This window comes from Chionomys nivalis, chromosome 7, assembly GCF_950005125.1.
Source record: "Chionomys nivalis chromosome 7, mChiNiv1.1, whole genome shotgun sequence".
Classification (NCBI taxonomy): Eukaryota; Metazoa; Chordata; class Mammalia; order Rodentia; family Cricetidae; genus Chionomys; species Chionomys nivalis.
Window position 1 is genome coordinate 68,749,211 of NC_080092.1, and position 141,498 is coordinate 68,890,708.

Sequence of the window (141,498 nt, forward strand, 5' to 3'; positions counted from 1 at the left end):
TCGATGCCCAGCATGGCCCAAACAAAAGCAAAATTAGGTGAAGATGGGGATTTGAGGTTCTAGGTGCTGGAGAGATGGCTCAGCAGTTAAGAGCTCTGGCGGTTTCTCCAGAGAACGTGGGTCTGAACTCGTGTGGCACTTAACAACTGTCTGTAACACCAGTTCCAGAAGGTCAGTGGTGAGGAACAGCAAGGGCAGTAGGCAAACAAACATTCATGCAAAACACCCATACACATAAAATCTTTGAGTTTAAAGTCCCATACTCTAGGGGCTGGAGAGATGACTCAGAGGTTAAGAGCACTGACTGCTCTTCCAAAGGTCCTGAGTTCTATTCCCAGCAACCACATGGTGGCTCACAACCATCTGTAATGAGATCTGGTGTCCTCTTCTGGCCTGCAGGTATACATGGAGGCTGAACACTGCGTATATAATAAATAAATAAATCTTTAAAAAAATAAAATAAAAAATAAAGTCCCATACTCTGTATCACGCCTTGTACTAAGCATTTTATATTTGATTAGATAAAACTGGCCTAGGTCTGTAGTTAGTGTTTTACTTGTCACCTTACCAGGTGAACTGTGAGCCAAAAGAAGCCCTCCCCGGAAGTTGCTTTTTGAAGGTGTTTGATTACAGCAAAGATATGAATAATCAATATACCCTCTTTACTCCACACGTTACATCTTATATAGCTGACATTTTAAAAGGCACAAACTCCAGACCCCCGTGAGCCTGTTGTGGTGATTCAGTGGTTAAGAATGCTGGCTGCTCTTCCAGAGGACCTTGATTCAATTCCCAGCACCCACTTGGCAGCTCGTAACTACCTGTAACTTTAGTTTCAGGAAATCCAATGCCCTCCTCTGATGTTAGTGGAAATCATGCGTGCATGTCATATGCAGGCAGACTCAATACCAATACATATAAATAATTTTGTAAAAAGATACTCCTGCCTTATCCTTTTTCTTTTATTTGAAAGTTCCTCATTTTGTGTTTGCTTGACATTTCCTCATGACATTTTTCACTGTTACCTGGAATGCTTCATTGCAATGTCCCCAGGGTATCACATCTGAAAGCACAAAATGTCCCTCTGACCCACAGAGCTGGCATTAATTCTAATGGAGTACTTCCTAGTTCTGTCTCTCTTCTCTGTCTGTCTGTTTCTGTCTCTCTTTCTCTCTTCCCACAATTAATAAGCATTGTGAGGGGGTGGTTAGAGTTGAGGCCCCATGTTGGGGTGATATCTGTCGGGGTCCTTCCTCGAAGGGGTTCTTATGTTTCAGGATGGAGCATGTAGATTAGAAATATTAGATAGGAGGAACAGAGATATGAAAAAAGGAACAGAACAGAGACACAGAGAAGAACCCTGAGGGCAATCCAGTAAATACTGAATTCGCCCCACATTTCTTTTCCATGTGCTTATATACCCCAGTCCAAATGGAGGGAAAGGAGAGCGAAAGACTGCTTTACCATGATACAAAGAACAAACAGAGTGATTACCTGTTTCAGTACCTGAAACATCAAGCTACTACATCCTGAGTTAAACATTCTGTTGTCGCCGGGAGATGGTGGCGCATGCCTTTAATCCCAGCACTCGGGAGGCAGAGGCAGGCGAATCTCTGTGAGTTCAAGTCCAGCCTGGTCTACAGAGCTAGTTCCAGGACAGGCTCCAAAGCCACAGAGAAACCCTGTCTCGAAAAGCTAAAAAAAAAAAAAAAAAAAAAAAAAAAAAAAAAAAAAATTCTGTTGTTTAGGCAGGACATGCAACAACCACACCTTAGACCAAGCATCCTGTGGGTAGCCACTCCCTGGGTCAACCCTCCTGTCATATCCTTGAAGGAGCAGGAATAGGCTTGAATTCTCTGATCTTTGGTCAAGGTGGAACGGATCCACTTCTGTGGGCCATCTCAGTACCCAAAACACCAAGTAACCACACTCTGGATCAAAGTATCTTGTCTGCAGCCACAACTTAAGTCAGACCTCTTGTCTGAAAGAGCAAGAGAAGGCTTAAATTCTCTGACCTTTCATCAAGGTGGAGCAGACACACTTCTGTGGGCGCCTACAGGTTAGGACTGTTCAAGCTCCTACCCTTCCTCAGGATTTCCCCCTGGATTCACACACATTGGTTTGATTCAGTCTTTACCATAAAGAGCAAGGCCTCTCTGCAGGAGACAGCGAGGAAGAGCCCGCTTGTGGTGGTGTGTCTGTCTGTGATCCCATCACTCGGGAGGGGGAAGCAATTAGAAGAAAACACTCATCCAGGATCCACACGTAATGAATCAGTGCTCCTCCTCCTCCTTCCAGGCTCCTCAGGTGGGAGGGCAACTCCTCCATACTGACTGTCGTCAGTAATGTGACACAGCCCTTCCAGCCAACAGACTTGAACTGTGCCGTGGAGCAAAAGGAGCAAGCCCTGCAGGCTGGATGTGGGGGCTGCTGAGGACCCCGGGACCCCAGCTCTGCCATCTTGTCGGGGTTCTCCTATCCCAAGAGACTTAGCTCTGACTCAGGAAGGAGAGGGTTTCTCTCTCCTCTATTTCTCTCCTACCTTCCCCCATCTCCAGGGTCTCACTATACAGCCCTAGCTGACCCCCACTGTGTCTAGACTGGCCTCAAACTCCCAGGAATTCTTCTGTCACTGGCAGAGTTACCTTTATTCCTGTCTCTGCTTTGGTTTCTTTTAAGAACTGCCTGATGAGCGAGCCTCCCTCAAAGCTGTCACTCAAGCACCCGCTGCTTTGGAACGATGTTGGACGACCTAAGTGAGGCTCTTCCACAAAAGAATAAGATATTTTCTCCACTCCCACTCGGGCTCAAGGGCCAGTGAGGAAGGACCAGGAAGAGAGAATGGGAGACATCTGTTTCCCTCTAAGAAAGAAGGCTCCTTCCCCCAGAATGACACAGTACCTGCGGCAGCTGCTCGCCAAGTCTCACGCAGGGATGTTCATTCACCCACTCCACTCTCCTCAGTCTTTCTCCTTCTTCCTTCCCTCCGTCCCTCCTTCCCTTCCTCCCTCCCTCCCCACCCCCTCTCTTTCCTTTTTTCTGAGACATGGTCTCATGTACCTCAGGCTGGCCTCAAATTTGCTATGTAGCCAAGGAGCACCTTGAATATTCTTCCTCAGAGAAAGAATGACAATAAGCAAAACAGGCATCTGTTGTTGACAACGTTGGTGGCACCTACTTCCGGGTCATTGAACAACGAGTTACCCATGTGGTGGCCAGCACGAAAGGTTTGTGTGCTTGTTCTTCATGTTGCTGTTGTTATCAGCAGGGTTGCAGCGCAGTGCTAGGTTCTGGAGTCGGGTACAAGTCTACCTTGCTCTTGGATTTCAGATGACTGATTTGATCTCCCTGTATCTCAGTTCCCTCTCTGTAAAGACTGACAGGGCTTTTTTCCCCTTGGAGATTAATTTACATATGCCAAAGTGCTTAAAATGGAGCCAGCTACACTATAAATGTTCAAGAAACATCAGGACCAGCAAGATGGCTAAAATTGGCCTCTGACCTCCATATAGACATCATGACACACATACATGCAGGTGCTCAGTCATGCAAACACATATATGCACACACACAATAAATAAAAGAAAAATTAAAAGCCCTTAGAAAAGAAACCAAAAGCTTATCCCTCGCAATTCCTATTTCCATGCTACTGAGACAGAGGTATCCTCTTTGCCATTTTAGAGATTATGAAAACAGAGTCAGGCCTGGAGAGACGACTCAGTGGTTAAGAGCACTGGCTGCTCTTCCTGAGGCCCTGGGATCAATTCCCAGCACCTACACGGCAGCTCACAATTGTCTGTAACTCCAGTTCCAGGTACACACCTGCTTGCAGGCAAAATACCAACACACGTGAAATATAAATAAATCTTTAAAAATATTTAAATAAAAAAGAAAGAAATCGAGGCTGCATCACTCAGAAAGGAGGCGGTACAGCAAAGATTCACCTGGACCTTGGCCTGACCAACGCTTTGCCACTAATATCCTGGGGGAGGAGAGGAGGCTCAGGACGCACAAGCCAGGCAGAACGTCCCCACCCAGAGGACCCGCAGCTTTCCTCTTGAATCTGTAAATTATTTGTAGCAAATGCTTGCCTCCTAGTTGACTTGCCTGACTGAGGTAGGGGACCTCGTTGTCTTAGCTCTTGGTGTCGTCAGGAAAGTCAGAGTCAAAATTCATGATATATCTATTATATATATAATAATAATATTATTATATATATAATTTGTTCAAGACAGGGTTTCTCTGTGTAACCCTAGCTGTCCTAGAACTCTCTCTGTAGACCAGGCTGGCCTCAAACACAGAGATCCTCCTGCCTCTCTGCCTCCCAAGTGCTGGGACTAAAGGCATACGCCACCACTGCCTGGCCAATTCCTGTTAATTTTAAATTCTTCCTCTTCTTCAAAAGAAATGCCTCATCTACACCAGATCTACAGTCAATCCTTGGTTCCGTGTTCGAGGCCATTCCCTATCATGCTCTCTGAATGTTTCCAGATCGACTTTGACATTCATCAGCTGTCACCACCCCCAACACACGCACGCCGTCCACCCCACATGCCATCTAACCAGAGTTCAGGTTCGCTTGTAATCAAAGGTCCCCAGTCATTCTCCTCTACGCCTTTACTCACGTCATTCACGGGATGGAAATACTCTCACACCTACTTAGTCCTTTTTTGGTCTCCCAAGGTTCAGCTGTATGTCAAAGCTTCTAAGGAGCCCTCCTCGAACCTCCCCCAGCATAGCTAACCACTTCCTTCCTGTGCCCCCCACAGATATATGTGCCACGTGTCATAAAGTGGCATACACTTTGTGGTATTAGCTACCAGCTACTTCACGTCTGCCTTCCCCTTATAGTTAGTGACAATGTCAGTGAGGAAGTGCTGCAGGCTTTTCCTCTCTGGGGTCTCAGGGTAGGCAAATGAGAAGGGAACAAAAGTGGGCGTGAACCGAGTTGAAACAGCCTATGTTAAAACATAACTATAGAGGGCCTAGAGGCGTGGCTTATTTGGGACAGTGCCTGGCAAGCATGGATACGGGTCTGATGTGATGGGGAATACCTATAATTCCTACTCTGAGGATGCTGAAGCAGGAATAGCGGAAGTTCAAGGCTGGGGCTGAAGAGATGGCTCAGCAGTTAAGGGCACTGGCTGCTCTTTCAGAGGACCCGGGTTGAATCCCAGTACCCACAGCACAGCTCACAGCTGTCTTTAGCTCCAGTTCCAGGGAATCTAACACCATCACACAGACATACATGCAGGCAAAAACCAAATGCATATTCAATAAAAATAAACAAATTGCTGGGCGGTGGTGGCGCACGCCTTTAATCCCAGCACTTGGGAGGCAGAGTCAGTAAACTCTGTGAGTTCGAGACCATGGTCTATACAATAAGTTACAGGACAGCCAGGGCTATACACAGAAAAACCCTGTCTTGAAAAAACCAAACTAGCCGGGCGGCAGTGGCACACGCCTTAATCCCAGCACTCGGGAGGCAGAGGAAGCTGGATCTCTGTGAGTTTGAGGCCAGCCTGGTCTACAAGAGCTAGTTCCAGAACAGGCTCCAAAGCTACAGAGGAACTCTGTCTCGAAAAACCACAAAAAACCCCACAAAAAACAAAAACAAAAACTAACTAACTAACTAAATAAATCATTAATTAAAAATAAAAATAGAGAAGTTCAATATCATCCTTGACCACATATTAAGTTTGATGCCAGTCTAGGCTACACAAGACCTTATCTTAAAGAATAAAAATATAATTATAGAGAAAATTTTATTTAGGTTTATTCTCCTTTCTTTTAATAGTGATGACTTTGTTTTTGTTGTTGTCTGAGGTCTCCTCACATGCCTCTAATATTATACTAATGATTTATTAAAGCTGTGTGTTTGCCAGGCAGTGGCGGCACATATCTTTAATCCTGGCTCTTGGAGGCAGAGACAGGAGATCTCTGTGAGTTCGAGGCCAGTCTGGTCTACAAAGCAAGTTCCAGGATAGTCAGGACTGTTACACAGAGAAACCCTACCTTAAAAAAAAATCAAAAACAAAAGCTGGGTGGTGATGATGAACGCCTTTAATCCCAGCACTCGGGAGGCAGAGGCAGGCAGATCTCTGTGAGTTCGAGACCAGCCTGGTCTACAAGAGCTAGTTCCAGGACAGGCTCCAAAGCTACAGAGAAACCCTGACTTGAAGAAAAATAAAAAAGAAAGAAAGAAAAAACAAACAAACAAACAACAACAACAACCTATATGTTCAAGGTCAGACATAGTGGCTCACACCTTTAATCCCACCACCCAGGAGGCAGAGGCAGGTGAATTTCTATGAGTTGGAGGTGAACCTGGTCTACATAGCAATTCTAGAATAGCTAGAGCTTCATGGTGAGACTCTATACGGGTGCGGGCAGGGGGAGAAGAAAAGTTAAATGTATGTTAAAGCCATGACCTGTAACCCCAGCACTCGGGAGCTGAGGCTGGAGGACTGTGAGTTGCTAGTCTTCTCTGCTGTGTTTAGAGCTAACTAGAACAAAATGAGGGGGTCATCTTGCAATGAGTCTTTTGTGCATTTTTCTCTCAAAATATTAGATCAGAATGTTCTAGCCATTAAACACACTCTGAGACCAGTTTTAATGGTTACATGGGCTTCCTCATCTAGTACTAATCTCCACCCCCAGGCTTTGCAGAGGACTAACTGGACAGCCTGTGTGCAGAGGGGCAGAACCCTAGGAGTTAGCTTTGTTCACAATCAATACAAAAGCACAAGGCTTTTGTCAGGCCAAAGGAGGCATGTCTTGGGACTGGAAAGATGACTTAGTGGTTAAGAACACTAACTTCTGCTCCATAAAACCGGAATTTAGTTCCTGGCACCCACATTGGATAGCTTTTGGCAGCTTATAACCTTTTGTAATCAGCTGCAAGGGAACTGGTACCCTCTTCTGTCCTCTGAGGACGCCTATTCCCATGTGACCTATTCTCTCACGGGGACACAAAACTAACTAACCAACTAACTAACTAAATCTTAGGAGAAAACCTCCAAAGCTAGTTATGCCTCATGCACCCATTAAGAAGTTATTCCTCCTGGGCGGTGGTAGCACCCAGCACTCAGGAGGCAGAGACAGGCGGATTTCTGTGATTTGGAAGCCAACCTAGTTTACAAAGTAAGTTCCAGTACAGGTGCCAAAGCTATAGAGAAACTCTGTCTTAAAAAGAAAAAGAAGTTATTCCTGAGCCAGGCATGGTGTCACGTGACTTCAATTCCAGCACTCAGAAAGCAGAGGCAACCAGACTCTGTGAGTTCAAAACCAATCAATGCTATATAAGGAGATCTGCCTCAAAAAACACCAAAAAAAAAAAAAATTGGAAATGATAACACACAACTTCGATTTCAGTGCTCAGAGGCAGAAGCAGGAGGATCTCTGTGAGCTCTAAACCAGCCTGGTCTATATAATGAGTTCCAGGACAGCCAGGGCTACACAAAGAAACCCTGTCTTCAAAACAAAGCAAAACAAAAAGAGTTTGTTCTTAGGTGAACAGTTACTCTCTCTTGGGGACTTGCCAGGCTGGTGGTCCAGGAGGGACAGAGGTAGTAATGGACACATCCCCTACATCTCAGGAACTCTGCAGAAAACAGCTACACTGCTGCTGGGCTTTCCCCGGTCTAGGCTGTCTAGCTGGGTTCAAGGACAACCAGGGAGGCACGTGTCATATGCAGGGAGGTGATGAAGCTCTTGCGGTACTTCTCAGACATGAGATTCGTACCCTTCCAGTTATCCACTTCGTTATTTTTCCTAAAAGGCATAGTTCCCCTCACCTGCCCTTCCTTTTTTTAGATACTGCTTCTATGATTCAAATCAAGTGATGTCACCAGTGCTTGACATGTCTCCTTTAGTTTCTTCCAACTGTAGAAGGACACGGAATTGCCCAAATGGCCAAGTGGTTACATCCCCTTCTGTCCGACCACAGGTTTTGTTAATGTCTTTGGTGGTGCTAGGAGGAATGGGTCTCCTGGTGGTGAGGACAACGCGGTCACTTCCAAAACCACAGCAGCTCGCTCTTGTGCACGGTCATTGTCTCAACGTTAGCCCTGAGCTAGAGGAAGCCGACAGGTGAAGCATACTGTCTTCCCTTGGAGCCCTGTTGTCGGGCAACAACTTTCCGTCAGCCTCATCCTCACAGTGCAGAATGAAAGAGACCCCCGTGGCCTGAGCTGAGCAAGGGCAGAGTCCAGAAAAAGGACCCTACCACCCCCACCCGCCACCCTGCTATTCTAGGGAGCAGTAAGCATGGGAGTTGGTTCCAGCACAGGCTGGTGGGTGGGATGAGGACAGGAAGGGGAACAGCCCAAAGACACCTGCGAAGAGCTTCTCTATGGCGGGGTCAGCCTTCTGTTCTCGGGACAAATACCTAACACAATCACCTTACAAAGGGAAGGCTAACTTTGACTCAGTTTACCAGGTTTTAGTCAGTGATGGTGGTTTTGGGTCAAGGGACATTGACACATTTGTATCTCTCAAGGATGCTTCCTGAGAGGACGGATGTATATAGGACAGTAACTTGGAGGGAAAGACCCGTGCAGCTCAAAAATAAATGAGAGGAAAGAATGCATGCTGGCTTTTCCGTCTTTCCGAGCAGGTGTGTCTGTTGCTGTTGCCGAGCTTAGACACCAGCCTCAGGTCTTTCAGGACTGCTGGGTTCCCAGCTTCTCCAGTTTGCATGGGGCCATTTTTGAACTATCCAATTGCTATTATGTAAACTAGCCTGATACCTCCTCCTTTTTAAAAATTATTTTATTTTTGGTTTTTCAAGACAGCGTTTCTCTGTGCAGCCCTAGCAGTCCTGGAACTCACTATGTAGAGAGGGCTGGTCTCACACTCCAAGATCCATCTGCATCCTGAGGGCTGGGTTTGAAGGCATGCACCAACATGCCCTGCTTATAAATCCCCTTTTATGAAATGTTACATAATATATAGTAATAGATATACATATTCTATTGATCCTGTTCCTCTAGAGCCCACTTCAGACACTGTAGGTCACAGCCCCAGACTGGGTTACTTAACTGAATGTGAAGGCTACAAAGTTGCTTGGCAAGAGTAAAGGGCTTCTGAATGCAAAATGACCCAAAATTTATTTGAAATCAAACACTCAATGAACCTGAGATTTTTTTTTTTCTGGCAGCATGCATCCATGTTGCATCCATGGCTTCACTGTAGACTTGGTTCTGAACATACAACACACATTTTACATTACACGTGCCATCACATCACAAAAAAATTCAGGTAATACTGACAGAAACACCCTGGCTCAGAGTCTAGCCTATTATATGTTATGAATTGCAGTATTTTCAATATATTTGCAAAGTTTTCTGCTTTTATAGAAGCAAAACAGTTTTTTAGGGGAAGATGTTTTGAGACAGGGTTTTTCTATGTGTAGCTCTGACTGTCCTAGAACTCACTTTGTGGACCAGTTAGATTTGAACTCACAGAGCTCTGGGCTCTGCCTCCCGCGTGCTGGGATTAAAGGCATCTGCAACCACTGCCCAGCAACAAAACAGTTTAATTATAGAAAACAAGGAATTTTAATATTTCCCCATAGCCATTCCCCAGCATGGATCAAATTATTGTATCTGTTAGTGTTTGATTTTTAGAATTGCTGTTTGTGCTGCTGACTTGACTTTCATAAAAAGTATTAAATGAAGCCAGGAATAGTGTGGCACAGGCCCTTAATTCTGGCACTCATGAGGCAGAAGTAGATGGATCTCTGTGAGTTTGAGGTCAGCCTTATCTACATAGTGATTTTGGAACAGCCAGGGGTACGTAGTTGAGGTACATAGCCTGTCTCAAAAAATTGTTAAGTGAATTTTGGCTTGGGATTAGAATAGATTCCAGCAGTTTTTGAAATGGTCCTACACATACCTCACCAAGTTGTACTGTGTATTTATCCAGAGTGATGTTCTCAGCATTGACGATTATAAAATCAATATACCAAATCTGAAACCCATTGAAGATGCTCTACTGCCTGCAATGTCAAATATTCAGCTAAGATTTAATTTTTTATGTAAAGACAATCAAGCACATAGATCTCATTAGTATGCAAATTTGCTTTTACCTTTAACAAATGGTAAAAATTATATGCATATCAAAAATCATTTTAAAGTATTTTATTAGTTATTAACAGTAAACATTTGATTTGTGTAACTATTTTATACAGCTACATACTTAGAGTCATGTAAAAAAATTTCTCGAGCAAAAAGGAGTTTAAGAAGTCTTAAAGTTTAAGAAGTCAAGAGTTTAAGAAGTCTTGCTCTAGAGAGCCCTGACTAACACACAGTCCATGATCAATGTGCACCATTGCTTTAGGGCCTGTGATAAGGCAATACATCATGGCAGGGGCATGAGTAGGGCAAAACTGCTCATCCTCTGGATGGGGAGTGAAAGAGAAGAGGGAGGCACCATTATCCTCTTTAAGGTCATGGGAAGACTTCACCATGCCCTACCTCCTAAATATGCTAACACTAGGGACCAAGGTTTTCATATAGAGGCTTTTGGATAGCATTCCAGATCTGAACTGGCACAGAGTTAAATTTTATCCTCTGAGGGATGGGGAGTTACCTACCACTTTCAACAGGGAACACTACCAGATCTAGCTTCAGAATAGCAGTTGCTAGCACTGAGGATGGTTGATGGGCAGAGCCCTGGTGGCAGAATCTGAACCAGGGCAGAGCAAGGATATTCCAAATAAATTCAGAAAGTAGAAAGCCCTGAGATTACTGTTGGGGTTGCCTGTGAATTCATAGTTCAGTGAATGAGATATGTCTTTATCCAGGACAGAAACTTCGGCAAAGGAAAATGGAGGGGTGCTGACTATATCTGAAAGGGAAGTAAGTGACCATGGTACAGTCCGTCCAATAGCAGCTGTACATTCTATACAGCAGACTCAAGAAGAGAGAGGTGCAGAGACAGGCAGGTCATTTACTCAGCATCCTAGTTGGGTTACTGTTGCTGTGATGAACCACCATAACCAAAAGCAACTTGGAGAGGAAAGGGTTGATTTGGCTGACACTTCCACATTACAGAAGTCAGGGCAGAAACTCAAACAGGGCAAGAACCTGGAGGCAGGAGCTGATGCAGAGGCCATAGTGTGTGTGTGTGTGTGCACGCACGCGCACATGCTTTTTGACTTGCTCTTCAAGGCTTGCTTAGCTTGCTTTTAGAATCCAGGACCACCAGCCCAGGGGTGGCCCACCCACTATTGGCAGGGTCCTCCCACATAAACCACCAGTTTAGAAATGTTCTATAGTCTTGCTTACAGGTCGATATTAAGAAGACATTTCCTCAAATAAGGCTCCCTCCTCTTTGATAACTCTAGGTTATGTCAAGTTGACATAAAACTAGCCAGCACACCAAGTCCTCCGGAGAGCAGACGAAGGAATGTATTTATACCAACACTAGCAGTTACTGAACAGGTAGCATGCCAAGAGCGGTTCTGTGTACTTCAGAATATGTGGGCTTATTGCATCCTCACCACAGTCCTTTGAAGTAAATGAGAGGGGCTGGAGAGATGGCTCTGTGGTTAAGGGAACTGGTTGTTCTTCCAGAGGACCTGGGTTTGCTTCCCAGTGCCCACAGGGTGGCCCACAACCATCTCTAACTCCAGTTCTAGGGTATCTGATGCCCTCTTTAGGCACACATGTGGTGCACAGACAAACATGCAGGCAAAACATCCAAATACATACAATAAAATAAAGTGAAGTAGACCTTAGTTGATACAAGGAAAGAAAATGAGACACAGAAAGAGTTAAGCACCTGGCCTAAAGTCATGCTGCCTGCTAAAGAAACCCTGAGGGTTGGTGAAGTTCTGCTCTCTTAACCTCTGTGAGCATATCTGTGGGAAGAGCAGAGCTGGAAGGAACCGACTGCCAGAGAAACCGCTGGAGAAATGTGGGGGTAGGTGGGAAAACCTTGTGAAACTGGGAACCTGTCGGGTGGGAGTGATCTCAGAGAAGCCTGAATAGCATCTGGGACTGCATCAGAGCCAAGAAGAGGGGTGAGCAGGAGGTTCATGGGTTTAGGCAACCAGGTGCCTGCCAGGGCCTCCCACTGAGGGAAGCTCCTGGGATGACTGGGGAAGAAGGCCAGACCACAGGAAACCAAAGCTAGAATGAGGCTGGAGAAAAGGAAAGAGATGTGTGTCTCCGTTCTAGAGGGAGTGCGCTGTGATTGGGAAGACACTAACAGGGCAGTGACTTGTGGGCAGCGCAGGATTGGGACTTGATTCGTTTGAAAGGGGCATCTCGCAGGGTTGGTAGGCTTGAAGCAAGGAAAGGGGAGTGGTGGAAAGAAAGAATTAGTAGAGTCTTCCGAAGCAGGAGGTTTGGCTAGAAAGCAAAAGGGGTCTCTCCCTCCAGCTGAGAAGTGCAGAGCACAGGGGCCTGGGATGTGGCAGGAGCTGGGGGAAGGAAGGAGGGGAAAGGGAAGGTGGAATGAACTATAGCTGGAAACCAACAGAATGCCCAGGAAAAAGTGGGTAGGAGCTGGGATGGTTAACCTCTGTGCCCGAGGTGGTATTCAGATGAGGGAGGCGTGGCTTTGAGGGGCTGCTAGCCCCTATGAAGTGTTCAAAGGACCTGCTACTGAGGACCCTAAGCACACAGCAGATATGAGGGACTGGGTCGCAGGCGAGACCTGGCCTGGGCCTCTATGCTCTAGTGGTACTGGTGATTGAGGTTGCTCTGGGGTACGAGAAACAGAAGGGGGGGGGCGGTGAGGGGCGCTGCTGAGAAAAAGCTTCCAGGGCTGACTCAAAAGAAGAGGACATTAGTAAAAGTCCACAGACAGGGTGCTTCAAGGAGGACTGCCCAACACAACTGGCTTTATTAACAACGCTAATGAAAATATGTTTAAACATTTTATGAGCCATCCAGAGGCATGTGAAAAACTGGAAAATCTCCAGACCGGGAGCTGCCCATGCCCCAACTCCTGAAATGTCAAAGCGACCAGGACAAATTAGAGGAAGACTGTGCCAGTAAGCAGAAAAGTGACAGATAAACTTAACACTGTAGTATAAGGTGACATACTCGAAGGCTTGACCCAGACTTTATGGGTCAAGAGGATAAGTCCTGAGCTCTCGGCCACAACCCAGAGTCAGTAGAGCACTCGAGATTCAAAATCTTTAACCTGGGGTCTAGGATCCAGCTCGTGATTTTGAGTTTGAGGGTTCCCTAAAATCAGGTGAAGGGGGCATGAACAGAAGGGACAAAAAGATTTTCAGAGGTGAGATTTCTCTCAGGGTATCCTCCGATTCCACCTTGCTGAAGAAATTACCCTTGACATGCAAATGATGGGAACACATTCGCATCTGGGGCCTTGGTTTGTGGTTTTTACCATCAGATGTTTCTGTGGGTGAGCATGTCGAGCCTTCTCAGCGAAGCTTGCTGATTGCAAGCCTTCAGAGGAACGGGGCTATTTCCAGGGCTCCACACACAAATGGGCAAGCTTTTCCAGTAGCAGAGTTTAATTCTCCATAAGGTGTTGCAGGCCGAGATCTTAATGATTTGACCTTTATCCTCTTTAGAGTTCCCCTAGGTAGCTCCACTTCAAAGCAGAGCTTGGTAGTCATTCCCTCGGTCCCCTCTTTTCATCTCCAAATTAGTGCACAAAACCAAACCACGTGGGAAAACAACCAAAGGTGATCGACCATTTATTAAACAGTTAATGGAAACCCTTGGCTCAGAAGCCCCTCAAGTGACGGGGGAATGTTGGGTAAAAATGATAGGTGGGTGGTGACGGCTAGGTGAATGGGCCGGGCCATCACTTTGATTTCCCGCCCCCACTCCACCATCTCCTCTGGTCTCGATATTAGATTTTATTTTCTTGCTTGAGCTTTAACTCCACAAAGCCGCCACTACCCCACACTCCTGGTGTCTCAAGGCCCCCAGAGGTTCCTGCGCTTTCTGCCACCCTCACTCGGGGCTCCTGGTATGTGTCTGCAACCTCTCAGGACAGCCTTGAGTTTAGGTCCCCCTCGTTCCCAGATCTCCCAAATCTCAGGTCCAACCTAAACAACTCCTTACGGTGCTCCCCAAGTTGGCATAGCCACACCTGGCCATAAAGGGAAGATCCGAGACTCCCCATTCAGTCTCTCCGGTCCTCTAGCGGAGCGGTCGGAGCAGATGGCGCGGAAATGCACGCAGGAGCTTGTCCTAATGTTCCCCAGATGCCTTTTCCCCATACCCCCCGCAACCGCGTTGGCCTCCTGATCCCTACTTCTGCTTTCCGGTCTGAGGAGAGGGTCTGGGGGTGCCGCAGCCTGGGCCCCGGGCGCGCGCAGCCCCGCTCCTCCCCGCGCGGCCCCACTTGTGGCCTCGCCGGCAGCCGCGCAGGGACAGCTGCATTTCTCGCAGCCCGCCGCTAGGAAGCCGGCCTCGCCTCGCTTTCTCCGCCTCCCGGCGCCCAGCCGCGCCGCCGCGCCACCGAGCCGGGCCCGCAGCCGCCGCCACCGCCGCCACCGAGGGACCGCGCCCCTCCCCCGCCGCCCGGCCCCAGCGGCCCGCGGGAGCGGACGCGAGTGCGGTGCTCGGTAAGACCCCGATTCGCTCTCGCCGCCCCTACCGCGAGCTCGTGGGTGCCGCGCTCCACCCCGGCCCGGCGGCCCCACCTTCCCCGGGAGCATCGCCGAGGCGCGGCCGCCAGGGCCGGGCCGTCGCGAGTTTGAGTCCTCGCGCCGTGGCCACGGCTTCCCGGGAGCCCGCGCCTCCGCGGCAGATCCGGGTGGCCCTCTCTCCCCAGCTGCCCGCCTCGTCCTCGGGCCCTGGGCGCAGGGGGCGTGCGGCACCGGGCCACAATCGGAGGGGTGGTCACCGGCCGGCGCCGCGGGGAAGGGACGCAAGGCCTGGGGAGCCTGCTCCTCCCCGGTCTCCGCTTCCCGGTTCCCCGCTTTGTGTGGACACCCTCCCGGCTTCGGCCCGGCTGGGGGCGCAGGCTGAATGGCGATGGCGAGGCGGGGGCCCGGGCTGGGAGCTGAACTCCTTTTAGGGGGAGGGGAGGCTCTCTTCCTGCTCCCGCCGTGGTCACCGGTCGGCTCAGCCTTTTCAGGTCCCACCCGGTCCCCTGGGAGCTGCATCTCTCCGCGACCCGGCTGGGGAAAGTTCAGAATGCACTGTCCCCGCCCCTGCTCCCCCGCCCCTCGGACTCTAAGTGCCTGGGGCTCGGAGCTCCAGGGGGCCGGGGCTTGCCTTTATTCCTCGTTTTTTTCCTTGAGTAATTGCCTTGCACCCCAGCACGGGCTTGTCTATCTTCTCCCCTTAAAAATAAAGTTTTAGCTCCAAGTAATTTATACTGCTATGAAATTCCAGGGGAGGGTGTTTTAAGGGAGAGAGATTTTAGATTTCCCTTATTTGTTTATTTATTGTGAGAATGGACGATGAGGGGATAATTGCAGTATAGTGATGAGACACCCTAGGGATGATGTTGGGGTAGAAGATCATGTGTCTTGATCTCCACCTGTTCCTCGGGCAGCCTGAAACCCGGGATATACGGGATATACACTTTTTCTCTTGCTTATCTTGCAACACCCTGAGCCACCTGGCCCAGGAGAAAGCGTTCTGGGCGCTTCCTTCCCCTCACCCCCTTCTTTATCGGCTGATGAAATTAGCCAGACGGCTCGAAGGAGGTGACGAAGGAGGTGACGGATACTAGTACTCTCCTTATGGATATCATTTCATTGTGAAGTGTGGTCCCTGCTGGATCACGTGTGAAGTGGGGACTTCCTTTTAAATGGAAGGTGGCACCTTTGTGCCGCTGGCTTGGGCCGCTAGAGGTTGTTGCATCCAATAGGGTTGAGTTGGAAATCTCGTCTGCTCTCTGCTGCTGGTGGAAAGAAAAGGGGACAAGGAAACAGAGACTGGGGGGGGGGGGACGACATAGCTCAGGGCTGGTGAGACAACAGCGGGGATGAGGGAGGGGGGAAACCAGGCCCCTGATTTAGACCAAGGGCCTCTTTGGGATCTGGTGAAAGCTATACCCTAACTGCACTTCCCAAACAGGCCCAGGTGCTGGCGCATCCTCACGCACTGCCAGAGGGCTAATATACCCCCTTGGAACTAGGCTAGAGTTTGTGGTCTACTCCAGGCATTTTGGAGTAGATTCCTTCTTTGTGGCTAGTTAGTAAATAATCCCAGGACGCCCAAAGCAGAACTCTTATGAGGTCCTTTCGCATGCTGCTTTGAACTTGTGGCCATGGAGACCTGGAAGCTCTGGCCCAGCTCCCAGATCCCTCCAGTTTGCTAGAGGACAGGGGCAATTGAGGTGGTCATTCTTCCATGACAGTTTGCTGTCTGTGAGGTGTGGAGACCTTAGGCACTGTGTTGGGGCACCAGGGCTATTGAATGAGAGGGAAACAAAGGACAAGTGTGGGGTGGGTGTAGGAGGCGAGTCTTTTGAGGACCCCTGTTCACTTTAGGGGCATGAGGTTGAAGAGCCTTATGGAGAGTGTTCAGTGTGCAAGGTCCTTCTGGGGAAGTCTTGGAGCACATTTGCCCAGGAAAACAATCTGGGTAGCTGCAGGGCCTTCCGTATCATGGACTTCAGAATGCAAGTGGAGACCAGACAGGCCACTGGGGCTCATCTCCTGTGCTGCCCCAAAGAGGGCAGCCCTGCTTTTCTTCTCCACGATTTCCTGGGCGCCAGGGTGCCGGGTGGAGTGCAGGTGCCTGTTCATCTATACCTACTTGGGATCTGGGTGAGTCCAGGGGTCTTCCATGTCAGACTTACCTGCCTCAGTACTGAGAAATTTTCCATTGGCTCACACCACCTCTGATGGACCAGAGCGAGTGAATGTCCTTTTAATGATGCCACTAGCATTGTCTTTAAAACCAGTCATAAACAGTAACACTGCTTAGAAATGGAACTCCCACCACATAAAATATGACAATGGCAGCAAGGGTCTTCAGATTGTTCTTAGTGTGATAAGAAGTTCTGACTCCACAGACCTAGCATGCACCCCGCACCACTCCATGCAACCCAGTGAGGAAAGTGTTTGGCATACAGCACCTCTTGCATCTATTTTTTCCTTCAGAGTTCCCCAAAGTCACTCTGCTCTGTTACTAAGCAACAGAGCAGAGAATTTCCTAGAGCCTTAGGCACAAGACTCACCTCTGACCAGGCCAGGTGAGTGGAGCAGGTGGTGCCTGTGGCTTGCTGGCTCCTGCCCATGTGACAAATAACCGTTGGGTCTGGAGCCCCAAAATGACTAAGGCCTAGCAGTCCCTGATATGGGAGTTGGAAGCCTCCTTGGTGGCATGCAAGGCTCTTGTGGCAGGGTTCACCTGTCCTTGTGGCCAGGATTTATCTTTCGGCTGAAGTTCTGGCCTTTCCAGATGTTGGTGAACTCAAGATGTTAGCTGCACTGGCCCCTCCGCTGTCCAATCCTCTTTGCTTCCAGCCTCCCAGAAATACCTCTCATGTGCAGGAACAGTGCAATAGATTCCTTCCTAAAAGAGCAGCTAAAGTTCTCGTCTTCACAAGAAGCCACGAGCTGGGATGTAGCTCAGTTCGTGGATGGCTAGAACACTTGTCTAGTTTGCACAAAGCCCAAGATTCAATCCCCAGCTCCTAAACTGGACACAGTGGCAGATACCTGTCATCCAAGGTCTAGGGAGGAGGGGGCAAATGGAGTAGAAGTTCAAGGTCAAGGCCATCGTTGGCTACACAGAGAGAGTATAAAACCCAGCCTGGGCTAGGTTAGACCCTGTCTCAAAAAAAAAAAAGATTAAAAAATAAAATAAAACCATTCATAAACAGTAGATGGAGTAATTGCTTGGGAACATAACTCCCCTCTTTTTTTTTTGAGCCTGTCCTAGAACTAGCTCTTGTAGACCAGGCTGGCCTCAAACTCACCGAGATCCGCCTGCCTCTACCTCCTGAATGCTGGGATTATAGGCGTGTGTGTGCCGCCATCACCCGGCTTCATAACTCCCTTCTTAAGAAACACAGCCACCACTTTTCTACTGTGTCAAAGGTCTTTAGAGAGTTCTTGGTTGGATACCAGTGATATTCATTCATTCATTCATTTGGTTTTTTTTTTTTTTTTGGTTTTTTGAGACAGGGTTTCTCTGTGGTTTTGGAGCCTGTCCTGGAACTAGCTCTTGTAGACCAGGCTGGTCTCGAACTCACAGAGATTCGCCTACCTCTGCCTCCCAAGTGCTGGGATTAAAGGTGTACGCCACCACTGCCCGGCTCATTCGTTTTTTCGAGATAGGGTTTCTCTGTGTAACTTTGGAGCCTGTACTAGAACTCTCTCTGTAGACCAGGCTAGCCTCAAACTCACAGAGATCCGCCTGCCTCTGCCTCCCTAGTGCTGGGAATAAAGGCATGTACCACCACTGCCCCCGCCGCCCCCACCACCACCGGGTCAGATACCAGTGTTTAACCCGAACTTCAGGAAGCAGTCAAGCCATTTTTATGCCCACTTCCACCAAAGCGTCTTTGTGGTTGATTGGTTTTGTGGTACTGGAATTTGAATCCAGGACTTTGCCGACGCTGTACCACTGAGCTCTGCCCCTAGCACCAGAGATTACAGATCCCCAGCACTTACTTAGGCATTCCTAGGAGGCTCTGGATCTTCCTCTGAAGCCTTGTAAATGCTTCAGCATCTCATTCTTAGAAGGCATCGGAGGAGGTCTCACATATGCGCTAGGTTCCTTTCATAGAAACTGTTGCTATTATTTCTGAATGTGGGCTCGGCAGTTCTGATACTTGTTACTAAGGAAAGAATCTTTGGTTAAAACTGTAGAGACTGCGGCAGATGAGGCGATGCAGGGAAGGGACAAGGGTGGAGGTATAGAGTTGCTGAAATGTCAGGGTGATAGAGAATGGGTCAAACTACTCAGTATTGTCCGCTTTGCTGTGGAATCAGCTCTAACCTGTTCTCTCAGAGCTTGCCCTGTGGGCTGTGGGCAGCTGTGGGCAGCGGTACGGCTGAATGACTTGTCTTTTAATGCTAGTGTTGGTCCAGAGGGACAAGGCACCTAGCGAGGGTGTGGCAGGGTGGGCAGTGGAGAGTGGAATGGTGTGGAAGGCAACAGTAAAAAGCTTCATGTGGAGGAAAAAGGACGGGGGCTAGAGATATGGTATGGAGGGTAAAAGCACTTGCTTTTACACACACTCACGCACGCGCACACACGTGAGTAAAAACGTAATCTCTCAACCCTTCAAGAAGTCAACTCAGATGTGTTTTGTTCTTATTTGTTTGTTTGAGACAGGGTTTCAGTGTGTAGCCCTGGCTGGCCTGGAACTTGCTTTGCAGACGAGGCTGGCCTCGAACTCAGATATCTACCTGCCTCTGCTTGATGGGATGTGTCCTTTTTAAAAAAAGATTTTTTTTAAAAAAAGAGTCATTTATTTTATGTGTATGAGTGTTTTAGCCACATGTATATGTTCCTGGAACACATGTGTAGTTATGTGTAGTTGTGAGCTACCATATGGATGCTGGGAATGGAAGTCAGGTCCTCTACATGAGCAACAATTGCTCTTAACTACTGAGTTATTCCTTCACCCCGCTGTATGTGTTCTTAATTCTCAGACTGCAAAGGTGGCTCAGTAGTTAGGGGTCCTTATTTCCTCACGAGACCCTACGAGCTGACATTCATTTTTCAGGTGAGGAAATAGACCTAAGAGGTAGCAAGAGGCTTAATAACATGCCCGAGAATATGTATCTCAAAGCAGAGGAGCTAGAAGTGGGCTGAGGGAGCCTGGTTGCAGGCTCACACCCTTGGAGACATCCTCAGTAGCTCCCTGTGTAGTTGGTCGAGGTGGGGAATAGGGGCTGTACTCAGGGTCTGCCGGTGCAGTGGCCAGTGTCACTGGAATGGGTCCGGTAGTCTGTTAAGAACTGCTAGCCAGACAGTCTGCTGAGGCCTCACCAAGGCTTGGCCCTGCCCTCAAGAGGCCCGTAGTCTAATACCTAATAATAAGATGAACATATTAGTCTAGCATTCCGGTCACCCTGGCAGGGGCTGTGACAAGATGAAACACTGGGATCAGGGGTGTAGCTCGAGGTAGAATATGATGAAGCCTTGCCCTGAGAACGAAAATATGAAACCCTGAAGAAGGGGTAATTGCCAGTCGGAAGGCATGCTTGAGCTGACAGGCCTTCTTGGGGGAGGGGACTTGAGTGGAGTGAGGCTAAAGGTGACATCTGTCTTCCAGGCATTTGATCTGGTCCCAGAAGACAGTGTGTTCCTATTCTGTGGGGTTAGCATAGCCCTGTGACTGGCCTGTGGGCATGTGAAAAGGGTTTGGGTTTTAGGATCTTGTGACATCTTTGCCAGGGTGAGGCAGGAACTCTGCAGTGGGGTTGCTTGCTGGATGCATTGGGTTTGCTTTTGTCTTTGAGTTTTGTGTGTTGTTGTTATTTTGGGGACTGTCCCGTTCTAGCCCAAGCTGACGTGAAACTTGCTATATTGGACTAGGCAGGCCTTGAAGTCTTAACAGTCTTCCTACCTCAGCCTCCCATGTGCTGGGAATAGAGACATGAGCTACCATGCTAAATTTCATTTTTTTTTTTCTGAGACATAGCCTCATTTTGTAGACCAAGTTGGCCTGGAATGCCCTCTGTAGCCTAAGCTGGGCCTCAGACTCATGGTAATCCTTTTGCCTCTGCCTCTTCTCTGCCCTCAAAGTGTTGGGATTATAGACATATGTCACCATGCCTGGCTGCTTTTTTGCATGTGTGTTTTTGGTTATTTATCTTTATTGCTTTATGTGTATGGTTGTTTTACTTGCATGTATGTTGATACACCACATTCTTGCCTGCTCACAGAGTCCAAAAGAGGGTCTTACATTCCTTGGAACTGGAGTTACAGATGGTTGTTAGCCACCATGTAGGTGCTGGGAACCAATCCTAGGTTCTCTGGAAGAGCAGCCAGTGTTTTAACCACTGAACCATCTCTTCAGCCAGGTTTTTTTTTTTTTTTTAAATTTATTTATTTATTATGTAGACAATATTCTGTCTGTGTGTATGACTGCAGGCCAGAAGAGGGCACCAGACCCCGTTACAAATGGTTGTGAGCCACCATGTGGTTGCTGGGAATTGAACTCAGGACCTTTGGAAGAGCAGGCAATGCTCTTAACCTCTGAGCCATCTCTCCAGCCCTTCAGCCAGGTTTTTATGTTTTTTTTTTTGTTGTTGTTGTTTGTTTTGTTTTTGGTTTTTCGAGACAGGGTTTCTCTGTAGCTTTGGTGCCCGTCCCGGAACTAGCTCTTGTAGACCAGGCTGGCCTCGAACTCCCAGAGATCCGCCTGCCTCTGCCTCCCGAGTGCTGGGATTAAAGGCGTGCGCCACCACTGCCCGGCCTTTATGGGTTTTAATAGCTAATCAGTAGCCACGTCTTGTAATGCCTGCAGCGAGCACACTAAAGAGGTAGAAGTCTTGCAAGTTTTGATGCTCAGAACACAGCTGTTCACTGGACAGAGGACCAGAGGTGAATACGTTTAAATTGCAGAGGGAGGACCCGAGGAGGATACAGGGAGGATGTTCCAGATAGGCCGTAATGAGCAAGAAAAGTGACTCATGGGAGTTTAGGGGAATGCCCCCCCCCAACCCAAAAGGCTTTGGAAATGGGAACAAGATTCATTTGTCTTTGTGGTTTAAGAAGTTCCATCTGCAGACAGGAAGCTGAAGTGGCTGCCCCGAGAGGTCCATGTCTGCTCAGGGACAGAAGCATGAAAGCTGGGGTTTTTGAGATGGAAGGCTGCTCAAATCTGGCTTAACCTCTCCTTGTCCTGTGGAATCACTGGAGAGTGCTGAGTGACAGAAGGTAGCCTGTCCATGAATTTAGAGCCAAGACACCAATCCTACCTGCTCAGCAGCTGGAACTCATGCCCTGGGTCCCTGCTGCCGAGATGCTCTGTGGGAGTGACCCAAAGCCTTGGGGAAAGTGGCAGGAAACCCGGAAGTAACAACATTTGTCAGATACTGGCTGCAGAGAGCGTCAGGTCTGTTCAGAAGATGGTCGCCCTTGGAGTTGCTGGGTTATTGGCTTCAGCCCCTGTGTGAGCTCCGGGCAGACACAGGAGCCCCCAGGAAACACTGCGGTAAGAATGAGCAAACAGTAGGTGATCCAAGTTTGTTCTCTTTGACCACTTACTTGCTGGGCCTACAGGACAATCATTTCATGATCCCTCCCACTGATAGAAAAAGGATCATGATAGGCTGAAGGGCAAGATCAAGGTTAGTAAAGTACATCTGGGGAGCTTTCTCAAAATACATAGTTCTTCTAAAGATGGTCAAGCACCGACATGTTCATTTATTATGATTTTTCCTGCCCCCTACTCCAAATATAAGACTTCAACATTTAGGGAAAATGTGTTATGACAATCTCAACACTTAATCAAGATGTCTACAGAAGTCTCAGAAGAAAACAGGCTTGCTCTCAAGAGGGACTCTATTAAGAATAAATCAGCCGGGCTGTGGTGGCGCATGCCTTTAATCCCAGCACTCGGGAGACAGAGGCAGGAGGATCTCTGTGAGTTTGAGGCCAGCCTGGTCTATATAGTGAGTGCCAGGACAGCCAGAGTTTATCTCAGGCAGACATGGTGGTGCGTGCCTGTAATCCCAGCACTCAGAAAATCTTGAGTTCGAGGACCCCCTGGAGTATATAGTAAGATTCTGTCTCAGAAGAGAAAATGGGATTGGGGTATGGCTTGGCTGTTAAGAGTGCTTAGTGCTCTTGCAACCATGTTGGGCAGCTTATAACCACCCCTAACTACAGCTCTGGGGAGATCTGATGCCTCCGGCCTCCATGAACACCTATACATGCGAGCACGTACTTGCACACACACAATTTAAGTAAATTTTTTTAAAAACAGGGCTAGAGAGATGGCTCAGCAGTTAAGAGCTTTGCTTTTTCCAAAGCTGGGATTTGGAGCTTTGCTTGGGCAAAGATGCTCTGTGGTTGTGTCGGGCGGCCAAGCTCAGGAAATGATTTCACTTTGTTCGAGTCTGAGATTGGTTTCAGTTCCAGGCTGTACCAGGGGCCGGGTGCTGCTGAGAGTCAAGGGAGGAGGCAGCTGGGAGGGAGTTCCACTGTTGTCTGTGTACACAAGTGACAAGGTAGGTGGACAGGGGATTGATTCCTGGGCTGAGCAGGGAAGAGAGGTGAATCTGAGGTGGCCTTAGAAAGCAGCAGTTGAGTGACTGGAGACTCGGCTGGGGGCAGTGATGGGGGTAGAGGCAGCAGATGAAGATATATGTGCAGGTCTTCATGGTACGTTATAAGAGAAGATGGTCCTAGACTTAGGCCGAGGGAAGTCTCCACCCACAGATTACCTGAGTGAGGTAACTCTCCCACAAGCAGATGGGGAAAGTAAACTAAGCATGCTACAAGGTCAAATGCGTCCTGTGCTGGCATCCTTAAGATGAACTCCTTCGGGCCTGCAGAGAGGGGTCAGCAGCGAAGAGTGCTCTCTGTTCCTCCAGAGAACCTGATTCCCAACACCTGTGTCAGGTGGCTCAGAGCCACCTCTAACAGTAGCTCCAGGGAAATCTGACTCATTCTTCTGGCCTCAAGGACATGCATGTGACATGCTATCACCCCCCCCCAGTTTTCTTAGGTTCATTTCTTTTATGTGTATGAATATTAGCCTGCGTGTATGTATGTATGTGCGTCACATGTGCATGTGCCCTTGGAGGTCATAAGAGGGCATCAGGTCCTCTCAACTAGAGTTCTGGTCACTTGTGAGCCACCATGTGCTGTGTAGGTGCTGGGAATCAAGCCTAGGGCCTTCAGCCCCTATACATGTTTTTTTTCTTTAAATAATTTTTTAAAGATTTTATTTGTATGTGTGTATGCCTGAGTGTATGTATGTGTATCGCATGTGTGCAAGTTTCTTGAAGGAGAAAAGTAGTTGACTTCCCCGGAGCTGTCATCTGGAAGAGCAGTACAGGCTCCTAACCCATCCATTTCTCTAAACTGAGAGAGGGAGAGAGAGGAGAGAGAGAGAGAGAGAGAGAGAGAGAGAGAGAGAGAGAGAGAGAGAGAGAGAGATCAGAGATCACCCCTTCCTGGGACATAGTGCAAACCTGTAATCCCCCAGTACTCAGGAGTCTGATCAATTTGAAGCCTGTCTGGGCTGTATAGTGAGCTCCTGGCAAGAACAAATGTAACTAACCTATGGTAACATTTTCTTTCATTTGACTGGCTTTTAAAAAAAATGGCAAAGGCCTGTTGAAGAACTAATTGTTGCAGATTTGCAGACCTTTGCAGGCTGGCGAGCCTCTGAGACCTCCGGCTGTCAATTTCCCAAGACAGTTGGGGCCAGCGGGGCAGTTTCACAGCACATCATTACCCTAGGAAGTCAGAGGTTTCTTCCGACTCACTCTGGGTGGGCATACATAGAGGCGCTTGTCCCTCTTAGCAAGTTATAGCATCCTGCATTCGATCTTTCTTTCTCCTTCCTTCCTTCCTTCCTTCCTTCCTTCCTTCCTTCCTTCCTTCCTTCCTTCCTTCCTTCCTTCCTTCCTTCCTTTCTTTCTGTCTTTTGAGACAAGGTTTTGTGTGTGTGTGTGTGTGTGTGTGTGTGTGTGTATAGCCTTGGCTGTTCTGGAATTCTCTTTGTAGACAGGCTGGCCTTGAGTTTACAGATCTGCCTGCCTCTGCCTCCCAAGTGCTGGGATTAAAGGTAAACTATCTAATGTTGATTTTATTTCCAAATGAGAAACCCAAACTTTAAAGGCAGAGAGGATCTTGAAGATTACTGTCTGCTCCTAGAGGAACTTGTGATCCCAGGCCATTACGTGCATTGAAAAGTTGAATGATATTGGTTAAGACCCCTGGATATAACTCAGTTGACTGAGTGTTTTTTTTTTTTGTTTTTTTTTTTTTTTTTTTTTTTTTTTTTTTTGGTTTTTCGAGACAGGGTTTCTCTGTGGCTTTGGAGCCTGTCCTGGAACTAGCTCTTGTAGACCAGGCTGGTCTCGAACTCACAGAGATCTGCCTGCCTCTGCCTCCCAAGTGCTGGGATTAAAGGCGTGCGCCACCACCGCCGGGCCTGACTGAGTGTTTTGGTAGCATGCATGAAGCCTTGGGTTCCTCTCTTCAGTGGTGGTTGGGTCTGGAGAGATGGCTCAGTGGTTAAGAGCACTATCTGGTCTTCCAGAGGACTCTTGTCCAATTCCCAGCACCCACATGGTGGTTCACAACCATCTCTAACTCTATAACAGTTCCAGGGGATCTGACACCCTCTTCTAGGCTCTATGGACACCAGACTTGCATGTGGTATGTAGAGCAGGCTGGCCTCGAACTCAGAGATCCACTTGCCTCTGCCTCCAAAATGCTGGGTGGGATTAAAGGTGTGCGCTACCAGTGGCCAGCTGAGAGCAATAGTATTCTTTTTTATTTTCTTCTTTAAATGTGCTTTGGTGTTTTGCCATGGGTGTCAGGTGCCCTGGAACTGCAGTTACAGATAATTGTGAGCTGTCATGTGGGTGCTGAAAAGCAGTCAGTGCTCTTAACCGCTGAGCCGTCTCTCCAGACCCCATAATAATATTCTTTTTAAAATTATTATTATTTTATTTTATTACTTTAAAAAATACCAATCCAAATTCCCACTTCCTCCCCTCCTCTCACTTCCCTCCCACTCCCTCCACAGACTCTCCCCCACCCCCTCCAGTCTTAAGAGAGGGCAAGGCACCCTGCCCTGTGGAAAGTCCAAGGCCCTCCCCACTACATCCAGGTTGAGCAAGGTACACATCCAAAGAGAACAGGATCCCAAAAAGCCAGTACATGCAGTAGAGACAAATCCCAGTGCCATTGTCATTGGCCCCTCAGTCTGCCCCACTGTCAACCACATTCAGAGGGACTAGTTTGATCCATGCTTGTTCATTCCCAGTCCAGATGGAATTGGTGAGCTCCCATTAGCTCAGGCACATTGTCTCAGTGGGTGAACCCCTCATGGTCTTGACTTCCTTGCTCATACTCTCCCTCCTTACGCTCTTCAACTGGACCTTGGAAGTTCAGTCCAGTGTTCCGATGTTGGTCTCTGTCTCTACTTCCATCTGTTGTTAGACAAAGGTTCTATGGTGATATTTAAGATAATCATCAGCCTGACTACCGGGCAAGGCCAGTTCAGGCACCGTCTCTATTGCTTAGGGTCTTAGCTGGGGTCATCCTTGTAGATTCCTGGGAATTTTTCTAGAACTAAGTTTCTTGCTAGCCCCCATAATAATATTCTTAATGATTGTTGTTGGGAATCAGATACCTGCTAAATCCTTAACCTAATGTTTACCACAGTGATGTTCTCCATAAACACTGCTATTATTGTTGTTGCTTTATTTTGTAAAGTCACCTCGCTGCTTAGTAGTAGCCAGGTCTCCAGTACTGAGCTGTTATTAGTTCTGGCTCTTTTCCTCTCAGCCTGCTCTGTAAGCTGCCTGATGTGGGTGCTGGGGACCAAATCCAATTTCTCTGGAGAAAAAAAATTGTTTTTAATTTATTCATCAATCGGGTGTGATGGCTCATGCCTTTAATCCCAGCATTGGGGAGGCAGAGGCAGGCAGATGTCTGAGTTCGAGGCCAACCTGGTCTACAGAGCTAGTTCCAAGATAGCCAGCATTACACAGAGAAACCCTGTCTTGGAAAACAAAACAACAAAAAATTTATTTGTCAACAATTTTATACATACATAGAATATATTTAGATCATATTTATACCCCATTCTCTTGTTCCCCTTCTTTCCCCATCCTTTGAGCCTCTTCTTAACAACAAATGCTCCTCCTACTTTCAGCTCTTTTGGTTTTATTGACTTACTGAATTTAATCGGGATTGCTAGCAAGAATTTGGTTGTGTGTATGTGTGTGTGTGTGTGGCGGGGGGGGGGTTTACCAGAGCATGGGCAGCTAAGCAGTGGCTGCACCACTGAAGAAAACGACTCCCGTCCCAGCAACTAACCGTGAGCCGGCTCAGCCTTGAAGTACAAGAAAAGTGTATGACAGAGCTGTGTTGACAGCTGAGCTCAAGACCTGCTTCAACTCTTTGCTAGATATGGTCGGACCTGGGTCATGAGGACATGATTGTGTTTAGATCAAACTTTGCACACACACACCACTGACTGGCATTTAGAGGTTTCTCCGGATTCCTTGCCTCTGCTGGGAAGTTGGGGCTGTGTGGAGATGTTGTCATTGAGTTCTTCTCAAACTGGAAGCGCCAGCAGCAGGAGTGGCAAGGCAGGACTTGGAGTGTCGGGGAAATGCCCCTGTCGCTTGCTTGCTTTGCACCAAGGGTGAAGACAGTGTGCAGATGTGTTTAAAAATATTTGACAGGCGTGCATTTGTGTGAGACCAGGCCTACTCAAATGCTTCCCAAATGACTTGCGCTGACCTTTTGTAAAATTGCTGACAGCCTAGGAACCTCCCAAGGGAGTCTGAAACATAGGGAAAGCTGGTATGGTCCCCAGTCTTGAGTCATCTTTGTCACGTATTGGTAGGTGGGCACTCTCTCCCGAAGGGTGGTGATTGGAGTGTTTTTCCTGGAATATGAAAAAGAACAGAAATTAATTTTGTTTGGCAAGTCCCACATCACTCCTTTGAAATGCTCACTGCCTTTCTGGGACTAGAGTGGAAACTGGCTTCTGGTGTTGATCCATGGGATATCTCGGGTTTCCCCACCAGGAAGAAGGAGTATGTTAAAACAAGAGAGTTTTGAGTGTGCAGACTACTATCCTCTTGGAGCTCTGCTGTGTAAGGACATTGCTGTTCTCGCTGGGTCACTTCACTTTTTAATTTTGTACTTTCCTCTCCTTCCTGTCTTTCTTTTTATCTTTCGTTTTGTTTGGAGACAGGATCTTGTCAGGCCTGGTGGAAGGCCTTTAGTCTCAGCACTTGGGAGGGACAAGCAAGTGGATCTCTGTAAGTTTGAGCCCAGCCTGATCTATATGCTGGGATTATAGACATGAGCCACCATACCCAGCTCCTATGTACTTGGGCTTTGCCCTTGATAGTGCCTTACTACTGAGCCTTGTTTCCAGCCATCCTTATACTTTCTATTCTGAGCCTAGATCTCACTAAACATGAAGGCCAGCCTTCAGTTCACTCCGTAGCCCAACGCAGGCCTTGAACTTGAGGTCTTCCTTTCTCTCATGAGTTGCTCTATTATAAGGCCCATGCCACTAGACTCAGGTCTAATGTATTATTTTCTCCACGACAGCAAGTGGTTGTAGAACATACCTATCAAATGGAAGTAGACTTAACAATTCCTATCACACAGGACTTTTGTGATGGTCCAACGATACCAGCCAGATTTGCTATATGCCTATTGGATGCCAGGAAGCTTTCTAAGCATGTAAGAGTCTTACTGTATTTATTCAACCCTAAAGGAGAGAGTGTGTTATTATTATTGTTATTAAAGGTTTATTTTGTGTGTGTGTGCACATGTGCGCACATGCCCCTGTATCCTGGCATGAATGTGGAGGTCAGAGGACAACTTTTCCAGTGGTTCTCGCCTCTCACCTTGGTGACTTTTTGTTATTTTGTTTTGAGGTAGGGTCTCAGAATGTAAGATTGCTGATTTAAGGCATCTTTCTGGCTTTTTAAAACATCCGTTCCACCAGGCTGTGTTGGCACATGCCTTTAGGTTTTTCGAGACAGGGTTTCTCTGTGGCTTTGGAGCCTGTTCTGGAACTAGCTCTTGTAGACCAGGTTGGTCTTGAACTCACAGAGATTCACCTGCCTCTGCCTCCCAAGTGCTGGGATTAAAGGCGTGCACCACCACCGCCCGGTTTCCATTTATTTATTTTAAAATGTGTTGCCGGACAGTAGTGGCGTATGCCTTTAATCTCAGTACTCGGGAGGCAGAGGCAGATGGATCTCTGTGAGTTTGAAGCCAGCTTGGTCTACAGAGTGAGTTCTAGGACAGGCTCCAAAGAGAAACCCTGTCTGGAAAAACCAACCAAAAAAACCCAAAAAAACAAACATACAAACAAAAAACAAACCAACAACAACCAAAAAAACCCCCCCAAAACAAAAATATCACTTCCAAGGACCCGACTCCTGTTTTCAGGCCTGTGTGGCAGGCACTGTTACCTGCTGAACCATATCTCCAACCCCAGCAGATTGGATTGTTTCTAGTTTACGTATGAGGAAAACTGAGGCACAGAAGGTTATTTTACCCTAGGTAGTCAGGGAGGTGGGACTTGAACTCAAAAAGCAGCCGCTGGGTCTGTACATGACTCACCAGGATACTTGGTCACGGAACAGTGCTCAGATTCTTCCTTGAGTTGAGGGAGGGATAAACTGAACCTCGCAGCAGATTAAGTGTTCAGCTCGAGCTGCTGGGAGGCCTGGGGAGGCTGTTGCTGTGGCATTCTGGGGAAGCAGCTGTTTCTAAGTTTGGGACAGAGCTGAGGCAATTCTGCAAGGACAAAGAAGGGCCATTTTTAGATAGAGGTACCTTTTTACTCTCTGAGAGGAGGGATTGCACCCCTGTAGGTTTAAGATCCACATGTCTCTCCCTCCCCCTCCATGGCTCTGTATTTGGAAACCCGTCTTTAAAAAGAGTCAGCCCAGCTGCGTGGCTGTCAGGGTTTAGTGAACCGCCAGGAACAGTGGATTCTTGAGACAAGGGATGAAAAGTGAATCAGGGATGGTCAGTGCCCTTAGGTGCTGAGTCATGGAGCAACCTGTGTCCAGTGGACGGAGGACCGGGGATGTAGATGACTTCCCTTTTCTTCTGAGTTGATTTAATAAGGGAATGAATCATCCCGTTAGGTTTTGTGCTGGAAAAGAGAGAGTTCCAGTGGCATGGCCTTTGGCTGAAGCCAGAAACTGTGTCTGCCTGACCCTAAACAGATGCCTAGGCCTTGATGGCTCCTGCCCCGGGTTAAGTCCCTCCGGAGGCTTTGGAAGGGCTCTCAGCTTCCTGTTGCTACCATTGGCCCTATATGTCCTGATGGGGTCCTGAGACCCTAAGGCCTTAGAGAGAGAGATATTTAAAACTAAAGAGCTAGAGGCCGGGCGGTGGTGGCGCAAGCCTTTAATCCCAGCACTCAGGAGGCAGAGGCAGGCGGATCTCTGTGAGTTCGAAGCCAGCCTGGATTACAAGAGCTAGTTCCAGGACAGGAACCAAAAAGCTACAGAGAAACCCTGTCTCGAAAAATCCACAAAATAAAGAAAGAAAGAAAGAAAGAAAAAAAGAAAGAAAGAAAGAAAGAAAGAAAGAAAGAAAGAAAGAAAGAACTAGGGCAGGGAAGATGATTCATCCAGAGGATTTGGGTTTGATCCCCAGAATCCACATATAAAAGAGTTAGGGCTCAAAAACCAACATAAGGGATGAAGGGATGGCTCATCAGTTAAGAGGGTTTGCTGCTCTTGCAAAGGACTTGTGTTCAGTACCCGGCATCCGTATGATGGCTCTCACAACCATCCATGACTCAGGTTCTAGGAGGTCCAGTGCCTTCTTCTAACTTCCAAGGCAGCAGGCACACATGTGCTATACGGGGTATACATGGAGCCGGAACATTCACATATGTAAAATAAAGTAAGATGAAACAAGAGCAAAAAATAGTCAGGAATGATGGCACATTTATCCCAACACTTGGGAAGCCGAGACAGACACATCTCTGTGAGTTCCAGGTCATCCTAGGCTATGTAGTAAGAACCTGGCTCAGAAAGAAAAAAAGCCAAGCATGGTGGGAAGTATTTGTAATCTCAGACCTAGGTAGTTAGAGACTGGAGGATCCCCAGGGCTTGCCAGCCTCCACTGCTTGATAAGTTCCAGATCAAGTGAGGGACCCTGTCTTAGTGTGTGTGGGGGGGAGATAATTAAGCAGGGAGAGGTAGTGGTACATGCCTTTAATCCCAGCACTCAGGAGGCAGAGGCAGGCTGCTCTCTGTAAGTTCAAGGCCAGCCTGGTCTACAAAGTGAGTTCCAGGACAGCTAGGACTGTTATGCAGAGAAACCTTGTTATACAAACCCCTGAGGAACAGTACCCAAGGTTGTCTTCTGGCCTCCACATACATGCACACACACACACACACACACACACACACGTAAAGAATCAGTGAACTTCAATACAATAATGGTCGTTTTGAAGATATTAGTTTACAAATTCATCCTATAAATAATGCCTGTAAGGAAAGCCCAAGGTTCAATCCTCGGTACTAGAAAAAAAAATCATGCCCTAAGGCTAGACAATGGAAAAATAGTTTTGACCTTCTGGGATATGAATGACCCTTATCCCTTGCCTCCGAAGGCAGCGGAGCCCTTCTGTACTAGTGCCCGGTTCCCTGGGCTGTCCTGGAGACATGTTGTTCTCTCTCAGACACCAGCTGCCAGCCTTTTACGTGTGTCCCGCCCAGACTGTAATCTGGCTGTGGGAGCCTGGGGGGGCCACATCCTGTTCTGAGCCACTCTTTTCCTATCTACAGAACCACTGACCGTCAGACTGTGGCTGAGATCCCTTAGGGACTATGAAGGGCGCTCAGGAAGAGAGTGAGGGGTACATGAGAATTCCCAGATGTTTAGGAACATCAGCAGGGTGGTTCCATTTGCAGAGAAAGTTCCTTTTGCTTCTGGTCACACATTACCCAAAGCACTCGCTTCTCTTGACAGTGTCTCTGTGTTCCATTTGCCTCTGCTTCCTTCCTGTCCAAAGCCAGCAGCAGTGGCTGCTGTGGAGACCTCTGTTCAGATATTTCTACTCATACAGTTTAGTGTGGTTCTTATGTGTGCCTATGGACAGGGATTGCTGTCTTTTGGGTGTGGGAACTGAGGCAAAGAAGCAGTGACTTGTCCAGCATCACACCTACTTTCTGGGTGGAATTTTGTTTGTTTGAGTTTTTAGTTTAATTACATATTTATTTGTTTTTTTGTTCCTTCCTTCCCAACTTCCTTCCTCCCTCCCTCCCTTCCTTCTGTTCTTCCTTCTTTTCTTCCTTCCCTTCTTCCTCCCTCCTCCCTCCTTCCTCCCTTCTTCTTCTTCTTCTTCTTCTTCTTCTTCTTCTTCTTCTTCTTCTTCTTCTTCTTCTTCTTCTTCTTCTTCTTCTCTCTCTCTCTCTCTCTCTCTCTCTCTCTCTCTCTCTCTCTCTTTGTTTTTGAGACAAGGTCTCTCTATAGCTCTGGTCACCCTAGAACTTGCTGTGTTAGACCAGGCTGGCCTCCAAGTCAACCCACAGAGATCCACCTGCCTCTCTGCCTCCCGAGTGCTGAGATTAAAGATGTGTACCACCATGCCTGGTTTTGGATTTATTTGACTTTTTGAGTCAGGGTCTTAGGTGACTCAGGCTGACCTCAGACTCATTATGCAGCCCAGGATGACACTGAACTTCTAACAGTGTCTGTCAGAATCTCTGGGATTCAGGCTTGTGCTGCTAGCTTGGTTTATGCACTAGTGGGGATTGAACCCAGGACTTGAGTGTGCTGTGAGAGCACGCTACCCTCGAGCTACACCCTTACCCCTCGGTTGAAATATTTATTGTGATATGTGTCAAACATACACAGAGTGTTCATACAGTGAATTCCCTTGGACTCATCACCAAGCCCTGACAGATACCTTTGGGTCAGGTAGGAAGGTGTCTTTCCTCAGGGTCCACAGCTTGGTAAGCAGACGTTGGGCTGGATTCCAACACTCTGTGCCCCTCTGGCTGGGCACTTCGTGCTGTGAACAGCCCGTGTAACTGTATATAACCACTCTGCTTAAGTGTCTTTCTTCTCAACCTGCTTTTGGCATGACAAAAAACACCAAGAGCCAGATACCCGAGAGAGTGACGATGGCCATGGTCAGTGCTCGGCTAGCTGGGACAGGGGGACAGCTCAAAGGCTGGAGACTTTTCCACTTCGTGTGAAGCCAGGAGAGGATGCCAGAGGAAACTACTTCTGCGGAGGAGGGCGGAGACAGATAAGCTACATCTTGCTGCTTCCATTTCCTGTAGCCGCCTGCTCTCTTTAGGATGCGTCCTCCCTGGTGCTTTCCCCTTCCCTTCTGTGCTTCGGGGACAAGCGAGGTGCTGTGGTCTGTGGACACGGCCCTGGACTGGCAAAGGGAAGTAGGTGGAGCCCAGGGTGTGAAAACCCAGTGTGAACTGTTGCTTAGCAGCCATGCTCCAGAAGTTCCTCACTGGGACTCTGCCTCGAGCTTGTCTGAGGCTCCGTGTAGCCAGGGACTGGGTGGGAGACTGACTTTTGCTGTTTCTTTGAGTCCCGAGCAGGGCCTGTGGGTCATCAGATGTGGGGGCCTTCTGGGTAGCTGTTGTATGTGTTTGCTTTGTTATTAACTATTGCGGCTATGCCCAGTGCGGTGCCTGGTATTGGTGTGCCAATACTTGTTAGACAAATGTATGTTATACAATTCATGTTACACAGCATACCATGGAAGAAAAATGTACCAGAGGGCCCAGGCCCGTGCTTCGTGCCTCAGACTATATCACAGGGATAACCAAACCCTGACATCCAGTGGCTTGACACAATTGAGGTGTGGATTTTTGTTTTTCTTTTTTTGAAACAGGGTCTGTCTGCTGTGTATCCCTGCCTCTCGTGGAACTTACAGTGTAGACCAGGCTGGTCTCCATATCAGAGATCCACCTTCCTCTACCTCCTGAGTGCTGGGATTAAAGGTGTCTACCACCACTGTCCAGCTCCGTGTTGTTTATGTGTGTGTGTGTGTGTGTGTATTCATTGTGTTTGTGTGTGTGTGTGTGAGCATGCTAGAGCACTTCTTCTTGCTAATCTATCTCAGACCTTGTTGTGTTATTGAGGCATGGCCCTGCTAGGGGTCCCAGGGTGGTCTGGAACCCTTGGCCCTGCTGCTTCAGTCTCTGAAGGCTGGGATAGAGGCATGTACCACCACACCTGGCCTGTTACTTCTGTTCTCATTTCACTGGCTAGAGCTGGTCAGGTGGCATGGGAAGTTGGAAGGGGAGAGGGACAAAGGACTGTCTTCAGCTTCCAAAGGACAGACTTTTATATTCCTGTCACTGAGTGTAGTCTGTCAGTGTGCCTCTGGCTGAGGTGCTTGCCCACTCACTGTGGTTTTACTTAGACAAAAGAGAACACCTGCTACCTAGGCCCAGGAAGGAAGTGGGAGATAGCACTGAAGGGGAGTCCCACGGGAGGGCTTTTAACAACTGCATAGTGACATGGTGGTCTTGTGACAGTTATTTACCAATGCCATGTCTTATCTGTGCAGGCGGCGGGAATAGTAAGACCAGTCTATCTTGGTTCAGACTCCACTGAGTGCAAGGAACAGGGTTCTCTGAAGTCACGGGACAACTGAGGAACTGAGAGCAGGAAACACAGCTGTCCTCCCAGGTGCCCCTGCCTGGCACGCCTGCTGAATGCCCCTGCTTTTGTGAATGTACATTTGCTATCACGAGCTCCTGGTTCTCAGATATACCCACCTTCTTTCTAGGACCCAGAGAGCAGATAGTATCTGATCATTGAATCAAATAAATTCCTTGGGGAAGCATCTAATTGATTTATGTGGGTCAGCCTTCTGCTGGTCCAATCAGCGGAGGCTTGTGAACATGGTCCTATGGCATCCCCATATCACTAAGGCTTTTCCTTTATGAATGGAGTTGGAGGCATCCTCACAATGGGCCTATAAGCTGGGAACGTACTTGAGAAACATGCCAGACTCACATCCTTGGACCAGTTTTGATCAGGTGGGTTGGATGATTTCTGGAGGACAGCTCTGAGAACTGAAAGAGACCATTTAACTGTGAGCAGGCGTGATGGGGTGGTGGGACCTTGCTGGGAACCTTGGGAGATTACACTACCCTAATGGGCATGGGTAGGTTAATAATGCTGCAGGATAGAACTAGGAAGTCTTGGTTAAGGCATGGGAACTGTTTGTCGGATGATCACGAAACAGGATGGGGGTGGGGGGTGGCGTAGCTTGGGCCAGCCAGGCCATCGCTGGAGGAAAGCCAGGTTTATAGGCCACTGGATCATAACCTTGTAAAACAGAAAGCAAATGTTCATCTCTCCCCTCCATAAACACAGCTGTTTCTGTGGTTGAGATGCCGTGACGGGGAGAAGATGTTGGTCCGGATTTAGCACTTTGGTCCCTGTCCCTATACTACCCCAGCTGGCTGTGTACCTAGAAGCAAAGCCTCTCACCCCTCCGAGGCTTGCTGTGCTCTGCTCTCTGAGGACTTCGTGTGCGAGCATTTGTACAGCGAGAGGGGGAAATCTCAACTGGACAGCTGTGTCTGGACCCTTGTTCTTCACTCGCTGGCGATGTGACCTGAGCAAATTTCCTAAGTGCCGCTGTTTCCTCCCTTCCTCACGGGGGTATTGTGAGATCACAGGAAATGGGTGCTCGGCGAAATATTAATAGTATTATTAGAAACCAAGGCCACCAAGGCCACGGGGCTAGAGCTGTAGCTTGCCTAGGAGAGTTCTTGTCTAACATGCCCAAGTCCCCAAGTCTGAACCCCTCCCCGCAGCACCAAGGAAAACCCATCACCGGGGAGGTGGGGGCAAGAGGATTAGAAGTTCAGGGTCATACATCCTCCTCTATACGGGGGAGTTCCAGCCTGATATCAGATATCCTGGAGAGAGACAGGGAAATCAAGCGGAGAGAGGAAGGGAGGGGGGCGGTGGAGGAAGACCAGGACCAATTCCAGGGCCTGTAGCCAGGTGTAGTGGGAGCAGAACACTCAGAGCCTTTGAGTGGGAATTAGTGTGGCAGTCTGTTTGCAGGGAAGCAGAGGGGAGAACCCCGGAGAGGGTGGGAGCTGGGGAAGGAGCAGAGGAGTGGAGAGACTGACAGAGGCAGCCTGGGTCTCTTAGAGGCTGTGGATGGAGGGTCTTCCTTTCACTCAGGCCTGTCATCCAGGGTGGAGCCCCTGCCCCAGTCAGGAGCCAGCTCTAGCCGCCTGTTCTTCCACTCCTCATCCGCTTCCCTGCTACTCTCCTGGGGCCTACATGCTAGGCCTTAGGGACAACTCCACAGAATTCTGGAAGTTTCTAGGCTCTTCCCTTTCGTCCTGGGTTGGGTGTATGAGGGATGCTACTTCGAGCTTGAGCCTCCTATTGGACACGAGAACTTTCTGTCTTGAAGCTGCTGAGTTTTGTTTTGTTTGTTCGTTTTTAAAGAAGAAAAAGAAGAAGCCCTTTGGACCACTTAGCAGTTTAAAGGCAAAAATGCTCTAGGCCCCAGCTCCTGTTGGCCTCCCCAGGGACAGAGCTAGTCCCCCCTACGCTCACCCCACAGAGCTCACAATGTCCAGCCTTGTCTCCTTCCCTCGTTGCCTTTGTCCTTGGGTCCCTGCAGTTTCCAACAGCTCTCTGGCTGCCAGGTCCAGACTGAGGCCTAGGACAGCCCCTCCTTTCCTCCCTCAACAGCTGAGGCCTCGCCTCCACCCATCTCTCTTGGATCCAGGCCCTAGTGATAATGAATTACATAAATAAGTCATTTCCATTAGCAGCCCTGCCAGGCGCTAGCCCAGGAGGCAGGGCGGTTCCTGAGGCGGTAGGGCCCTGGCAAGAGGCTCCTCAGCAAGGTGGCTCCAAGCGCCCTCCAACCCATGTTTCTGCTGGTGTCTTAGGGAGGGACCTCAATCTGCTGATTCCTTCCAATATTAGATTTTCAGTCTAGAAGAGAAATTCTTAACCTGTGGGTCGTGACCCCTTCACCGAGGTCCTATATCAGATATCTTGCATATCAGATGTTTACATTACGACTCATAACAGTAGCAAAACTGTAGTTATGAAGTAGCAACAAAAATAATTTTATGGTTGGGGGTCACCACCACATGAGGGACAGTATTAAAGGATCACAGCATTAGGGTTATTGAGAACCTCTGGTTTAGAGGGGCCTTAAAAATCTACTTCCAGTGGCCATAGGGGCCTGGACAGGTGTGTTTGAGGATATTTGAGCCCGTAGAAGAGGTTAGAGGTGGGGTGCCTGGTACCTCAGGCTGCTCTTCTGGGCCTGCCTTGGCTTGGCTGGCAAAGGTGCACAGTGGCCATGGCAACCCTTGTCTGCAGGCAGCCCCAGGCAAACACAGGCTTTCAAAGGGGGCCTTGTTCGCTGTGGGAGCCTTTTAGTTTGCTGGGCCTTTCAGACCTAGGGAGGAAAGGGAAGACAGAGGGGACAGAGCTGGCCGGCCTGTGAGGAGATGACACCCCTGCCCCCTACCCCCTTTGCCCTGGCCCCAGGCATTTTTCCTGGAGGCCACAGTTTCCAGCCCTGCTTCTGAGGAAAGAAAGGAAGAGTGAGCAGAGGAGTGTGCCCGGTTTCCAGGCAACAGCTGCCTGTGCAGTTGAGGGGAGGGAGGAAAGTCGCTGCCACAGTGGGTGCCTTGGTGTGGAAAACCCTACACTGATTCCATCAAGCTAGCCAGGGCCACCTAAGCAGATTCTTAGTTAAGCATTAAATATGTGACGTTTCAGAACACTGGAGCTGGGGAGATAGCTCTACTGATAGGCTGGCTGTCTAGCATCCACAGCGTCCTGGGTTTGAGTCCCAGCATAGCATGGTATAACATGCATATGTTAAGCCAGAACTGGGGAGGTAAAGGCAGGAGGCTCAGAAGCTCAAGATCGTCACTGGCTGCTTAGAGAGTCAAACAAACTTAGGCTACAAGGGGGTTGGAGAGAAATAAGAGGAGGAGAAAGGAGAGGGAGAAAGAGAGAGACACCAAACTAGTCACCAAATGTAAGGTGACTACCTTGGCAGTTTGCATTAGTTTGTATTAGTGAATGGATTTAGTGCAACAGTTGATCATAGGACTTTGTGGGCTTTTAAAGGGGGCTCAGTTCCAGAATTCCCCCTTTCATGTTTTCCTATTACACTCCTCATATGTAAAGATCAGGAAGGTTAAAAAAAAATCAGGAAGGCTGTCCTGTCTGTCCTATGCCACACAGATTGTATGGGGCTTTAGAAAATATACCTGGCATGAATGAGTGAGTGAATGAGAACACACTGATGAAGTCCATATCTAATATCCCCCCTCGATTCAGCAGCCCTCCTTATCCTGTCCTGGCGGGCGGGGGTAGCTCGGGTGTGTGTGTAAAGGGTGGGACAGAAGGCAGACTCCATTATATCTGGGGCACCTGTGCCGGCCGCTCTCTCTGGTCCTCAGGGACTCCAGGGGTTCCTTGAGGAAGGTATAGACAGATGCTATCTTGAAAGCGAGCTCAGAAAGATGATGACTGGGACTGTCGCTTGTTCTCGAGTCGCTGCCAGCCTGAGGAAGCAGCATCCTGCTAGAGCTCACAACTGACGAACCCCGTGCCCGCCTTCCAGGTCTGGTTAGAGCGTGGCGATCCCGGAACCTGAGACGCCTTGATAGAGATTCTGTCCATTCAACCCACTCAGGAAAGAATGAAGGGTCTCACTCGGGGCCAGACGCTGGTACCAAGATTCTGCACCTCCACTTCCTCTATCACCTCTTCCTTGGTGATTCTTGCTTGTGTTGCTGAATTGGGTGAACTGGTACCATATAAAGGGGCTTCCTCAGCTGGGGTTAAGGTGGAAGGCACTCATGAACTTTCCAAACGGTTTTGGTGAGCATAAGCTAAGAACTACTGCCCAAAGCCGTGATTCTCAATCGTCCTAAGGCTAGGACCCTTTAATACAGTTCCTCATGGTGTAGCGATCTTGTTGCTACTTCATAACTGTAATTTTGCTTCTGTTATGAATAGTAATGCAAATATCTGATATGCAGGATATCTGATATGTGACCCCCAAAGGTTATGACCCACAGATTGAAAACCACTGACCTAGAGCTTTGTGGGGAGGGGAAATGCTGATGTCATTCTTTTATCAGAGGTGACTTGGTCTGATGGAGGAACTAAAAACACATTAGAAGAGCATTGGGGACAAGGAAGTGACGGACTTTCCTGCTGGTTGGGAGAATTGTTCAGCTGAGAAGCCTAAGCCATCAGAGAGTGGCTTCCCTCAGCAGCCCTCCATCCAACTTGCCATGCACTAGAATATCAGATTCTGCTGGTATGGGCAGGGCTCAGCTGAGATTTTTGCTGGTTTTTTTTTTTTTTTTTTTTTTTAAGGATGTGTGTGTGTGTGTGTGTGTGTGTGTGTGCAGACTCGAGCACATACAGAAATCAGTAGACAACTTTGGAGTCGGTTCCCTCCTTCCAGCAGGTAGGTTCTGAAACTTAGGTCTTCAGATTTGGCAGTGAGTGCTTACACACACACACACCTCCAGCCATCCTGCTAGCGAGTGTTTTGTGTTTTTGAGACAGAGTTTTGCTTTGTAGCCTGTGCTGGCCTTGACTTGCAACAATATTCCTGTCTTAGCCTCTCCAGAGCTATGATTTTTAGGCATGTGCCACCATGCCTGGCTGTGAAGGATTTCCCACGTGCCCCCAGGGTTGAAGGCCATTCCTCTAGTGCCGTGGGTACCAAATGGGGACAGTTTTGCCTCTCAGGAAACACTGTCAGTGTTTGGAGTCATTTTTGGTGGTTCCGGTTTGCAGAAAGGGTACATTGGGACTGGTGCCTAGAGGCTAGGGTTGCTGTTAAATGTCTTCCACTATAGAAGATAGCCTCCTACGACAGGGGGCTCAAGATTGAGGACTGCTGTAGCGACTGGATCAGACCTTCTGGAGCTGTTTCAAACAGAATTTGTGGAGAGGAAAGTGGGGGGAGGGGCATTGTGTAGGGGCAGCACACAGCGGGGGGTGGGAGAGTTTGGAGTGGGGGCAATGGGATTTGCTTTCTCAAAGGGTCGAGGGGAGTCACCTGAGATCTAGAAGATTCCAGCCTGGTGCTCCCTGGACCTGGCTTTGTGCCTTCTTGAGAAGACCTTTAGTTGAGAACGTTAAGCCCTCGCTACTGTGTGTGCACTGTGTATCTGACTCTCAGGCCTTCCTGACAATTTGTCACTGTAGTTGACAGGACCCTAGTTAGTCACTATCATCACCAAAGGTATGGTCCCTTTTGGCTGATCTCCTTTGTGAGAGCAACTGCCCAGAAACTCACTGTTCTGGCTCCAGTGACCTTGTCTTAGTTAACGGCTTTATGACCCTCCTGTCATTTATCCCCTCATCTACCATCGGTGTTTTGTAGCTGCCTTGACATTGCCTGGCACCTGCCATTACTCCGTCTGTATTTTGAGTAAGTGCGTGAACCTTCTGAATGAATGGGAGTCCCTCTAACTGCCAGTTTCCCATTTCATAAATCCTTTGTTCTGTTGCTCTAAGTTAACTAGGTTGAACTCAGGGCTTCTCACACGCAGGCAAGTGCTCTGCCACTGATCGGCATCTGTAGCCTAGTTTCTTAACCTCTTGTAAGCAAACGCTCATTAAGTTGGCCCTGGGCTGGTTTTGAACTTGTCATCCTGCTGCCTCCACCTTCACCATCAGGTTCAGCTCTTGTGCTGTAGACTGAATTAGGAGAGACAGATGCTGGATCTGAGAGAGGCATCTACTGTCAGGAATCTCCAGGGACTCCAGCAGGTGCCGGGAGGGCCACCTGAGGAAGGGGGCATTCTGTTTGGAATTATTTGGCTGCTTACGGCGTTCCGGTGGCAGCAATGGTCACAGGGGTGATTTCTGCCCTCCTGTTTTCAGCACAGCACCGCCCCTTCCTCTGAGGCTTCTAGCGCTTAATTAGATTTCTTAGGTCTGATAGAAGATGTGAAATGTGAATATTTTTTTTCATTTCTTAAGTAAAAAGTGTGTGAGCAGTTGTTCTCATGGGCCTGGCTCTGAGACTTAGCTGCAGTCTGGAACCTTGGAAGTGGGCATGTGATCTCATAAGCCCCGCCCTGCTCCTCAGTTCCACCCCATAAGTTATGCCTCGCACTGATATTCATTCCTATGGATATATTCCACTTTTCTTTGTTTTACCTCAAGCGCTTAGGACAGAAAGACTGTGGTTTCTGCCATTAGGGGAAGAAAGGGTCCCTGGGTGTCTCAGGCTCAGCCTGGATTGGTAGAGGTGTTCTGTAAGAACTGCCTGTGAGCCACACCCAGTGCTAAGGCCTTCTGCTCTGTGGGAGCCAGGGTGAGTGACCACAGCCACTCAAGGTCAGGTGGAGTTCCCAGCACCAGCCTCTGGGCCCTAGGATACAGGTGCAGGGAAAACTTTTTTTGTTTGTTTTTGTTTTCCAAGAGAGGGTCTTTCCCTGTCAGCCCTGGCTGTGCTGAAACTCTGTAGACCAGGCTGGCTTTGAACTGACAGATCTGCCTGTCTGCCTCCAAGTGCTGAGACGAAAGGTGTGCACACACCGCCCAGCTGCAGGAAGAGCTTTGATGCTGGAAGTCAGGTGTGCAGATAGCTGCACTGACATGGGCATAGTCTGGTTAGAAATGGGGCCTCAGGCGCACCTTGGACATTGGAGTCATTCGCATTTTAAGAAGACGGTTCATTTGCAAAAGTCTAAGAGACTGAGGGACCCAAGCCTTATCCGAGCATTATTTTTTTTACGCCCCTTGCTTTGTAGAATGTTTTTAAACCTGGATACTCTGGTTGTCTCAGGTGAAGGACAACTTGTTTCTTCTCTATTCATTTGTTCAGAGACCAGTGAGCAGGCCAGTCTGTGCAAGCCTGACAGCAACTAAGCTGTTCTGAGAGGCGCACGCTCGGATGTTGTGGAATGTGAACCTGCTGGAAGGGTTTAATCCTCTCTCACTTCCTTCTTACTTGGATTTAGGGTTGGATCCCAGCACTGCCATGCATTGCTGTGTGTTCCTGGGCAATTCTGTCTGACTTCACTTTTGTCGTCTCTGAACTGGTGCTCACAATGACCCGCTCTCAAAGGCTGGTGAGCCATTTAAAAGCAAAGAGCACACAGGATTCACACTTGATAATCTTGGGCATCAAATGTTCGTTTCTGATAATTTGGGGCTCTTGGTGATGACTGTCACTGTGAAGATCCAAGCAGAACCTGAGCGCAGAATGCAGACAATGTTAGAACATGTTTAAGTGGTGGGACGAAGCAATAAACATGGTGTATGAAATCCTCTATCCCACAGGACCAGCTGTTAACCCTGCTCTTCTCCACCCACAGTGTATCCTGGATTCTCAGTGCCTAGTTAGTTGCCCCTGACTTTCAAGCTGCTGGCATGCGCTCCCTTTCTAGAAAATTTCAGTCTGAGTTCTTGGTTATTCTTGAGCAAGGAGGCGTGGTGAAAAGGTAGAGAATTTAACTCAGGTCAGATCTGGAGTGGTCTGGAGTATACCCTCAATGACCATTTGGTTCTTAAATTTTTTACTTACTAATTTTTATTATTGTGTGTGTATGTATATGTGTGTGCATGTGGGTGGGTCTGAAGACAACTTTCAAGAGTTTGTTCTCTTCTTCTCCCATGGGATCTGGGTGACAAATTCAGGCAACCAAGCCTGTTGCAGTGAGTGTCCTGATTGTCCTGGACCTCACTCTGTAGACCAGGCTGGCCTCGGACTCAGAGGGCTGCCTATCTCAGTCTTGGAATGAAGGCATGTGCCACCAGGCCCAGCTGTGGTGAGTGCTTTTAACCACTGAGCTGTCCCACCAGTCCAGGCCCTCAGGTTCTCGATGTTGTTTCTGGTCCCAGACCCCTTTGGTAACTTCAACGCCATTATTTTACTTGTTTTGTGTGATTTTACAGGGCTGGGGGTAGAACTCAGAGCCGTGTGCAAGCTTTGTAAATACTGTACCACACAGCTACATCTCCAGGTCCTCTGTTGGTCATCTAAAGAGAACTCTGACATGCTGAAAAGTCTGTGTACACACGGATAGGTTAAACTGCGCATCCAGTTTCACAGGAGACTAACAGAAACCACCCTAGCCTTTCCATAGTGTTATAAGCGGCACAACTCTTGTCCCTGCTATCTGGTATGCATCCGAGAGGCTCTTGGGAGACAGTGGGGTGAAGGGCCAGGTGCTAGGGTCTGTATCCTTCCTCTCTACTTGTTGGTTCCTTCTCTGCCATGTTAATAAACATTTTCTTCAGGTCATAGCGGGCAGATCAGCTGAATGTGCCTTGCTGGCTTGTTGACCTTGGGTATAGTTACCTTCGCTGTCTAAACTCCATGTCCCCCATCTGCAAGGCTGGCCTTCCTTGCAGCTGGAGAGGTGGCTCATCAGTTAACTTCTGGCCTTCCCAGAACACACATGGTAGCTCACAATGTCTGTAACTCGTTCCAGAGAATCCAGTACCCTCTTCTGGCCTCCATGGGACCAGGTACATACATGGTATACAGACACATATGCAGGCAAAATATCCATACACATAAAAATAAAATAAAAATTAAAAGACTTCCTATTTAGCTACAAAATGACTCCCGATTCTGAAGGAAGTCCACTGTGGTAGCAGGGACTTGTTCGACTTGTGCAGAGCCACAAGTCCTTGGGCCGTAGTGAACCCTCAGGCTCTCCTTCGGGTGGATGGGGAAGCAACATCCTTGCCATACCTCTAGGAAACTGGGAGGGGGATCAGGTAGCTCTGCCCTCTAGACACTCTGCTCTTGCCCAGTTAGCCCACTACTGTTGTTTCTTTGATCTGGATGTTGAAATCCTTACCTCTGGAGCTTCCCCAAGACTAGACACCCAACACAGAGGGGCGAGGAGGAGGCAAGCCTCACCCGAGGAGAAGCCGCTGCTCTCCTTAATGGACTCTGGTTCCTCTGCTCCCGGGCTCTCTGCTCTCTGCAGTTCCGAGTAGGGTGTTAACTGTGGTTGGGACAGTGGTAAGAGGGCTTTAGGGAACAGTGCAGAAAAGGCTGAGTGACCTCTCAAGTGCCCCGGACTATGGACTTGAACCCTTGCTGCCCAGGCCTATCTGTCTCTTGTAGCTGAGCTGTGGAAACCTATTGTCGCCCTTCTCCCAGCCCTGCACCCTCTCCACTGTGCTGCGAGATGGGCCAGAGTAAAAGAATTCCAAACATTGGCCCCCACTGGATCCTTAATTACATTAAGGCACAACGTGGCAGTGCCAGCACCGGGTGGATCCTGGCCGTCTGTCCCAAGAACAATTGTAGGTCTGTTCTCACGGCTCGTCTCTCCCAGCTGTGCCTCTTTTCATCTCAGCCTCATTCCCAGGGACGTGGGATTCTGGCTTCCTTGCTTCTTCCCTGATCTCATTGGTTTTGTGTCTGCCTTTCACCACCCTGGGGGCTCTGGGCACAGTTGCCTCTTGCCTCTTGGCCCATTTCTCTACTCCTCACAGTCCCAGCCAGCTCTATTTCTGCTGTGTGCCAAGTACTTTGGGAAGCCAGGTGGTTTAGCTTCTAATTTGTATATAGTCCTGAAGGCCCCCACTCTATTTCTTTCTTTGTTTGTTTGTTTTTTCAAGGCAAGGTTTCTCAGTGTAGCCCTGGCTGTCCTAGAATTTATTCTGTAGACCAGGCTGGCCCCGAACTCAGAAATCTTCCTGCCTCTGCCTCCCAAGTGCTGGGACTAAAGGCGTGTGCCACCACCACCCTGTAGCCCTATTTTGTAATGACACCCCTGCAATCTGTAGCACTTTTTGTTTGCTTATAATTTAGTAGTTTTTAAAAGTGCAGTCTCTCTATTTTTTTTCTCAGATCTGTATTGATGTGGCAGGTAGGATGGGGTCACAGTGTTTCATCGGAGTGATAAAGGAGTTTGGGAAAGGGGACTTCTAGCTCTGCCTCCCAGGTCAGTGTGAGATGGGTGGGGAACGGGGCTTGAGGCAGGGTCCTCCTATGCAGCACAGGCTGAAGCCCAGTGAGCTTCCTCTTGCCTGCCTCCTTGGCTTTGTGAGTGTGGCTGGTTCAGTTTTTCTCAGGATCTCATTAAACGTGTCCTGGAAAGAACCATCCCATAGGACACCCTTGGTGGCATCAGGAAGGACCTTCTGACTTTTTTTTTTTTTTTTTTTTTTTTTTTGAGACAGGGTTTCTCTGTAGCTTTAGAGCCTGTCCTGGAACTAGCTCTTGTAGCCCAGGCTGGCCTCAAAGTCAACAGAGATCCGCCTGCCTCTGCCTCCCGAGTGCTGGGATTAAAGGGATACACCACCACCGTCGGCCCTCTTTTGGGGGGTTAATTAAGATATAATTACATTACTTTCCCACTTTTCTTTCTTCCCTCTGACCCTTCCCATGTCGCACGCCCAGTCTTCCCTAAGTAATGGATTCTTTTTTCCTTTGATTATTATTGTTATATACACACACACATATATATACAACCTGCTGCATCTGTTTGGTGTTGCTTGTGTGTATATGATTTCAGTGCTGGTCACCTGGTATTGGGTAGCCAATCAGGGGGCTCATCCCTGGGAAGAGACTAATTATCTTTTCTCCGCAGTCATTAATTGCCTGTAGTTCTTTGTCTAGAGATGGAGCCCTGTGAAACTTTCCTCATCTGAGTTAGCATGTATATGGTATTGATGTTGTTTGGGTCTTATTTAGGTAGCCATGTTGTTGAGGTTTAAACAGTGTAGCTTGGCTGTTGATTCTAAGAGATGCAATCTCGCAGCAGGCTTCCTGGTCCTGGCTCTTCGGCTCTTTTCACCATCTCTTCCATGTTCCTTGAACCTTGGGTGCAGGAGCAAGTGTTGCTGGTGTATCTGTTAGGGTTTAGGATCACCATGATCGGTTGATCTCTGCATTATGACCAGTTATGGTTTTCTGTAATGGTCTCGCTATAAAGAGAGACTTCCTTGACGCAGGGTGACAGCCACACTTACCTGTGGTATAAGGGAGGTTGTAGAGTGTAGTTAGGAATTATTCTGGCCCAGTAAAGGGGCAGTAATAGGTTTGCCTGGGGCAAAGCACCTGATCGCACTGTTGGGCAACAAGTTTTCCACCAAACTCTTTGAGAGCGCTTGAAAAGGGACAGCTCTTCTGTTGTTCTCTGGAGAGTTTCAGGGCCTTGGGAGGGTATCTCAACAGGCCTCAGACCCTTGCTGCCCAGCCCCCTGCTGTGGACAACTGCCTGGAGGTTGGAGTATCCCAGCAGGCCTTAGCTGGGATAGTTAGGATGCTGCTTAGCCCTGTGTAGTGAGTAGGCTCGTTAAAGAAAAACCAGAAAACACTGCATTTCCAACCCAATAAATGCTCGTATGTAGATTAAAGCCAGATTCAAAATGGAATAGCTAAAGTGTTAAAACATTTATCTATGTATTTCTGTGTATGTATGGGATTACTGTAGAAGTCAGAGGACAACTTGGCAGTAGTAGTACGTTGTCCCCTTCTGCCGTGTGGGCTCCAGGAATCAAACTCAGATCATTAAGTTTGGTGGCAAGCGCCTTGCCTTTACCCACTGAGCCATCTAGCTGGCCCTGGAATAGTTTTTAAAACATTATTCTAATGGCTGTAAAATCTTTTATCCTTTGACTAGGCCATTGCTTACGATTGGCTCCTAACTCATCTTTAAGCCTCAGAATTTTACAGAGTAAAAGTTGGGTTCTATGGGTATCATATTAATGTAGGACCAAACCCTTTGTTAAAGTCCCTTCTTGCCAAGGTTCTAGGAAGAAGGTCCTGCTAAGGTACACGGCTGGGACAGGAGTTTCTGGTTTCAGCTCTCAGCTCTGTAGCCTATAAACTGAGACATACATTTGCCTGTGGAAGCTTCTTGTGGCTTGTTCAGGGATGGGGTGTTGGGGCCCAAGTTCAGGGTGGCTGTGAGGTCCATCAGCTCATGGATTGAGCCCACCTCATTTTCAGCCATGAGCCTGGCATGGTGCCTAGGTGCCAGGTGCATGGTGCTCTGCCTTGCTCCATAGCCTTCCTTGAGCTATTGGGTGCTTTGGCTCTTTCTTCCAAAGACACTTTGGAAGCCACCCTGGAGTCTCCAGGTGTTGCTCATCTTTCTTAACCTGTGGGTCGTGACCCCAAAGGGGTGACATAGCTGATATTTACCATTCTTAACAGTAGCAAAATTACAGTTATGAAGCAGCAATGAGAATAATTTTATGATTGGGGGGTCACCACAGCATGAGGAACTGTATTAAAGGGTTGCAGCATTAGGGAGGTTGAGAACCACTGGTCTAGAGGAAGTGGGCTACTGGAAACTGCCCCGAGTGAGGATCTTCAACAAATAGATACCTGGGTTTTCTCTTAATTGCACTCGAGGGCAATGATGTTTAATAATAATGACAATAAGCCTATTTTATTTGTTGAATTCTATATACTTTTCTCTTTTCTTCTTTGGTTGAATTTTATATACTTTCCTCTTTTCTTCTCTGCTCAAGTGAATCAATAAATTCAGTCACAGAGAGACTTAAAGTTTTGAGTAGCAATATATTGGTGTAGAAGGAATTGAACAGGGTTAGGTTTCATCTTGGCTCTGTCCTGTGTAAGCTCGCTGGTTATTTACTACTTGAGCCTCAGTTTCCTCGTGTGTATGAAAACAGAGGTGTCAGACTGGCAAAGTTGATGTGAAAATCAAATGAAAGTATTTCTGTAAAGCTGTCTGACCTGGGCTGGATTTCCAGTGTTTAGTGGTCTTCGTGGTTCATGCTTCCTCTCTCTCTCTCTATCTCTCTCTCCTCTCTCTCTCTCTCTCTCTCTCTCTCTCTCTCTCTCTCTCTCTCTCTCTCACTATGTAGCTCTGGCTATCCTGGAACCCACTGTCGTAGACCAGGCTGGCCTCGAACTCACAGAGATCCACTTGCCTCTGCCTCCTGAGCACTGCTACTCCTAGTTCAGAGCGACTTCTCAGCTGTGTCTTCAGAAGACCAGTTCCAGGCAGGCATCTTTTGCACTGGGCTGGCAGGAGGGGCTCTGGTTGGCTGGAGGTACCATCACTCCAGCTTCTTGTGGCTGGGACGTCCTGCCAAGCCAGGCCATGGTTTTCACCCCACCCATCCAAGTGGAAGTAACCAAGACCCTTCCCTCCAATGCTCCGTTGCTCTCTTAAGAAAGGAGACTTTTTCTGAACACACAGTAGAGTCACTTACTCGTTTGCTGGTATGGCTTTGTGACCACACTTGTGGCCAAAAACCCAACAGGAAGTCAAAGGCAGAGTCATCTGGGGACAAGCTTTGGTTCTTTGTGGCCCCATCTGAGGTCATGTAGTTGACTGCTTCTAGGAGGTAATGTTTCCTGCCTAGCTGGGCAGAGCAGGCCTGCAAGATTGCAAAGGAGGCAAATGCTATAAGCTTTCTGCCTTCTACCCATTGGCTGCAGTTTGGGGGACTATCCTGGGGCCATGGACCAGCTGCATTGGCACCACCTTGGCAATAATTGGAAATGCTGAATCCCAGGCTTCACACCAAACGTACTGACTCAGAACCCGCACCCTGGGAAGACACTGAGAAGATTCAGGTAGTTGTTCAGAATGGGAAAGCTGATGTGGACCACAGTTCTCAGCCGTGGGCGCAAATCATAATCACCCAGATTGCGTTTCAAAAGTCTACTGCTTTCCTAGGACCACACTCATCCCCTGAGAAAGGCTAAGGTCTGGCATTGGTATTAAAGAGAGGGAAAGTCAGGTGTGGTGTGCTCGCTTCTAAGCCCTGCACTTAGGAAGTAGAGGTAGGTATATTAGGACGTCAAGGCCAGGGTCCACAAGGTAGCTAATGGGTAAAGGCCCCTGCCACCCACTGATAACTTGAATGTAACCTAAAGGACCCGCATGATAGAAAGAGAGAACCAACTCCTCCTGCAAACTGTCCTCTGCCCTTGATTTATAGGCCATGACACCATCACCACATGCAAAATAAATAATATGATTTTTACAAAGAGTAATAGGAAAATAAAGGAGTGTGGGGTGTAGGGGGTTAGGGGGTGGAGGTGTTAGTAAAATGTTCCTAGGTGATTCTAACGTGTACCCATGCCAGAGAATTTCTGTAGACATCTGCCTTTGGAAAACCATGAGAGTGGCGGTGCTGTATTAAGCTCCTACTGCATACACACAAAGAACTGCATTCTTTTCTGTCATCCCCATTCCAAGCCTCCAAAGGAACTGAGTTCTCCCTGTCCTTATTTGAGACCATAGCATCCCCAGAAGATAAACTACACTAATCTGAGTTCTAAGATGAGAAATACAGAACAAGGCATTAGCCAGAGGGAGCTAACCCTCAGGCATTGGCATCATGTCACCTGCTTGTTGTAGCTAGGGAGCAGTGTCAGAGATGGTGGCCTAACCCCAAAACAAAACCTCTGAGAACCTGAGAGCCTGCAGACAGGCCAGGTATGGAACACGAAGGAAATGGACCAAACACTGAAAACTCGCCCTTCCTTAGGTCCACCTGCCTCTGCCTCCCAAGTGCTTGCATTAAAGGTATGAGCCGCCACTGCCTGGCTCCTAATCTGATTTCTAATGTCATTTGAGGGTTGAGAATCTGTAGTGCTTCCATAGACTCTAAGTCCCGGTTGCTCTAGTCTGTCCTCCACGTAAAGCCGTGAGGTATCTGTGCATAAAGGATGGGACTTGTGAAGGTAAGCCTGTCACTGTTTGCTCAGCATGCCCCCTGCCCCTGTTGTTGTAAGAGGACACTTGGCTCTTGTACTGCACGTTGTATGCAGTTCGAAGGGTTAGTGTGTGCCTCTTACCACATTATTGGTCTCTGCACCACCCTGTGCAGCTGAAAGGGGGCATAGACAATTCCTCTTCTCTAACAGAGTAAATAGCCCCACAGTAAGTTAGGGGCAGAATTTGGCCTTGAATCCTGAGCTTCTGGCTTGGAGCACAAAACCTCCTTTCTCATGACCTTGGTGAGCAAAAATATAGCCAATTTGCAGTGATATAAACTTGTATTTTATTTTATTCGTATGTGTATGGGTGTTTTACCAGCATGTATGTCTGTGTAATGTGTATGTATCTGGTGCATTAGAAGGCCAGAAAAGGGCTGAGTTACAGATGGTTCTGAGTTGCTGGGTGGGTGTTGGGGATAGAACCTAGTTCCTCTGGAGGAGCAGCCAGCGAGTACTCTTAACTGCTGAGCCATCCCTCTGGCTGATACACTCCATTCTGAACTTGGATTTTAAAACATGTTTTTTGCCTGACATGGGGTGGCATGCCCTTAATCCCAATACTCAGGAGACAGAGGCAGGCAGATCTCTCTGAGTCCAAGGCCAGAGTGGTCTTCATAGCAAGCTCTAGAATAGTCTTCATAGAGAGACTTTGTCTCAAAAACAACAACAACAACAACAGCAACAAAATCATGATTTCTGTTGGTCATGGAGCATGTTATAATCCTAAAACTCAAGAGGTGAAGACAGAAAGATTAAGAGTTCAAGCCCCCACCCCCAAAAGAGTTCAAGGCCCACCAGGGCTACATAGAGAGGCCCTATCTCAAAAAATAAGCAATAAATAAATAAACAATATGCTTTATTTTTAATCCTGTCATCAAGACACAACTATATAATTTTCATTTAAAATTCAGTCTGTCAGGTGTGGTGGCACATACTCTTAATTCCAGCAGTAGGGTTGCAGAGGCAGATGGATCTCTCTAAGGTCAGCTTGGTCAATTCATTGTGAATTCCAGGGCAGCCTAGGCTATGCAGTAAGACCCTGTTACAAAAGAAAAGAAAAAGAAAGAAAGAAAGAAAGAAAGAAAGAAAGAAAGAAAGAGAAAAGACAACTATAAGCCCCTCTGACCGTTTCCCCTATCCCATACCACTCCTCAGAGGAAACCATTGATGACAGTCAATGTGGTCTTCCTAACCCTCCTTTTTTTTTTTTTTTTTTTTTTTAGATGTGTTGCTGATGGATCTTTTAAAGTTATAATCCCTAACTATCTCCTTGATTTTGTTGCCAGCTGTATGTGTGTTTGCATAGAGAAAAGCAAATATTCTAATGTTACCTTCAACAAGATAAAGCCGGGATGGTTAACCAGCTGGTTTCCTAGCAGTGTGTCTCCAGCCCTCAGAGTCTGCTAAAGGCCAGTAGACTTGGATTTAGTCCTGGAACCCTGCTTTGTTCTGGACACCCATGCTGCTGTCTGGGGGCTATGGTGTGAGTAGGGAGGATTTTGACAGTTTGGGCTGTGGACTCAAACACACTGGGCCCTTAGTTGCTAGCTGAGTGCGCTATGCAAGCCCCGCGAACTTTCCGTCCCTCTGAATTGGGAGTAAGAATGACACCTGCCTTGTAAGTCACTTTGAAAACAAAATGAACCAAGCATGGTCTGTGAAGCACTTAGTGCCTGGCTCAATAAATATTAGTTACTAATATAGTCTAGAGATACATACCATAAAGTGGTACAGGCTAAACAGAAAATGCTTGCTGGTTAGCTACTCTTTGGGGCTGTCTGTAATGATACACCCTCCATTGTTCCTTTAAGGTCATTGCCATCGTCACCATTAGAAGGTTGAATGTCCCTTGTAAGGCCTTATATTCATGCTCATATGGGGAAACTGAGGTCCAGAGATGTTGAGTTAGCCACATCCACATACTAAGAAGCCTGGAAGCAAACATATAACCATGCCCAGGGCTGGTGTTTGCAGCTGCCTTCTCCAGGCAGCTGTGCCCACATAGAGAGGGTTTGTTACATGGAGCTAGCGTTCTTTGGCATGCCTTCAGAGAAGATTGGCAGATTCCAAACTGTGTGGTCAGTCCCACACCTGTCAAGACTTGTAAAACCCGTGAATCCGTTACATATTTAAAAATGTGTCATAACTTTAAGCAGACTTCTTGTATGCCATGTTCTCTTTATGTTTGTTTTGTTTTGTTTTTGAAACAGGGTTTTCTCTGTGTAGCCCTGGCTTTCCTGGAATTCACTCTGTAGACCAGGCTGGCCTCGAACTCAAAGATCCCCCTGCCTCTGCCTCCTAAGTATTGAGATTAAGAGTGTGTGCCATCACCTCTGGCTATATGCCAGGTTCTTAATTAAGGTGTATTTTGAGCCAGGCGATGGTGGCACACACCTTTAATCCCAGCACTTGGGAGGCAGAGGCAGGTGGATCTCTATGAGTTTGAGACCAGCCTGGTTTACAAGAACTAGTTCCAGGACAGGCACAAAAGCTACAGAGAAACCTTGTCTCTAAAAAAACCAAAAAAAAAAAAAAAAAAAAAAAAAAAAAAGAGATGTATTTTGGTTCAATCCCTAGAGTCCCTAGAGTGGCTGGATCTCATGGTGAGGCCAGCCAGAGCAAATCTGACTCCATTTTCATTGTTATTGTTGTGTATGTGTGTGTATCAGTGCATGTGGAAGGCAAAGGTTAACCTTGGGCGTCATTCTCTGGTGCTGGCCACCTTCTTTTTTTTTTTTTAGACAAAATTTTCACTGTGTGTGTGTGTGTGTGTGTGTGTGTGTGAGAGAGAGAGAGAGAGAGAGAGAGAGAGAGAGAGAGAGAATATTCAGGGAATTGAACGTGGGTCATCATGTTCTCAAGGCAAACATTTTTACTGACTGAGCAGTTTCCCCAGTCCCTTAACGTCTTTATTAAAGGGATTTTGTTAGTCAAATGTCCTTGGGTCAGAGTCCTTGCTTCCCAAGTTTAACTGAAATAAGAAGGTGGTTAGATAAGATACACAGAAAATTCAGCCAGCATCCTTCTGAGTCCTAAGGACACTCTGTCTCCGGGGGACTGCCCTGTAGGACAGGCTTTTGTGCCTGTCTCTTTAGACAGGTGATGGGTGAGATGGGAAAGGACTCTGTGAGGACAGAAGCTGTAAACTGAGATGGTGTACAGCAGAAAAGACAGCAGGTAGAAATTGGTACCATGCGTATCTGAGCATCCATGGGAGTCACCAGGTTCCCGCCATGGGTTCCTCTTCTTGGTGGGAAGATCATTGGACTTGAGTGTCGGGAATGTCACTTAGGTGTTTGAGCTGTGAGCAATTGCTCTGCCAATTCCTGAGCTGCGGTCTCTGGGAAGGTTTGCTGAGGGACCTGGGACTCTCTTCTCTCTTCTACTCACTGCCTGGTTGACACCTTGGACATGCGTCACGTTACCCAGCATCCATCTTTGGAAGCCCCCTCCCCCTGGGAGTTGCCTAGGTCGGGACTCCACCCCAGGGAACGCCCACCAAGCCTGACCCCTCCCCAGGGAGGGTCAGGACCACTCCCATTGGCTATTTAGGCTGCCGCCCAAAAAAGGAACTCGTGGTCTTCGGGTTTTGTGTGCGCCCCCCCCCCATGCTCTCCCAGCCACCAGGGCATCTTCTGTTTGGTCTAATTTGGTATGATAGGAATTATTTGCATCAGAGAGGCTTGTCTTAAGATTATTTCTAACAATCTCCTCACCCTGTAGTGATGTATCCAGGCTATAGAGTGACAAACTAAAGCCCCGAACCGGAACAACGTGGACAGGTGCCTTGTGGGTAGGGCTAAAGAGCCTGGCTTCTGAGTCCCTCTTCTGCCTCCGCCTGTGCTCGTCCATGGTCTCTTGAATGGGGCCGATGTGGCAGATGCGGGGCAGGTGTGGGGCTGGTAATTGTTCACAGGCCCTGCAGCTGGGCAGAGCTGTGTTTGAGGACGGGCTTCGCCTCTTGCCAGGCGTGTGACGCATTTCTCTCCTCCCTCTGTCTGCTTCCCTGTTAATAAAGGGAGAGGGTAATGGCTCCCTCGTGGGATGGTGAAGAGGACGAGGGAGTCAGTGGTTCCTTCGTGTCTGGCCCACACAGCATGCTCAGGGAATGCTTTTGTTGCTGTCCTTAATTTTCGTTCCCGGTAGGGATTATAGACAGGAAAATGCCCAGCTCTTTGGAGTCCTGGGGAAATCTCCAAGGACAGGTTGGCATCTAGCTTTGTCTTCTTCCCAACGTGACCACATGTGAGAAACTGGTGCTTAGCATGTTCACCTGCCGGACATCAAAAGCAAGCCCAAGGGCAGGGATGAGGGCTTGGTTGGTAAAGTGCTTGCCACACGAGCAGGAGGACCTGGCTTCAGATCCCCAGCACCCACATAGACGGCTGGGCATAGTGTGCCCTGTGGACCAGTGCTGGGTGGGGAAGAGGACCCCTGGAGCTTGCTGGTCAGTCACTCCAACCAGTTCCGGGTTCAGAAAGTATGGTGAAGAGTGGCCTGTGGCCAACACACACACACACACACACACACACACACACACACACACACACACACACAGAGAGAGAGAGAGAGAGAGAGAGAGAGAGAGAGAGAGAGAGAGAGAGAGAGAGAGAGAGAGAGAGAGCAAACCAAGGACTCCTGTGACTGGGTTAGAACCTCTGCCGTTTGCTGATCATACTGTTGGCATCCTCCGACCTCCACATTTTGAGGAAATTTCAAGCTTAGTGTCCTTGTCCGTGGGGAGATGAGACTGTTCCCCACATTTCCTCTCCGTCTAATGGCTCTGAGAGTGTGTGTCCTTGCATCCCTCGTGGTCCTCAGCCACCTGCTGCTTCCTCTGTTCTTTGTTCCCTGTGTCCTTCCTGTCATACCCTCACGTGGGCCTCTCCAAGCAGGTGTTTGATGAGCGCAGTCCTGGGCTCCCCTTCTGCACCCTTCCCTTGGCTATTTTGCCCTCTTTTCTTATAAGCTTGCTACTGGAAGTTACTCCCTCAGTCCCTCCCGCTCCTCAGAAGTAAGTAATGAGGCAGAAAAAAAGCTTCAGCCTCCCACCCCTGCCACGTTGTTTCCAGGAATTCCTTTGTCAAGCAAAGAATTCCTTTGTGAAGCGAAGAATCTCTCACTTGGGATTTCTCTTCAGGTTTTTCTCAGTAGTCAGGGCCTGGGCGGACAGTTTGTTTGCCTGGGGGCCCTCGAGGGCCAACTGAAAGGGCTCCCCGTGAGCTTCTGGATCTGCCGTCACCTTTCATCCTTCCGCTGCCTTCCTGTCGGGGCACTGGCCCGCCAACATCGATCATGCTGGCCCGGAAGGTGGTGACGGGCTTGTGTTTCTTGCTCTGTGTTTTGTTCCTTTGCTTAGTCAATCGTGTCTCCATGGAAACAGGTGCAGCCTTTGTGTTGCTTTTGCTTTGGGTGAATCAATGCTCCCCACCTCCTCCCCTCTTTGGGATCAAAGGGGGCGGTGGGCTCATCACAGGGACTGACAGGGAGCCTTGTGGTGGCCTGGGGGGCAGGGATCAGTCTTCTAGCCAAGCGTCCCCACAGGGTGACTGCTGCCTCGTCCAGACAGTCTCCTTTCTCCAGAGGCCATCAGGTTGCAGTAGGGTGTGTAGTGACTCATAAATGTGTTCTCCCCCCCCCCCCAAGCTCTCCCTATTCTCAGAGGCAGCTGCTGGCCACCTGGGGTGGGTTCCTGAGTAAGGGTCAGCTTGCTGGCACCAGCTCTGTTTCTTTGGTGTGACCGCGAGGTCAAAGCCTTTGACCTTTCTAGGTCTTGGCTCCGAAGACTTTGGAGAAGCTTAGAGCTGGGGGAGAAAGTAAGACTTTCGGTGGTGGGGCTGCATTTGCCCTTAGGAAAACCCACATCTAGGTAGCTGCCAGTTTTTGTCTCCTTTTCTAGGAACAGTAGTAAATTCTATGTTTGCTTCAAACTAGTGATATTCAAAACGGGAACGTCTCTCCAAAGGAGTGTCTTGGTTAAAATACAGCTTCTGCCTCACCCCTGCCCGCCCAGAGTGTTCTGTCTTCTCTACTGATGACAGCCTGTCAGGGAACCTTCTGTTCCAAGCCAAGGCTCAAGTGCTACTGGGTAGCCAGGGTCTGCTTTGTGTCCCCCAGTGTTTCAAGCAGGGGCAGGCAGCAGGCAGGGGCTCCCGAGGGGGAGCTTCCAGCTTTCTACTTGAGCTGCTTGCCTGCCTGTCCTCGCTGTGTCCCTGTGGTGAACGTCACCATCCAACAGGTGCAATGGTCGTGTCCACTTTTAGTAGGAAGTCAGGTGCTAATTTTGATGCAGTTCCAGTAACCTCGGGAAACCCTGCCTTATTATTCTAAAAAGACTTCATTTTAATATCTAACCTCAGACCATCTGCTTGTTAAGTTTAGCAAAGGATACATGTGACCTCAGATTTTGCATTGTTCAAAAGCCTCCCTTGAGATTGGAGGTGGGGCCACGTTGCCTGAAGAGATCTCTAAGTGGGGCAGGTAGTAAAAACCTCCCAGTGCTGGTGTTGAACACCTTAAAATCCCAGCACTTGGGAGTCAGAGGTAGATGGATCTCAGTGAGTTTGAGGCTAGTCTGGTCTACAAAGTAAGTTTCCAAAACAGCCAGGGCTGTTATACGGAGAAACTCTAACTGGAAAAAAAAGTAAAAAATCAAGTCACCCATTGCCTGAAGAATGACCACTTGAAGCAGCAGCTTTCCCAGGTCTATCCTGGGAAGTAAACTCGGCCCTTTAACATCTCTTCTGGAGTTTAGCTGAAATCCTTTTTATTTTGTTCCATCCTTTAGAAAGAGAGCTAATAAGGAGTGAGAATCCTCCAGGCTTCCCTCAAAGACCGGGAAATCGCTCCTCAGCCTTTGCCAAGCACACCCAGTGTTTGAGGGCTGCCTCCTCGGCGGCTCTCCTCCCCATGTCTGAGTTTCCTGTTGGTTAAACAAGGAAAACAGTAGCTGCCTCATCGGGCTGTTGTGAAAATCAAATAAAGGCTGTGAGATGCACCTTGCCAAGAGCCTGGCATATGGTCCGTTTTCAATTATGCCATCGGAGTTTGAGTAGATTTATTTCCTGCCTTTTATGCCACTGAGACCTCTTGCTTTCTTATTTTTAGCTTTTCCATCCTCTTCAGGGTAAAGCCCCTTGGGTATAGGGACAACTTCAGGTACTAGAAAGGCCAGATAGGGCCTCATCCTCTGCTGCTATCTCTTAGCTAGTGTGGCCTGGAATACTCCCCAAGTTATTTGACTTACTTGGGACCTTCAGGGCAGGGATGAGTGTACTAGAAGATTCTGATTCCCTTTCTAGTTAGGGGAAACCTGTTATGTGTTAGGATTTTGTCTTGAATATACTGATGGGGCTTCCTGTCCAATCCCTCGGAGTTTCTTTTACTTTTTGGACATTGTTATCTTTTTTGCCTAGTTGTTTTGAGGTAGGGTCTCAGGCTGTAACCCAGGCTGGCCTACAACTCACCGTGTAGCTGAGGTTGATTTTGAACTTGTCAGGATGCCCCTACCTTAGCTATTTTTGTAGATGTTTTATTTTTTATGATTTTGGATTTGTTTATTTATTTATTTTGTGTTTTTTTTTCAGGACAGGGTTTCTCTGTAGCTTTGGATCCTGTCTTGGAACTAGCTCTGTAGACCATGTTGGCCTTGAACTCACAGAGATCCACCTGCCTTTGCCTCCCAAGTGCTGAGATTAAAGGCGTGCACCTCCACCACCCGGTTAGATCTATTTATTTTTATCTGTATGAGTGTTTTGCTTGCGTGTAGGTCTGTACAGTGCGTGTGTACCTGGTGCTTGTGGAGGTCAGAAGAGGGCGTGGATCTCCTGGAACTGGAGTTATAGACAGTTGTGAGCCACCATGTGGGTGCTGGGAATCTAACCCGGGTCCTCTGAAAGAACAAGTGCTCTTAACCACTGGGCCATTTAGCCCCTTCTTTTTTCTCTCTCTCTTTCTTTCTTTCTTTCTTTCTTTCTTTCTTTCTTTCTTTCTTTCTTTCTTTCTTTCTTTCTTTTTTTCAAAACAGGGTTTCTCTTTGTAGCCCTGGCTGTCCTAGAACCCACTATAGACCAGAGGTGGCCTTGCACTTCTATTTAGTTTTGAGACAGAGTATTACTATTAAGCCGAAGCAAGCCTCGAACTTGTGCTCTTATTATTTATTTTGTGTGTGTATGCTCCTGAGTGCATGCCTGCGCATCGTGTGTGTGTGTCTGGTGCCCAGAGAGGTCAGTAGGCACTAGATGCTCTGGAACTGGAGTTACACATGGTTGTGAGTCACCGTGTGGGTGTCAGGAACCAAACCTGGGTCCTCAGCAGGAACACTATGTGCTCATAACCACTGAGCCGACTCTCCAGTCCTACCTGTCCTCTTGTCTTAGTCCTCTAAGGGCTGTTGCTTATGTTTTAATCTCTTCTTCTTTTTTTCTACCAAAGGGAATCCCTGTTCCTCTACGCTTTGATTTTACTATTTTTTACCCTTAGTAAGAAATATTAGCAGATAGTGAAACTCGGTCATGAGAATTGAAAGTTGTCCAAGGTCTAGGAGAAACCCACCTGTCTCCTGGAATCTAGTCTCCTCCGCCTGCTTAAAATCTCACTGGGCAGAAGGCCTGAGGGCGTGAGGCCCCAGATGTGTGAAGAATTGGGGCCAGGTCTACTTAGATATCTACTGCCTTTTGATTAGGAGTCGTGGTTTTCTTTCCTCTCTTTAGTTAGACCCAGGCCTGTGTCATCCCAGCCACTGTTCCCATTTGCCTAGACATCTGTTCTCCTCTAATGTTTGCTCATAAATCCTGTCCCCTAGTGCAGGGTGGCTTAGCTGGGGAACAGTGGAGTCCATAGCCAGCCACTAACCCTCACTGTGGTTACATGATGTATGACCACGACTGTGTGTGTTTGTTGATGGGTACCCACACCTGTGTCTCAGGCCAGGGTGGTATGTGTGTGTGTGTGTAGGACGGAGGGTGGGGACTATTGGCTATAGCTGGGAAGATTTTCACAGAGTGTTTTCTGTAGCTGCCATAACTCATGTTCTGTAATGCTTGCTCTCTGGGAAGAAAGAAATTTCTATCTAACACATTTTAAATGTTATTTACTGTGGTTACTTTATTTATTTACCACTTTATTTGGCTAGTTATCTGTGGTAGTGCCGGGGACCAGATCCAAGATGGTCTCCTGAACTTCAGGCTCGAGGAGGGGTAGGGACAAAGCTCAGCAGCCAGGCTCCTCAACAGACAAATTAAAGGGATAAAAAGAGATGAAGGGGAAGCAGCAAATGAAAGTGGACTTCAAAACAAACAGTGAGGTTGGCACCCATCATGTGGTGATCCTAGCACTTGCAAGACAGAGATAGAGGAGGCTCAGGAGTTCAAGGTCAGTCTTAACTACTTTTCACGTTACCCAAAGGTGACCCTGTCTCAAGCAAGCAAACAAGCAAAGAAATAAACAAACAAATAAACAAGGCAACCAACGGAAAGACTAAAATATAGTTTTCTCCCTATACCCTCCCCCAAAGGAAAGGAACAGACAAAAGGAATTGCACCCTGGGGTGCACTTGGAGTGGTAAGTGCAGGCCTGTCAGAAGCCACGTTGTGATGCATGCAGAGGGCTTGGGAACAGCTGTAGTTTTGTTTCTTTTCTTTTCTAAGATTTTTTTTCTGTGTATGAGTATTTTACCTGCATGCATGTGCCTGTGTACCAGATGCATGCAATATCCAAAGAGGCCAGAAGAAGACACTGGATCCCTTGAAACTGGAGTTACAGATGGTTGTGAGCCACCATGTGGGTGCTGGGAATTGAATTTGGGTCCTCTGGAAGTTTAGCCAGTGCTCTTAACCACTGAGCCATCTCTCCAGCTCATGCAACTATGTTTCTTGACATAGGTAGTTACAAGGTGTTTGCCTTATTCATTATGGCTTATGTTTTTTTCCCCAGTTTTCTCTATTTAATTTTTTGAAAGGTTGAGGGCTGTCAAGTTGGCTTATAGGCTGGTGAAATAGATCAGAAAGTGTTGCCACCAAGCCTGACAACCTGAGTTTGAGTCCACAACCCACAAGAGTGGGAGAGAACTGACTTTGAGAAGTTGTTCTCTGACTGCTACTTGTGTTCCATAACATATGTACATCGTCATAATAAACATTAATAAACATGTTTTTAAGCAGGACAGTGGTGGCATAGACCTTTAGTTCCAGCACTCAAGAAATAGAAGTAGGCAGATTTCTATAAGTTTGAGGCCAGCCTGGTCTACAGATTGAGTTCCAGGACAGCCAGGGCTATGCAGAGAAACCCTGTCTCAAAAAAAAAAAAAAAAAAAAAAAAAAAAGTGAAAAAGAAGCCTGCTCAAATCCATGCGTAGAGCCAGGCTCACAGGGTCTTTATAATCCCTCGTGCTGACGTTTAGCGTGTTGTCCCCTCATCCGCCCATGCCCCAATCTATTACCAGCATGAAAAATGCAGATTTATAGGTCAGTTAGGTTGACATTCGGGTTAAGCTGAGACCAGGTGGTGAGAAAAGCTGATTCGGGAGAGCTGCGCTAACTCAGATGGAGAAGTTCTCAAGGAGACTGGTGAGATGAGGGTAGTGATGTCTGGGATGGACATCACTGGAAGGTGACGATGGCCCCTTGGGTGTATGGGTGCCACGTCCCTCCCCCCTTCTCTGGTCAAAATATAGGACGACATACCCAGTTATGGTCTGTGTTGTTGAAACTTCTTTGCCTTCATTTCCTTCTCTTGATCATGGGTTCCTTGGGCAGCTTGTGTGTGTGTGTGTGTGTTTAAGCACACACCCCACCATCATCTGCTGGCCCCAACTGTCCATTTTCTCTGACTCTTTCCTTTCTGTTGCACTGAGAAGGCAGGGCCATGTCCAGACACCCCCAGGAGAGGGGCAGTGGGGGAGTCTTGACGGTACTAAGACACCTTCTCTCGCACCCCACCTATCTAAGGCTAGCTGGAAGGCCTTTTCTGAATTTCAAACTTCCTCTGGGCTTCTGCTTCCCTCTGCCTGGGTGTCGGGTTTCCTAGGAGCCAGGATGAGGCTAGGGCCACCAGTGGCGAAAGGACACAGAGGACAGGAAGGCTCCTCTTTTGGAAATAGCTACCCATAGACCATTATCTGCCCTGTTAATTGGGATAGATTACTTGCAGATAGATTAAATCAAGGCTTCATTCATAGAGTTGGATTTTCCTTTAGGTTTTAGAACAAGGCTGCCTGATGGAACACCCTATGGAAATGCCCTAACCCTAATGTATGTACTGTTCAGCACGATGGCCGTTGACCTCAAGGGTGTCAGCACAAGTGTGAAAATCGGAGTTCAAATCCCTAGCACCCACATAAATGCTGGATATAAATCCCAGAACTTGGGAGGCAGAGACATGGAATATCTGCCTTGGTAGACTAGACTGATCCAGCAAGCTCTGTGTTCAAGTGACAGATCTTACTGAAATGTGTGGAGAGTGCCAAGGGAAGACCTGATATCAACCATGAGCCTCTACAGGCATGTGCACACATGTGAGCACACACACGTTCACACATGTGCATAACACACACACACAGAGAACTGGGTTGGGCAATGTTTATTGCCACACGTGACAAGTGACTACTACCTTTTTGGCTAGGAAAGTTCTAGAAGTGGGTTTCTTAGAAGGCCATAGGATTATGCTCTCCTCTTATGTGTGCTTGCACACATATATATACATATGCACGCATGCATGCATACACATACACACAAAGAGGAACAAATGTTGCCTAGAACGACAAGATGCTCTCCATGCTGTGTCTCTTTATGAAAGTTCACTGTTGAGACCTAGAGGATGGCTCAGTGGTTAAGAGCACTGGCTGCTCTTCCAGAGGTCCCAGGTTCAATTCTTAGCAACCACATGGCAGCTCACAACTGTCTGTCACTCCCTCACAAGACATACAGGAAGGTAAAACACCAATGCACATAATGATAATAAAAAATAAGTCATTTAAAAAAAAAAGAACTGGGCTGTGATGGCACATGCCTTTAGGATTACATAGAGAAACTCTGTCTGGAAAAAAAATGTTGACTGTTGAAATCTTATCTCAAGTGAAGCAGAGCTGCCACCGACCACAAACGCCCCCCACCACATACTTTCCCTTGTCCTTGTGTGATGGAGATAAGCAAGCAGGAAGCTGTGCTCCAGCAAGTCTTCCTTGTGCAGTCCCAGCCTCAGAGTGTGGCATCCCATTCGGGCAAGCCCAGGCTCCCTCACACATCCCCTCTAGGAAAGAGGAACCAGTGTCAGTCCATGATTGGTGGTGACAGGGCACTTGTGTGAGGCCCAGCCCTCGCAGTGCTCAGCCCTGCTGGAAGTTTGCTGCAAGACTGTGGGGAGAGGGCAGCTTACCCTCATGTTTTATAGATGGGTAAGATTTTTTTGTTTGTTTGTTTGTTTTATTTTAATTTTTTAAGACAGGGTTTCTCTGTCTAACAGTCCTGGCTGTCCTGAAACTCACTTTGTAAACCAGGCTGACTTCTAACTCACTGAGATCCACCTGCCTCTGCCTTCCAAGTGCTGGGAATAAAGGCATACACCATCACCACCCAGCCTATATGTGTACGATGTGCAAGATGGGGGGTGGGGGTCAGGTGACTGGAGGTACATTGGGATACAGACAAGCCGACTTATGGTTCCACTGCGGATTTTTCAAGTTCAAGATGGGGTGAAATTATACCCATACAGTGGGTCTGTGCCTCAGTTTCACCACATTTCACGAGATTGTCAACACTCAGTACAAGCGGCCTTTGTGCCAGATTCCTTTGCCAGCCATAGGCTAACATAATTGATCCGAGTTCATTCAAGGCCTACAGCGCTGTGATGTCTGGAAGGTAGATGTATGAAGTGTGTTTGTGACATATTTCCAATCCACAGTGGGCTTCACGGGATGCCACTCGAGCAGTGGGGGAGAGTCTGTATTCACCAGGTGGGGCTTTTCTCTTATTCTGCATCCCCCCCCCCTTTCCCATGCCTGAGCCTGGCAACATTCTGCCATCCTCCCTCTGAGTAGGAGTAGTTTGTGCCACTGCCACAGCCTCCAGGTGGACTCCCCGATGTCTCTCAGGCTGTTGCCCTTTCCTTCCCAGATTGTCCCTCTGCCCAAGGCTCTCAGATACAAGTTTCCTTTTCCTGCACACAAACGTTAAGTCTCCCAGTGTCTCACATCCCAACAATCGTAAATGTCCAGGAAGTCACCCTTCACTTCTGCCTCCCCCGGCCTGGTGGCATGTGGGACTCTGCAGGCCATGTGAAGAGACCTCAGCAACAGGAGTGCCATTGTATCCCAGGCCACTCTGTGCAGATGGGGACAGAGCCCCTCTGTGTTAGCCAGGATTTCCTGTGTGCCAATTGCTCTTTCTGAATTGCCCAAGCAGTGCCCCCTTCCGCCCCGGTTCCCTGCCCTCTAAAACTTTACCGTCTCATTCCACCTGAGTATCTAGGGTTCACCTCTTTCTGTGTGTAAAACATACACAATATAAACGTTTCCACTTTAACTTTAAAAATTAAATTATCTTGATTGTGTGTGTGTGTGTGTGTGCGTGTGTGTGTCTGAAAGCATGTGCAGGTCAGAGAACAGCTTGCAAGAATCAGTTCTTTCCTTCCATTATGTGGATTCCATGGTCAAACTTGGATAGTTAGGCTTGGCCATGGGCGACTTTATCCCTCTGACTTTATCTCTCTGACCCCTTGTCTCGTCTGTGCTGAGTTAGGGCTCATATAGCCGAGGCTGGCCTCAAACATGCAGGACAGCTGAGGATCACCTCCAACTTCTTATCCTCCAGCCTTCACTTTCCGTGTAGTGAGATTGCAGGTATGTATCCTGACACACACATGCTGGGGACCGAACCCAGGGCCTCAGGCATGTTAGGCAAGCACTTGCTCACTGACTGAGCTGCACACCTGGCCCATTAACCATTTTCGAAGGCACAGCTCCATGGCATTTAGTCATTACTCTGTCGTGGAGTCACTCCCACTGTCCATTCAGGAACCCGATCGTTAGTCAAAGAGCTCCGTGTGCTCAGAAAGTCCCAGGCCCTGAGACCCAGAAACCTCTGATTTTGCCTGATCTAGGCATTTCATAGGAGACAAACCGTACACCATTTGTCCTTCAGGTCTGTCATATTTTATTTAACATTATATTTCAAGGTTCATCCATTTTATAGCATGTATCAAAATCTCTCTCTAGTTGAGTAATGTCCCATTGTGTGTGTGTATGTGTGTGTGTGTGTATATATATATATGTGTGTGTATGTGTATATGTGTGTATGTATGCATATGTATATGTGTATATATATGTGTGTATGTGTGTATGCATATGTATGTGTGTGTATATATGTGTGTGTATATGTGTGTATGTGTGTATGTGTGTGTGTGTGTGTACTACTACCCTTTGTTTACTCGTTTGATGGACACGAGCTGTTTCCACCTGTGGGCTATCATGAACAATGGTGGTATCAATACTGGTATAATGATTCTTTTATTCCCTGTTTCAGGTCTTTTGTATAGATATCCATGACTGAATCACGTGGGAATTCTGTTTTCCACTTTTTGAGGCTATATCAATTTTTTCAGCATCCAGAACCATTTCATATTCCTACTGATGCCGCATTTAATATTTTAAAGCCCTTTTAAACTACAGAAATAATGCAAGGAGCCTGGTGTGATGGTGCACGCCTCTGACCCCACCTCTCAGTCGATGGAAGGAGGGGGATCAGTTTAGGTCCTTCAGCAGCTGCATAGCCAATTTGAAGCTAACCTGGGCTACCTGAGGATCTGTATTAAAAAAATTTAAGAAAAAAAGTCGTGGAGCACACCTTTAATCCCAGCACTCTGGATACAGAGGCAGGTAGATCTCTGTGAGTTTGAGGCCAACCTGGTCTACAAAGCAAGTTCCGGGACAGCCAGGGCTTTAGTACAGAAAAACCCTGTCTCAAAAAACAAAACAAACAAAACGATTAGATAAATAAAAGTTTAAAAAAGTCAAGGTGGCCCTGTGTGGCAGCACCCCTTGTTATTTATTACTTTCTGCCAGTGAGACGCAAGAAGTCGATGCCCTCTCTGCTTACACATACCCTGCCAGATTGCAGTCTGTGTGGGGAATGCCGTCGGTTGAGCCTTGCGCTGGAAGCTGGGATCCCAGAGCCACCTTCCCCTGGTCTCAGCATCTCCCAAATTGCTCAAGTAAGCAGAGCTGCGAGTTCCCTTGTGCAGGAGGGCCACCCACCTAGCCCTGGGAAGTTGGCAGACAGGTCACCCCACTCAGACTGAGTGGGGAGGAGGCGAGCTGCAGGCTGGTGTGTGTGTGTGTGTGTGTGTGTGTGTGTCTCAGAGTGCAGACAAACACAAGTGTGTGTGAAGTTGTAGTTATTCTCACTCTAGGCTCTAGTAGTATTGGGGGAAGGGCATTCACTATGATGGCTTAGGGGGCCCCTGTGGCACAGAGTCACATGCTTAGCAAGACCTAGTTAGGTCTGGCAAAAGGCCACCTGAGAAGCCAAGACCCAGCCAGTCTTTTGCCAGTACCTTTCTCTGCAGAGCTCTGGGCAGCTGCTGGGAGAGAGGACACAGAGGCCTGGAAAACCCATAAACGGAGTAATCAGCCCCTGCGTCTTGGCCCTTTGACTCTGTTTATTGCTTCCTGCCCCGGAAAGCCCTTTCCAAACACAGCCGCTTTAAGGGGGGGGGTGACTGGGACCTGGTGGGTGGCCCGCTCATGCTGGGTGACCAGAGTGCCCAGAGAAGAGTGTCCCTAAACAAGCCTATGGACTGTTCTCCTTTGCTACCACCCAGCAGATTCCAGGGAGCAGAGTGGGAGGATGGGGGTGGCTAAAAGGAGGGGTGTGGTATCTGAGAGCGAGAGGAGCCCACCCTCAAAGGAAGGCAGTGCCCTACAGAGCCCTCTATTTTGTCATCGCCAAAGCAAGGGTCTCTCTCCATCAGGTCCCCAGGGTTAAGCTCTGATGAGGGGTAGGCAGAAGCAAAGGAAAGACTTCATCCACTGGGAACCCTGCAAGGTGGAGTGGGGAGTGGGGAAAGGGGTGGCCATTCCCTAGGGCCTGTGGGCTGTTGTGGTTCAAGGCTTTATGGGACTGTCTCAAAGTCTGTCTGAGACAGGATTTCATGTAATCCAGGCTGCCCTGAACTTGCTGTGTAGCTGTGATTGCAAGCATGCACCACCTTGCCCCAGTGAAGCCTGTCTTTTTAATATTTGCATTGCATTTTAAGAACGGATTTTCCCCCTTGTTCACTGACTTTTCTCCCTGGTAACCACATTCCTTCCCTCCCTTCCTCCCTCCTCAGGATTAACGACACCTCATGCCTACCAGGGCTGATGGCCTGAGATGCGCATGCGACTTCGTGGTTTATGTTGTTGCTTTTTTTAAAAAAGAATTTCATTATTGTTATATTTATTTATTTACTGTGTGTTCAGTGGCTTTGGGGAGCAGGGGTAGGGATATGCTCTGGCACATGTGTGGCCAAGAGGACAACTTTTGGGCATTGGGAGTTGATTTCCTTTTTACCACGTGGGTCTCAAGGATTGAATTCAGGCTGTCAGACTTGACAGGGACCTTTTGCTGTTTTCTCCACGTCTTCCTCCTCTTTGTCAAGATGTTAAGTAGCCCAGGCTAGCCTGAAACTTGATTTGTAGTGGAGAATACCTTGAACTCCTGATCCTCCTGCCAACTTCTTCCAAATATGGGTGTCCCAGGCACTCACCAGGGCCCACCCAGTGTAGATGTGACTCTCGGGAGCAGTCACAGCCCCGGGTGCAGTTCCAGGGCTGCTGATGCCTGTGAGGAGGACTCTGCTGGGTGTTTTCTTCTCATCTGAGAACAGGACAGGGGCAGAGTGCGACACCTGCACGGTTTGGGCGAGGAACGCCCTTTTTAGGGATACCTGGACACAGACGCGTGTGCGGGGGCTCTCCTACACTCTCATATGCCTGCTCCTTCACGCTGCTGGCTCCAGACCCTGCCTTCTAATGCTGGCTTGACCTCCCCGTCGTGGAAGCCCTGATGCTACCCTTTACTGAAGCCTCTCTGGTTTAAAAAGTTTTAGAGTTGGCCTGATTTGTACACACTAGCTCTGTCCCTGCATCTGCTTTGTACATACTAGGCCCCCTGGCTTGCTTGCGCATTCTCGTTTTGTTTTTTGTTTACTTTGTCAGTCCTGAGGACCAGAGCCAGTGTACAGTGTGTGTGCCAGGCAAGTTTTCTACACACAGCTACGCTCCTTACCCTTGGCCTTTTCGAAATGGGATTTCACAATATAGCCCAGGCTGGCCTTAGTTAGACTCATGATCCACATGGCCTCTTCCCGCCGGGATTAGCAGTGGATGCCACTGTGCCAGGCTTGTCTGTATTTTAAATGTGGCCTGTCTGTGCCAACTTTCACAGGGGACCTGTGTTTTGGTTGTGCAACTCTGAGCCTGCCACACCCTCCCAGCTCCTCCTTTCTGAAAGCAAAATGCTATACAGTCCTTGCTCAAGAACAAAGGCCCTCAGCTTAGCCCTGCCTGTGTTAATGATTTTCAAGTGTGGCCACTTCCTCTTGCCTCGCCTGACTTGCCCTGCCAGAGGTGGAAATGTGACTACAATAGTAATAGGTAGAGGCCCAGGGCAGGGCAGGGAGGCCCTGCTTCGCAGAGTGTGAGTGCCACTGCGGTCCCATACACGGCACACACATACTCCTGTGCAGTGGCAGAAACGGCCCACTAGCTTGGGAGCTGGGACGGTCTGTTCTCATCCGGCCTCTGCTCCCTGCCCTCTCAGTGCAGCTACATACTTAACATCTGCAGTCTCTCATCGTCTGCTCCACGAGGACTGGAGACATGGTTGCCAGGTTACTGCATGTGTCCAGCCCTCCTGGGCCAGTGTCCCCCCCCCTTCGCCCCAGGCAGAGATACAGAGTTTCAATTATTTTAAGTAGGAGTGTAAGATTCGGGGCAGAATCCTGATTGGTTGCTCCCTGGCTGTGAGACCTTAGGCAAATTGTTGAATTACCATGTGCCTCAGTTTTCCCATGTGCAAATGATTCACTCTGGATTTCTTTCTTTCTTCCTTTTTCTTTCTTTTCTTCTCTTCTCTTTTCTTTCTTTCTTTCTTTCTTTCTTTCTTTCTTTCTTTCTTTCTTTCTTTCTTTCTTTCTTTTTTTTTTTCTGAGACAGGGTTTCTCTGTGTAACAGTCCTAGCTATCCTGAACTCGCATTGTAGACCAGGCTGGCCTCGAACTCACAGAGATCCTCCTGCCTTTGCCTCCTGAGTGCTGGGATTAAAGGCGTGCACCACCATGCCCGATTTACTTTGGCTTTCTTAAATGAAAAGGATCAGCTGATCTTGGTGTAATACACAAATGTTTCTCACTGTGGAAGTTTAGTTGGTTCCCATTTCATTTTCTTCACATTTGTTCTTCCCTTTAGCTGTTTTAATTGTGTGTGTGTGTCTCTGTGTATGGGTATTGTGCACAGGCGTATGTGTATGTGTATCTGTGTATGGGTATTGTGCACAGGCGTATGTGTATGTGTGTCTGTGTATGGGTATTGTGCACAGGCGTATGTGTATGTGTGTCTGTGTATGGGTATTGTGCACAGGCGTATGTGTATGGGTATTGTGCACAGGTATATGTGTATGTGTGTCTGTGTATGGGCATATGCACAGGCGTATGTCTGTGTATGGGTATTGTGCACAGGCGTATGTGTGTGTCTGCATATGGGTATTGTGCACAGGATTTCGGGTGCCTGAAGCCAGAGGTGTTGGGTTCCCTGCAGTTGCAGTTACAGCTGTTGTGATCCACCTGATGCGGGTGCTGGGAACTGAACTCAGGTCCTCTGTAAGAGCAGCCTATGCCTTTAACATCTGCGTCTTCTTTGCAGCCCCCCCCCTTTAGTCATTTTATTTGTGCAGGTTTACCACAGGTGAAAGTAGTGGAAGTCTGAAGTCTGCCCCGTAGTCAACTGTGTGTGCTTCTGATGGAGAAGCCCCGGCACCCTGGAAGCTCTGCATGCTTATTACATCCAGATGAAGAGGGAAGCAGAGTCATTGCTTCTAACTGAATAGAGGAGGCAGGCTTAGCTTAGCTTGGTAGGTGCAGTCTTCAGGCTCTAAGTAGGCAGCGTGGAGAAGAAAGCTATGGTAGATTTTTTTTTGCACACACTCTCATCAACATCCCCACTTGGACCAGAGGACAGCGTTATCCCTCTGAGCCTCAGGGGACAGGGAGGCTATGTCGGTTTCCCTTGAGTTTGCGGCTTTGGCCTTTGACTTGGCTGACTCACGTCAACAACTCACATCCACTGACAACTTCACACACTCAGGGCCTTGCTCTGTTCGCCACACAGCTCTGGTAATCCCCACAGCTGCTCGGTTAAGGACTCATGAAGAGTGGACATCTAAGCAGTGTTTGATCACCAGCTGGATATATAGTGTTAGCTCTGTCTCTGTATGTGTGTGTATGTGTCTGTGTGTGCATAGTTCATGGAAGCCAGGTGAAAGTCAGGTGTCAATCTGTTTTTTGTTTTGTTTTGAGACAAGGTCTTCCACTAAACTGGACCTCACTAACCATGCTAGTCTAGCCTGTCAGCGAGCCCGAAGGCCTATGCTAGCCCAGTACAAGGATTATAATCACATGCCCATCACTGGACTTTTTTTTTTTTTTTTTTGAGACAGGGTTTCTCTGTGTATCCCTGGGCTGTTCTGGAACTCTCTCTGTGTAGACCAGGCTCTACCTCCCAGGTGCTGGAATTAAAGGTGTGAGCCATTACACCTGGCTGCAAAAATGAGACTCTGGGGCTCAAAGTCCACGCCTCATTCTTGCAGAGCCACGGCTTTACCAGCTGAGCCATCTTCCCAGCCTTACACTGTGGCTGTTTTGCTGCTGTTTTTGTTTGTTTGAGACAGGGGCTCACTCTGTAGCCCTGGCTGGCCTAGAACGCTCCATGAGGCTGACCTTGAACTCAGGGAGTTCTGTCTTCCTCTGCCTTCTGAGTGCTGGGATTAAAGGTGTGCACCACCATACCCGGTTTCTTACATCCGATTTTTGATGCTGATTATGAAAGGCTTCAAGGACTGAGAAATGGCTTGCTGCTTCTGGAAGGTTCTAAGAGCTGCTGGCTGCTCCTCATACAGTCTCTGTGATATCTGGATAACCTTGCAGCCTGTTTGTATTCTCAGCACCCTGGTTTTGTCCTGAGCTAGGGAGAGCCTCTTGTCCACACACCCCAGACTGCTGCTTCCCACGAGAGACAGAGCCTGTACAAGTCTGGGCTTGTGGAGCGATTTGGCAGTGCTTTTGTTTGATGACTGTTGACTTAGCCCAGGTGTGCGGACCCAGTGTTTACAGAATCCTGGTTGGCTCTGGGCTGGAGCTGGAATGAAGAAAATAGATGTTCAGGGGAGGAGGGAGAGGGTGTGGATAATCCAAAAGCCATTTGTTTAGGGCTTGGAGCCAGAGATAAGCCGTTTCTGCAGATTTTCCTAAATCAACCAGACAGGAACTCTTTGTAATGAGCCCTCAATGTATGTTGACCTAATAGTCCTCCACACTCACTTCCTACACATGTGAGCCATCTGGGCTCCCAGAGCCCACGGAGATGCACAGGGAGGGAAGAAGGGCTCTTGGGCTCATACGGTTCTCCCCATCCATTTTCACAATAGCCTGAAGGTCCAAAAGGAGGTCCAACCTGAGGTCACTTGGCTACTTAGTGATGAAGTTGAAATTAGCATCCATGTCTCCAAACTACATCTCCCTTTAAGATGGTGCTACATGACTGTGGACCAGAATGACCTAGAGCTTGTGGAAATGCGGGTCCCATGGACACATACTCCCAGCAGTTCTGATTTAATAGCAGGGTGGAGGATGTGTTCTTAGCAAACCTCTAGGGACACCTGATGACCATGCATGTCATACTATCTGCTGATGCTACTAGAACACAAATGCATTTGCTTCCCAGGCCTGTAGGATGGCACTGTGCATCCTCTGAAGCCAGAGATGTAGTCAGTTCAGGAGGTGAAAGGCTGAGCCAAGCTGTAGTTATTTAGTTATTTAGCCTGTTTTGTGACAAGGTTTCATGTCGGCCAGGCCTTGAACTGCTATGTAATTTAGGATGGTTTTGAACTTTTAATTCTCCTGCTTCCATTTCTATATCCATCACCATGCCTGTTTTATGAAATACTGAGGCTTCAGCTTGGGGGCTCGGGGTTCTGTGCATGCTAGGTAAGTACTCTACCGACTGAACAGTCACACCAGCCCCAGGTCTGGCTTCAAAGCATAATGCCGGAGACCAGAGTGCTAGGAGACTTTTCACCCTCTCTTTTCTGCCCTGTGGTTAGATGTGGCCCAGTTCTGGACAACTTGTAGCGCACACCTGACTCACTGTTCCTACCTGTGAAATGCCGAGACTGAAGTGCAAGGTCCGATCTATTGGATCCATTGGCACGAGCATCAGATGACAGGATGTGTCGGGAAGGTCTGCCAAGCAGGCATCCACGGACAGGTTCTGGAACATGAGTAATTGCTGAGTGTGGGTGAGGGCGGACTGCTGCTGAAGACCAGTGAACTCCTATTGACTGCCCCAGCGGAGGGAAGGGTTCTGGGTCTGGGATGAAAATATCCAGGTTCTTCTGGCTCAGAGGTGTCCCTATGGTCTGTCCCTAGCACATGGTGTCTTTCCCTGGCTCTGATGCAGTCCCTACCCCCATCCGTGCATCCCAGGGGGTTTCAGTCCTCTGACCAAACAGGGACCCTTGCTCTTTGTTTTCTGGAAGTTGGAGAGGTCAAGACCCTTGGTTAAGGAACTCCTGGGAGGGCCCACCAGAGGGCCCACCCCTTCCCTGACTATTAACTTTGAGAGACGGAACTACAAGCCCAGCTGGCCTGAGGCCCTACCCTACAGTCCTGCCAGGAGCTGCGCTTGTAGGCTGTAAGTGGAGCCTTGGCTGGGCACGCCACTGCCTGGTTTTGCCAGTTCTACCCCGAGTCAGGTCAGCCTGACCCCACCAGTGCTATAAACATGACAGGCACAGATGGCGGCTGGGGGAGAGGTGCTGGGGGGATTCTGGGTCCTCAGGTGGCCCCTGCCATCAGTCTGTGAAGGGAAAGCCTTGCGTGGCATTGGGGAGTACTAGAGGTAGTGGTACCCAAGGGGTATAATTTCAAGCCAGCTTCAGAGCTGGGTGAGAAGAGAAGCAGACTGCATACCTGGGTTGGGTGAGAAGGGTTTAAAGAGTGAAGAGGGTGTCTGTCTGTGACTGCTGGCGTGGAATAAGCATGGGACTCGGCTTAGGTGCACTGGAGAATGTGCCAATGAACAAGGGCTTGTTAGCACACACGGGCCCAGGAGCAGTATGTCAGAGGGAGACGGAGTGTGTCCAGGGGAGCCCTGGCTCAGGAGTCTAAGGACCTGAGGCCCATCTCTTCAGTTAGTACATTCTGGCCTTCAACCACTTGTACCTTCTAAAGGTGATCCCATGAGGTTGCAGCTCGCTTTGTGACCAGAGGGACTTCAGTGTTATGTGTGTGATGGGGGTGACTGAGGCTATCTGGTGGGGAGGGATGCTGGGTTCCCCTAACTGTGGAACCAGAGTCCTGCAACCTCTAAACTGTGGAGGGAGGAAAGTTGGCTGGGTGGGGGAGGGGGCCCACAGGAGCCAGAGCAGCCAGCGGCTGGAAAAGAAGCAGGCGCTTGCTCTGACAATCCCATCAGCCATCTGTGCTGGGCCTCTCTGGGTGGAATTTCTGACAGTGTCCCGGCTGGTGTGTGTGTGTGTGTGTGTGTGTGTGTGTGTGTCCCTCTCTGCTGCAGCTGCTGCCTGCTCCTTTGAAGTTCAGCCACTGGCCAGCCACCCCTCTCTTAGCCTCAGTTCCTCAGCCTGGTCTGTCATTCCTGGGCTGCCTAAGCAGTACTTTCTGAAAATGCCCTGAAGCCTCTGCTTCCCAGAGCCTGAACCCCTGCCCTGACCCTCACCCCCTATCAGAGGGCAGGCTCCCTGGGAGCCAACCTCCTGTCTTAGAAAGGCTGGGCCACCCAGGCTGAGGTACTATTCCAGTTATTCACCCTTTACAGACTTCTCCGGGGTCCAGTTCTAGGCAGAGGGACTAAGGGCTCAGCTCCCGCCCAGGGCTGCAGGATCCCCCAGCCTGAGGCCTTTGTGCTACACACAGTTCTACTGCAGGGCTGGACTGGACCCAAGATGACAAGCTGTCTCTGGCTCTGCCCCGGCTGTGTAGCTTTGGAGCATGCAGGGTTTATGTCAGCCCTACGCCTACCAAGTCCACCAGGAGTCCCGCTCCGGAGGCCCACCTGAGAGGTGTAGGTCTCCTTGCTTTACAAAATTGCTGCGAGAAGCAAGTCACGCAGACAGCTGCAGAGCCCAGATCTGCTGCACCCACGCTGGAGTTCCACACTTACTGACTCTGTTCTCTAGTCTCCTATTCCAGCTCAGCTCAGTAGCCGCCAACCACGTCAGGCCCTCAAGCCAAGGTCCTGTTTCCTCAGTGTTGGGGACCCGTGCACCCCATTGCCCACTGGGCCTTCATTTTTCCCTTGCCGTCCTCTGCTAGGAATATGTGGGTCCCTAACCAGGGTTGGGGCAGAGGGGGAAATGCATGATGGGAGTGGGGAATTCAAGCTGTTCCAGAAGAAAGTCTGCCCAAGTAATCCCAACAAATAAGACTGGTGGGGAGTCTAAAGCCCAGCATTCTTAAAGCTGGACAGACAAACTCTAGGCTGCTTGAATTTTTTTCTTTTGTATTTTGAGACAGGGTTTCTTTGTGTAGCCCCGGCTGTCCTGGAACTCACTCTTGTGGACCAGGCTAGCCTCCAGCTCAGAGACTGATCCACCTACCTCCTCCTCCTGAGTGCTGGATTAAAGGCGTGAGCCACCACATCAGGTGCTATTGTTTTCTGTTCATTAGAGAGACAGTATAGGGGCGGCTCAGTTGGTCAAGTGTTGTCTACCATGTGGGAAGTCCTAAGTTCATTCATCCCCGTGTAAAATGGGAGTGGTAGTACACACTTATAACCCCAGCATTTAAGAGGGGAAGGCAGGGTGATGAGAAATTTAAGGTCATCTTCAGTTTATATAGCAGGTTAGAGACAGCAAAACATGGCCTTTGGGACCAGACCGCTGATTCAGATTCTTAGCCCACCACTGTGTGATCCAATGTAAGTCAGTCAACCTCTCTGAGCTCCAGTTTCCTTACCTATAAGATGGGTAGAGTAATGGTTACCAGGGTGACTTGATGAGATAATGCAGGTGCTTAGCAAGTCTGCAGCGGGTAATTATAGATGCTGGTATCATAACTATCAAAAAGCAACTCAGGGGGCCAGGATTGTGACTCCCTGACAGAACGTGTGCCTGTCAGGCCCGAGGTCCTGGGTTCACACACAGCATGGAAACAAATGGCTGCTGGTCATTGTACACAATGTACATACACACAGTGAAACTGAAAAATTACGGGCGCAGCTAGGCTTTTGATGTTCTTTGGGCTGCTGGCTTATTTTCAAGCTAATAAATGAACGTGAATAAACATTTTGAAAGTATATTTAAAAAACCCTACAGCTCCCTGTCCCTCTCAGTACACACTCACCTTCCCAACCCCGCCCACAGCACACTGTAGTGTTCCGACTAAACTTGTGGGCGCCTTTCGTTGTGCCATTAAGTCTTCAGCAAAAAGAGACCTATCAAAATGCTTTGTTTTTGCTTATGATTGAATAGTATCTCATGATGTCTATGTGGCTGGTGATGAATTACCCTCATGTCCGTCACCAGCCTCCTCCTGGAAGAGTAGTTCCAGTCCTCTGTTGTCCCATGACTGCAAGGCTCGACTTTCTGTCCCTATTGGGCATAGGTACACATTGAAGCATAGGAACACTCCATAGAGGTGTGGGATTCACAAATCTGTAGGTAGGGGCACAATGCGCATCAATGTGTCCAGTGGAGGCAGGGGTTGAGGTTGTCATTCTTTGGACTTTCCTCTGCCATCCCGAACTGAGCATCCCAGCTGACCTTACGTGACTTGGCCTAAGTTTTCCCAGCTAAATTGTGGGGGGCTGAGCTGACTGTAGAGACAGCTCCTGCTATAGACCTTGCAGATTCCACCAGTGGGAAAACCTGCAGGGGAGCTGGTCCCTCTGTCCAAGCTGTTGGACCAGCGCCAGCATAAGCTCACTCCTGACACTGGCCCAGCTTCCTGGCCCTGCACCTGAGCTCCTGGTGGCCCCTTCTCCAGGTCTGGATCTGGACTGTTTGATTTGATCCCAAACACACACATGTTCCTGCCAGTTCTTTGGGTGGAGTGGGGAACAGTCCCTCTCTACCCAATGAGGTTTCATCTCCCCAGCCCTAAGTTGAACTCTTGCCGGAGCTGGTGGGGTTTGTTGATAGAAGAAAAATTTGTTGTGGAAATATTCCATAGCCCGCCCAGATTTTGGTACTAAACAACCTGTTACTCGGGCAACTTGACAACATTGGTGGGATGGGGAACACGGGCTTTGTAAGGAAACTGTTTTTTCCAAGCTTTCTGTTCTTCTGGGTGAAACTTTACTGCAGGCCCCTCCTCCCTTGCTCCCTGGAGCTGAGCACTATTTCAGAGCTGGAAGACCCCCATTTGCTCTCTTCAGCTCCTCCAGGGTTAGCTTGCCTCCTAGGATTCTGTGCCACCCCCAGTTCCGGAGTACTTGCTGTGTGCCCAGTCTGTGGTCTGTGCCAGGGAACACAGAGTTGCTCTCCAGCCTGACGGATGTTGTGTTGAATCTGAAATTGGACAGCGTGGCTTCAGATTTCAGCGTGGCCACTTAGCTGTGTGACCTTGAACAAGTGCTCACACTCTGTGTAACCCTACCGTTGGAGAGGGCAGGAGAGCACACACTGCTTAGGGCTGCTGAGAGCACGAAGGGCATTAAGACACATGAGGCCCTTGCCATGGTGCCTGGGGAGGAAAGAGGCTCAGGCAGCGGGAGCTAGTCATTGTGGCTATGTTGCCATTATCATGTTTTTGACACAGGGTCTCACTATGTAGCCCTGGCTGGCCTATCACTTACTATGTAGACCAGGTTGGCCTTGAATGCACAGACGTCTGCCTGGTTCAACCTTGGTCATTGGGATTGCAGGTGTGAACTCTGACGGCTGACTTTAAAAATACATTTTTTATTACACTTAATTTATTTTTACTATTTGTGTGCTTTAGTTCACCAAAGCACATGTGGAAGTCAGAGGACAACCTGTGGAAATCAGTCTGCTTCTCACGCGTGGATTCCCAGGACAGGACTCGGGATATTAGGAGTGGTGGCAAGTGTCCGCACTTGTACTGCACTGAGCTATCTCACTGGCCCTATTTCTTTATTTCTTTATTTATTTCTGGGACAAGGTTTCACATTTAGATCAGGCTGGTCTTGAACTCACAAAGATCCTCCTGCCTCTGTCTCTGAGTGCCAGGATTAAAGGCGCCCCCCACAGGCACTTCTGTTTTATGTTTTGGTACTGAGTTCTTCCAGTGTAGCACATGCTGGCTTTGAACATTTAGCATTCTCCTGGGATTCCAGGTATGAGGCACGCGTGAGCTGAGCACCGGAACTGGATTGGTATGAAGGCCTGGGGATCTTCATCTGCAATTATCGCAGTTGGAAGCAGAGTTGAACTCCTCAGGGCGCCTTTTATGGCAACTAAGTGTCAGGACCAAGATGAAGGATGGTGTCCTAAGGACCGAGGATCTAGGGCCAGATCTTCCCGTGGGGGAGGGCCATTAACCTCCTCTGGAACCTTTTGCCCTGGTGCCTCATCAGCATGTCCATTTGGCTACTAACGTCGACGCTGGAGAGGGAAGAATGAGGGGAAAGGAAAAGCTCTCCCTCCCCCCACTTGTTCTCCCCCACGTGTCTTCTTCATATGTTTTAAAGAGTTTCAAAACAAAACAAAGCAACAGCAAAACCTCATTCCAATGCCCTAGCCTTCCAGAGCCCCTTAAATACACGGGGATGTAGAGGAGCTGTGCCTTGTGTAGCCCTGTGGGTGGGGACCTGTAGCTCCTCACCCCTGCTAGCTGTCTAGCCTGGAAACTATGGGTCTTTGTAGCAACGAGTTTCGGAGTTCCTTTATTTTCTTTCTTTTTATTCCTTCTTTAAATTTATTTTTTACATATGTGTATATGTGTGCGCATGTACTTGTATGTATACCATGTTTGTACAGTGCCCACAGAGGCCAGGATTTTGGATCCCTTGGAGCTGGAGTTACATGCACTTGTGAGCCAGCCAGTGGGTGCTGGGAACTCAACTCTGGTCCTCTGCAAGAGCAGCAAGCAGGTTTAAGTGCTGGGCCATCTCTCCTGGATCCACCATACCCTCTCACTTCCCCACCCCCAGCCCCTCCAGCCCTCTTTCAAAAATCCTCATGTTTAACAGGCGAAAGAGAAATGAGTTAACACACAGAGATGAAGGGCCAACCCTGGTCACACAGCAGGGCGTGGCAAGTGTCGTTCTCCCTCTCCCTACCCCCCCACGGGTTTCCCTCTTCCGTGTCCAACCTGGCCTCTTGCTGCGGTTACTGTGCCAGGGTTAAAGAATGGGCACAGGTGTGGCTGCCCCGCAGTACTGGGGGCTCTGGGAATGAGGCAGGCTTTGTTGTCGTCCCAGCAGCTGTGACCGTTGGGGCCGAGTATCCATCCATTAAGCCGTTTCCGAGCCTTGGGCTGGAGCAGAAGGCTCGGCATTTAAAGGTCACCCGGCTTTTGAAGCTGCAGCGACATTAATAGCTTGGGAAGAAAACAAGTCTGTGCAGGGGCCGGAGGACAAGGCGGCTCTGTCAGCGCTGCCCCTCCTCCCCAGGGTGCTTGGCCGCGCAGGCTCACACACCCCCGGTAGCTTCTGCCTCTTGCTCGCCCACCTCCCGCTTCTCTCTTTTCGGGCCTCTTCAGTTCAGAAGCCTTAGAACTCGGCAGACTGCCCTGCACCCACCCCCACGGTGTCCGAGGTGACAATTGGGTGAGGATGCAGCTGCCCGGGGGACCCAGCAGCTTCTCGGTTCACACCGCCTCACCCTCTTGAGGTTTCCCCGGGACTTAGCCACGTTTACACATGACCTCATTCTGACCCCTCTGGCCCTGGTATCCTGGAGTCTCGCTGATGCAGTCAGCCAGGGCCCTGCTTCCCCTCCCGGGTGGGCAGAGCACAGATGTCACCCTTCGGGTTTGATGGTTTGCCTTGAGTTTCTGCCACAGCACTTGGCTGCACAGGGTCCCTAGTCCGGGTGGGCACTGGAGGACAAGACGCCTGGGTGGATTAATTCCATCCGCTGAGGTCAGAGCATAGAAAGTGGCTGGCGTCTCTCCTGCCACACATTACCCCCCTCATTTCTAAGATGCCTGTGCTATCGGGTGGCTCTGCTGTCCTGCAGGCAGCCCTAGGGTGGGGGCAGGGCACAACAAGGTTCTGGGAGGGCAGCTGCGGTTAGCCCTTTCCCGGGACTGCTGTGGCCTGGGCCCTGGGACACCACCTAGTGGCCTGGCCTGGTGATGTCACTGGACTGAACTCAGTTCCTGAGCAAGAAAGAGCCCCTTAAGGGTAGACCAGATGTTCAAGGTTCCTCAGCCAGGGCTAGAGAGGAAGTCTGGGGTAGGTGGGGACAGATCTGATTTGGGGTGATCCCTCCCTTCCTTCCCAGAGAGGTAGAAGAAAGTGCTGGCTTCATAGCCTCGTTCCTCCTCCTGGGGTCTCCAGTTCTAACCCCTACATTTCGAGGCTGACCTTGTGCCTGCTTGGGGGAAAAATGCAAATCAAATCAGCCATGGGAGTGGGACTGTCCCCTGACCCCTGGAGCTGACATGGGTGTAGCCATCAGAATTGTGTGCCAAAGAGACGGCCTGAAGACAGGCAGAGAGAGCTTGGGAGACAGGAACGGAAGCATCTTAGCTTCAGTCACTCTGTCTAGGAAATGGGGTCATAGAGCCTCCCTCTGGGCCTTGTAGTTTGCAGTGGGGAATAAGAAAGCAGAGGAGAAAGGGATTTAAACGCCCACTGTTTGTTACTGTGTTCCTCCACTGGTTGCTTCTCTGCTTGCCCACTTATCTAGCACAGGCTGACCGTGCCGGCTGCTGCCGCTGCGACACCAGGGACTCCACACCAGATACAGCAAAGCTACCCTTGGGAGCTCTGGTCTAGTAGAGAAGACGCTCACTGACAAGTGGACCATATATGGCGTTTGTGACAGAGGATGATGAAGCAGGGCAAAGGTCAAGGAGCTGTGGAGGACAGAGTGGTCTGCAGAGCTGGCCCCCTGATAGTGCTGCAGCAGGGACCAGAAGGAAGGGAGATAAGGCACTGTGGGCTTTGTGGGATGGCAACACAGTGGGTACTAAGAGCCCGAGGCCCTGGAGAATAGGGTAGGCTTGCTCATGGAGTGACAAGCATGTGGCTTGCTCAAGACAGCTGTCCGGGTCAGTGTCTACATGTGTCTCCCTGTGGGCGTGTACCTGTGGACACACACATGCACATTTTCTTTTCCTTCCTGAACTTGCTATGAGGATGACTTTGAAGTTTTGTTCCTCCCACCTCCATTTCCCTCCTGAGTGCTGGGATTGCAGGTGTGCACCACCACACCTGCTTTGCCCAGTGCCATGGATGGAACCCAGGGCCTTGTGCATGACAGACAAGCGCCCCAACCAACACATTTGATGGCAGGAGCACAAGGGGCTTGCTGGGCCACAGCGAAACTCTGGGGTATGGCCTGAGGACTAGCCACCAGGGACTTTGGAGATAAGGAAAGCCGTACCACCTTAACATGCAGTCCACAGAGAGGCAGGGAGGTGGCAAGGGGTGAGAAGCAACCATGTTCTGAGGGACAGTTTAAAGGCAAAGAAGGTAGGGGTTGCTGTAGATCAAATGAACGATGTAAGGAATATGTTCTTAAAGACGTTCCCAAAGCTTTGACCTCACCCATGAAGCTGGTTGGGCAGAGATGGCACATAGACACAGGCTAGGTTGGACTGACACTCTGTCAGAGGTGCTGGTGGGCACCTGGTGGAGGCCATAGTAGGTTGTATAGGTGTGGAGTGGAGGCAATGCCTGCAGGAAATTCAAGAGCAGAAGCCAGCATGCAGCTGGCTGAAGGTACTCAGAGCCGCAGGATTTACTCAGGAAGCAAGTATAGCATGGGGTAGCCGAGGCCTGTGACCAGCCGACCCCAGCCTGTCACCTCAGGGACTTCCTCCAACCCAGGAACCCATAGAAGTCCCACCCCGGCATTCCTCAGTGTACACACTGCTTCTGCCAGCGAGGAAGCTGAGGTCCAGAAACCTGAAATCGCTTTCCCAAGTCACGTGACCTTCCTGGGGTCGACTGTGAGCCCAGCCCCTCTGGTCCTCAGACTGTCTCACCCCTAGCACAGAGCAGACCATAGCCTTCAGGAACAGGCCTTCTTAAGGCAGGAGGCTGTCTGAGTTGACCTTGGACAAGGCTGGGTAAGCCACACTGGGGCAGTCTGCCTACCTCCCTGGGCCAGGCTCCAAGTGACTCAGGCCTTGAAGCCTCTCTCACTCACTTCAATTGGCAGTTGGCAGCAGGCTGCTTTGGGCCTGGCTCCCTGGGTCCTGGGGGAGGACAGGTATGGAGTTTCTGCTTCCAGGTCCTGAGGTTACCCACACCCATTTGCTCAGGGAGAGGTCTAACGGGCCTGGCGAGTTTGATTCACTTCCTCCGCCACAAGTTCATCAGGACTCACCTTCCTGTTTTCATGCCCACAGTAGCAGTAGGTTCACAGAGGCGTCCTGCTCTCTCCAAGGTCACCTAGCCAGGTCTGGGACAGGGCCAGAAGACCTCCCCTGTGCTGTCTGGGTCATGTATCCTTTGATGGAATGTCCTAAGCCCGGGCACACGTGGCTGCATTTCTCAGGCTCCTTGGCTCGTAGCCCTGCAGACCTTACTTGGCATTTTAGTTCTTTGGAGGTGGGATGCTAATTCTGGTTTTTCTTCCTACCCACTAGCTGTGTGGTTTTGGGTAAGTTACTTGACTTCTCTGAACTCATTCCTACTCTTATAAAATAGTAGGAATTGGAAAATTATAAAAGAGTAGGACTGGAGAATTGTAATAAAGATAAAAGGGGCTTTGACAAGTTCATGACCCAGGGGTGGTCTGTGAGCCTCCATTCTCCCATGAATTTTAAACTGCTTTTCATTTGAGCAGGGTTTACTACAAAAGGCAGCCTGATCTGGTGATTCTTTCCCCAGGCTGCTACCTCAACCCTGGCCTCAGGCTGGCTTAAGTTTAACAAGGAGCAGAGAGGGCAATCCTCTGAGAACCTAGACCCTATGTGGTGCTAGTCCTAACAGCCTGGCTGCCAGTAGTCTCTGAGTTTTGGCTGTCCATCAAATCCTGTTTCCCTGGCTTCTTATTTCTTTTTTTTTTTTTTTTTTTTTTTTTTTGGTTTTTCGAGACAGGGTTTCTCTGTGGTTTTGGAGCCTGTCCTGGAACTAGCTCTTGTAGACCAGGCTGGTCTCGAACTCACAGAGATCTGCCTGCCTCTGCCTCCCAAGTGCTGGGATTAAAGGCGTGCGCCACCACCGCCCGGCCCCTGGCTTCTTATTTCTGAACCACTTTCTCCAAACCCACAGAGCTGCTTTGGTGGAAAGATCTAGGCGTTTCTGTTGCTTATTCCATGTTCTTGAGATACTCTTCAACTGTATTTGAAGGTTATAGTTGTGGGGACAGTTTTAGGTGGTCACCCGAACTGGGATGTCTCCTACTGCCTAGGCTCCAGGGACTGGCCTGTGCTAGGAGAATCCTCATATCCTTCAGTGATCTGGAGGATTCTTGGGTTGATAGCCAGGGACTGGGAGAGAACCCCCATAGCCTCCCTCCTCCAGTGGGCCACTGTAGCCATGCACCCCTACTTCAGCCTGCCACTGAAGCAGACTGCCACTTTATGGCACAGGCTAAGAGCCAGGTTGTCTCCTTTGCACAGAAAGAGGGACAGATATTCCCACAGGAGAGCCTACAGTTGATTGAGAAGGCCTTTCAGTGTGTCTCAACACTCAGAGACCCAGCACCCAAGGGACCCGCGTGAAGGAGTTCATAGGATGGCTGTAAACTCATCTTTTTTCTTCTTTCTCTTTGTGGACCAGGTCCTAGCTTCTTTCTTCATGGAGTTGCCCTTGGCAGAGTGACAAGCCTGGCCTCTAATCTTTCAGCTGAATTACACTAGGGGCGGGGCGATGGAGGCTATACTCTCAAGGGCTTTAACCAGAGCCTCTGACCCTATGTGTAATGACATCGGAGTCTTGGCTTTTGGGGCCTGGAGGTTAGAGGCCTCCAGAGTGGTACTCCACTCCTAATGGAACCACCGAGCTGCCTCAGACCTCCTATTGGAGGGGAGGGCAGGAAGGGAGGGGGGCTTGGGTGTTGCAGCAGGAAGCCACACACATGTGGCAATTGTCTTGGGCTCATCCTCATAACCAAATCCCCAGACTGAAGACCCGAGGCCACCCTTCTTTCTTCTTGTGTCATGGCTTTGGCCTCCCCGGCTATGACTCGCTCTTCTGGGCAGCCAGGAAGTAAAGGAGTGGGGTGGTAAACCATGGTACTCTCAGTGGACCAGCCACTGCTCAAGCATGTAACGTCTGTGTGTTCTGATGTGGGAAGATGCCTACACTGTGCCATTAAGTAGATAAAAGTAATGGCATAGTGGAATTTATGGTTTAATCACATGTAAAGCAAACTCATGCATGGTAGCTTGTACGAGGATCCAATGCCTACACATGATGTGGGCACATGATCTTATTAAATAAGTTCTTTCAGGGCAGAAAGGGACTTCAGTGTCCGCTAGCTATTCAGAACCTGTGTGCCTGTAATTTTCCACTTCCGAATTCATCTCCTAGCTGGGTATAGTGGTACATGGTTGTAATTCCAGCACTTGAATGATGACGGCAGGAGGCTCAGGAGTTTGAGACCATCCTTAACTACATAGTGAGTTCAAGGCTAGCCTGGACTACATGACCCTGTCTTTAAAAACAAATAGAGCCGGGTGGTGGTGGCATGTGCCCAGCACTCAGGAGGCAGAGGCAGGCAGATCTCTATGAGTTCAAGGCCAGCCTGGTCTACAGAGTGAGTTCCAGGACATCCAAAGCTAGAGAAAGCCTGTCTCAAAAAAACCAACCAGCCAAACAACAACAACCATAACAACAAAAACCAAATGGACAAAAAGCTTGATGGCTCAGCAGGTGAAGGCACTTACAGACAAGATTGATGACTTGAGTTTGCACCCAGGGCCCACAGGATGGAAGGAGAAAGCTAACTAACCTCACAAGTTGGTCCTCGGACCTCCGCATGCGTGCTATAGCATATTGTGCACCCCCCCGCCACAAAATAAATATAATTTAAAATTTTTTTTTAAATTGTACCTAATCCACCTCTCTGGAAATAGGCAGACACCAGAATAGGGCTCCTTGAGAATGTTCATATCCTCTCGAGGAAAGAGAGGGTGCAAGATGTTTGGAACTCAGTGTGGTAGATACTTGAAGCCACTTCCAGAGTATGAGATCTGACCTGAAGTAGTAACATTAATGGCACTGATGGCCTTCTCATCCCAATGGGGTGGTCCCCGCTACCGTACCTTCCCTACTCCCCTCTGATCCTGTCTTTCCCTTCATAACAGTCAGTGTGAGTGTGTTTCCGCTCTCTGAGTGTGATGAAGATGTGCTCACATGACAGTTTCTCCATCTGCGGTCAAGGCCCTGGCTCCCGTCCTGGAGAACAGAGAAGAGGCTTGCATTTGGCTCCTCGAGCTCGAGAATACCTTTAGAGGAGCTGCATGCGGTAGCACTGTACTGGGGAGCAGGGGCAGAGGAATTGTGAGCTAGAGGTCAGCAGGGCTGCAGAGTGAGACCTTGCGACCTTCCTACAAGCTGTTGGACTCAATCTTGGGATAAAATGGAGAAAGTCAGAGCCAGATTTGTGTGTGTGAGAGGGGGGTCGGTCAGAGAACAATGTGTGGGAGTCAATTGTCTCCTTCTACCACAGAGGTCCCAGGAATTAAACTAAGGTCACCAGGCTTGGTGGCAAGCCCTTTATCCACTGAGCCATCTCACTGGCTGCGGGTTTTGGTTTTGAGAGACGAGTTCTCTAGTTCAGGCTGGCCAAAAACTCCCAATCCTCTGGTCAGTGCCTCCCAAGTGCTGGGACTATTCCACATTCTCCACCAGGCCAGGTTTTATTCAGTGGCAGGGACTGAACTGAGAGGCTTTGTGCATGCCAGGCAAGCACTCCACCTGCGAGCTGATCCTCAGCCCCTTACCAAGGGATTTCAGACACTGTACTCCCGCCTTTGTCTACACTAACAGCAACATCACCTTGGTGACCATCTCAGTGCTCTGCTGAGAGGGCTGGGTGGTGTTCTGTTGTAGATTTCAGTTCCTAAGCATGCTTGACTTTCAGGCCTGTCTGCACATCCTCGTGCTAACCTTGGGTACCAGCTAGGTTGACTGCATCAGGGAACTCGGTTCGAGATGGAATATGAATAAAACCTAGACACATAGGGTTCCTCGAGACAGTTTCGGGAAGCTGCGTATGATGGTATATGTGCCTGTACTCCCATCCCTCAGGAGTCTGAGGCAGGATAGTGAAAGGAGAGACAGAGGGATTAAGAGTTCAAGACCAGCCTCAGCCACACGTCATATTGAAGTCAATATGGGCTAGATGAGACCCTAACTCAAAATAACAAAAATAAAAACAAAACAAAGAAATGAATAGGAAAGAAAACATTTATGTTTTTTCATAGCCTTATTTATTTACCTGTTAGCATGCTTAGTAAGCACAAAGACCTGGGCTCTTCCCCAGCACCTGAACTAGGCTAGATATGACAGCTAGAGAGAGAACAGAGAGAAGCAGGTCTCCCTAGGCTGGGTAGATGGCACATCGTTTCCTAACAGCCTAACACCAAAGACTTTAAGTATCTTTGCTTCTACTTCTGACTCTGTCCCTCTTTTCAGGCGACGCCATCAGCGCAGTTGCAGCCCCCCTGTGGCAGGATGACTTGAGGATGTGGATGATCTGCGGTACAGCCACAGCCTGGCCAAGGTCCGCATGCCGCCACCACCCCGGCCCCTGTCCCCTAGCCTGGACCGTGCATTCTTGACAGGCGTCCTTGTGGACGCAGGAAGCACAGGAGTAAGTCTTCTGAGCCTGTGGAGCAAGCAAGTGGCTGACAGAGGGACTCCCCGCCTACGGTTTCTTAGCTTGTCAGAAACATTCTCCCACAGCGGCTCCACAAGATGACCAGCCTGTTCCGCAGGAGTAGCAGCGGCAGCGGCGGCGGCGGCGGCGGTGGCGGGGCCACCGGGGCTCGCGGGACCGGGACAGGGGCCGGGGCCGGAGCTGGGGCCGGGGATGGCAGCGCAGCCCCCCAAGAGCTCAACAACAGCCGGCCGGCCCGCCAGGTGCGCCGCCTCGAGTTCAACCAGGCCATGGACGACTTCAAGACGATGTTCCCCAACATGGACTACGACATCATTGAGTGCGTGCTGCGTGCCAACAGCGGCGCGGTGGACGCCACCATCGACCAGCTGTTGCAGATGAACCTGGAGGCGGGTGGTGGCAGCACCTATGAGGACAGCTCGGACTCAGAGGACAGCATCCCACCAGAGGTAGAGGCACGGTTAGACAATTCACCACCAATAGTGGTTCGGTCTCTCTTAGCGGCTCTGGGTTAACCCCCCTGGGGTGGAGTGTAAGGCAGCTGGCTTCTAACCAGCAATTATCTCTCTTGAGACTTTTGATCAGGCAGTGACCTATATTATGGGTAGCAACCATGCAGTAGTTTAACAAACACCCAACAAGCAAGTACCCACTCATTGGTATGCTAAGGGATAGGACAAGACCCCGAACTAAGGAAGGTGCTTGTTTAAAATGCAGGTAAAGATCCCTGTGAGTTCAAGGCCAGCCTGGTCTACAAGAGCTAGACAGGCCCCAAGATACAGAGAAACCCTGTATCAAAAAACAAAAAACAAAGTTGGGTGGTGTGGCACACGCCTTTAATCCCAGAGGCAGAGGGCAGAGGCAGGCAGATCTCTGTGAGTTTGAGACCAGCCTGGTCTACAGAATGAGTTCCAGGACAGTCAAAGCTACACAGAGAAATTCTGTCTCATAAAACAAACAAAAAGAAAAAAGAAGAGAAAAATGTAGGTATGTAGGCCCCACTCCAACACCTGACCCCTCAGTTCCAAGCCTGAAGTCTCTGGTGTATATTTTTCAAGAAAGGCTCTTGAATGGCAGAGTATCACCTTAGCTAACCAAATCAGACAATGTTTTTGGAGCTTCCAGGCTAGTGTGGATTGGAGACAGGAGTTGGACCAGAATGAGAGAAACAGGAGCAGAGGAGAGAATCACACCAAGAGCAGGGAAAAGGTGACCTGGCTCCAGGACCAGAGAGAGGGCGAGTGATCAGTAAGGCTGGCTACACCCTCCACTCAGAAGAGTAGGGGAGCACCACTACAGACAGGGAGCTGGGGGTGCTTGGAGAGTGAGGCGGGCCTTTGTCAGCTCGTCCTCAGATCCTCATAAGGAGGGAGCCATTCCCAGGGTGGAGGGCACATCCAACCACAGTGAATCAAGACCCACCCCACCCTTGGGGATAGCCTGTTTTCTATGGCCTCATTCAGGAGTTCAGTGTCCAGCTAACCCCTAGCCTAAAAGGACATGAAGTTCTCAGGGCAAAGGGTGAGGCATGCAAATAGTACAAGAGCCATGGATGAGACAAAACCAGAAGATGGGAACACACTCCACTCTGTTCTTTCCCATCCTGAGGGTTGAACCCAGGACCTCATACATGCCGTGCAAGTCCTCTGTCTCCCAGCCACTCCCCAGCCTTCTTTTTACATAAGCTGTCTCTGTGCAATCCAGGTGAGTCTTGTGCTTGCTCTGGAGTCCAGGCAGACCTTGAACTCCCCATCCTCCTCCCTCCAAGTCTCCAGTAGCTGGAATGGCAAGCATGCTCCACCAGGCCCAGCTGAATCCCACTGTTCCCACAGTCCATACTGTGCTGGGTATCTCAGCTGCTTCAGAAATACATCTTTTCTGTTTCTCAAACTTAATAAGAACCATCACCTTTGTTTACATAAGAACTCTGGACCAGATTCGACTTCAGGACCTGGCCTTCTTGCTCCTCCCACTTCCCTCTTTAGTGAGTGTTTCTAGCATTCTCACTCCACGGAGGAGATGTTGTAGGGGTAACAATGATTTGTGTCAGTGTGGTATGCTCTCCCCGGGCAGATAGCAGGTACAAGGGGAAGTTTTGCAATGAGATGTTGCGTGTGTGTGAGTATGTATGTATATACATAAGTGTGTGTGTGTGTGTGTGTGTATGCGCACATGCACGTGCGTATAAGCGAGAGATCGATTTGGATGTTAATCCTCAGAAGCCAGCTCCCTTGTTTTTGGGGGGCAGAGTCTCTCTCTAATTAGGCAAGACTGGCTGATTGATAAGCTCCAGGGAGAATTACTGTTTTACTTCGCATCCCCTGCACTGGCATTACTGGTGTGAGCCCCAGCCCAGCTTCTTATACAGGTGCTGTATATTGAACCCAAGTCCCCAAGCTTGTGTGGCAAGCCCTTTACTGACCGAGCCACCTCCCCAGCCCTATTGATGCTGTCTTTGCACAGCTTTCTGTCACCTTTTCCTCTGTCCTGCACCCCTTTGACCTGTCTGGATTAGTCAACAGGGAGAGCACTGGAAAATCCAGACCCTTCTCGTTGAAAGGAGGTGTGCATGTGTGCACGTGTATGTACATTCTTTCAGTGTGAGCTGGAAGTTCCCTGCATGCTTTGACTCTCTATGGTCCTGTTGGTGCTGGAGGCCTGGCAGGCGGGGCGTTTCCTGCCTTGCCCACAGTGCCCGTGGCATCGCAAGCCTCTGCAAGGCTTCTTCAGTCCTAGGCATCCATCCCGTGCTGCACTTCTGTTCCCAAGCAGTCTGTTGTCCCAGTCGAACCCTTTCTCGGCTCTCCTTGGCTCTCTCCCAGCCCCCACCTTTGGAGCCCTGCCTGGGCCCATCAGCAGGCAGCTCCTGAGCCAGCGTAAAGTGTTGCAGAAAATTTATGAGCCGCAGTCAGAATGACAATAACTGCTGACTGGAAAAAGCCCCCTCTCTAGAGGCTGATGGATGGTGGGCTGGCCCAGGGGATATCCTTGTCACAGAGAAACAGCTCCTGTCAGATAAATGGCCCAGACCCTGCCTCCCTACTAGCCTCCGGAACACCTGGCAGGCATCCATCACCCACAGTGAGTTAGGCCAGGAGGCCACAGAACTTACAACACCTTTAGAGCCAGAACAAGCTCCTTGTGGTTGGGAAGATGGAGCGGGGGCAGGAGGATGCTGGGGTTCCCTCTCTGGGACTACAGATCTTCTCTGGAGCTGACCTTCCCACCACCTGCCTTCTCCCCACTGTTGACACAATCCTCTCTTGAGGCTAGGTTTGCTGCTCCAAGAAGCTGCACTCTAGCATACAGGGCCTGCCCACATCCCTACCGTCCTTGAGTCTGGGCGCATGGCACAGTTCAGAGGAAACCCACAGAACTCTCCTCTCCCTCCCACCAGACCAAGTTTAGCCTGGACCCTGTCCCTCAGAGCCAAGAACTGTGGGAAACGGGGGCATGTGGCTGAGGGAGGCAGCGAGTCCTCTGGGCACCCTGGGATCTTGGCTGGCATCTTCTGTACTAGGCAACAGGGAGTCAGTCACCAGGGACCGGGACCCATTCTTCACACCATCTCCTTTCCTTCCTGGTGGAATGTGGGGTGAGCAGCATGGTGGCCTGGCCAGCCAGGCGGCCTCATTCTTTTTTTCTGCAGAAGCATCTGTTTAAATACTTTCCGCCTCACAGGAAAGAGCCCGCATTCCAGAGCGGGTGCCTCCTAGGGTCAGGCTGGCATGCAGAGCGCTGAGTGCGTGTGCACAGTCACTACCAGGACATGTGTACGCTTGCTACCAGGGCATCCCTGCCAGCCTCCCTGTGCTGGGCACGGCTGGCCTAGGGCTCAGATGTGTCTGTGGGGCCTGGATGGACAGAAGCAGAGACACAGCTTCTACAAACTCAGAGTTCAGATGGGGCTGGAGGAGTCAGGGACTGAGTCACTTAGGGCCTCCTGAGCCCCTTTCAGGTTCTTTGGTCTCTGAGAAAGTGGAAACAGAGCTGTGAGGGCAGGGTGGGGCACGGTGTGTGGCCGGGAGACAGAGCCTCTGGGGGCAGATTCCTATCTACCAGATATTGGGAACTCAGCCATGCCCTACCCTGGACCTTTCTCGCCCTGCTTCCTGCCTCCTGGGTAAAGAGAAGGGTCTAGAGGGGCAGTGGGAAAACTAGGCAGGGTGTGCAGACTGCCTGAGGGGAGGTCGCGACTGTGGAGACCTCGTCCCTGTTGTAGATTCCTATCTAAAGCCAGCAAGTGATTTTGCCATTTTATTTAACCAGACTTAGCCTCACAGGGCCTGTAATCTGAGCCCCTTAGCAGGCTGGGGCAGGAGGGTCAGAAGTGTTGAGGGCTGCTGTCCTCTCTGTGGCGAGGTGGTGCCGTTACCATCTTAGAGCATCAGCAAGCTTGGGCCTGTCCCCCTCACAGAAGGCAGGGAGGGTCATTAGCAAACCGGCACCCTGAGCTCTTAGCCACATCCTCCTGCACCAGCTGTCTGCTTTTCTGCTCCAGTTGCAGCTGGTTAGAGACGCTGGAGTCCATAAGAGGTTTGCTGAATCAGGGACTCTATGAAGGTAATACAGATGTTGGGGGGGGTGTCACTCCTGTCAGTAACTCCTAGGCTTGGGCGGGATCACTACTTTGGCCTGTCGTTGGCATCCTCTCTTGTTCACACCTCCCCAGGAGAAGTAAGGAAACAGGTTCGAGGCCAGCCAGGGCAACTTAGTGAGCCCCTATTTCAAAATCCAAGGTAAAAGCCAGGTAGTGGTGGCTTAATCCCAGCACTTGGGAGGCAGAGGCAGGGAGATCTCTGTAAGTACAAGGGCAGCCTGGTCTACAGAGGTCCAGGACAGACTCCAAAACTACAGAGAAACCCTGTCTCAAAAAAAAACCCAAAAAACAAAAACAGCAAAAAACACCCCCCCCCCAAAAAAAAACAACAAGAAAGAAAAGAAGGAAAAAAGGAAGGAAGGAAGGAGGGAAGGAAGGAAGGAAGAAATTCAAGGTAAAAAGAGTTGGACTGTGGCTCAGTGGTGGAGGCTCCGGGTTCAATCTCAGGCAACCACAAAACAAATAAGACTAAGACATACTCGGGCCTGAATTTCCTCCTCCGTAAAATGGGATTTCACTTGCTAGACTGGTAGGGTTCAGATGACAGAGGCGGAAGTACACAGGAGGAGATATGAATGATGTCATCATCAGATAATAGCACAGCTGTCCAGAGGACACTGGTCTCAAGGGTGCAGCCTGGGGAGGTGTCACAGAACACGCGCTGGGCACCAAGCACAATAAACCTCTCTCACAGGCCCGCCTTCCCCAGCTCCCCACCCTCACTGTCTCTTTCTTCCACCCTGTGTTCATTTTGCTGCTCTGGAGCACTGCCTGGGTAGGTGCCGCTGCCATGAACCATCCTTTGAGGCTGCGTGTTGTCCTCTTTCCCAAGTATAACTGAGGGGCCATGGGAGCCACACATTAGGGTTAGTACCTGAGGCTGGGATTGCGAAGAAACAACTTCCGGCATCAATGCACAAAACTCGCCCATACCTGGTCTCATCTGAATGCCACTGAGCTTCAAGGATGGGTTATTAATATCATCGTCAATAATTATTACTATGTATCTCTCTGTTGTCTCTGGTTCAGATCTTGGAAAGAACTCTGGAGCCGGATAGCTCTGAGGAAGAGCCCCCGCCTGTGTACTCACCACCGGCTTACCACATGCACGTGTTCGACAGACCTTACCCGATGGCTCCTCCAACTCCACCTCCCCGGTGAGAATCCATTTGACCTCAGAGCACAGCGCGCAGAGATGGAGACAGGGGTTGGGGTTGTATTAAACACCGTGGGAAAGTGGCTTCCCCCACAGCAGACTTCTACCGTGGCAAGGTACATTTTATCCAGATACCAAGGAGAACTTTCAAAACTTCAGCAATGAGGGTCTTGGGAAATAGCTCTAAGCGTAGAGGCCTGGGATTGAATTCCTAGCCCTCTACACATAAAAGCAGGGCACAGCAGCCTACATCTGGAACACCAAATCTAGAGCAACAGGGATAGGCAGATCCCTGGATTTCGGTGGCCAGCTGGTTTAACCAATCAGTAGGTTCCAGGTTCGGTGAGGAAACCCTCCTAAAAGTCAAGTGGAAGACTAGGGAGATGGCTGTCTGTCTGTCTGTCTGTTTGTCAAGTACCTGCAGAGTAAACACAGGGACCCGAGTTTGGATCCCATGTAAAAAGTTGGCGTAGCAGCCTATGCCTAGCGGACACAGTTAATTAACTATGGTTCAGCCTCCAGCTTCTTGGAATGTGTAATCAAGGGAGAGGCAGGGTAGGGAGATGAGCTCATGAAATATTGTACAGTCCCTTCCCTTCCCTGGCCCATGGACACATTAGTAATTAATCATTGTGCTGTCTCTTGCTGAGGCAAGATGAACCCCAGATTCCCTCCCAGCCCAGCACCCCCAGTAGCCATCAGTCACCCCTGGGCTGGTGATGCTAAGAGGTTTTAAAGCGATGTGAAGATGCATCTTTTTCTGGGCTGGTTTCCTGACTGGAGACAGGAGAGTGGACTGCAAGGTCCCCAGAGACTTATCTCAGCTTCGAGACTCTTGTGATTTGGAAGCTTACAGTGAAGCTAGCTGCCAGCAGTGTCCACTGTATGTGAGGTGTTTGCTTTTCTGGACCCTGGGTTTGGTGGCTACTAGAGCCTAGGTGTGGTCATTTTGTCCCGGAAGCTGCTGTTTCTTAGAATGACAAACTGGGCGGGAGGGGATGATATAATAGGGACTTGCTGTAGTGATCCCCTCGATTCTAGGCATCTTAGGAACCCCGGAACAGTGGTAGTGGGGAACTTGGAAACCAGTAAGAACAGCTGCCATTTGCCAAATACCCTTTAAAGGCCAGAGGCTGCCATGGCTCTGTACCCAGTGACTTATGTGGTGAACACTGCCATCACCCATTTCATAGATGAAGATGCTGATCCAAGGCTCAGAGCTGGGGTGTGACCTCAAGGCTCTTCATACTATGCCATCAGCTCCCTGCTGAGGAATCAGGCTATAGCTTAGGGAGCTGAGAGGCAGGAAGGTTAGCTGGGCAGGACAGAGGTCATCCATCTGGTGAGGGACAGGACACAGCGGGGACGTATCACCTTGGTACAGGGGATGCAGGCTGGGAGGTGGGAGTTAGGTGCCTGGGTGAGACTGACCTGGAGGCCACACTTGTGGCAGAGTACCGAGCTCAGGGGTCAGTGACTTTCCTGTGGCTTCTGTTTTGTTGCTGTTTCCAGTGTTTCCTTTGTGTTGCTGTGACAAAACACTTGAAGGAGAGGACCTGAGAGAGGAAAGATTTACTTCCGCTCGTGGTTTGAGAGGGGTTTTATCCCAGGATGGCAGGGAAGGTGCGGTAGAGCAGTCCTGTTGGCAAGAGGGCAGGGGCGTGGGTCTTCACATCACCGTGCATCAGGAAGCAGAGAGGACTGGCCCAAAGCCAGAGGCAGGTGGAACCTTCCAAGCCTGCCCCGAGTGACCTGCTTCCACCATCCAGATCCCATCTGGAGAGTCCATAACTTCCCAAAACTGTACCACCAGCTGGAGACCAGGTGTTCAAACTTACAAGCCTGTGGGGACATTGCAGACCCAAGCCATAACATTGAGTCCAAAGGACCTAGATCCTTTCAACTACGTTTATTTATTTATTCATGCATGTGTGTGTGTGTGTCTGTCTGTCTGTCTGTCTGTCTGTCTCTGTGTGTGGTGTGTTGCTTGTCCTCTGGGCCCCTCCCCTGTAGATCAGAATTTAGGGGAACCACATGGGAGCCCAAAAATCTGCTATCTAAGACATGGCCTTAAACACACACACACACACACGCACACACACACACACACCAAACAAACAAACTCTTCTGGAAAAGCCTATTTATGAAATCCTTCCCAGCCAGGTCCAACATGCTGTGGTAAGTGTGGATCCTCCCACCCCCAACCTATGCTTGAAGTTCTAGTTTTGGGGCTCCAGAGGCTCAGTCTCTGAAGATCTTCTTGGCCTCTGTCTCCTTCCCCCTCCCCTACTGAGTCCTTCCCTTCATCTGCCTGAGTCTCCGAAGTTCAGGAGAGACCCCTCCACACAGGCCGCCTGCTGCTTTTGTGTTGAAATTGCAGCCTCGGAAGTTTTGCCTCAAAGTTCATTTCTGACATTCCTTTCCAACCACAATAGAGTGGCTGGGCTGCCGAGGCGGGCCGTCTGCCTGCTGCTGAAGGTGACTTCATCCCAGCGCTTGGGGAAGGCTGAGTGGGGTTCTTTTTCCAGGACCCTTGTCCAGAAGCCAGGGAAACCCCAGGAGAAAAGGAGGTCTCCCTGTGTCAGCCCCTACCCCGTGGGCATCCCAGAAACAATAGCTAGAGGGTCTTGGTCAGGCTTTGAACTCCCTCTGCAGCCATCCTGGGTAGCTTCCAGGTGTGACTGAGTTGAGGTGTCCACTTCACCCCTAAGGAAGCCTGGATAAGCCTTCTCCCATTGTGGCTGGAAGTGGTGTCTGTGAGAATGACAGATGGGCCCTGGGAGGAAAACAGAACTTGGGACAGGGCCTTAAGTGGCAGAGCATTGCTGAGGAAACCTGGCCTAGGAATGCGTGTCCTGGGTTCCCCTGCGGGTGCCTCTCTGGGGATCCCTGTATGTCTTCAGGCTGTGAGCTGAGCTCCCCCTAGCACTTAGCAGCTGGTTATCCGGCTGCTCCTGCCCCCGCCCTCCCCTCATACCCACCGGGCCACCAGCCCAAAATAGAAAAGGAAAGGAAGTTATTTCCACAAGTTAGCAGCAGACGGAAAGGCTCCCCTCCAGTGAGGGGGCGGAGGGATTCCTGAAGCTGGAGGCCAAATCAAAGCCAGGCTGAGCCCAGCATGGCCCCCACCACCCCCAGCCGCCTGCCTTCTCCGTGTGTCATTTCCCTGATTCAGCAGGACACGTGTCCTGCGGTTGCCACGCAGCAGGCTGCTGAGGAGCTGTGGAACTACTGGCCCAGCTCCAGGCTTCCTTCAGTCCTGGGCTTAGAGACGGAGCCCGGGGGGTCAGAGTAGCCAAGCCCTGTTCCTCTCCTGACATAGGCACACCTTGCGTGAGAAGAGGCCCCATAGACCCCTTGGAAACAAGAATGTAATCCTGGCCTCCCAGCAGTCCACGCTGAAGCTCATGGGGGGAGGGGGCACCCAGTACCTTGGAAGGAGGTCAGCAGGGTCTAGATTTGGTAATGAAGCACCAGGGGCCTGAACTAGGGTCTTCTCAATGTTCCCCACCCTTTGCTGACTGTAGTTGAGCCAGAATGGGAACTCAGATCTGCTCTACTGTCCAGGAATCTTGGGAGCTCCCTTCCCCAACAAACCAAAGACAGGATGGGCTGTTGGCAAGCTACTCGTCTGCTGTTGGGTGGAGTGGGGGGAATATCTGCTACTTAATAGTCCAGCATTGTGCCAGCTGTTAGGGACACAGGCAGAGAAGCATGTGGCCCCCACCCCGATCTGTCAGTACATTCATAAAGTCTGTATCTAAATCCACAACACTGACATTTGCACCAGAGGCACTGAGTGACAGGGAAGCATCCCAAGGCCAAGGCTGAAAAGATAAGGAAAGCAGAGCTGACTGAGGAGACAAAGAGGTCCCCACTGCTCCTGGCCTGGCCGTCTTCCTTCTTGGTATGCCATTTCCCTCACCCAGCAGAATACATGCCTATACTTTTGTTCTGAACGCAGCGTGAGCGCAGGATGCTCTGAGTAAGACCTCCGACTACCTGAGAACCTGTGACAGGCCCATAGAGCTGTGGCTCAAGGCCTGACCTCTCCCTGCTCTCCTCACCTTCCACCCCCCAGGATTGATGTCCTAGGCTCTGGACAACCTGCAAACCAGAGTCGCTACAGGAACTGGAACCCACCCCTGCTGGGTAACCTTCCTGATGACTTTCTCCGAATCCTGCCCCAGCAGATGGATAGCATTCAGGTAACCGGTCGCCCTCAGATCTCCATGCCTGCCTGCCTGTCGAGTGTCTCATCTGCGCTACACACTCAATGCCAGCCGGATTTGCTTCCTGGTTTCCAAGCCCTGGCTGAGCCGCTTTTGTTGAATAGAGTTTCTAAGGAAAGAGAAATGAACCCATGGCCTTGCTTCTCATCTGGCCCGATGTTTAGGGTCAGGGTTAGGTGGCCCAGGGAAGGTGGCAGCCTGAGGAAGCTTCAGGCTGGAGGGAGAAAAATGGGGTAGCCAATGGTGGGGTCTAGGACTGCTCTGGGAAGGTGCCCCTGCTGGAGGGGACATGCAGCCGACGAAGGGAGGAGCCCCTGCTGGAGGGGACATGCAGCCGATGAAGGGAGCAGTGTGGGACTGGGAGTCCACGGAACTCTTCCCATATCGCTTCTCAAGATGATTTGGGTTCCATAAGAGGGAACGAGGTGGCCCTGGATTGGGGGGGGGTGTCCTTTTGATGTCCTCCCTGCTTTTTTTTTTTTCCTGCGGAGACAGTTCTGAGTTGTTCCAGTGAGCTTGCACCAATAACTGGATCCTATTGGGAGGAGGGGACTACAGAGTGGGGCTGGAGGATTCTGGGAAAGCACACGTGTCTACAGGTGTGCATGGATTTAAGTAGGTGATCTGTATGCTCGCTCTTCCTCAGGGTCACCCTGGGGGTTCCAAGCCTATGGGTGGAGAGGGAGGCCTACCTCCAGTGCCAGGACCCGGTGTCTGCGACCAGGACAGCCGCTGGAAGCAGTACCTGGAGGACGAAAGGATTGCCCTCTTCCTGCAGAATGAGGAGTTCATGAAGGAACTGCAGCGCAACCGTGACTTTCTCCTCGCACTGGAAAGAGGTGGGCACCAAGCCTCGCCACCAAAGAAGAGAGTGATGTGGGCAGTGGCCTCAGGCCTCAGGAGGGGGTTGTGCTGGAGGCTACCATGCCAGGTGCTTTCTGACCTGCATAAGCGTAGCCCTTTCTGGGCCATGCAGGAGCCCCAGGGTTCAGCTATGGGGGTTTGGGAACACCTGGGAACTCAGAGGAAGAGGGGTGTGCCCATCGGGGCCTTCTCCTCTGCCCTGCATTAGCCTTGGCTTGGATGCCAGGAAGGAATGCTGCCTTACATTCCCACCAACCTCTAGCCGCAGGCGGAGGTACCATGTCTTGAGCCCTGCGAACAGGGTGACTGGCTCCGTGGGTGCCAGAATGGGAGGCTTCCTGAATGGAAGAGGTGAGAGCGGAGTGTTTGGGAGTATTTGCATGATCTATGGGTGGGTTACCCTGGTCCCCAACCTGGATGCCTTTTATTCTGAGGTAGGGATTGGAGACAAGGCTGCAGAAGCAGTCCTGTAAAGGTCACAGAAGGAAGGGGAGGAGGGAAGGAGGGAGTCTGAAATGTTTGGGGAGGACGGAGCAAATTGTCCCGCCAGGGTGTTGGGCTGGAGAGAGCAGACACACAGGTGGCACGAACGAGACTCGGTTGGGCACACAGCTGCAGACCTGCAACCCCAGCGTTAAGGAGGCTGAGGCAGGAGAACCCGGAGTTCCAAGAGAGCCTGGGCTCCATCTTGAAACCCTAAAGCAATAGAATAAAATAGGTTTGGACTCTCGGGAAGCTGCTAGTTCTGACATCCCAACATCGCAGATGCTTGTTAGGCGGTTGTTTCTATTATCACAAATTCTTCAAGAGCTGATAGACACTGTGCTTACATACTCTGTGTGTGTGTGTGTGTGTGTGGTGTGTGATTTATGTGTGCTTCAGGGGCTCAGCCTTCAGCAGCCTCCAGTGTGCCCCTTGGGTGCCCTGGAGCTCACTTCTCTGATAGAAACCATATCCTTTTGCAGATCGATTGAAGTATGAATCCCAGAAATCCAAATCCAGCAATGTGGCTGTTGGAAAAGACTTCGCCCTTCCCTCCTCTGTCCCAGGTAAGCTTGCTTTCCTGAGAGAGAACCTGGTGGGCTCAGTGGGCCCACACCCCAACTTTACCTTCAGTTTTGAGAGGTTAGGGGTAGGATGAAGAAACAGACCAAGGGTGGGATCTGAGGCCCCTCAACAGACCAGATGGGAGGCCTCCTGTGAGGTGAGATATCCCTTCAGTGAGTGTCCCTAGGTCCTTCTGTCCTGGGAGCTGTAGGTCACCACAGGCTGGCCGACCTTCCAACTATTTCCGGATCTTGAGCTACCAGAGGACACACGGAATCATGTAATGTCCCTTAATAGCAACTGAGAATAGGAAGGTCTCAAAGTCTGATGAGGTTTGGCCCAATGAGGCTTACCGCCTAATAGCAGAGCGGCAAAGGCATGACACCTGTGTTGACCGTATCTAGTGTGTGGAGATCGATTGAAGTATGAATCCCAGAAATCCAAATCCAGCAATGTGGCATTAGTCTGGGAAGGGCTCATTCATTCACTTAAGAGACTGAGGACTGCCTGCTCAGAGCCCTGCCGTGCCAAAGGTGAGGAAAATAAATTCTGAGCATTGAATTCTAGGTGGTTCAGCAAGAACTGCCTCAGGAAGGCCAGAGAATCCCAGTTTGCAGTCCCTAATATGACTGCCTCCCCACCCCCACCCTGAACTCATGTCAGACTACCCCATGGCTTCCTCCAGGGCGAGTGTCAGTATGGCTTGATGCACAGACTATAGCTGAGCTGAGGTTGGGAGTGGGACCAGAGGCCCTGCTTTCGTACTTGGCCCCTGGACTCTGGATCCCTGACCGGTTACTGCCCTCTCCCCATATACATATACAAAAAGGCTCAGCCGTTTTTCTGGGAGCAGAACCTCCATCCTAGAGCTGAGCCGGGAAGGCAGGAGCAGAAGGGTAAGGCCCCCTGCTAATCCCAGCTCAGAGAGAGACAATCCCATAGAACTGGTTCATAAGCAAGAGGCCAGGAGCTTAGGCCCCACCAGATGTTCGTCTGGGAGTTTTACAGAGCTTCTCGTCCTTGATCCCAAATTAATGAGGGACACTGGGGCTGCTGAGCTACATCAGGGTGACTCAAAGGGGACCTAGCAGCCAAGGTGACTCAGGATGAGCCAAGTTACAGGGTGGTGGGCAGCAGATGAACGGCAGAGAGACTCACACAGTGAGGAGAGAGTTAGAAGCTCCCTCCAGGAGCTTCACTGGGCTCTGACTCTTGGCTGAGCCCTGCTCTGTTCCTGTTCAACATCTGGGAGGGAATAACGGAGGAGCTGAACTTAGAAGGAGGGCAAGATCTCCCCGGAATTCTTGGCTCTGTGTCCTTTCTGCTTCCCTTCCACCGGAGTTAGGATGCACAGAGGGCCAGCACAGCACAGATGGGCTGGCAAGTGGTTAACTCTGTGTTCTGCCCTGCTCTGGGTGCAGAAGCCTGGTATGCAATCCCTAGAGATTTCTGTGATGTGTATCTTCCCCACCCAGCTCCTTTCAAACTACCACCATGACTTTGAGAGTATGGGATTGTTCACAAAAGTTGAAACCTTCTGCCAGCCGCCTTCCCACACTCGCAGCAGTTAAGACTGCCCCCATGGGCTCAGAAGAGGAAAATGCATCTTGCAAGAAGGAAGTACACTTGCAGCTCGCTTTAAACTCCAGGGGCTGGGGAAGAAGCCTGCCCCGTAGTGAAAGGACCTAAACAACCATGGAGGGGCACCATCTCATCTGCTTTCCTGGGGCCATGGCAGCTGCTCATTCTCTCTCTCTCTTAGTGGGACCTCAGAGACCCAATGGGCCCGGTCCCTCAGCAGGTGTCTCCTCCTTCCAGGAACCAGTGACACCAACCCCACTGTGTCAGAAGATGCCTTATTCAGGGACAAGTTGAAACACATGGGAAAATGTGAGTCCTGCTCTCGTCCCCTCCCTATCCCCACTCTCTTGAGGCAGGCCCTGTGGCCTCATGAGAGGCAAGGAGCCCCCACCCCTGAGGATTTTTAATGCTATTGACTTTTGGTGAACTTGGGTGACATTTTAATCACAGGCCAACTCCCTCAGCCTTCCTGCCTTACTTTATTCTGCAGCTGAGTCTGGGGACAAATTAAGTTTAAATCCTCTTGAGCCAGCTGTCTGCAGAAAAATAATGTGTGTCAGTGTTCACATTCTCTGTGGTGTGAGGGCTTGGCTGAGATAGGAGCCTGACTGCGTCTGCTTTCTGTGGGAATGGGAGACATTTGGGGGTACAGGGGACCTCTTCCCACCGTCTGCTTCTCGTCATAATCCCCTTTCCGATCTCACAGACCCATAACCAGTGGGAATGAGGCTGGGATACTTTCAAGGTTTTATTTCAGGGAAAAATTTCCGATGAGTCATGGAAATCCTAGGACCAACTGTGGAGGTGGCTGGGGAGGGGCGGGAAGGCCTTGGCAGCCGGCGGGAAAGAAAGCCAAGATCTGTGGCTCTCGCCTCTCCGGAAGGAATACCCGGATCTTGGACTGGAAGCAGGCTGTGTACTTGGCTAGTGGTGGCCTGTGCTGCCCCTGGAGGCCGACCTGGGATGGCACACTTGCTCCTTAGGTGGCACGGTGTCTGCAGTTCCTGTCACTATCCTCTTCCCAGTCCCCACCCAAGGGGCCTGGTGCTGCCCTGGCTGCCCCCAAACCTGGCGGGAAGCCATCTGATGCTCTGGCTGTCTGGAGCATGAAGGGCTCACAAGTCTCTCTGCCCCAGCCACGCGTAGGAAGCTGTTTGAACTCGCGCGAGCTTTCTCTGAGAAGACCAAAATGAGGAAGTCAAAGAGGAGACACTTGCCGAAGCTTCAGTCGTATCCTTCTGCTTGGCACGGGGATGGGGTGGTGAGCGCTAGGAATGGTGATGGAGGTCCCGGCTGGACCCCCTGAAACTGGACCTCCCTGGGGAGTGGGATCTGGCTCTGTAGTTTCCCTTCCTCGTTTTGTAAACCAGGACACCCCGTCATCAGCTCCCTGGACACTGTCCTTCCGATGCTTCCTATGACTTCTTTGATTTTGACCTTGAGCCATCTGCATTTTGGGGGAACACAGTACTCCTCCCCTTGAAAGCAGCAAACCTTTCCCTCATTTTGCTAGTTGAACTGGTTCCCAGGTGCCCCGCAGCCTTGTCTCTAGAAGCCTGCTTTCTCACTTTGGGTTCTTCAAGTGAAAAGGTGTTTCCCTGTCTTCATCCAAGCTCCCATCCGTGCTTAGCCAACAATGGGGCCCATGACAGTGAAACCTGAGTAACCAAAGGGGAGCCGGGAGAATGTCACTCTCTGTCCCTAGAGATGGGGGAAGACTAAGGAGGTTAGGGTCTGGCTGGGTGCTCGGCGGACCCCAGGAGTGGGACCTAAAAGGGGCAGTGTTAGGCAGTTTGGGGACAGGAGGGATGGTAGAAGCCTCTTGAGGCTAGTGGGCTGGAGGACAGCACAGGCAGACTGGACAAGCTGTGACAGTTCCCGTTCCTCTCTGGGGGAGTTTTCCTGAACGGGCTGGCAGGCTGGGAGCTGCTGCATCGACAGCCAACCTCCTGGATGACGTGGAAGGCCATGCTTATGGTGAGGAAGGGTGGGGAGCCTTCAGCTCTGACTTACTTGTGATGGGTGACCCTTTGAGAGGAGGTCCTTAGTGTTTGATGTTCAGCAAGCAAGGGGACACTCAGTCTAGGCAAGTAACCCACAGAAATGTGAACCCTTGCCATGTGGTGCACACAATGCCCCTCCCTTCCCGTAGTCTCTGAAGGGATGCCCAGCGAGCCAGGCGCTGTTCCTAGGGAATGTTTTTTAGGGAATGGGGCACAGAGAGGCAAGCCTCATACATGGACAACCACAAGTTAGAAAACTCCAGTCTAGCCAGGTGGTAATGGCTCACACCTTTAGTCTCTACACTCAAGAGGCAGAGGCAGGCAGATCTCCGACAGTTCAGTGCCTGCCTGGTCTATGGAGTGTGTTCCAGGACTGCTAGGGCTACATAGAGAAGCCCTATCTCAAAGAACCAATGTAAAGAAAAAGAAAAGAAAAGAAAAAGAAAGGAAAGAAAAAAGCTTCAGACTGAGGGCCTTGAACTTTTTACTCAATTCCTCCCAAAGGCCACAGGGGTCAAAAGATCTCGCTAGGCCACCCGTGGATGAACTCCTATCACCACGCTCTTAAAGAGTCAGGAGATAGCGCACACCTTTAATCCCAGCATTCGGGAGGCAGAGGCAGGTGAGTCTCTGAGTTCGAGGCCAGCCTGGTCTATGGAGTGTGTTCCAGGATAACCACAGCTACATAGAGAAATCCTGTCTAGAAGGGAAAAAAAGGAGGGTCAGGAGACACCAGATACAAGAACTAGAAGGTCTTAGAGGTCATCTGAATGGTCCATCGTCCCTATCCCATTTGGTAGATGGGAAAACTGAGTCCATTGTTCCTATCCTTGATAGATGAGAAAACCGAAACCCAAGTGGGGTAAGACCTGTCCAAGGCCTCAGGCTGAGTTCAGTGGTAGAGCCAAGACAGCTCCTTTTGCCTCTCTCACCGCACCCACATACTGCTACCTGGGTGTGAGGATCCACAGTAAGGAACAGTCTGGGGACAGGCTCAGGTGAGGTTCTGCAGGGTGGAAGATGAGGCAGCTTCCCTTTGCCTTTCAGATGAAGACTTCCGGGGAAGGCGGCAGGAGGTACCTAAGGTGGAAGAGGCCCTAAGAGAAGGACAGTAAGAGGTAAGGTTTGGGGGTCACAGCTCTCAGGGGCAGCTTGGGCGAAGGGGCAGCTTGGCAAACCCACCATGTGTCCTCCCAAGGATCCATACATATTTTTTGTAACCCTGCCACCCTTGAATGCATTGTCTATGTAGATGAAGCTGACTTTGAACTTCAGATCCTTCTTTCTCCACTTCCCAATGCCAGGAGTAAGGACTTGCTGTATCACACCTGGCTTTTGTGCTTTTAAAAACGTGCTTATTTATTCATTTGACAAACAATAATCACACCTGCCGGAATCATCATCATCATCACAGATGCCCTGAACAGGAAAACCAAATCAGCTTTGACCTTGAATAGTTTGCAGCCCTGTTGAGAGGACGTTCTGGGACCCACAGTGAATATTAAGAGGGTGGTGTAAGAAGCATGTGGTCATGCATATGCGGACCTGTGTTCAGCGCCCTGCTCAGGTTGGATGGTCAGGGATCTGGAAATAGCCCCTGGAGTGGCTGCTTCTATCTGGAGCCTCAGGGCTGGCCTGCCTTTCCTCCTGTCTCCCCATGTACTCTCCTGGGGCGGGGGGGGGGAGAGGCATACACAGAAAATGCCAGCATCTCCTGCAGAAACGAGGCATGCCTGTCCCTCTTCAGGTGCCCCACCCCCCAATGAAGAGCTGCCCGCCCACCCACCTACTTTGTTTGCCCAGCTGCTGTCCTGGGCTCAGTGCTCAGCATCTACTAGGCTTTCCTGAGCTGTCGTCTGTCAGGTCCAACCATGGAGGAACAGAAACCCTCTTATGATAGTTCCGGCAGTGAGCCAAGCCAGGCCACAGAGGGCAGGGGCAGCAGATGCAGGCACCACACTCTTCCTTCTCGGCATCCTCCCTTCAGCTCTCTCCATGTTTCCCTGGGCTTTCCTCACCCACACACCTGCACCCCAGCTTCCTACTTTTCTGGGATAACCAAGTAAGAGGAGCTAAGGAAAACCCCCACTCCCACCCCTTCCTGCATCCCACTGGTCCCCAGGAGAAAGGTGCACTTCTCAAAGCCATCCCATCTCAGAACTTGCTCATCATTTTCGCATCTCCAGCATTTTCCCTCCCAGCTCCCCACTGTAAAACCCGAGATCCTGCATCAAAGGCAGAGTGGCCGCCTCCGGAAAGGGCCCTAACCGAGGAGGTCGCCGGCCAGGTCCAGGGCCTATGGTGCATTCCGGTGCTCCCTTCCACATGCAATGCCCAGGTTTGGGCTGAAACTCTTCCTGGCTTGCCTATGATTCCAAGAGTCCTGGTTCTTTTTCCTCCCTCCTAGGAGGCTGTCACTCTACCTCTGCCTATTCATTGCTCTGCCCCTAACCCTTTTCAGTCTTCCCCCTTCCTGTTCTAAAGGCACAACTGTCCTCTTCACAGTAACTGCTCAGCCAGCTCTGCTGGGTTCCCTGCTGCATCCCATGGTCATTGCAGTGCATCTCGTCAGTTCACTGCAAGCCATTCTCGCCTCCCTGCCTTCTCCCGCCTTCTAGCTTTTTCCATCACAGTCCTGACAGAGTTAGCATGCATGTCTTCCTCGCCCTACCGGCTAAGCCCGTCACTGCACATCACTATGGTCCCACTTCTCCCGTGCTTTTCTCATGGGTCTTCTGAGCCCCCCACTCACCCCCCACCCACTAACGAGATCTGCCGTTGAGCAGCGGGTGTGGTCCTAAGCAGAGTTCCAGGATGATCTAGAATCACTAGAGAAAGGAGGAGGTGCCTCATATTCTCCAGGAACCAGTGGCAGGGAAAGACCAGAGAGCTCCTTTAATGAAAAATCCATCACCCGTTTTCCCTACTCCCCAGGTGCCAGCAGTGTCGCCTTGCCAGAGATGCTCTGACTGGGTGGAGGTCACCAGGGGGAAACAGCTGTGCCCTCCAGCTGCAGCCGAGACAGATGGTGCTTGCATACCAGCGCCCAGGCTTCTTCGGCCACAGTCCAGCCCAGACACTGCCACTTTCCATGGGACTTAGAACTTTCAGAGTTAATTGTGATTGGAGGAGGGACCTGGAGCCTTAGAGACAGCAGCTAGCCACAACCTGGTTTGTAGTCTGGCTCCTCTGTCGAGGATGAGCAGAAATTCAGGAACCACCCTGAATTTAACCACATTAAAAAAAAAAAAAAGAAGAAGAAGAAGAAAAAGAAAAAAAGGGAAAGAAAGAAAGGTCCCAGGAAGCGTCAAGGTTGCGGTTAAGGAACTGGCAAAATGACCGATCCGGAGGCCCTTTGGGCCTGAAAAGAGGGCTTTCCTGCTTCTCTTTCCCATCACTCCTGGCGTGCCACAACGGGTCTGATCTGTCCCCATATCCCACCCCCGTCTTTCTTTCTAAAGGTCTCCGACATCTCAGCCTTGGATGGAACTGATGACTCTTGGCCCGGACCTACACAGAACTCTGGACGCTGTGGCCATGCCGGGGTCTAGCTTACAGGGCTGCTTCTTATTAAGGGCTGGCTGTCACCTCCAGCAGCCTCCTCTTGACCCGGCAGGGATGGGGAGGGTGACCCCGGAGCTGGAGGACTCTCTCTAAGCTTGGTCTTTCGTTTGGCTGAAGACCAAAGCTGGTTCTTGATTTACATCACAGTGGGGCTCCTCAGGGGCTGGACTGATCCTGCTGTTTTGTAAGGCAGGGAGGTGCTGGAGGGAGGGTGACCCCAACTGAGAAGGTGTGTGTAGGCTGAAGCGCACGTTGCAGAGGCTACCAGCCTGGGGCAGGGGTGGGGGTGGGGAAGCACCTAGGACAGGAACTAGCTGGGTGCCTCGGGTGGAGAACCAGAGCTGACCCGAAGAACACTGGTGATTCTAGGAACTCTCAGCCGGCACCAACCACTGCTAAGTGTACCACTCGTTCTATGATCTGGGAACTCGCTGACCTTTAGAGAAAGTTGGGAAGTCCGGGGAGGCGCGGGGACCTGGTTGAGAATGGGATCTGATGCTTGGGTGGCGGGGGGGCTGCTAGGGACTGGTAGGAAATGGAACCTCCAATCGCCTCTCCTGCTACCGCTCGAGCTTCCCCGGGCTCGGGAGAGCGGTGCACACAGAGTGACCAAGTTTGGAAACGTAAGCAGGCCAGGGTGGGGGTGGGAGACCGCGCTGGCACAGAGCCAGTCCTGTGACCCCTGAAGAGAAGGACGCCTCCCCGCCCACCATGAGCCCCGGGCGGCTAGACTGTGCTCCAGACGCGTCTGGGCCTTCCCTGCTCCAGCGCCAGGCGCGAGCACGAAGAGAAAGCTGTAGGTCTGTGTGTGTGTCACTTTGTTATTTTTTCCCTCTTGTGTGTGATTTTTTTTCCTTGGAGCCGTTTCATAGGAATTCCGGTAATAAAGACTTGGTGTTCTCTTGGTGCTCTGATGTGGCCGGCGGTGTGGGCTGGACCCTCCCTCCTTTTCCCTCCTCAGGGGATAGGTTTTGGCCTCTGGAGAAGTGCCAAATCTTTGGGCCACCTGCCTTCACGGCCCCCACACACGCTACCACCCTCCACTCCCCCATCCCCCTCCCGGTTAACCCTCAGGTTTGTTTCTAGGGTCCATAGGACTCAGGCTTCCTGCACACCGCCTCAGGAGGTGACATCTGCTGCCTGTGCGACCTGCCGGCTTTGCCTAGCGCTGCTCCTTTCTTCCTCTTTGCCACACAAAAAAACCGCTTGCTGATAGGGAACAAAACAGGGTTGAGAAACCCGGCCTGTTGCAAAAGCGCCATTAAAAACTTCTGGATTAACGACGACGTCCGACTGGAGGTTCCAAAATGTACACCCTAGAGGCTTGCATCTCCCACCCGAGAAGGACCACAACCGTCTTCCTCTAGAAGTATCTCAACTTGCTGTGCCCCCAACTCAGCGGAACTCCCTTTCACCTCTACACAGGCAGGGACAGGACTCTGGCTTCTGAAAGAGGAAATGATGCCTGCCGTCTTCAGAGCAGGCAATTCTTAAGGTTCAAAATTCTACCTTGTGTGGAGCCAAAGGCTTCCTTGTGGAATTTAACAGCTTGTCTTTCTTGTTCTGAGCTCAGGTTCATCCTGCCAAGGGTGTCCCTCTCCCTCAATTTCACTTTTTCACACTAGGGTAAAAAACAACAGCCCCCCATGCCCTTCCATCAGGGTCCTGCCTTGACCCAGCAGATACAGGTAGTTTGGTATGGTGGCATCCCTGAGACACTGACATGCTGTACTAGGGAAACTAAGATTCTCTTCCAGCCTCAGGCCAGTTATTCAGCAATATCTTAGAGCTGTGCCTTACTGAAGGGAAGCTGTAGAGAGCTGCAAGTTTAATCTCGCGGAGTGGCAAAATTCACACTGGCCCTGAAAGGAACTAAGTTCAAGTCCCAGGCCCTACACCAGGCAACTCCCAACTGCCTGTAATAGCGGATCTGATGCTCACTTCTGACATCTCTATATACATATGTGCATATTTTTAAATTAAAACTTTAAAGATGAAATGCCCTATTCCGGACCTTCTGCATCAGAAATTAAGGATGTAACCAAGCAACTGTGATTTCTATACACATTAGAGTTTGGGAGCCATGTTAGGCTACTACTTCCCAAATGCTTTTTCAAAATTCCTGTGCTCCAGACTAATTAAATCAACAACTTTGAGTTGTTCAAAGTGCCCAGGGAGGTTCAGTTTGCAATCAAGTCTGATCTGGGGCTCCAGGCTGTCAGTCAGGTGTTTTCATGGGCAGAGTTGATCTTGCCCAATAACCACTCTACAGGTAAAATAATAATAATAATAATAATAATAATAATAATAATTAAGTGATCTACCACAGATCAATCACAGAATTGATTAGCTTCATCCTCAGACTGCAACTGTCTCCATCAAACTTCAGACTTCACTGAGCTCCTGTCTCCTTCTGCCTTATACTCCTCTCTCCACCCAGCCATATCACTCCTGTCTCCACCTCCATAGTACTAGGATTAAAGGCATGGGATCCCAGCACTTGGGAGCCCCATTTCTCTTTTAGACAGGCTCAATCTTGTAGCCCAGAGTGGCCTTGAACTAACAGAATCCCCTGCCTCTGCCTCCAGAATTCTGGGATTAAAGGTGTGTGCCACCACTCCCTGGCCTCTCGTGGCTTAGCTTTGCACTCTGATCTTCAGGCAAGCTTTACTTGTTAAAACGGAAACAAAATATCACTACAGAGGACAGGTGATAAAATCCAGTCTCCCCACAAGGATACAACTTGTGAAGAACAGGAAAAGCCTACCTGCTCAGCAACATCTCCCAGTGATATCTGGGATCCAGCAGCGTGTCTGGAACGCCCCCCATTAACATTCTTTAAATTTGTATTTATTTAGTTAGTTAGTTATTTGGTTTTTCGAGACAGGGTTTCTCTGCATAGCTTTGGAGCCTGTCCTGGCATTCACTATGTAGACCAGCCTGACCTCAAACTCAGAGATCCACCTGCCTCTGCCTCCAGAGTACTGGGATTAAAGGTGTAAACCACCACCTCCCACACCATTAACATTCTTTATCTAGATTTAAAAACAATCTCCTAGCATCTGCAGCCTGCTACCGAGGGAGAAGCTCACAGAGTCCTATGCCCCTTATCACAGCACAGGTTTATGTGTTGGGTTGGTCTGGGCCGGCTAGGGAAAGCTGTAACTTTCTGGAGATGTGGGTGGATGAAAAGGGTCTGTGTAAACCTACTGCCACCAGGCGGTCATTCTGCAGAAGTGACAGTCACTGACCACAGACAGATGAAATATCATTTTTGTAGGAGACCAAGAGTGCACCTTAGGCTTCAAGCTATATATACCACCAGGAGTTTGTTCTTACTGCTCCATTTGGGGAAATTTGCAAAACAAGGATTTTTCTTAATATTTAAAACGTCACTAAATCTATATAAGCTTCAGGACCCATAAAACAAGCCCTACTCTGACTGGGTGTGGTGGCTCATACCTTTAATCCCAGCAGAGGTAGGGAAATCCCTGTGAGTTCAAAGCCAGCCTGGTCTACAGAGTGAGCTCTAGGATGGGGCAGGGCTTCACAGAAAAAAATCCTGTCTCAAAAAACAAAACAAAACAAAACAACAACAAAAAACCCAAAAAACAAAATAAACAAAACCCAAGCCCTACTCCGCGTGGGAGTGGGGCACAGCCTGCCTACAGGTGTCACTTCTGGATTATTTTTTGTTTGATTTTAAGAGAGGATCTCACTATGTAGCTCTGGCTGACCTAGAACTCTGTAAACCAGGCTGGCCTCAAACTCACAGAGATCTTCCTGCCTCAGCCTCCCAAGTGTTTGGTCTAAAGGCATGCCCTACCACACCTAACAGGTATCATTTCTAGAAAACAAAGAATCACTCTTCTTTTTATTTTTTTGTTTTTATTTTTATTTTTTTTTGGTTTTTCGAGACAGGGTTTCTCTGTAGCTTTGGAGCCTGTCCCGGAACTCCCTTTGTAGACCAGGCTGGCTTCGAACTCAAAGAGATCCGCCTGCCTCTGCCTCCCGAGTGCTGGGATTAAAGGCGTGCGCCACCACTGCCCAGCCACTATTCTTTTTATTTAAAAATTCAGTTTATTTATCTTACTGTTATGGCTGGGGATGAAACTCAGAGCCTCACATATACTAGGCAAGTGCTTTGCACCTGTACTAGATCCCAGCTCTCAGGATCACTGATTAAAGAAAAAAAATCATGTCAAGAGGATTGGTCCACGTCTCCAGTGTGAGCGGTTGTGAAACTCAACATGAGCAGTGCACAAGCCTGCCTCCTCTTTCAAAATGTGGCCTGGATGCAAAACTCTGAAAGCTAGAACTAAGAACATCCATCCAAACTTTTATTGAAAACTTGAGAAAGCTGTTTACCCTATTTGCAGACTTGTTAGCAATGCAGCTCAGGGCCCCACTCCAGACCAACCTAATCAGAATCTGTCTTTCTCAAAGTCGCTAGGAGCTTTACCCCCAGATTCACAAGCCCTGAAATACCTCATCCTCCGTTAGCTGGTGAGCCATGAATCCCCTTAGAATGAGTCTAATTAGCAAAGACTCCAACAGGCAGCTAGCTGTTCACTCCCGTGCCCTTGGCCGTGGAAAAGAACAAAAGTGACGCAGACCTCCAGGACAGTTATGGGCACAAAGTGTTGGTCTCTCCATTGTGCTGGAACCTCCTCCAGGGCAGTCACCTGTTAGTGGGAGGAAGCTGGGCCGCTTGTGATGCTGTCTTGTGAATTGTGAGGTGTGATTTAACTGTGGAACGCTCTGCTCCTAAATGTGGAGTCCTCAGAAATCTTTGTCTGCTGCACAACCGCTGTGCAGTGCTAACACACTAACCAGCTCTTCACAAGGCTGCTTCTGCCCCACCCCCACCCGAGACAGGATCTCAATGTGTAACCTGGACTAGCCTGAACTTGAGATCCTCCTGCCTCCACCTCTCAAGTGCTGAGATTCCGCGTGTGTGCCACCACTCCCAGAAAAGGCTTTCTGTTAAGTCTTATGGTTGGTTCCATTTTGCAGGAGACAGTTGAAGCCCCAGAAGATTATAAAGAAGTCCCACGGAGGCAATGGACAGCCAGAGGTAGAAAGGACAAGACACACTCCATGTATGCTGGAGTAGGAGAATATTTCCACACAGTGTGTCCTAGAAAGGCCTCAAAGGGAAGCCAGACTCAGGTGGTATGGTCAGATGTGTGCAGGCAGTTACAAGTGGCCCGTGGTCACTACAACCTTCTTTGTCCTAACTTGACATTATTCATCCATGCAGTTCACTAGACAACTCGCTAAGAACCAGTGGGACCAGGCTGGGTGTGGGCAGAGACAGGCCCAGTTCCTGCCCTGAAAGAAGCCCAGTGAGATTGACTCAGACAAGTAAACAGAGTTGGGAGGATAAGTCTAGGTTGGGGCACTCACCCCATGTGGCTGTGTACGGTGGGGGCTGAAGGTATGGGTGTCCTGAGGCGCATGCTCAGACAGGAAGGCAGAACCTGATATCCTGGAGAAGAGAAAAAGTATCGCATCCTTTCTTCCCTGCCGTTCACCCTCCTTGCCCTGGACCCATTCAGTAGGGGTGTGTGTGTGTGTGTGTGTGTGTGTGTGTGTATGTGTGTGTCTTTATGGCAAGGTCTCCTTATGTAGTCTAAGCTGGCCTGGAACACACTATGTAGACCAACTGTGCAGCCCTACAAATTTTTGTTGTTGTTGTTGTTCATTTGGTTGTTTTTTTAATATTTATTTATTTATTATGTATACAGTATTCTGTCTGTGTGTATGCCTGCAGCTTAGAAGAGGGCACCAGATCCCATTACAGATGGTTGTGAGCCACCATGTGGTTGCTGGGAACTGAACTCAGGACCTTTGGAAGAGCAGGCAATGCTCTTAACCGCTGAGCCATCTCTCCAGCCCCCTCATTTGGTTGTTTTTGAGGCAGGTTTTCTCTGTGTAGCCTTGACTATCCTAGAACTCACTCTGTAAACCAGGCTGACCTTGAACTCATGGAGATCGGCCTGCCTCTGCCTCCTGAGTGCTGAGATTAAAGGTGTGCACTACCACCTCCTGGCATATAATTCATATGCTGTGTATGGAATACGTACTATTTCTTTCCTTCCATTTAAAGCAATTTCTGGGGCTAAGGAGATTGTTCAGCAGGTAAGGGCATTTGATGTCAAGCTGGGGCACCTGAGTTCAGTCTTTGGCATCTTCACGGTGAAAGCAGAGAAACAACTTCTACAGGTTGTCTTCGGGCATGTACGCCCGTCATGAGTTTTAAACTATTCAAATGAAGAAATTACCTATTTATTCCTTTATCCCAGATTTCCAGCACATGATGCTACCAGTTCTCATGATTTCACCATGTGGCTAGCATCTTCAATGTTCTTTTTGTCTGACAAAATCCCATGTGCTTTTTTTTTTTTTTTTTTTTGAGACATGGTTTTCCTGTGTAACACTCCTGGCTGTCCTGGAACTCTCTTTGTAGATCAGGCTGACCTTGAACTCATGGAAATCCACCTGCCTCTGGCTCCCAAATTCTGGGATTAAAGGTGTGCGTCCCTACCTCCTGGCTCCCATGCACTTCTTAAACAAGGGTGCTATTTACAAAGATGTTGGTAGGACATAAGGAAACCACCTGGGATAGGTTTATAGACCCCAAGGCTAGTGACAAGAGCACAGTTCAACAAGCTGAACTAGGTCTGAGGGACAATTGTGTAGAGTGGCTCAGGGTAGGCTGTGACCTATGTTCTTGGAGTGTGAGGAGAGGGAGGAGGAAGTGGGACAAAGTCCAGCTCCACTTTTCTCCTTCCTTCTACTTCCTGCCAATGCCTCTCACTTCAGAATCAACCAGAATCTAGCTGGAAGCAGAGAGCAAGGGTCTGGTGGATGCAGTTCATAGAAGTTGGGTTCCTGCAGTGTAGGGCAAGGTGAAGAGGGGCAGAGGGTGGATATGGACCAGCTGCCAAGTGTTCAGCTCGTGCTCTCTAGTGTTATGGGCTGAACTACCCCTCCCTCATTTCATATACTGAAATCCTCCCCTAAATCCATGAGAATGTGACTGCATTAGGAGACAGTCTTTAAAGCAGCAGTTGAGTTGAAACGTATATGTAAGTGTGGATCTTAACCCAGTATAACTGGTGACCTCATTTGAGATTACAACACACATATCAGCCAGGCAGTGGTGATGCACGCCTTTAATCCCAGCATTTGGGAGGCAGAAGCAGACAGATCTCTGTGAGTTCGAGGCCAGCCTGATCTACAGAGTGAGTTCCAGGACAGCCAGGACTACACAGAGAAAACCCATCTCGAAAAATCAAAACCAACCAAACAAAAACCACACACATATCTTTGTTCACAGACTATGTGAAGACGAAAGGAGAAAGCAGATAACTATAAAGATACAAGGCAAAGAACCACACTACAGCCCAGCCCAACCAACGTGATGGTATGTGCCTGTAATACCCACTACTGAGGAGGCCGAGGCCAGAGAATTGCAGAGAGATTGAGCCCAGTCTGGCCTATAGATTGAGTTTAAAGTCACTCTGTGCATAAGGCTTTATAGTGAGATTGTTTCCTCTTAATTGCAGATAGGGACTTACATAGCCTAACTTGACTTCCAAGTTGCTTTGTTCAGGAGGATGTCCTTCAACTTCAGATTCTCTTGCTTCTGCCTCTGGAGACCTGGGATGGCACATATGCATCATCATATTTTATCTTATTTGATTCTGGGTTTTGTATGCACTACGCAAGCACTCTACCAACTTAGCTGTATCCATAGACAGATAGCCCATCTCAATAACCCACCACCACGCTCTCGGCACGGTGGCACGTGCCTTTAATGTCAGCATTGGAGAGGCAGATGCAAGTAGATTTCTGTATTTCAGGGTCAGCATTGTCTACACAGTAAGTTCCAGGCCAGGCAGGCTACTTAGTGGTACCCTGTCTATACACAAACTTCAGCAAGCAACGGGCTAAAGGGATGGTTCATTTGAACACAGACTGCTCTGGTAGAGTCAGGCGAGAGCTTGTGTTTAAATGCTAGTGGATAGAATGGGTCACTTATCAAGGGGAAAACCAAACCAATTCCAGGTCTGGCACAGGCCTGTAGTCCCAGCTACTGTAAGACTACGGCAGAAGGATCACAGGTTCATGGGTAGCCTGGGAAACTTAGTGAGATCTTGTCTCAAATGAAAAGTGAGAAGAGGCCTGGAAGTACTTATAACTCTGCGGTAGGTAGACTACTTGCACATGAGACTCTTGACTTCCCTCCTCCTATAAGGTGATCTGTGGGATGCCATCAAAGGCCGCACTCCCGGTGGCCATCACAACAGTGGCACTATAAGCACCACGGGACAGTTGCTCACCAGTGCTTACTGTGTATCCTGTCCCTTTCAACCGACTCTAGAAGACATACAGCCCCCACTGTCCATTCTTTCTGTCCCTAGCTACCCAACATCTGCATCCTGTGTTATGAGCAAATGAGTCTTGGGTGTGGGGTTCTGATCAGCCATGTCCCTGTACCCCCAAGTATTCCTCTTTGCCCATCAATATTCTGGGTGGATTAAATGTGACAATAGGAAGAGAAATTTCAAAAGTTCTGGATAGATCACCCCAGGATAACCCACAGAGAAAACCCTCCACGTTGTAATTTTTTCTGAATTGAGAATTTATGTCTTTGGCTTTCCTCCATGAACTCAGAATGAACCTCTCTCATTCTTTTGCAGCATAGACCATCCTAGCTTACAGGGGTAGGCCTCGGAGGGAGAAGGGAAGCGTGTCTGTAGACTAGGCCGGCAGATAGCTCAGACACAAGACAGGATTAGAAAGTTGTTGAGGACTGGGAGAGTTATATTTAGCTAGGAGCATGTTTACTCTCCAGAGATGATGACTCCCCTAGATCTTAGAGACTAGGACCTAGGAACACTTCACAGCTGGCCCAGGGCCCAGAGTCTGTCCTTTTCTCTTCCTTTTGCTTTTTAGGTTAAATACAGAGTATAGTGTCCTGGTTTATAGGTAGTGGACTTGCAGGCACACATCTCTTCTTCTTTTTTAAGAATTATTTTATTTTAAAAACTCTCTCTGTCTCTCTCTGTCTGTCTGTCTGTCTGTCTCTCTCTCTCTCTCTCTCTCTCTCTCTCTCTCTCTCTCTCTCTCTCTCTCGTGTGTGTGTGTGTGTGTGTGTGTGTGTGTGTATGTGTGTGTGTATGTATGTGAAGTACAGGTGCAGGCTGGTGCACGCAAACTTCAGAGCCATCAGGTCTCCCTGGAGTGGAGTTACAGGCTGTTGTGACGCTAGGAACTCAGGTCCCCTCTATGCACTTAACTGATCTGCCACCACTCCAGCCCCTGGGCCAGAGTCTGGGGGCAGCGGTGATGCCACCTCTCCGCTCAGGCCTCAGGTCACTGCAGCTCCTGCTGCTAAGGCCAGTTTTGGTAAAGTCTTTTCAGGTCACCGGTCTCCAGCGTTAGGCCAGGTAAGGTAGCACTGTCGGGTACAAGAAAGTGCCCAGGTTGGGCTGGAGCCCCATTCAGTCAGGGGCAGATCAGACAAAGGTACTTAGTTCCTGCGGCTTTGCTTTCTCATCCTTAATGAGGATGAGAACAGCTACGCTGTGGGTAGGCGGAGTTATCTGTGAGATAACGAAAACTTTCCCTGCCTTCCCTCCTGGGACCTCCCTTGGAGTGGGAGGATTTCGAGATGACCTCATGCTTTTTCCTAAGGACAAAGAAAGATAATGGGCTCCTTGGAGACCTAGTGTGTGACTCAAAACATTCTTTGGGTCAAAAAGTTTACATATGAATACAAACTCTTTACAAGGCAAAGTAAAGAGAAAAAACACCTCTGAATTCACACTTGCATTTTTGTGCTGGGGATAACTGAAGTCTGGTTTTCTTTGGCACAGATTTTATCCTCATATAAACATTGGCACCTGTGGATGGGTGTTTTCTTTTTCCCCTCTCACAGGATGGAATTCCACTCAAGAGGTGCAGGTTTTTTTTCATTTGATCACAAGCCATGGACACGAATCTAGGTAAATACAGATGGACCTAACCTAGTTTGTTAATTTTAATAGCTGCATAAGGTTTCATAGAACACATGAATTCTAATTTTCTGGCCACTTTTTTTGTTTGTTTGTTTTGTGTATCTCTACACAACCCTAGCTGTCCTGGAACCCACTATGTAGACCAGGCTGACCTCGAACACACAGAGATCCTCTGCATCTCAAGTTCTGGGGTTAAAGACGTGTACCACCACGGACAGGCCATTTGACGAATTTTAATTAATTCATTAATTAATTATATGTGTATGAACATTTTGCCTGCATGTTTGTCTGTGCCTGGTACCTGCAGAGGTCAGAAGAGGGCATCGAATTCCCCGGAACTGGAGTGGAGTTACCGGTGGTTATGAGGCACTGTGTGAGAGCTGGAACTCGAATCTGAGTTCTCTGGAAGAGCAGCCAGTGCTCTTAACTGTTGAACTCTCTCTCCAGCTCGAGGGAGTTTTTATTTTTAATCTTGTCATTACAATCAACAATGAGGACCCTACACAAACACCTTGGAAATGCCTCAGTTTCTACGTAGTGCTTTTCCTGATCTAAGGCATCCATCCCTCCAAATCCATATTTTGAACAGCTGAACACTGACAGCTTATTTTCCCCCAGGTTTTTTAGCTTCCTCCTCCGAAAGCGTTAGTTCTGAACGCTTTCCACTTTTTGAACTCCAGAGCTAGCAGGCGGGCGAGGGACGCCTCCAGCGGAGGAAACGCTGCTTGCAGGCAGCTTTCCGCTGAGTGTGAAAGCAGATTGCTCCAGCGAGTCCCGCTGAAGGAAGGAGGCCTGGACGCTCGTGTTCCCTGGGAAAGTGACTTCGCCTCTCCCTGGGTCTCAGTTTCCTTCTGCGTAGCCTAACTGGTCAAGATTAGGCCTGGAGCTGATGACCTCAAATGCCAAGACTGGTTGGTTGTCCCGACTGCAGGGTGTTCCTCATCTCCGCAAGCCCCATTGTGTTCCCTCCACACTGCCCGATCTGCCGGAGAGAAGGAAGCTTCCTACAGTCAGAAAGAAGAAAGCAAGTGCCACACTCCATCTTAGCTCTGGACCAGTCGTTTACTACTCCTGCGTAGCTTTGGTGCACTCCCGCCCTTTTGGCTCGGTTATAGATTGCTCCTGTCTGATACCCCCCCCCCCCGCGCCCCGCACGAGTAACCGAGCGCTCCCGCTCAGCCGGTCGTTTGCTTCTGTCTGGCTCCGCCCTCCGGGTCCGCTGAGGCGGGACTGTGATCCTCGGTTCGGTCCGCAGCTTGTTTCCCCCTTCGCTTGCTTGTGGCCGCTTCCGCTTCCGGTAACAGCTAGCGGCTTTCTGCCCTAGGTAGCTATGGCGGGGAGCCGGCTGGAGACGATTGGGAGCGTGTTTACCCGGTGCGTGCTCCGAGTCGGGCGTGAGCAGGGTTCCCAGCGGGTCACGACCCACCTGGCGTGGCCGGAACGGGACGCGGTTGCGGGTGTCCGAGCCCGGAGAGGCCCTCGTGCTCCCTCCTGGCTCGGAATGTTTGTCGATGTCCTCTTGGGGTTCTGATCTGTCACTTTAAAGGTTGTGTTTTCGCCACCCCACTTCGGTGGAGGCGTCTAGATAAAGAAGAGGCTGAAGGGCTTGACTGGACGGTCTTTGCGTTTCCACCATGGGACGGTGGACGGGCTTGGGGGTGGGATGTGTGCAAGAAGATGGAGAGGCTTCAAGTTGAGTGTGGTGGCCCATGCCGGTACTCTGAGCACTCGGGAGGCGAGAGACAGGACGATCGCCACAAGACCGAGGCCAACCTGGGCTACGTAGCCAAGTTCAGGTCACTCAGGCTACTGGCGAACTTTTGTCAAAACAAAAAGACAGCCTGGCATGGACACGCTGTAATCCTCGCCCTGGAGAAATCCAGGGAGGCACTAAGTTCAAGGTTATCCTCAACTGCACACAGAGTTTAAGGCTATCCTTAAACTCTGAGACCTAAACAACAGGATTTAACACTTTATCCTTGCTAGGTGGCTGTGGGATGTGGCCATGTCTCCTTTAGGTGGGAAGCCCTGCTCAGCTCACCTGAGCTACGCTGCTCTGGCTGCCCCAAGTTGGTTCAGGGACTTTTGCAGGCTGCTGTAATCGACTGACCTTGGTTCTGTTCTCTCTCTAAGGACGAGGGATCTGATGCGTGCTGGAGTGTTGAAGGAGAAACCTCTGTGGTATGACATATATAAGGCTTTTCCGCCGCTCAGAGAACCTGTCTTCCGAAGACCCCGTTTGCGATATGGCAAAGCCAAAGCTAGCATCCAGGACATCTTTTACCGTGAGGATCAGATTCGAGCGTGAGTGGCTATCCCCGTAGTTCGCGCTGTGCAGCCGACCTTCAGAAAGGAAGGTTTTTGTCCAAGTCTGCTAACAGCTGACAGGGGCTTGCTCTGGGGGGTTGGTCCTGTATAACAAGGAAGACAGTGCCATCCCACGCCTCCTCAGTGGTGAGAGGAAGCAAGTGTTAGTTGGCTCGTTTGCTTGAGACAGGGTTTCCTTGTGTAGCACTGGTTGTCCTGGGACTCTCTCTGTAGACCATGCTGGCCTTAAACTCAGAGATCCACCTGCCTCTGCCTCCTGAGTGCTGGGAATAGAGGTGTGCCCCACCACCACCCAGCAGAAACAGAAGTTCTAAGAAGTGGAATCTGGAGCCCCCAAACTGACAGAACATTGCGGCTAAAGTTGTCTGTTTACTGGCGGTCTTTTTTTGTGAGGAACCATTGTACACCCTTCACAAACATCAGCTCATAGACTTTAACCCTGTCGGCAGGCGGTTCTTATTCCTCTGTTTTATTCAAGAGAACTGTGAGGCTCAAGGGTTAACTGCCTGTGGCTGCACAGGGAGGTAACAGATCTGGGAAATAACATCTGATGCCAAGCTTCAGTTGGCCACCACATCTCCTTCTTTGGAAGTGGAAATCAGAGGAATATGGTCTGTAGATTTAACATCTAGCAATCACTGAAGCCACACAGGAAAGAACGCTTAGGACTGCAAAGCACTTAAAGTAATCATCCCCAGAAATTTGAAGAAAGTGCTTGGGTACTTTATTTCTTTAGCATCTATTTCTTCTTTTTTCCCCTCTTGAAACAGGATCTTCCCGCCTCTGCATGTATTATATAAGTATTATAGGCGTGTATCACCATGTCTAGTGTATTAATACATATTCATCATAGAAAACTGAGAAACAAAGGGGAAGCACAAAGAAGAAAGAACAGATCCCCCATCACTCTGTCTTTTGAGGTAGTGGTTTGAAGGCAGCTCCTGGAACTTAGGTTTGTCATGTTGGAAGCACTGTCCCCGGAATCCTGTTCACACCATAAGACAGGTCACGAGTGTAGCAGAGCTGTGAAGGTGAGGGGAGATGCTCTTTACATTTTTTTCCTTCAGTTTTTCTTTTTCTTTTTTTAAATATTTATTTACTATGGATACAATATTCTGTCTGTGTGTATGACTGCAGGTCAGAAGAGGGCACCAGGCCTCATTACAGATGGTTGTGAGCCACCATGTGGTTGCTATTGTTGCTGGTTTATATATGTAGAATTCACTACATGCATTTGTCTATTTAGTGTGTGTGTGCACTTGTGCACATGTGTGTGAGCATACATGTAGGGTCAGGACAACTTGTGGTGGTTGGTTTTCTCCCTTCGCCGTGTGAGTCCCAAGTATCAAATTCTTGTCATCAGGCAAACCCTTCTTACTCACTGAGCCGTCTCGCTGGTCCCAGGCCAGCCCTACCTTTTCTGAGTTACCTTTAAAGTCCTAATCAGGTGTTGTTGACACAAATGAAAATATGTATTCTTTATTTTGCTTTCTGTGCCTTCTAACCTAACCTAAATAATGTTGGAAAATAGTGTTCTAACATCTTTTAAATAATAAAGAGCAATTCAGATGTCACAGCCTAAGGGCATGGTGGCTCCTGTGTATAATCCCAGCACCTGGCAGGTGAGGCAGGTGGATCAAGAGTTTGGGGTTAGCCTGAGCTACATAGTGAAACTCTGTTCAGATAAGCAGGGGCTGTATCGCAGTGATAGAGCGCTCACCTCACATGTGTGAGGCCATGGGTTCTTCAGTCACTAGTTCTGTCTTTCTGACCCTCACCCTAGACAAAGAGACTGTCTTGCTTACTGCCATCTTCTCGTGCGCAGTCCGGTTCATGGCCTGGTTGTTTATAGCTCTCTGTTGATGAAACGCTAATGACGTAAGGGTTGGATGGAACCTCTAGGCTGGTGGAGAAGAAGTTGAAAAGGAAGATGGAGAGGTTAAGAGTTAACTAGTTTTTGCTGTTGTTTTGTGTTTTGTGTTTACTCCAGTGGAAGGCGAGTTGAAATCAGTTTTCTGTAGCTTCTTACGTCAGCCTCCAGAGTGCTGGGATTACAGACATAAGCTACCACTCTCTGCTCTGCCTGGCTCTTCCTGAGGTGGCAGGACAAGCGTGTTCTTGCTCCCTGAGACTTTCCAAACATTTCTGCTTATGTTTGCTGCATGTACTTGGTCAGGCAACTTTTTTTGCTTCCCTTAATGTGGCCTCTTTATGCTTTGCTGTCCTAGGAGGTGAACTCAGATTCCCGTACATATTGGGCAAGCACTTGGCCCGTGAGCCACCACAGATCCTTTTGGTTGTTTGGTTTAGAGACTCAACTCTGATTCCAGAGTGGGTGGGACTTGCTGGGTAGACGAAGCTGGCTTTGGACTTAGAGATATCTCCCACCTCTGAGAGTGCTGTCTTCTTGCTGTGTCCTTACTTGGGAGAGAACAGAAAGGAAGCATGCCTTCTATCTTTCCCTAAGGACACCAATACTGTTTTATTTAAGGGCTGTACTTGTGACCTGATGAACTCCCAGAGTTCTCAGCTTTACTTTTTTACACCTTGGGCTTTCCATGGAGGAATTCTTAGTTCATAGCAAGCACTACCTGGAAAATGGACGAAGAGTGTGAATGGTTTACAGGAAAGGAATCCAGTTTGCTGGCAGACTTGAAAAGATTTCTAATGGCATTCTGTTTCTTTTGGGGGGGATGGTTGGTGGTGCTGAAACTGTTTATAATTTCAAGTTTATCTATTTGGCAAGGGTCATGAAACAGGAAAACAGGCATTTGTGTATTGTAGAATTTGCCTGAGTATAAATTTGGCACAGCTGCTTGGAGAAGCACTTGGGCAGTTTGGAAGGTTGGTTTTGGTTTGTTTGTTTGTTTTAACATATAAATAGCAATAGTTTGACCTTGCACCCCCATTTGTGGAGTTAGCCCATGGACTGACTGGTACCTATGCCAGGCAGCGCAGGTGTTCTGCAACAGTCTTGATGTGAAGGACTAGAAAGAGTCTCTGCGCTGATTTGAGATAATCTCTAAAAACACAAGCTGTGGGGTGAGAGGTGTGAGTGCATCATGGTCCTGGGCCTCTGTGGGGGCTGATCAGAATGTTCTGGAGGGCCAGCAAGGGGACTCAGTGGGTACAGGCACTTGCTGCCAGGCCTGATGACCTGAGTTCAAGCCCCAGAGCCACATGGCAGAAGGAGAAAATCCCTCAAGTTGTCCTTTGACCTCCACTCGTGTGCTGTGACACCTACACTCACTGAGACGTAATCTTAAAATGTTCTGGGACCGTCGTGGTGATAGTCGTTGGCTGATCGCACTGTCACTGGCGCACTTAGGGATTTTGCAGTTTTTATTGTATTTTATTAAAGTGGAGATGTGCATGTATATATGCACATGCTGCAGTAAGTGCTACAGCATGCATGTAGAAGCCAGAGCACAACTTAACAGGAGCCCTGTCCTTCCACCATGTGGGTTCTAGGGATCAAACTCAGGTTGTTAGGTTTGGCGGCAAGTGCCTTTTACCTTCTGAGTCACCTCAAAGGCCCAGCAAGGATTAATTTTTGATACACACATACTTCCCCAATTAAAAAGGAAGATAGGTACCCCTTCTTTGGGTTAAGAATGTGGCTGGGGACTTGAAGAAAGCCCAGTGTGTAAGAGCACTTGCTGTGGAAGCTTGAAGACTTGAGTGTGAGTCTTCAACACCTTTGTGAGAAGCGTGTCCTGCCTACGTGTGCCTGTAACCTCAGCCCTAGGGGGCAGATCTTGACAGCTTGCTGGCCTGCCACCCTAGCCAAAGTGGTGAGCTCGCAGGCCAGGGAGAGACCTGGTCTCAAAGCGCTGGAGTGGAGACTGGTGGAGGAAGACACTTGATGTCCTGCTCTGTCCTCCACGTACACCCGAACACTCAGCATGCACGTGGCACAGACACGCACAGACACAGACACAGACACACACACACGGAATAATACATCTGTAGTGTTATCTGTGGTGGGCTTTTCTGAACGTGGTGACACATGAGAAACTTGCTTCCTGAGAGGGGGACAGAGAAGTTGGGGCAGATGGGAGAGGGAGTGATCGTTCTCACTGAGATTCCTTTGTCTCGCTTGATGCATGCCTTGTTCTTTGGTTTAGGCTCTGTATCTTCGCAGGGCCTAGCAGTTATTCTGTATTCCTTCTGCCCCCTTCCCCATAACCTATAATTGGAGATTCAGATTGTTTCTGTGTTTTCTAGGAAATTCTTTTCTGCCTATGGATCTGGTCACAAAGCTTTTGATCTGTTTAACCCAAACTTCAAGTCTACTTGTCAGCGGTAAGTATTTCCCCGGCCTGAGTAAATCAAGCTCCCCTGAGGGTTCACCTCGTTTGTGGGGCGGGCGGCAGGCTTGAGACAGGGTTTCTCTGTAGCCCTGGCTGCCCTGGAGCTCACTCTGTAGACCAGGCTGGCCTTGAACTCACAGAGATCCGCCTGCCCCTGCCTCCCGAGTGTGGGATTAAAGGCGTGCGCCACCACTGCCCGGCGAAGCTGTCATTTTGAGGAGTGTGTGAAGGGTGCTTCTCTAGGCAGCTCTCCGGGGCTTGCTTGCTATTGTGTGGCAGATGTCGCCACAGCCCCAACACTGGCCTGGGAATTGCAGGTTTGTGGAGAAGTACATGGAACTGCAGGATCTCGGAGAGACAGATGAAGAAAAGTTGTTTGTGGAGACGGGGAAGGCTTTGCTGGCAGAAGGCGTCATTTTAAGACGAGCAGGAGAAGCACGGGTGGTGAGTTCCTAATTGTCAGAGCTGGTGTTGGGCCGGGGGTGGAGCTCAGCAGGAGCATGTGTGCTCAGTTGTGCATTTGTGCGAGTGTGAGCGCGCACACACAGTAATTTCAGTGGGTGTTGTCTCTCAGTAAAAGGGGTGGTTTGCTTCCTGAAACCTTGGCTGGTGCCTTTAACCCCAGGTCAGATACTGTTGTATTGAATGTGTGGGACTCTGTGTGCTGTTTATAGCTGTTGGTCTCTTAGAATGTGGTTCTAGAGAAATTTTTGTGCACTTGCTGCTTGTCATAAGAGAATTTGACATGAGATGGCGTTGTTAAATGTTTCCCTAATGCCAGAGTATGTATGCTTAGTCACACAGCTGCAGCCACTATGTACACGGGCAGCATGTGAGAGACATTGCTTGTTCCTTGGAAGTAGTCACATTCCCTCAAACCCTACAGGTCCGGGTCAGACCCCATGCCCCATTGGAAGGAAACCGGCCTCAGGAAGACGCCCTGGAGCAGCAGGAGACGAGGACGGCTGTCTCCCCTCCCTGAGGCCTTCTGTGCACTGAGCATGCCCACCACCTGGGACGCCGCTCAACTGAGATGCTTGGGTTCTGTTGGTCTCCATCCCAGGCCTTCTCTCAGTTGCTGTTTCTGGGTTGTCATGAATCGCATTCCCGTGCTTTGAAAGCTCCAGTTTTGTGGACTTTTATTTCACGGTATTGTTAGATAAAGGTTCTCTAATGCTTTCAAAGTAAATGGCACCAGGAAGCCTTTAAAGGTGCCCCGTGCTGGCTGTGGGCCGTTGCATCTGAACTGTGCCGTTTTTCTCGTCTGGATCCCTCCTGCAGAATTCTACTACTCGCCCACATGGTGCGGTCCCTTGGCAAGTGTTTCCATCTGCAGGTGGTGTTTGTACTTTCTCTGTAGAGCTATTGACTGCAGCGTGAGAGGCCCAGCCAGCTGCAGTAAGACTGAGGACCTGTCTGATGCGAACTAAGACCAAAGCCACCACTCAAATGTCATGGGTTAAATGTGTTGGAGGTGGTTAGCATGGGCTTGCGGCTCACAGGCTGCAACATTAGGAAATGTTTGTTGAATGAATAAATGATCACACCTTACTCAAGACTTGCGTTTTTCTTAGTACCTGGATTTCCAAGATGGCAAGGCTTGGGGCAACTGATGGCCTTCTCCATAAACATCCTGCCTCCCCGGTCTGCTCCATCATACTGGGTTTTACTAGTGAACGAGATGCCCGTTGTGATGCAGCTCCTGTATTTGTGGGTAGTAGTTCTCATCTGTAGTCAAAAGCAGCTTCAGGTGTTCTTATCTTCAGTCTCTGTGGTTTTCTCACACAGTTCTCTGAGTGCAGGCCTTCCCTGTCTGGATGGAAGAACAACACCCGTGTCTTAGCCTTCCACCTCATTGCCTGTGAGAGCTCCATGAAGGCCTTTAAGCCCCTAGCCCCCGCTGCTTCCAGCATTGCTCCTGCCTTACCATTCCTCATGACTCAGATGGAGAAGCAAATCCCGTCCTTTTGAAGATATTAGACATGAATGGATCCCAAATACTTGGAAAGACTGGGGACAGCAGCTGACAGTGGTGCCACAGGCCTTGTTCTCAGGAGGGCAGCCCAGGAGCTGGCTCAGTGCCTCTTCCAGTCCTTACATTTCTGGGTTTTTATTGTTTGAATTCTGCTTCTCCATCAGTGTGTGAGAATGCTTTTCTCCATGTGTTCTGAAATTGAGTCAGCCTGTGGAAGGGAGGGGACGCAGGATAGCACCTCTGAAATGGGGGAGAGCTGCTACACGGGCTTGTGAGGTTAAGGACTGAAGTCCCGGTTTGTGCAGAAGCCTCTCTCCGGCTGCTGTGGTGTTGGAAGAAGATGGAACCCCTTCTTGCCTTAGGAGAATCTACAATGAGATTGAGAAGAAACAGCGGCGTGGATAGGTTTTTGAACGGCTGTAGAAACCTGTGGTAGAGGGTCCAGGGAGAGGCTCAGTCAGAGGACTTGAGTTTGATCCCCAGCATCCAAGTAAAAAGTAGAAGCCAGCCCACACACGTAATCCCAATGCTAGGAGAAGGTTAGTGGGTCCCGGGGCCCAGCCAGCTAGCCTCCTTGGTGAGCTCCAGGCCAAATTACAGCTATGACTCAAAGACAGGGTGGGTGGCACCTGGGGAATGACAGCTGAGGTTGACCTGGTTCCCACATGTGCATGTACAGCCATAGTCACACAAAAGGAAGCTTGGTAGAGGTTGGGGGCGGGGGAGTGGTCCTCTTTGGATTAGTCTTGGAATATTGCTTGGGGGAACCTGGAAAATTCTGTGCTCTGTGCTGGACTCCCTCCCCCGTTTAGAGATCAGGTTCTATTTCAAATGGTGGCTCGGTTTGGGAATCTTGTGGTTCAGGTTGAGCATCAACTCCCTGCTGAACCCCCAAAGGGCCAGCACTCAGGCCTTCACTATGGTTTGTCTGCTCAGTCTGCCCCCGTACTCGCACCCAACTTCCCATGGCCTGCATTCTGCTCCAAGCATTTCCTTCCTATTAAGCGCAAACAAGGACAGACATTTTCACTTTGTGAGCGCTGAAGCATTGAACAGCTTCAGGAGCAGGCCCTCCCAAGAGCTGGAGCAGCTAGGGAGCTGAAGCCGGAGGCAGGCGTCCAGGCTTCAGTGAACTTTGCAGAAGACAAGCCTGAAGAGCCGGGTCCTTCTGGATGCTCGTTTGTCCTGGCGTCACCTTGTGCCCATCACAGTCACCAGCTGACAAGATAAGGGCAAGCTGTGCCTGGACTTGCGGCTCGTGTCGTGAGGTGAATTGAGATGGCGAACGCACAGCTTACTGGTTTCCTTACAGGTGTGGATGGGAAATGGGTTTGAGCAGACAGCGACATGGAGGGGCTCAGATGGGTAGGAAAGCGAGCGCGGAAGCTGTGTGGTGAAAGCAGCATCAGGTAACAGAAGACTTGCTCAGGACTTGGGAGGGGGACGGGGGGAGGAGGTGGCTCGTCCCAATTACAAACCCCAGTGACCAGGAGACGGGCAGTGTTATGAGGAGGAGACCAGTGGGAAAGGAATCGGCACGCTCAGGGAATAGGGCTTTAATTCTGCTTGGGTGGAGGTGATGGCTCAGTGCCCATGTGGCAGGGATGGAAGGCCTGGGTATTTAGGAAACGGACAGTCTTTAATAAAGGAATAAGGTTCGGAGCTGGGAGAATGAATGAGCTACCGGTGGGGGCAGTGGGGCGGCGCTGGCAGGGGCAGGGGACAACACAGGAGGTGTTCTCAGTTAAGGGGAGGAAGGAGAAAGGCAACCAAAGTGCAGTTAGCGGCTGAGGAGATAGCCATGTCAGTGAGTGTCCTCACCTCTACACGTGTTTGTATACACACGTGAGCACACATAACATGCATGAAATTGAAGCCAAGTGTGGCAGTGCATATCTAATCCCATCCCTTTAGGAGTCTGAGGCAGGAGGATTGCCACAAGTTTCAGCCATTAAAGTAGGTTGATAAAGTTTTCCCTGAGTTTCTACCGATACCCGCCTAGCTCCAGAGGATCCAGATGTGGCCTGCTTGGAGTCCCTGGACCTCGTCCATTCTCTTCAGAGCTGGCTGTGACCAAGCCTAACAGGAAACTGGATTGGGTTGGCAGTTTTTCAGAGGCTGTCTTGGAGTGAGGGCATCTGACACAATGCGACCCTGAGAGTAGAGGCCAGCTGTGGCTGCCTCAGCCAGAGGTGGTGGAGTGAGGGCGGGGCAGGGAAGTGGGAGGTGGTGGAGTAAGGGCGGGGCAGGGAAGTGGGAGCTTTCGCTTTCTCCCTGCCCTCTTCTCGGGAGGTTTATTCCAGAGGCTGGGTGAGCTGTGGGCTGCCAGGGCATTTCCATGAGCTGCTTGGTGGAGGTCACCTTGGCTGGCAGAGGACGTGGAAAAAAAAACAAGAAATGCCTTCCATGTCACTCTTAGAGTAGTACTCAGTGTGGCATGCTGGCCCTTGATTGGATGAGTCCAGCTCCAAGGCAGTTTCTGTGGAGATGGTGTGCCCAGAGAGTGGCTATTGCTGAGGCCTGGTGAGAAGGTTGCTAGGGGAGGGTACAGAGGTAGAGAGTAAAGTGTCATGTCCCCTAAACACGCCACTGTCAGCTACCATTGCTTCCTCCCACCGGGGGATTGCATTGGGAGTTTTTGTTGTTGTTGTTGAATTGCTAAGCTGACAATCACATTGCATTTCAAGCTTAATTTTACCCTTGATTGACGCTTCTCCGAGACTCTAACTTAAACATCAGTCACCTGACCTTCTCACTGCTCGGTTCTTTTAATTAAAAGATGGGTTCCAAGCAACATCGAGTAGGGGTCCATTTATTATTTATCAAGCATTTGCCTTCCAGCAGTTAGTGAAAGGTCACTGGCTTCAACGGATGCTTTGTTTTTGGTGAGCAGCTTAGATGAAAAAGATAGACCGTCAATCTCGGCTCCCTCCTGTTTGCTTACTGGCAGGACACTGTTTAATAGTCATTGTGGCATTTAGGATCGCAGGCCTCGGAATCAGGCAGAAAAGTGCACGTGCGTCCCTTGCCAGAACACGTCTCCAAAAGTAAACATCAGGTTGTGATTATGGTTAATAATGAGATATTGATTGTCTGAAAATGTCACCGCCCGGGAGTAGTCAGCTGCGGTACCACTAGATGGCGCTGCGCTCTCACGCTGCTCAACTAGAAAGAGAGCGTTATTTCCTTGCCTCCAGGTACCTCGTTTTTCAAGGTTGGAAAGTGTCCTTGTGAAATAACGTTCTGCGGAAGTCTTGGAAGCTGAGGTCCTAGGGTGCTACTGGGATGGAGTAGAGATGGGAGGGAACAGGCCACAGGACAAATGGCAGAGGCCTGCGGGTATATGTGTATCGGGGGGATGGGGTGTGCAAGGAGCTTACTGCTGGGCCCCTGAGACTGCCCAGAGCAATGTTTCTGAACACTCTTTACTCAATGACTCATCTGCAGATTTCATGGAGAGGAAGAGGGAGGGAAGGTGGAGGCAGGGAGGCAGTGGGGAGCAATGGGAATCCCCGATCGAGAGAAACCAAAAGCCAAACCTATGACTGTCTCGTGCAGGGAGGAGAGTCAATTTCCTAATCTGTAAAAAACTGCACCCTTAGCACCCAGCTCACTGATCAGAGGGCAGCAGAAGCTGGAGGCTTGGCATAGTCTCTACCCTCTGTGTCTAGGAAAGCTGGGGAGGAATCTGCCTTAGATTAATGCAGATGAGAAAGAACACGGTCATTTGTGTGAGCACTTGGCTCTCTCAATCCTAGCCCTCCAAAGTTACCACCTCTTTTGTGTGTTGTTTGTTTTTTTTAGGACAAAGATCTCAGCTGGGCAAGCAGGCATGCATCTTTAATCCCAGCACTAGCGAGGCAGAAGCAGGCAGATCTCTGAGTTTGAGGCCAGCCTTGTCTGCAGAGTTCCAGGACAGCCAGGGCCACACAGAAAGCCTTGTCCTGATAAAAAAAAAAAAAAAAAAAGAAGACTAGGGTCTCACTGTATAGCCCTGGCTTCCATACTTGGCTGTTACTATCTCCTTCCAGCACCGTATTCATGAATAAATAAATATGCGTTTGGAAGTGAAGAGCAAAAAAAGAAACAAAAAATATCTTAGGAGGGTGTCTACTCTTGGAATTTACCCAGTGGTGGTAGGCTTCATTAAAAACAAAAAAAAAAATTTATTTTTATTTAGTTACTTCTGAGAAAGGTAAAAAAAGAGGGAGAGGGAAAGGAAAGGAGGGGGGGAGAAAGACAGAGGAAGAGAGACAGGGTGCAGCAGACCAGGCCAGGGTGGCCTTGAACTGACTGTGTAGCTGAGAATGACCTTGAACTCGCGACTACGCCTGCTTCCACCCCTCCAAGCTGTTAATCCTGACTTGCACCAGTGTCAGTGACTCCCCTCTGTGCCTTGCCAGGCCTCATTCCTACCCGTCTGCTGTGTACACGCAGAAGCAGTGACGACAGGGGAAGGCTCTCACCTTTCTCCTCTGTTGTCCCGGATCCTGATGCTCATGGCTCTGAACACATCACTTAACCATTCTGAGCCACATCCGGTCCCAGCACAGAATTTGGAACCTAAGTACATGTGTCAAATGGATGAACTGACGAATGGGGAGCCATCCTGACCATGGAGATGACAAGGTCAGCATCATGTTCATGTGCAAGTACCAAAGACAGCTAGATGCAGTCTGCAGTCAAACTCTGTAAACACCCAGGCTTTCCACAGCTGCAGAAATAAAGATGCAAGGAAAAGGAATCAACCCACACCGTGAGCGTGCAGAGCCCAGCACAGAGCGGCCTGCACCCAGGGCTGACCGGTGGGGACATTCAGCCTGCTGAAGAACTCTGAGAGAGAGGCTGGCTGCTCAAACCCTCTCAGCATGCTTGCTTTAAACTCCAAGATGCTTCTGTGTAGCGTGAATTCTAATTGGTCTTAATAATAAAATCCTGGAGTCAGATATCGGGGTAAATGCTGAAAGATCAGAGGCATAAAGAAACCAGTCACTAGAGAGACCCTTTTCCTCTACCGAATCCTCAGACCAAAGTGGGCAAGATCCTGTCCCCACAAATCCTCAGACTGAATGCATGAGCCCCTGTCTCCTTCCACCTTATATTCCTATCTTTGCCCAGCCATATCCCTTCCTGTCTCCACCTTCCTAGTGCTGGGGTTAAAGGTGCATGAATCCCAAATGCTGGGATTAAAGTGTGAGCCATCACCGCCTGGCTCCGTTTCTCTTTTAGACTGGATCAATCTCGTGTAGCCTAGGATGGCCTTGAACTCACAGAGAGAGTTTCTCTGTAGCTTTGGAGCCTGTCCTGGAGCTAGCTCTTGTAGACCAGGCTGGCTTAGAACTCACAGAGATCAGCCTGCCTCTGCCTCCCGAGTGCTGGGATGAAAGGCGTGCACCACCACCGCCTGGCCTCTATGGCTAACTAATGTGACTAGCTCTGCACTCTGATCTTCAGGCAAGCTTTGTTTGTTATAGTAAAAACAAACTCTCACCGCATTTCTGTGCTCTCTCTTGAATATTAACAACTTCCTAGGAGTCCCCTGGGGCTTTACCACCAGCCTTCCTGGGCTCTGCTGAGTGAGGCGAGTAGCCTTTCCATCCTGGCAGCCGGACGCCACTCACGCACTCGGAGTAGATGTCTTCAGTGCCAGGGCTGTGGCTGCCAGCCTGGCCTCTGTGTTCTGTGCCAGAACCAGGGCCTTGATGGAGTGTCCACGAGTTTGAGGAGAGTCTTATCCAGGGTGAGCTTGTTTTACCTCCAGCAATGCATCAGCGGCTGCCTGCCTCCCACCTGCCTCAGGAAGGCCCATTGGCTCTGGGGATGTCTGAGCTGCTGCTGCTGAATCCTCTGTCGATGCTGAGCCTGTGGCCAGCATCTCAGGATGCCAGGGCATGCTCCTGCTCTGCAGACTATTTCTGCATCCTGAGGACATGTCACTATCCATCTTTTTGTTCACAGAGACCCACGAGAGAATGTTCTGTCACATCTTAGTTCAAGGAAAACTGGCGCCGCTTCTAAACAAGGGGGAAGATTTATTTTTTTATGGCTTCGGTAAATCTGGTGTCTTAGTTTCCAGGTTAGCCTTGACTGCTAAATTCAGTTAAATCTACATTTGGGCATAGCTCTGGTGTAGTATTCTTAAGCATAAAAAAAGAGCAAAGACTATCTAAAATACAGCCACATACATGCAGATGTTAGCCCCGGCTGTATACTGCTCTGAGTTTGAAATGACTAAGCTTATAAAATTCCAACAAAGTGTTTCTATGTAAATTCTTGGTCTTGTACCCTTGTGTCATCTTCTTGGACTTGGAGCTTATCTTTCCCATTAATTTTTCCCCCAGAGGCCTGGTTGATGGTTTGGTGATTAAAAGCGCTTGCTGCTCCCCTAGAGGGCTCAAGTTCAGTCTCTATCGCCCACGTTGGACTTCTTACGATGCCCTATAACTCCATCTTAGGGGATCTGATGTCCTCATCTGACCTCCTCTGGCACTGGCACAGACATGGCATTCATCCATACAGACAGACAGACAGACACATAATAGACATACAAATAAATCTTAAACCTGGTATGGTGGCGTACCCCTTTACTCCCATCACTTGGGAGGCGGAAGCATGTGGATCTCTGTGTATTTGAAACCAGCCTGGTTTAACCTAGCAAGTTCCCAGGATAGCTAAAGCTACATAGAGAGACCCGGTCTCAAATAAATAAATAAATAAATAAATAAATAAATAGAGGCTGGAGAGATGGCTCAGTGGTTAAAAGCACTCACTGACTGCTCCTCCTGAAGTCCTGAGTTCAATTCCCAGCACCGACATGGAAACTCATAACCATTTATAACTATAGTCTCATGTAATTCTCATGGAATCTGCTGCCCTCTTCTGGTGTGTAGATGTACATGTAGATAAAACAATATCCATGGACATAAATAAATCCTTTTTTTAAGTGGACTACCCTTGGGCTGGAGAATTGGCTCAGTGGTTGAGAGCATTGCCTGCTCTTCCAAAGGTTCTGAGTTCAATTCCTGGCAACCACATGGTGGCTCACAACCATCTGTAATGAGGTCTGGTGCCCTCTTCTGGCCTGCAGACATACCCACAGACAGAATATTGTATACATAATAAATTTAAAAAAAAAGTGGACTACCCTTCTCACATGCACAGCCCCTTCCTGGTGCTGAGGCTGCTGTCTAGGGTGCTGTAAGGACCATTACTGTGCCTGTTACTTTGTGTGTTTACAGGGAAGAACTCTGAGCCAGGACTTCCCTCTTCAGTGAGATTGCGAGACTGGGCAGCCCATCCTTAGCTTTCTGAGCCAGGCGATTAGTTCTGCATGACTGGCAAGGATGTGAGAGCGCGGGATCCTCACCATTTCTCCTTGCTTTACCCTGCTTTTACCTAAGTCTTGTTTAGTATTTCATCACCTTCACTCCGATCTCCCCAGTGCCTTCATTTTCATCGTACTGTGTGCTTCTGTGAACACCCATTTCTCCACTTTCTCCCCTATTTCCTTTTTTAAAAAAATATTTATTTATTATGTATACAATATTCTGTCTGTGTGTCTGCCTGCAGGCCAGAAGAGGGCATCAGATCTCATTACAGATGGTTGTGAGCCACCATGTGGATGCTGGGAATTGAACTCAGGACCTTTGGAAGAGCAGGCAATGCTCTTAACCTCTGAGCCATCTCTCTAGCCCCCCCCCCCCATTTCTTCTGAACAAAAACAGCATATAAATAAAGAAAAATCCAATGAGTCTCCATGGATGAAGAATACAACGTAGAGAGGGAAGCCTGAAGACCTTGAGGCCCCCAGAATCAAGAGGGTCACTCACTATAGGACTAACCCTGGTGGAGTGATTTCTTCTACTTCTGCTGTGGTGCTGGGGCTCGAACCCAGATCCTCTGGTATGGTAAGACAGTGTTCTACCCAACTGTGCTGTATCTGAGCATGTCAGATGTCTCTCTAGAGTAGCCGCTCTCTGCACACTGTGTTACTCAGGCTTACAGTAGCCCCACGGATCAGAATTGCCATTCAGCACCTCGATTCTAGTGAGGTGGGTGGTCTCCTCCAGTCTCTGCATCAGACAGTACTGCAGGGATGATGTGACCCAGTGGGTAAAGGTGCCTGCCACCAAACCTGAGAGTCTGAACCTGACTCCCGGACCCTCAAGGTGGAAGGAGAGGACTGACTTCTGCAAGTTTTTCTCTGACCTCCACATACACACCATGGCACACATTAAATAATAAATGATTTTTAAAAATGGTTGTGTGTGTGTGTTTGTGTGTATGTATATGTATGATGTGTGTGTATGTGTGTATGTCTGTGGGGTGTGTGTGTCCAGTGTGTGTGTCTGTGGTGTGTGTGTGTGTATCTATAGTGTGTGTATTTGTAGTGTGTATGTGTCTGTGGGCTGTGCGTGTTTGCGTGTGTATGCATGTGTGTATGTCTGGTGTGTGTTTATGTGTGTGTGTCTTTGGTGTGTGTGTGTACATGTACAGGGTGGATGTCAACCTTGGCTATCATTCTTCAGGAGAAGCTCACCTTGTTTGTTTGTTTTTTAAGATTTATTTATTTATTATGTATACAGTGTTCTGCCCGCTTGCACTCCTGCATGAAGGAAGAGGACCCCAGATCTCATTACAGATGGTTGTGAAGCTCCATGTGGGTGCTGGGAATTGAACTCTGGAAGAACAGCCAGTGCTCTTAACCTCTGCGCCATCCCTCCAGCCCCCATGCTCACCTTGTTTTTTAAGATGGGGTTTCTCATTTAGCCTGAGGCTCACTGATTGGGCTAAGTTGGCTGGCCAGTGAGTCCCACGGATCCTCCTGTCTCCATCTCCCTAGAGATTGATGAGAAGCAGGCACCACCTCGCCCAGCTTGTGCCAGGGTCATGTGAATGATCAAACTCATCCTCATGCTTGCGGAGCAGAGAGACTGAGTCAGCTCTCCCAGACCCACGGGCTCTGATTTTAACTAAGGCCATTCCTGTTGGGTGGTCCAGGCTGTAGCTTTCGCAGTGCTGGGTGGTGGCTGGGGACCCTTGGCATGGACTACAGAGTGGATGCCACTCCTTAGGGGTAGGGCATGCAGCGGCCCTGCCCCCTACGTAATAAGTCCTTAGAGAGAATGCTCAGACATGACAGGCCTAGAGAAACCCCACAGACAGGAGTGGCCTTCCTGCCCTGGCTCATGATTTCACACTTTAAAAACCCAAGGGCATGAGAGAGCTCCTGTCTGGATAAACATTGGTTTAGGAAAGGAGAGCCCAGTGTGGGCCCACACTGACACCAGCCATGTCAGGACACGGAGCGAGCTGCTGCCCATCACTTCCTCCCCTGGCCACCGCAGACTTATTGAGCAATATACTATGAGTGTGCCTCACTCTGCTGATGTGTTATGGATAAGTCATTAAGGAGGCAGCTCACCGCAGTGATGTATTGGTGTGATAGATCATCAGACTGAAGCCTTCTCCCGACGTACGGGCTGCCTCAAAGGGTGGTGGCATTCAGGGGAGAATTAACCCAGCAGCAGAGCTGGCTTAATTACAGGATAAAAGGTTCGGGAAGGCTGGGCTGAAGTCTACCCCACCAGCGTTTTGATTCTCGATGTAAAAATATAATTGGGCTTCCTGAGAGAACTTGTGATTATTTTCAAACAGGCTTCTTCTTTATCACAACAGCACAACTCGCCACTTGGCTGCAGGGGTGCTTTCTGCTGGAGGTCGGGGGTTGTGTGTGTGTGGGGGTGTCTTCGAGCTCTCGCCATATCTGAATTATTGTCCTTTTCTATTTGTAGGCCACAGAATGAGTTACGGGAGATAAAATCCAGGAGGCCTGTCTTACAGGCCTTCAAAATAACGACCATTGGGATTGAACAACTCATCTAGATGAAGACTACCTGAGGTAGGGAATCACAGCTAGTCAGCTCCATCAGGGAGCTCATGAGGGGACAGGGGGCTTCCCTGGGTATCTGAAGGTGTGAGTGTCTTAGGGTACCATTATGCTGAAAACTCTTCAGATAGTTTTGTCTCTAATTGAATTGACACCACATTGGGAAACAGGCATTAGTACTGTTATCCTCAGTTGTCAGACAACAGAACCAGCCCAGAGCTGGCCTTCTGGCCAAAGTCATACAGTTGCTGGCTGTTGGAACTTGAGTATTGTATGCTACAGGGGATTCTCAGCTGCCTTCTCCCATCCGAAGTTCTACTTTCTCTGAGGACCCTAAAGCTGCCCTGCTCTGACCCACAGATCACAGCATGCACCTAGAAAGATGTGTTTTGGGGCCCAGTTAGTAGAGTGCTTGCCCAGCATGCTCAAAGCCCTGGGTTCCACCCCCGGCATGGCATAAACCAGAAACGGTGGCATACACTCGTAATTCTATACTTAGGGAGTAGAAGCAGGGGGACCAAGGGATCAGGCTCCATCTTTGGTTACACAGAGAGTTTTGAGGACAGCTTAGGCTACATGAGAACCTGTCTCGACAACAATAAAAATAGTTGAAAAAGGGGTGCTTTTTAGAAACAGGGTCTCTCACTCTGTAGACCAGGTCAGAAAAATGGCTTAGTAGGCAGAGTTGCTGGATACCAAGCCTGGCAAACTGAACTTGATCCCGGAGACCTACATGGTTTGGAAGGACAGAACTGACTCCCACATGTTGTTCTCTGACCTCCACATATGTGTCATGGCATGTGAGCTCCCACATACATGAACATACTCACACCCACATACACACTAAACAAAATGAAATAAAATTTTAAAAAAGCCCTCTGGGTGGTGGTGATACATGACTTTAACCCCAGCGCTCAGAAAACAGAGACAGGGGCTCTTTGTGAGTTCAAGGCCAGCCTGGTCTACAGAGTGAGTTCCAGAATAGCCAGGGATACACAGAAAAACCTTGTCTCAAAAAACCTAACTAACCAACCATCCACTCAGTCAACCAACCAACGAATCAAACAAACAAACTCGGTGAGACTTGGCTCCTGGATACTGACTGGTGCTGCACACGATGGGCATAAAATGAGTCTTGTGATAAAACCACTTACTCTGGCCTCTAAATCAAGGCCATCTCCTTGTGAGGGACAGCAATCTGGGTGAGATAAGATGGATAATCCTACATCATAGAATTTATTAAAGATGTCTAGATTAAAAATTGGGTTGTCTGTCAATCGATCAACCTGTTTTCTCCGTTTTTTCTGTCATTTGCTAAAAATACTCTTGCATACTCCTGAGTCCCCCGTGGACCTCAAGAATGCTGGTAGCTCTTCCCCCTTCTCTTTGGAAGGACAAGCTTGGCTAATGCTCCCTCGCAGAGGTCCCTGGATTTGCCCTTGTCTTACAAAGTATTTACTATAGTTGCCTGAAGTTCTCCCCAGTCGTGTGGTTTTGAGGGAGGGAGATGGGCACATGAATGTCTCTGACCAATGAAGTGTGGGATGAGGCTGCCTTTTCCCGCTGCTGGGTAACTTTCATAATCTACAATGGGAGAGGACAGGCTAGGAATAACGTGTAAGGTTCCACTGTTTGACAAGCGGATGGACAACTGCAGCGGTCCCTTAAGTCCGGGAACTGAGTCTGCATCCTTTGGGTTTCTGAACACATTGACCTGAGCTTGGGAGAAGTCTGAAGTCGAGTTTCCTGGAAACAGACCCTGAGCTGGAGAGCTACAGGCAGGATATGAGACGGAAGTGTTATCAGAAGATACACATGGAAGAGGGGGTCAGGAAGGCAGGATCCAGCAGAGGAAATGCTACCCGCAGTGTGCTTGGAGGCTTCAGCCAACCCCAATGGGACCTCGGGAGCTGGGCTGGCCCTGCAGGGCTGTCTGAGGTAAAAGGTAGGAGTGCTGGACCTTTGCCTCCTCCTCTCTCGATCTAGCAGTCAGTTATTAACTGGCTGTTGCATCCCATCGGAAGAGATGTCATTCAGGTAAAGCAATTTCCAACAAGGGATGAAGTTTTGAGCCATCAGCATCCCATATCCCAGTAGTGGAGGGCTGCTGTGGATACCTTCAAGACAGGTTGGATGGACGGTATTCCCGACAGCCACCCTTCCGGCTGCCTAGACTTTCTTATTCTCATAGTGAGTGTGTGTCATCTTTAGCGGTACCTCAAGGGTGGTGGTTGGTCTTGTTTCGTGGAGTAGTAGGAGAAACCAGAGTCCCAGATGATACATTTGACATCACGTTTCTGGTGATGTTCATTATGATTCTTTCTCTACCGCCCTGTCGCTTGTCCCAGCCGGCATCTCTGCTGGCCTGAGTGACTCGTGCTTGTTAGGAAGGATGACCCACACTCTCATTCCTGGCAGTATGGATACTTGGTCCTAGTTCTTCGCAGGTCTTGGATGTCACTCGTTGAAACTGGGAATCGGAACACAAGAAATGGCTGAGTCGAGCCACCTGGGAACCAAGGGTGTTCTTCAATCTTCAGTGAAATGTCAGCAGCCCCGGCTCACACCCACATGATGATCTATGTAGTTAGTGTGACCTGTTTCCTCCCCCGCCAGCTTCCCAGAAGGCCCCATCTACCCATGAGTGTGACCTGAGGGAGGAGGGCCAAGGGCACCATCACTGTGTGATGTGGGAGTCAGGGCTACTATTCTGGTAGCCTCCTTGGCTGACCCCACTCATCCGTCTAAAGGCCAATGGCTGGGCTTGGCTGTCCTGGTGGTTCAGTGGCTCACACAGAGCGTCATTCACGTGGTCGTTCGTCACCGTCACTCAGAAGCTTCGTCTCTACCAGTGCCCAGCTGCCTTCTGGTTGTGGCTTGTTGGTTGGTGTAGGATTCTTCCTGCAGATGCCATGTCTTGGTTTAGAGCCCTGGGCATCTGTAATGATCTTCTATTGGGCTCACCCAAAGCTCCACGTGGGACCCCTTTCACAGCTCTAGCGCCACGGAGCCCCCACAGTCCTACAGTCTGAGAGGTGGGGCTGGCTGTGCCACGGCCCCAGGCTGCTGTGGAACACCTTCCTGCTCTGAGCACACGAAGAGCTGTCAGTCTCCTTGTGAGTGGATTTCAGTGGAACACCGAAGCCTAGTCAGTCTGTGGTACTAACAGAACTTGCCAAAGTCTACCGAGATCACACTTTCTATTATTTTAAAATCCTTTATTTAATAAAAAATTGAATTAAAAAAGAATTCTATCCACAAAGAAGGATTAGAGACTCGGTGGTCTTTAGGCACGGAAGCAATAGAAACGAGACCAAGTCAAGTGTGCAGGGAATAAGGCAAGGCCTTTCCCTGCTGCCAATCTTCCTGCAAATGCCTACATTCAGTTTAGGATGCTGGGCTCCAGGCTGATAAGGGAGCTTACCTTCAGGCGTGATGACATGACTCCGATTCCTAGGATCCACACTGTGGCGAGAACCAGCTCCTGTAGGTTCTTCTCTGACATCCACGTGGACATAAATAAACAACTAGCACCATTTTTCAAAAGAAACTGAACTTGAAGGAACTCTCAAACCCAGGGTCCTCAGTTCCCTTTCCAGGCCGAGAGGTCACAGTGCTAAGCTGGGTGTGGTGATTCACAGCTGTCAACCTAGCACTGGAGAAACTGAGGCAGGAGGATCAGGAGGAGGTCAAGGCCAGACTTTAAGGGGCTTCACTCCTGAGCAGAAGGGATCGGGGTGCTCTCTGGACAGAGAAGTAGCTTGTATTGGCTTGCTGAAAGACTTGGGATGCTCAAGAAGTCTTTGGGGTGGGGTAAAAACTACCACACCCAGGCGTCTGCAGTGCCCCAGGAGAGCAGAGGTGGCAGCAGCTCCAGCCGGAGCTGGACCACACCTGACAGGTCAAGACAGCAAGAGCAGGACCACATCTCCTGCTGCATGGAACATCTGTAGGTCCGAGTGATACTAAAGGGGTACCCTGGGCTTTTTGGTTTTTTTTTGTTTGTGTGTTTATTGCTGCTAAAAGTCAAACACCTTTCCCAAGCTACCACTTATGCAAAGATGGTCTGAACCTGTGGTTGGTTCCTAAGGGGCTTTGTGTTATGGAAATTAAGTCAAAGGAAGGCAGCTGAGCTACAGAAACATATTAAAGAAAGCATCAAAGACATGCTTCAATTCCGACCCCTCTGGACAGCGCGGTGTGTGTGTGTGTGTGTGAGAGAGAGAGAGAGGGGGGGGTGTCTGGAAGTGGCTGGCGCCCCTGCAAAGATGAATAGGTCACAAAAATCAAGACCTCGCACACATCTTGGGAGAACAGGAGGTGACTGGAAGCCCAGAGAAACCACTCACGGCCAGTAGGAATCAGAGTTAGATCCAAGTAAGAATTCAAATCAGGAGTCGAGTAGACAGCAAGCTGAGCAGAATGAACTGGGGTGCATGGCAGAAGTCTTCTCCTAGAGTCCTGAGTGAGAATCCTGACCTGAGCAGGCCAGACCACAGCTTCTGGTACTGGCGTGGCAGCCACAAAAACTGTGTTCTCTTGTTTTACTCAAATAACAACCATTTTTTTTGGGGGGGGTCTCATTGTACAGCTCTGTCTAGCCTTGGATCAGTCTGTGTGAACTAGGCTGATCTCAAATTCACAGAGATCTGCCTGCCACCTGCCTCCGCAGTGCAGGGATTAGAGTCATGCACGATCATGCCAGCTCACAGTCTTTTTAAAAAATTTTTAAATTGCTTTTATTGAGCTATATATTTTTCTCCACTCCCCTCTCTTCCTCTCCCCTCCCCTTCTACCGTCCCCCATGGTCCCCATGCTCCCAATTTACTCAGAGATCTTGTCTTTTTCTACTTCCTATGTAGATTAGATCCATGTATGTCTCTCTTAGGGTCCTCATTGTTGTCTAGGTTCTCTGGGACTGTGATTTGTAGGCTGGTTTTCTTTGCTTTATGTCTAAAAGTCACTTATGAGTAAGTACATGTGATAATTGTCTTTCTGGGTCTGGGTTATCTCACTCAATATGGTGTTTTCTAGATCCATCCATTTGCCTGCAGATTTCAAGATGTCTTTATTTTTTTCTGCTGTGTAGTACTACATTGTGTAAATGTACCACATTTTCATTATCCATTCTTCTGTTGAGGGGCATTTAGGTTGTTTCCAGGTTCTGGCTATGACAAACAATGCTGATATGAACATAGTTGAGCACATGTCCTTGTGGCACGATTGAGTATATATCCAAAAGTGGTATTGCTGGGTCTTGAGGAAGGTTGTTTCCTAATTTTCTGAGATATTGCCACACTGACATCCAAAGGGGTTGTACCAGCTTGCATTCCCACCAGCAATGCAGAAGTGTTCCCTTTTCCCCACAACCTCTCCAGCATAAGTTGTCATCAGTGTTTTTGATGTTGGCCATTCTTACAGGTGTAGGATGGAATCTCAGAGTTGTTTTGATTTGCATTTCTCTGATGACTAAGGATATTGAGCATTTCTTTAAGTGTTTTTCAGCCATTTTTGATTCCTTTGTTGAGAGTTCTGTTTAGGTCTGTACCCCATTTTTTTATTGAATTATTTGTTCTTTCAATGACCAATTTCTTGAGTTTTTTTTTTTTAAATATATTTTGGAGATCAACCCTCTGTCCGACGTGGGGTTGTCCTTTCCCATTCTGTAGGCTGTCGTTTTGTGTTGTTGACTGTGTTTTTTGCTTTACAGAAGCTTCTCAGTTTCAGGAGGTCCCATTTATTAATGGTTTCTCTCAGTGTCTGTGCTACTGGGGTTATATTTAGGAAGTGGTGTCCTGTGCCAATGTGTTCAAGTGTACTTCCCACTTTCTCTTCTATGAGGTTCAGTGTGTTTGGTTTTTTTTTTTTTTTTTTTTTTTTTTTTTTTTTTGGTTTTTCGAGACAGGGTTTCTCTGTAGTTTTGGAGCCTGTCCTGGAACTAGCTCTTGTAGACCAGGCTGGCCTCGAACTCCCAGAGATCCGCCTGCCTCTGCCTCCCGAGTGCTGGGATTAAAGGTGTGCGCCACCTCCGCCCGGCTCAGTGTGTTTGGTTTTATGTTGAGGTCTTTTTTGGACTTGAGTTTTGTGCATGGCGATAGATATGGGTCTATTTTCATTCTTCTACATGTTGAGATCCAGTTATGCTAGCTCCATTTGTTGAATATGCTTTCTTTTATCCATTTGATATTTTTTACTTCTTTTCAAAAATCAGGTGTTTGTAGGTGTGTGGATTAATATCTGGATCTTCGATTTGGTTCCATTGGTCTTTCTGTCTGTTTTTATGCCAATACCAGGCTGTTTTCAGTACTGTAGCTCTGTAGTAGAGTTTGAAGTCAGGGATTGTGACGCCACCAGAAGTTCCTTTATTGTACAGGATTATTTTGGCTATCCTGGGCTTTTTGCTTTCCATATGAAGTTGAGTATTGTTCTTTTGAGGTCTGTGAAGAATTTTGCTGGGATTTTTATGGGCATTGCATTGAATCTGTAGATTGCCATTTTTACTATGTTAATTCTACCTACCCAAGAGCATGGGAGATCTTTCCACTTTCTGGTGTCTTCTTCAATTTCTTTCTTCAAAGATTTAAAGTTCTTGTCATACAAGTCTTCCACTTGTTTGGTTAGAGTTACTCCGAGATATTTTATACTATTTGTGGCTATTGTGAAGGGTGATATTTCCCTGATTTCTTTCTCAGCCCATTTATCATTTGTGTAAAAGAGGGCTACTGATTTTTTTTTTGAGTTAATCTTGTATCCTGCTACATTACTAAAGGTGTTTATATGAGTTGTAGGAGTTCCTTGGTAGAATTTTTGGGGTTGCTTATGTAAACTATTATATCATCAACAAGTAGTGAGAGTTTGACTTCCTTTCCGATTTGTATCCCCTTGATCTCCTTTTGTTGTCTTATTGCTCTAGCTAGGACCTCAAGTACTATAATGGAGAGAGTGGACGACCTTGTCTTGTTCCTGATCTCAGTGGGATCGCTTTGAGTTTCTCTCCATTTAGTTTGATGTTGGCTGTTGACTTGTTGTATATTGCCTTTATTATGTTTAGGTGTGTTCCTTGTATTCCTGCTTTCTCTAAGACCTTTATCATGAAGGGATGTTGTATTTCGTCAAAGGCTTTTTCATCATCTTATGAGATGATCATGTGGTTTTTGTTTTCCAGTTTGTTTATATGGTGGATTACATTGACAGATTTTCATATGTTGAACCAACCCTGCACCTCTGGGATGGAGCCGACTTGATCATGGTGGACAGCTCACAGTTTTAACCTATCTTTTCTGAGTTAATGCTTACAATAAAGGCAATCCTAGCCATCCTAACACAATGTCTGTTTTTTATTTTATTTATTCAGTAGGGAACCTAAACAGGTTCTTGTTAGATGAGTTATATTCCCTAGACTCAGTTTTTAATATTTATTTATATTGAGACAGGATTTTAGTAAGTAGCTTGGGCTGGCTTTGAACTTACAGAGATTTACATGCTTCTGCCTCTACTTCCTGACTGGGACTATTTATTTATTTATTTATTTATTTATTTATTTATTTATTTATTCTTTCAGAGCCGTGCTATGTAGCCTAGGCGATGAAGCTCACAATCTTTCCTGCCTAGAGGCAGTCTCAAGTGCTGGATTGCATGTGGGTGCTGCCATACTTAGTTCCAGTGTTTTAAATTTCAAGTTTTAAATAATTCTAATTTTTATATTTATTTATTTAGAGACAGGGTTTTCCTGTGTAGAACTCACTCCAAACCAAGCTGGCTTTGAACTCAGAGATCCACCTGTCTCTGCCTTCCAGAGTGCTGGATTAAAGGCGTGCACCACCACCACCCAGTCTAATTTTTATTTTTAATTTAGCAACTTCATAATAAAATTCAATGAGAAGGTAAATGTATGAGAACTACCAGTCAAATTTTTTAAATCAAATACGTGATATTCTTTGCTAACCATTGAGTGTATTCCAGCCAATGGCAGATACTGTAATATCAATCCAGGCGGCAGAGGAAGCAGCCACTCATTGCAATTGTAAGACCACCTTGGATGACGTACCTAGTACTGGGCTGGTCAGGGTTGTATCAGGAGACACTGTGCCCAAAACAAAGCAAGTAGCATACAACAACAGTCACCCAAACAGCATGATTCAGGTGTAGGAGTAGACAGTTAGGCCAGGGAGTACGGAAGAGGGTCAAGAGGAGGGAGTGGTTCTCGACCTTTCTAACACTGCAGATCTTTAATACAGTTCCTCATGCTGTGGTGACCCTCAGGGAAAATTATTTCATTGTGAAAAAGAGCTTTAAACAATCAATTCGCTTTAACTGGGTGGTGGCGCACGCCTTTAATCCCAGGACTCAGGAGGCAGAAGCAGGTGGATCTCTGTGAGTTCAAGACCAGCCTGGTCTACAGAGTGAGTTCCAGGACAGCCAGAGCTACATACAGAGAAATTCTGTCTCAAAAACCAAACAAATTGCCGGGCATTAAAATACCTTTAATCCCAAACACTTGGGTGGCAGAGGCAGTTGGATCTCTGTGAGTTCAATGTTAGCCTTGTTTACAAAGTGAGTTCCAAGACAGGGCTGTTATACAGAGAAACCCTGTCTCAAAAAAACCCAACTCCCCCAAAACAAACAACAACAACAAAACAACCCAAACAAATACCCTCCCCTAAAAAAACAAAGCAAAACAAAACAAAACAAAAAACAACACAAAATTGGAAAAAAATTAGATACTGTTAGTACTCAGCCTGGTCTACAGAGCTAGTTCCAGGATAACCAAGGCTACACAGAGAAACACTGTCTCAAACAAACAAACAAACAAAATCTTAAATGTACTTACACAATTTCTTCCTTCATTCTTTTCTCCCTGACCTTTTCCATATCTGATAACCTTCCCCAAGTTCATAGCTTCCTCTTGTGTTTTTAGAGCTGACCACTGGGTATTGGATAATCAGTCAGGGGGCTTGTCCCTGGGGAAGGCTAATTCTCACTCTCTCAGCCGTTGTCAATTGCTTGTGGCTCTTCATCTAGGGGTGGAGCCCCGTGAGATTTCCCCCACCTATATAGGGTTGTCAGCTGTGTTGGAACTGCTTAGACCATGTTTAGGCAGCCATGTTGCTGAGGTTTCATGGATGTCGCTTCCCTGTCACAGCTAGAAGGCACAATGTCATAGCAGACTTCCTGCTCCTCTACCAAGGCCCTCAGCATTGATGCAGCCTTGGGAACCCTCCTTGATCCAGGCTGGATCTTGTGCTGCTGTGAATTCATGTGTACAGCAGCCGTGTTTTACCCAGAAGGCACCTCGCAGCACCTCTCCCATCCCAGGTCTTACACCCCACCCCCTTCTTCTTCCAGGCTTCCTGTGCCTTGGTACTGACTTTAAGTTCCTCTTAACTAGGATGTGAGACCATCCATA

The 141,498-nt window shown here is 49.2% G+C and overlaps 2 protein-coding genes across 4 annotated transcripts; both read left to right on the top strand.

Annotated features, from left to right (window-relative positions):
- The first annotated feature begins 13,700 nt into the window (after nucleotides 1-13,700).
- Nucleotides 13,701-104,458, top strand: Cuedc1 (CUE domain containing 1). 3 transcript variants are annotated; one of them, XM_057776229.1, is made up of 11 exons: nucleotides 13,701-13,959; nucleotides 84,305-84,958; nucleotides 90,139-90,266; nucleotides 94,347-94,473; nucleotides 95,144-95,336; nucleotides 96,327-96,410; nucleotides 98,227-98,298; nucleotides 99,126-99,219; nucleotides 99,908-99,966; nucleotides 101,040-101,110; nucleotides 102,927-104,458. In XM_057776229.1, the coding sequence occupies exons 2-10, from the start codon at nucleotides 84,587-84,589 to the stop codon at nucleotides 101,105-101,107; spliced, it is 1,197 nt and encodes a 398-aa protein (XP_057632212.1). In that variant the 5' UTR covers nucleotides 13,701-13,959; nucleotides 84,305-84,586; the 3' UTR covers nucleotides 101,108-101,110; nucleotides 102,927-104,458. The 3 variants fall into 3 exon arrangements, with proteins under 3 accessions (XP_057632212.1, XP_057632211.1, XP_057632213.1); XM_057776228.1 differs by lacking the exon at nucleotides 13,701-13,959 and adding an exon at nucleotides 14,030-14,560; XM_057776230.1 differs by lacking the exon at nucleotides 13,701-13,959 and adding an exon at nucleotides 23,067-23,092.
- A 10,350-nt stretch (nucleotides 104,459-114,808) lies between these two features.
- Nucleotides 114,809-121,779, top strand: Mrps23 (mitochondrial ribosomal protein S23). Its single transcript, XM_057773296.1, has 5 exons — nucleotides 114,809-114,961; nucleotides 115,721-115,891; nucleotides 120,143-120,220; nucleotides 120,546-120,672; nucleotides 121,115-121,779. Exons 1-5 carry the CDS (start codon nucleotides 114,918-114,920, stop codon nucleotides 121,208-121,210), a joined length of 516 nt encoding a protein of 171 aa, XP_057629279.1. The 5' UTR covers nucleotides 114,809-114,917; the 3' UTR covers nucleotides 121,211-121,779.
- Nucleotides 121,780-141,498: the final 19,719 nt, after the last annotated feature.

What these genes read in the sequence shown, in the direction of transcription:
- Cuedc1 (XM_057776229.1), top strand. Translation starts at nt 84,587, where the DNA reads ATGACCAGCCTGTTCCGCAGGAGTAGCAGCGGCAGCGGCGGCGGCGGC. An exon ending in TCTCCTCGCACTGGAAAGAG is followed by an intron (nt 95,337 to 96,326) that starts GTGGGCACCAAG and finishes ATCCTTTTGCAG; the next exon opens with ATCGATTGAAGTATGAATCC. An exon ending in CCTTCCCTCCTCTGTCCCAG is followed by an intron (nt 96,411 to 98,226) that starts GTAAGCTTGCTT and finishes TCCTCCTTCCAG; the next exon opens with GAACCAGTGACACCAACCCC.
- Mrps23 (XM_057773296.1), top strand. Translation starts at nt 114,918, where the DNA reads ATGGCGGGGAGCCGGCTGGAGACGATTGGGAGCGTGTTTACCCG. An exon ending in ATTGGGAGCGTGTTTACCCG is followed by an intron (nt 114,962 to 115,720) that starts GTGCGTGCTCCG and finishes TCTCTCTCTAAG; the next exon opens with GACGAGGGATCTGATGCGTG. An exon ending in CGTGAGGATCAGATTCGAGC is followed by an intron (nt 115,892 to 120,142) that starts GTGAGTGGCTAT and finishes TGTGTTTTCTAG; the next exon opens with GAAATTCTTTTCTGCCTATG.